Raw genomic sequence first — 118503 nt, 5'->3', positions numbered from 1 at the left:
AATAGCGCCTGACAAAGACACTCGAGTGCTGACTCAGGCTTGGCTGTGTGGCTGAATCCCATCTCTGCGCCTTCCCACTCACGTGACTGGGCAAGTATCCTCTCTGCCTGAGTTTCCTCATCTCTAAAGTGGGGATTACAGATCCTCACTTGCCTGTTAGGGATATTGAGGACTCAAAGGGAATGAGCTGAAATAGTGACTAATGCCTGTGGTATGTAGTTTAGAACTCAGTAACAGCATTTTTTGCTGTTAACTGATTGTTAAAACCAGATTCTTGGGCTCCTGCCTTGGGGGTTCTGATTTCATGGGTTGGGACTGGATCCTGGGGCATCTGATGTGATCACGGCCTTAGTTAAGTCAGGGGGCTTCCTTCATAGCTCAGTTGGTAAAGAATCAGGCTTAAGCACGTTTGGGAAGTAAGGATATGCTCACTGAATCTTTGTGGATGATCCTATAAAGGCGGATACTGTTGTCTTCATCATACAGATGAGGCAACCAGGCTGCGGGGGAGGGGGGGGTTCCACATGAAGTACTAGAAAAGCTGGGGCTTCAGCTCAGCCATGATGCTGTGGTGTCTCAGAGAATTCCAGGGAAGACAGTAAGATCTAGAACACAAGACGTTAAGTGCTCAATGAAAGAAGCTAATATTACCAAAGAAACAAATTGTGCTGCTTACTGGGCCTTCCACTGCTGTGAGGGGGACAGAACGATCTTAGAATAAAAGCCTTTGTCTCTGAAGACCTGAATGACTTTTGGAGGTGGGGGTTCACTGAGGCACTGTAGAGGTCCCCCAACTAGAGAGAGGCCAGGTAAAAGGATCAATACAAGAACTGGATGGATGGGTATCGAAATGGAATACTTAGGAGGGTGGAGAGTGGTTGCCAAGAGAAATCAGGCAGATGTGGGACACTTTTCCCAGAATCCCAAACCCAATCCATTCTAGTGTTAGCATGGAACTGTCTCTGAAGTTTTGTAGTACCAAGACCCAGAAGAATCCAGGTAAGGAAGGATGGATTGAAAGAGATTAAAACGGCTGGCTGGCTGGTGGTAGAGATGGTTAAATGGCTGGTTGGCTTGATGGATTAGGAGATGACTGAATGATGAAATGTATGAATGAATGGACAGCAATGGGAATATGGAGGGACGAATGGATGAATAGAGTTGGCTGGAGAAGGCAGACAGGTGGGGTAATGGATGGTAGATTTATGGAGGAATGGGTGCTAGATGGGGGACTGGGGTAAGATGATGGATGAAAAGGGTGGAGATAGCTGAATAAGGCAAGTCTATGGGTAGGATATGGATTTGAAGACAGATGGACAGAGAGGGAGATGATGGAGACAGCTGGGTGGGTAGAACTGGCTATGAAGATGAGATGAGTGGATGACGGTGGGACACATAAATTGAATAAACTGCTAAAGGAAAGGATTTCAAGGGATTTGCTTGGGAAAACCTTTTTTGGGGGTGGGATGGGGGGGACTTCTTAGCTTGGCTTTGCTGGGTAGGCATCAAGCAGTTTATAAACCTTCTGAACTCATACACCCAACTGTAATGGATCCAGTTTTCAGTGATTCTCAGAGGAGTCTGAGATTCCCCAAATTTTCAGAACAACTGATTTGTGCAGTATCAGGCCTTCCTATTCATTGCTGCCTTCTGTCATCCCCACTGCCTCCAGAAGGGGAAAAGATACACAATTCCATATGAGTTAACAAAATATTAATGACACCCCCTTCCCCATCCCTGCTGGGTTAATCCAGGTAAGTAACAAGAACCATTCGCCAAAGATTCCAGGTGTCAGAAAGCTGCGGCAATTTTTAGACTTGTGTTCAGTGTCTGGACTTCCGGGTGAATTCTGAGGGTCTCTGGCATCTGGTTGAAGTCTTTGCTTTTCAAGGAGCCCAATGTCCTGACTCACACTGACATCCTGACTCACATGTGGAAAGGGGCATCGGGGCCCCCTTGGGCTCTGCGGAGACTCACAGATTCTTGGGGGGTTGCCAAGAGAGCAGGATGGTTCAACCTGACCTGGGCCTTGGCTGGCCGTAGCCGCCCACCACCTCCGACATGGATGTTGACCGTGGTGGCATAGCTGAGCCTCCGGGCTGGGGGTGGTGGGGGTTGGGGCTGGGGTGGCGGTGAAGGTGCCCGTGATGTGGGGGCAGAGGAGGACCAAGGGCCCCAGGAGGCTCGGGGACCCTCTCCTCCAGGCCCCTGTCGCCGAGCCAGGCTCTGGCTGATGTATGAAGCTGCCAGGTATCTTGAAAGGGCAGCCGCATTGGGGCCCAGGAGCTTCCGTGTCGGGGGTGGGGGACTGTGGGGTGGAGTCAAGTCTGAAGACTCTGATCTGGCAGCGTGAGAGACTGAGGGGCCTCCTTGTTTGGCCAAAAGCACGGTGGTCTGGACTGGGGTAGGTAACGGGTCCTGAGTGTCCGTAGGGCCTCCTTGCTCGGGCAAAGGCATGGCAGCTGGAACCTGGTCATTCGTGAGGCCCTTCTGTTCCAACAAAGGTGTCAGCTTCTGAACCTGGAGGTCTGTGAGGCTTTGTTCCTGAAGCCAAGGTGCAGCGGCACGACCCTGGGTGTCTCGGAGGCCTCCCTGCTGGGGCAAAGGCGGGAGAGCTTGGACCTGGGTGTCCGCGTCCGTGAGGCCTGCGGTCTGGGGCAAAGGTTTGGCAGCTGGAACCTGAAAATCTGGGGGGTCCTGGGGCAAGGACAGCGGGGCATTGGCTGGGATCTGACGGTCCAAGTGGCCTCCGTGTACAGGCAAAGGTGAGGTACCCGGAACCTGAATGTCTGGGAGGTCACGCTGCAAGGGCAGTGGGGTATGAGCTGGCATCTGAGGATCCAGGCTGCTTCTGTGTATAAGCAAAGGATCAACGGCTGGCCCACAGGCAGTGGCTGGGGACTGAACATCCCTGGAGCCTCCCGGCTTAGTTACAGGGGTGTTGGTTGGGCTCTGGCTGTCCCAGCAGCCTTCTTGCTTGGGCGCAGGACTGGTGGCTGAAACCATGACATCAGAGGAACTTCCCCGCTTGGCTGAAGCTGGGTTGGTGGGAAGCTGGACGTCCACGTGGCCTCCTTGCTCAAGAGTTGAGGTGCTAGAAGGAACCTGAGCATCCACGTGGTCTCTATGCTCCTGCAAAGGAGTGGCAGCTGGAGCTTGGATTTCCAAGTGGCCTTGATCTGGTGAAATTGTAACAGCTGTAGCCTGGCTGTCTGGGGGGTCTTCCTGCTCCAGCAAAGGTGTGGTGGCTGGAATCTGGGTATTCCAGAGGCTTCCTTGCTCAGGCAGCGGGGTAGCAGCTGGAACCTGGAGGCTCAGATGGTCTTGCTCAGGCAAACTTGAAACATGTAGACCCTGGCTGTCCTGGCAGCCTCCCTGCTTAGTCAAAGGTGTGGCAGCTTGAACCCGGGCAGCAGGGCTAAGGGGGACAGATTCCTGGGCACAGGTTAGAGGAAAGGCCAGCTCACACACCAGCACGTGTCCAAAGGCAGGCAGGGGTCCTGCATGCAAAGACAGATGGGTCGAGTTAGGACAGATCCCCCAGGTGGGGCCACCCCTGCTGACCCACATACCTGGACCTCACCTGGCTCGGCCTGCTCCTGGGACAGGCCAGGTAACAGCTGCGGCTGGGCCAGAGCCCGAGGCCTGCGGCGGGGTGCGTTGGCCGATGCCCGGGTCTCCGCCCGCTGCATGTGCTGGATCCGTTCACTGTAAAGCCGGGCCAACTCTCGCACTCGGGATGCTGACCTCTCCGAAGTCGGGACTCCCGCCTTCCCTCCTCCACTGCCACCGCCCCCACTCAGGTCCGAGTCTTCCAGGATCAGCAGTGGCTCAGGAAAACCCGGCCGGGCCAGCTGCCCCTGCTCCAGGGCCTGCCAGGCGCTCCGGATTTCAGAGCAAGAGCGGAACTCCAGCTCATGTGAGAATCCCTGATCCTGGGTGACATCTGGGGGCTGGAATTCTGGAAATGATCCTCCTTCATCCTCCTCTCGCCCTGCCCTGTCTTCTGAGGAGGGCTCGCCCAGTTTTCCAGAAGTGCTTCCAGGGAAAAGTTCTCTCCGGGTGGCTAGAGTCTCATCCAGCTCCTGTGGGGGTCCCTGGAGCCAGGAGTCACAGGGGAGCTGGGGGGCAGCGCTGGGAAGACTAGGAATGTCGGGGACGCTAGGAATGGCTGGAAGGCAGGGCATTTCAAAAACACTGGAAATGTCAGAGAGGCTGGGGAGGCAGGGCATCTGGGGAATTTCAGAAAGGCTGGGCATTTCAGGGAGGCTGGGTCTGTCGGGGCTTTTGGAAAGGCTGGGAATGTCAGCAATTTCAGCTGCACTGGAACCTTCGAGCCCCTCCAGGACGTGGAGTGGGGAAGGCTCCCGTTCATCCATGTCCAGTTCTTCTTCCTCCTCCTCTTCTGAAGAGTCTCGGCTGGGCAGGCCTTGGAATGTGAGGGTGTCACTGTCGCCTGGCACTTGGGAGTCTCCGGGGAACTTGGGAACATCATGGGGGGGTGGCTGTAGTGGGCCCTGAGGAAGCCAAAAGGTGTCAGGGTGGGTTGGCCCCCTGAATCCCAGGCTGTGCCCACCCAGGCCCGGAGCCCCAAGGACACTGGGAGGGGACGCCTGGCTCACCCCTGGATCCCGGAGGCCTCTTTGGTTCAGGAGCTCCAGGATTTCTTCAGTGATTGAGGGCCCAGAAGGGTCCAGCGTGGGGGGTCCTGTGTCCTCCAGGTCCTCAGGGGGTCCAGAAGTGGGACCTGGTGTCTGAGGCTCCAGGGGCGGGTAGAGCTCCCCCGCACTGCCAGTGTGCTGTGAGGAAGGCAAGGAAGGAGGGCGGGAGTCTGGGGGCCCCAATCCCCTCCCTCAGAGGACAGGGAATCCAGGCCCCATCACCTTCTTCAGACCCGGGTCTTGGGAACTCAAGTTCCCTCCCTCAGTAGACCCAGGAGTCCAGGTCCCGGAATGTCTCTCACCTTGAGTCTAGGCTTAGCTGGAGAGGAAGAGATGAGGAAGAGGAAAGAGTGAGATGTAGGAACAAGTGTTATTCCTCATTATTGATGAGTGGCCCCATCACCCCTCCTTCACGACGCCCGGGAGTCCCAGGGAACAGACAGGGGTGCACCAGGCTGGGCTGGGCAGTCACTCACCATTGTGTGGAAACATGACGTAAAGGTCCTTCAGAGGCTCTAAGGGGAAGACACAGTGATATCAGGGGCCCGCTCCCCAACCTGACGCCAAGTTCACTTTTAGGGGAGGGTACTCACCAGACTGTCTGCGGCCGCGACGGGTAACGGTGGGTCCTGGTGATGGAGCTGTGGGGAGAGGTAGATCGGAACCCTGTTAGGACCCCCCACTCCAGGTTCCTGGGGGAGGGATGAGGGGGAACCTCAGGGTTCCATCTCTTTTACCTGTGTTCCTTCGTCCAGGAGTGAAACTTCTAGCATCTCGAGGTCGGGGAGACCCAACTGGGGGTGTAAGGGGCTCTGGGATAGGCTTGCTTTTAGGAGCACCTACAGGAAGAGATTTGGGGTTAATAATCTACTTTTTCTTTGAAGCGATTCCTCTACCGTCACATCCTCCCAGCCCAAGGTCCCGACTCACAGTGCAGGCTGTTTTCAAGGAGGACTTGTTTTGCCTGAAAAAAATAAGCACACGGGTTGAGGGGGCTGGGCCCTGAGAACCAGGCTTGGCCTGATTAACCGGTGCTGCTACCTGTCAGGCGCCTTACATGACTGATACTGACGAATCCTCCCCACAGCCCTGTGAAGTTGGCACTATTATTCCTCCACGTGAGGAAGCTGAAGCCAGAGAGGTTAAGTTACTTGTCCAGAATCACACAGCAGGGATATTGTGGAGCTGGGATTGAAACCCAGATAACCCAACTTTGAATGAAACTATCATACTCTAAGACAGCGCCCCCACCCTCGTCCCTGGCACTCAGGGTCTTTCAATGCTATTGAGTTGGGGGGCCTTCCCAAGTGGCGCCGTGGTAAAAGAATCTTCCTGCCCATGCAGGAGATGCAAAGAGACGCAGGTTCAACCTCTGGGTCGGGAAGATCCCTTAGAGATGGCAGCCCACTCCAGTATTCCTGATTGGGAAATCCCATGGACAGAGGAGCCTGGTGGGCTATAGTTCAGGGCAGTCACAAAGACTTGGACATGACTGAGCGTGCATGCATGGGTCCCCAGCACCCTGAGGACCCCCCAGTGGTGGCAGGAGCTGTACCTTGGCAGGGATGGAGGCGGGGTGGTTCTCAAAGAAGAGGCGCTGGAGACAGTGAATCCACAGCCTCTTCTCTTCTTGGTTCCTGGCCTGAGGGTGGGGGTGGGGTGGGGGTGGAATTGGGAGCCAGTTGTGAGGTCTAGGGACTTGGGGGCAGGAAATCCCTGCCTCCCCAGACCCACCCTGTGCTCACCTGGAGCAGGTGCCTGTGCTTGGGAATGGTCAGATCGGACACCTTGAACCCTAGAGGGTCTCGAGGGTTCTCGCTGACACTCAGGTTGCAGCACTGGGTGAGGGGCAGAGAGAGGCCTCAGACTCATCCATGTACCCCTCAAGTGTATCTGAGCCCCCTCCTCCTAAAAGGTGTCCCCTTTCCAGCTTCCCTGGTGGCTCAGTGTAAAGAATCTTCAGGCCAGTGCAGGAGACCTGGGTTTGATCCCTAATCAGGGAAGATCCCACATGCCACGGAATAGCCCCGGCACCACCACTATTAAGCCTGGGCTCTAGAGCCTGCAAGCCGCAACTACTGAAGCCCCTGTACCCCAGAGCCTGTGCTCCACAACAAGAAAAGCCACCACGCCGCGACTAGACAAAAGCTCTCACAGTAATCAAGACCCAGCGCGTCCATAAGTAAATAAAAGACGTCCCCTCCCCCCATCAACCCTCCCCACCAGGCTGGGCTCAGCTCTCCCTCACCAGTCCTCCCACTCTCATCTGGATCAAGAAGACGCGACTGCAGAGTAGTGTAGATGCTTGCCTGGGGGGCAAATCCAGGTCCTCCCCTTCTAGGTCCACATCACCTCTGCATACCTCTGACCCCCTACCCCGCTCCTCGACTCAAGGAAATGTGGTCCTTTTAAGCAAGTTGCCCACCCATGTATACCCTGCCCCTAGCCACGTCTTTGGCTCTACAGCTCTGTATAGGATACATCTGGCAGGTAATATTCTGGCCCTGCCCCCATCCCTGAACTCACAAAGATGTGGCCCTTGTAGGTGTATTCCGGTCCCCGGCGCTTGGCCACGAGCAGCATCCGTGAGAACAGAAAGAGCAGCCGTTCACCCCCTCGAAGTCGGGGGCCGCTCCCTCCACCACCTCGGAATGCGCCCTCCAGCACTAGCTCCCCAAAAGCGCTGAGGTCCGGACCGGTCCAGCCGCCCAGCCGCCGCTGCACCTCCTGCCGGGACCCCAGGAACACACCGGCGGGCGATGCACGCAAATCAAGACAGGGTGGTTAGCAAGCAGACCGTGCTGTCCCAGTCCACCCTCCAAGGCTCTGACCAACCCCCGACCGGAGGCCCTCATGTCCACACTGCCCCCCACCCATGGTGGGTCCCAGCCCTCCCCCAGGGTCACCTGGAGGCGCGCAGCATGCTCCTGTTTGCGTTTCATGTCATTGATATACCAGGCGACCGCTGTCATGGACACAATAGCCTCCTCCACCATCTCGCGGCCCCCGGCATCCGGGCCCTCCGCCCAGTGCTTGCCCAGCTCCTGGAAGGCAGGTGCCCAGGGAGAGGAAGACGAACAGAGGAAGGGTGAGAGAGAGAGAGAAAGGCAGGGGCAGAGATGGAGAGCCAGAGACGGAGAGAGACAAGCAAGCAAAGACAGGAACTGAAGTCAGCTGGAGCCAGCCCCTACTGCTAACAAGACACTGCCCCAGCGCTGGCCCAGTTTCTAGGGACCAGAGGCCTCCCCGGTCCTGGCTGGCCCAGCTTTTCCAGGGTCCGCACTCCAGATGCACCACCAGGTGGCCAATGGACAGGACCTCGTCCCTCCCCAGGCAGCCCCCCGGGGGCCCACAGCTGACCTGCAGCAGCAGATGGTACTTGAGGATGCGCTGGACAGGCTTCAGCAGGAAGCTCTGCAGGGGCAGCGAGTGATGGAGCTGGGCCTGGCGCTCTTGCAGCCACATGGCTGCTGGCGGGGACAGTGACAGCTCCCGGAGTAGGGCCAGGGAGCTGGGGACACAGCACAGGTCAGGGGGATGGGCAGCTACAGCGGGCCAGGCTGGGAGGGGTCAGGGAGTGACCAGGGTTTGGGAACTCTCAGGGGCTGGTTGGGGTTAGGGAGAAGGCGGACATGGTCGTGGTCTGGCCGGGTTGGGACCTGACTGGGTTGGGATAGGGGGAGCTCAGCTAGCGCACATCAACTTGTGGGGCCCAGCCTGGGCCCAGCAGGTGCTTCTCAGCCCTCACCTCGGGTAGTTCATGCAGTACAACGTGTAGATGTCAAAATCCTCACTCTGTGGGCAACAAGGGGGTCAGGGAGACGTCAGTGCCTGACTCCTCAGGACCCCTCCCTCCAAGCCTAGCCCAGGCCTGCTCCCCTCCCACCCCAACCCCCTTACCCAGGCCCTCGCCTCACCCTCTGCACGAAGCACTCGGCGATGCCCCCGGCGCTGCTGCTGCCCTCCAGGTCTTCCAGGAGCTCCCTGGGGAGGGGCAGAGAGAAAGGGTGAAGGACCACCCTGCCCCCACACCGCCACCCTGTGAGGACACCAGGAGGCTGGGCCTTGGTGAGCTGCCAGGATGGGATGTCACGTCCACAGGAAGGGTCCTCTGATCACGACGTGGGAGGTCGCACCCTGCTCAGACGCTGTCCTTGGGCAGCATCACGTTCCTCAGCCTGAGATCTTGTCACAGGCAGCATGAGCCTTGGGGACTTCATGGGGCACAGCCCGGAGAGGGGTGTCAGGACCCTTAGAGCTGTGATAATCTTAAGATCCTGTTGTGACCCTGACAACTTGTTGTGACTCACAAACCTCCCCAAGAACTTTATGTGTAATTAGGGAATTCCCTGGTGGTCCAGTGGTTAGAACTAGGTGCCTTCACTGCTGGGTCCAGGTTTAGTCCCTGGTTGGAGAACTAAGATCCCGAAATCCAAGCGGTGAGGCCAAAAAAAAAAGTGTAATTAAGCGTCACCAGAGGATGAGACGGCTGGATGGCATCACCGACTCGGTGGATATGAGCTTGAGCAAGCTCCTGGAGACGGTGAAGCACAGGAAAGCCTGGTGTGCTGCAGTTCGTGGGGCTGCAAATAGTCGGACACGATGGAGCGACTGAACAACAACAAAAGTGTCATCAAGACACGTAGGTGTCACGCTCTCCTTGAACTCTAGCACCCTCCTCACTGGGGGGGCCAACCATCCCGGTTTGTCTGGACTGCGGGGTTTCCCAGGACAAGTCACACAAATGCTCACACTGTCATGATCCTCAAGCCCCAGAGGAGTCTGATTCACTGCGATCCATGACCTGACATGGCGCTAGCCCCATCTCATTGCCTGGATCCATCCTGATATTTGGACCTCATCTGGGTCCTCATTCCCCATGGTGATCCCTACCCAATATCATAAGACCCTGTGTTCCAGTCTGGACAGGGCACTGTTGGGCGCAAAGGTTTGGGTTAGAACACAGCCTGTCTCCCTGAGCTCCCTAGCCCACCCTCCCCCCCCGCCCACCCAACCCGTCCCTGACCTGCTGAACTCGTAGATGTCCTCAATGTTGGCAAACAGCGTGCCCACCTGCTCCGCACTCAGCCCCAGGACCCCACCATCCAGCAGAGGGCCCAGATAGTCCTGTGGGGATGACTGGGGTTATGAGGGTGGAGGGGCTGGCCCAGGTTCCCACGGCACTGGGGTGCCCACCCGCCTCACCTCCACGATGCTTCGGAGGTCCCGGACGTAGGCCCGCTCTGTCTCCACGATCTCACGGGCCACACGCTCCAGCCTCGAGGGTTTCGCAGAACCCGGGGTCCCCACGGGCGACAGATGCAGGCGGATGGGGGGCCCTGGAAGGGGCTCTGGCCTCGAGGCTGAGCAGGCTGGGGTGGGGCCCGGAGCCGGGTCTCCCTCAGAGCCCACAGTGCTCAAGGATGTGGAGCTCCCAGAACCTCGGGGGGAGGTCATGGCGGGGGTGGCAGGGGCTGCTGGGGTTGTGGAACAAGCCATCAGAGGGGCTCCCCAACTGAGTAAGTGTGCTCAGCCCCCACACTCACCCACCCCTGATCAACATCTCTCCCAGTGCTCCCCTCTCCTCTAATCAGCCCTGTCCTCTCCAGGCAGGGTCCTCTCTGAACTGCTGGCCCCCATTCCTTGAATCCACCTCCATGTGTCATCCTGGGAGAACTTTATTATTTAGCCTGACTCTTTTACTCTCACAAGGATAATCCCATTCCTGCCCTCAGGGTAAAGTCCAAACTCCTGAGATCCAAAGGGCCCTCCGCAAGGTGGCCATCAGAGACCTTTCCAGTGTGTTCTTTTCCCAAGACACACCACTTCTTACCCTTCAGGCTCCAGGCACACTCAGCTTCTCTGGGTTACTCAAATAAGCAGTCTCTTCTCACCTCTGTGCCTCTGCGCAGAATACTCTTCCTGGCCTCTCTCAGTTCACCCCGCCTCATCTTTCAATTCTCAGTTTAGATATCCCCCTCCTTCAGGAAGCCTCCCTTGATCTCCCAGACAGGGTCCCCATGGCCCTCTGAGCTTTCCCCATCCCAGCCAGCCCTGACCACTGTGTGCTGGGCTTCCCTCAGGGCCTCAGGATGAGTCCCTCTCCCTACCGGACCTGGAGCTCTGGGCAGGAGGGCCGGGGTTGTCTTGGTCAGCCTGTGTTGCCTGCACTGGGTCAGCCTGGGAGGCTGCAGGGTCTTGAATGAAAGAATGAATGCCCAGCAGTCTCCACCCCTCCCTCGCCCGCTCACCTGTCCGAGTGTCACACACAGCCGCACAGTCACACACTTCACCTCTGTGGCCGAGGCTAGGGCTGGGTTTGGACAGGCCCAGTCCACGGGCTCCCTCGGGCATGGCTGACTGGCTCAGCGGCTTCTGCAGAAAGACCCCCTTCTGGGATACCAGGACCCCATAGACTTTCCTGCCGCCACACCGCCCCCACCCCCGACTCACAGACTGGGGGCTGAGAATTAGGAGGATGGTCTGAATCCAGGGAGGGTCCCTGGGAGTAACTAATGCGGGAGACAGTCGCAAAGTGATCGAAAGAGGGGAGTAAGGAGAGATAACACAGAAAAAAACGGAAAGGCTGAAACAAAGAAGAGTAAAGCGAACAAGAATCGCCCAAGCTGTGAGTCTGGTGTGTCTGGGGCCGGAGGCTCAGGGATCCTGGGAACGTTTGGGCTCCGGTTGGAGCCGAGGGCGAGGGGCAGGGCTGGGAAAAAGCCGTGGGCGGGAGGCCGCGGGGTCCCAGGGGAGGGCGGAGGAGGCTGGGGGACCGGATGCCAGGGTCCTGCAGACGGCTTCCTCCCCCACGGAGGGCTGCGAGTCGGGGCGCTGGCCCTGAGTCCTCGACCCCTTTCAGTCAAGTCCCTCCGAGATCCGCTCACTGTCCCCACCACCGCAGCGCCTCCCCACAGCCTTCTAGCCCCCAACTCCCCGCCGGCGCCTCAGCTCGCCCCCCGCCGGCACGCCCCCTCATTGTTCAGCGGCTGCGGCGCCGCCCCCTCCCCCAGCCCTTCGGGGCCCCTCGCCTACCCTCACCTCCCCGGGAGTCTCCAGCCCCGAACCGAGGCAGCCCGGTTCCTATTTGACCCTAGCACGGTCCCCGGGGAGGCGCAGAGCCGGCACTCTCGGGTCTCTGCAAGTCAGGGGTGTGAACTTCGGGCTCTCCGGCTCCAGGAACCAGAATCCGGGGTCTCTCGGAAAACCGGGCGCAGTGGTCCAGATTTCTTTCGTCCTCTAAACGGAAGATGCTGGGAGCCTCGACGCTCGAGTCTCAGATGGGGGTACTGGGAACCCAAATTCCTGAGTCTTCTAGACGGGGTCGTGGGGTGGGGGGAGGGCTGGATTCCTGAGTTCCCTAACTCTAAGAGCAGGGGTTAAACTACTTCCAGACGGGAGCGCAGAAGAGTCCCAAATTCCAGGGTCCTCTTTTAGTGGGCGCTTCAGCCCCCAACGGGCTGGATGGGGCTCTAGGAGTCCGTATCCCAAGTTCCTCCAGTCCCGGGAGTCTTGGGCTCAGCTTTCTGGGAAAAACTCTGGAGGGACTCTCCGGTCTGAGATCCTAAGTTCTTCGAAACCGGTTGCAGGAAGCTCGGCCTCCAGGGTCGCGCGGGGCTGATGTCCCGGACTCCTGGCTCCTCCTCCAGGAGGGGGCGCTGGGCACCTGGATATATGGGGTCCTCTAGCCTGCCTGGACGCTGGGGCCTGGGCTTCGGGGTCTCTCAGGACGCGGTGCAGAATTTCGGACGGCTGGAGTCTGCAACTGTGGACCCCTCAGGCTTCGGGATGGATGGCACCAGGATCTGGCGGCGGCGGCGGCGCCACATCTGTGGCTGGAGAGTCCGGTCCCAACGGTGGGGTGGGGGGCGGTCGCCTGGGGCTTCCCCTCCTCCCCCCCCCCCTCCCGGGCTCATATCCTGTTCCCGCCCGCAGGGGGGAGGGGCCGCCTTCCGGCCGGCCAGCCCGCAAAGGGTTAAGACCTCTCCTCTCTGGATTCTGAATATTGATGAGAAGGCGGTCCCGGACAGGCTACACCCCCACATAGCAAAAGCTTCGCAGACTTTTCCCTTTTACAGCAAGAGCCCTCCAGGCGTGAGAAGCCGGAACTGGTAACACACTTTCTTCTATCGGCCAATCCAAAGATTCCTATTTGTATATGCAAAGTAGAGGCGGAGCTAGCCTCCAAGGTCACGTGGTCAGGAATGACTGAAGGACTTCACGGCACAGGGGTGCGGCCGAAGCTCCAGTGGCGCAATCGGTTAGCGCGCGGTACTTATAGGGCAGTGCGAGCGGAGCGATGCCGAGGTTGTGAGTTCGATCCTCACCTGGAGCAGTTTTTAATTTTCTCTTACCGGGTCATAAATTTGTTCTTATTAATCAACCGAAACATATACGTCACTTAAAAGAATAAACATTTCGATCGTCGGAATTTTTAGGCTGAAAAGAATCCTGGGACTCTGGCTACGATCGGTTAGGGAGTGTTTTCTATTGTGGGGAGGTACAGTTTTCCTCTTCGTCACCAGGGGGTGGTGTTGCCTCTTAGATGTCTGGAAATTTGAGTCGGTCTAAATCTCAGTTTAAGAATTTTGTAGATGTGTCAGGCAGTGTCAGGTCCTCAGCAAACTATGTAAATGACACTGTCTCTTTGTCCATCTTTTTCTATCTTGGATTTTCTTCTTCCAGTTTTATTGCGATATATATAATCGCTGTTAGTTCAAGGTGAACAAAATAATTTTAGATACATGTAAATTGTGAAATAATTACAATGTTTAACATCAATTACCTCATAGTTACTATCGCGTGTGTGTGTGTGTGTGTGTGTGTGTTGGAGTTCTCTCTCCTCGTTTCTGAATCGATTATTTTTTTCAACAAGTTCTGAAGCTTGTGACCACTATGTGACTGGTTCCTGTTTGGGGTTTAGATGTGAGTGATACAGCAGTGACCAAGACAAAGTCCCTGCCTCTGAGGATTTGACACTCAAATGTGAAGGGTTGGGGGGGCGGCTGATTGCTATAAGATTTAAGTAATTTTATATGTTAGGTGGTGATAATAAACATCATGGGAAAAGTAGAGCAAGGTAGGAAGGGGGTTGCAATAATAGTAGTCAGGGACCATCTCTGAGAAAACATTTGAGCAGAGACCTGAAGAAGGGGAGCAAGCTGTTGGGATACTTCGGGGAGTACAACAGAAACAGCCAGTGCAAAGGCCCTGTGGCTGAGGTGCACCGACAAAAGCCATAATGACTAGAGCAAGAGTGACCGAAGATGAGAGCCAGGCTGTGTAGGCGTTGAGGACTTAGGACTTTGGCATTAATGTGTTCTGACTGAGGTGTCATGATAGTTTCCCTTTGGTTGTTTAGTGGGGGAGTGGGGAAGAGACTGAAGGTAAGGGCAGGTGGGGCCAGAGAGGAGTCAGGAGGGTGGGCTGTAACATCTCTTTAGAAAGTGAATCAGACAGGGTTGCTGTTGGTTTGGATTGTGGGTTTGAGGGGGAAAAAGTCAAGAGGACCGGCTCTCTGCACTGGTAGCTGGTGGCAGGTGCTGTTTTCTCAAATAAGGGTTTATTTGTTTCCAAGGGGCAGAGTATCTGTTTTTTTGCAAAGGGAAGAACCCTTTGTGTTACTTCTTGTTCTTTTAGTGTCTGCATGTATCTGCGTAGCTTGCGGTTCCTCTCCAACATTTCTGGGTTTCTGTCTCTCTCTTTCCCCAGCCCTTTCCCAAAACGGAGCCCGGGGACGGGAGGGCTTCGTGGGAGAGGAGATGAAAGGTTAGGGCCCACCAGTGGGCTAAGGGAGAGGGCCAAGGAGTGAGAGGTCAAGGAGGCATGAGGATGGGAGGGGAAGAGATGAGCACTCTAAGAGGGAATGGGGTCGGGCAGAAATGGGGCGAGGAGAAGATGGAACCAAGGGGAAGAAGAGTGTGGGCAGGGAGAGCAGAGTGGAAAGGAAAGGGAGCGAGAAAGGGGAGGGAACTGGAAGTGAAGAGAACAGGGGACAGAGGACGGAGGATGGGGGGAAAGAAGGAAAGGAAAGTAAAAAGAGGAAAGGGCGAGAAGTGCTGGGGGGAGGGGAAGAACTGGAGAGGGTGGGGAAGTAGGGGAGGGGAAGGGTGGCGCAGGAGGGTCTGGCGACGAGGAACTGAAAGGGAGGAGGAGGGGTGAGTTGGGGAGAGGAGAGGGAAGATGGGGTAGAGGAAAAGCAGGGGCAAGGAGAGAAACAGGGGTCGAAGCGGGAGGAGGCCGCGGCGGAAAGGGGCGGGGCGCAGGCGCTGACGCTAGGCAGCTTCCGGGCTCGGTGCGCCGGGCTCCTCCGCCCCAGGGTGGTTCCCGCCGCCTCTTGGCCTTGTATGGTCCGAGGACGCGGCCCTCCCGGGAGCCCCGCCCCGACCGAAACCCACCCTCCCTGGCCTCGCGATCGCCGACTCCCACCCCGCCTGGGGCGAGAGACCGCGAGTTTCCACCGCTCAGAAGCCGAGATTCCGCAATCCCGAGCCTCTCGAATCCCGACAGGCCAAGATTTTGGTATTCGAGATTCAAGGGGCCCGGAAACCCAGAATCTACAGTTCTGCGATTCTTAAACGTTCTAGTGTTAGGTCTCCCGAAGACCAAGTCTGAGATTCCACAGTGTTGAGATTCTAGAATCCTGAGGCTTTCAAGATGCCTCCCCCAAGATTCCGAAAACCTGCGTATCCCAACACTTTTCGGTCCTGGAAGGCCCGGCGGTGGGACCCCAGGACGCCCCGGCTTCCGGGGCGACCCCTCCCCCACCCGCCGCGCCGGCCGCCTGCCTTCGCCCGCCCTGGGCTCAAGCCCCAGCACATTCCGTCCTCCCCACTCCGCCCCGCCCTCCCCCCTCGGCCCCGTGGGGACGGAAACATCTCGTCCCCGCCCGCGCCCTGCCGAGAGCTGGGTCGAGGAGTCCGGCAGGACAGGAGTTTCAGCGCACCCCACGCCCCGGGAACTGGCTCTCCCGGCTCCTCTCGAGTGATCTCACCTGGCCCCGCCCTCTCAGGTGAACTGCTGGGCCCGGTGACGTCACTTCCTGCCAGGTAAGTGCCGCAAGCGCCTTGTCTTTGGGTAGATTTGGAGGAGCTACCCGAGGCTGATTCCACACCGTTTCTAAAAAAGTCCACACCGTCCACCCCTCCAATCTCACTGCCTCAAGACCGCACAACAGCCGGGATTCCAATTTACACACAGATTTCTTTTATTTAAAAATTCCAAAAAACCACAAAAATAAATTTTTAACAATATATATTACTTAATATATTATAGTGTATACTTATAACAATAATTATTCCGTCGTTTCCAATATTACAAAAAGAGGAAGAAAAATACAAGGGAAGCAGACGACCCAATATATATAAATACTATAAAATCTATTAGAATAAATAAAGTCGTCATAAATAAGGGGCCCAAAGGCGGGGGTGGGAGAGCCGGGCGTTGGCAATGGCTTTGGCTACTTGCTTTTGGAGGGAAGTTTGAGCACCAGGATTCCCTTTCAGGTGAGGCTCCAATCACCAGACACTGGAGCCTCAGGATCTAGGAAGAACTGGAAGGGGGCATTGGGGGCTTAATATTCACAGCATTGGGCAGGGGTGAAGTTTGAGAAGAGGCTTACTACCTCCCTCAAACTTGCTACATTTTTTTTAAAGACCCCATAAAACACTCCTTCCCGAACAGCCTGCACGCTGAGGACCTGCCCCAGCGCGGGGGTCAGGGGAGTGAGTTAATGCACTTTGGAAGGTGGGGAGAAATACATGATTACGAGTCCCTCAGTCCCCTACAGCCCCGGGACCCCTTGTGGAACCCACGCACGAGAAATGGCCCCCCTTAAGATCCAGCTGATCTGTACTAGGCAGGCATTTGTCACTCCGAAACGGAGATACGATTGAAGATGGGAAGTCGCCGGGGGGCGGCAGGTGGCTGAGGTGGCCCAAAAACCCCAGCCTCAAAGACAGGTGAGTCGGATCCCCCCAGGCTGCTGCCGCTGCTGGCATATTCGTCGGGATCAGATCCCAGGGAGTGTGCAGAAGGGCTCCGAGCTAGGCCACCCACAGGCCCCCAGACGCTGTTGGGGGTGGCCCTTCGGCAGGAAGGGCAACAGGCTGGGGTGGGGTCCCTTCGGGACACAGGTGTCCCTGGGGCAGCAGAGAAAGCAGAGGGTGAAAGTAGAAGGTCCCCGGGTGGTGGTGGTGGGGAGCTGGAGGGCGAGAAGGACCATGAGGACACGGAAGGGCCTGCTAGGCTTGCTGGTGGTGGCGAGGTTCGGCGGCCGGAGGGCAGCCCTGAGAAGCTGATGCTCTGGCGCAGCACATGGGGATGGCCGGGGGCAGCCAGGTCCTCGCTGGGGTTGTGGATGAAGTGGCAGCGCGAGCCGTAGGGGCAGCGACCCTGGAGGTAGAACTTGTGGCAGAGCTCCGTCTTATACTTGGGGTGGCGACTGGCCTGGCGCAGCTCACCCAGGCCATGAGCAAACTGGCACTTGGCCCCATAGCGGCAGCGCCCGCTTTCTGAGAAGGTCCGACATAGCTCAGTCTTGTAGCGGGATGAGGTGGTGGGAGTGGCGGTAGGCGAGGTGGGTGAGGGTGACAGCTCCGAACTGGGTCGAGGAGCCAGGGGCGCAAAGCCTGGGGGTGGGGGCACCCAGCCGCAGCTGCGACCCTCCACCAGGCTGGTGGAGCGGCCAGGCAGGCGGGCAGCGACCTCAGGCAGGCTGGAGTCGGATGAGCTGAGGCTCCAGGGTCCCGAGGAAGCCCAGCTGGTGCTGGACTCAGTCTCTCCGAGGTCGGATGGCAGTTCAGGGCTCAGCGACAGGAGGCTCTGTGGAAACAACGATCGGTTAAGACACCGAAAATACAGGGTGACGCCCCGCCCCAGCTGCAGGGCAACTAAGGGCTTGCCAGTCCGGTTTGTGGGCTCCCGGCCTCAGCCCCACCCGCCCTAAGGAAAAAAAACAACAACTCGGGTTCCGGATCTCAAGGATCCCGATTTGGAGGTTTATTCGCGACTTAAGTTTATCCCGAGGGACTCAGGAATCTCGGCTCTCCCGGCTGGATCAGAGGGGCCCTAAAGTCAGGACAGACCGCTGTCCTCCAATTTTTTAAGCCTCTGGGCCTCTCGGGATCTGACCCCGCTCATCGGTTTCTCCAATTTCACAAGTGGAACAGGGGGCAAAATTAAGCCAGGAGTCCGGATCTCTTCGGGTTTAGAGTTCCAAGATCCTCTGGGGCAGGGAGCGAAGAGACAGAAGTCGGATCCCGCTCACCCGGAGACTCCAGCCCAAGAAACGCCTCCGCGCAAAACCGCGCCCTCAGCAACTACTCGGGTAAGCCAGGTGTGGGGGCCATTTCCGCCTCCAGACAGCCCCGGTCTGAGAAAAGTTCTCCAGCTTTCCATCTCCGAGGGCCACCCCACTCGTGTTGGGGCCGAGACCAGAAAGCCACAGGCTCCATTTTCATCCCCAGAGGATCACACTGATCTGATACGGGAGGCAGGAACCCCGGGCCGGTGTGAAGCGCTACAGAGTTCCAGTTTGAGAAGGGAAACCGGTGGCGGGGGTGGGGAGGGGGGGGGGCGGGTCCGGGGCGGGAATTTGTTTGCGGCCTTAGAAAGCCCTGGTTTGAGAAGGGAGTCAGGTGTTGCGGACGTCGGGGTGCCGATCAGTTGGGGGGCTCACCTTGTAGATGGCGGCGAGATCCATGGCGGCGCAGATGGCCGAAGGATGTGGAGCCAGCAGAAAGTGGGAGCGCTGAAGTCACGCTGCGGCGGAGTGGAAGAGCCGCCACTTTTATTTGACCAGGGAGGGGGCGGGGCCAAGGGGAGTTGGCCCGGGAGGGCGGGGCCAGGAGGGGCGCTTCCCGGACGCGCGCCCCTAGCGCAGCAGGGCCGGCCCGGGTTCGGAGCCCTTCCGCCTGGACCCCGGCCCGAATTCGCCTGAGCGGGGCCCGCGGGCGGTCGCGACCTCGCGGGGAGTGCGTGGGGGTGGGGGTGGGGGTGTCGGCCCAGTTTTCAAGGCTGGAGACTGAGGCGCGGAGAAGGGAACTGGGACGGAGGTGGGGGCAGGGCTCCCGGGGGAATTGACAAGGGCAGAGGCGGAGAGGGCGTGCGCGCGCGACACTGACCGACAGGGGAGGGGAGAGGCGAACCGAGAGCAAGAGAGAAATGGAGGGACGCAAAGAGAAAAACATGGGGACACACACACACGGGGGGAGCTACGCACACAGGGAGACATGCACAGAGGAGGAGAGACAGGGTGAGAAGAGGAGGGGAGGTGGGAAGGCAGAACTTGAAAAGACGAGACGTAGACAGTCCCCAAAGAGACAAATTCAGAGCGAGAAGCGTGAGGGAGGGAGAGTCACAGAAACAGAAGGGGCGAAAACTGGAAGAAACAAACATCCACAGACAGAAATCCGCAGGAGCAAAACAGTGAGAGAAGACGCCCCCCCCCCCCCCCCAATCCTGGACGGTCTTGCTCCCGAACTGCCCAGATCCTGAGACCTGGACCGCCCTCTTCGCCCCCACTCACGAGGATTGGGGGTGAGGTGGGGTCCCACACACCTGGTGAGGTTGGAAAGGGGCGTCATTTCCCAAATACAGGACCGCTGCGTCCTCTCACCCTCACACAAATACTGGCGCTTCTGGTGGCTTCCTCTGGGCTAGGCACAATTGCAGAAAGTGTCTTACATACATACATTAACTCAAGGAGGTATTATGCCCATTTTACACACAGGGAAACCCAGGCCAGAAGAGGCCAAGTTATTCTCCTGTTAGTGAATGGCATTAGCCTAATACCAGGACCTTAAATCATATTTTAAAAAGTTTGCACTCGAAAACTCAAGATTGGAAAAGGGGAAATCTTTTATTATGGTGGAGGGTTTCTTTGCTGGAAAGCTGTCTCAAATGGAAGGAACGGATCATCCCCAACTGATGGTCGGATGGGTCTCTCATAAAGGGATGTGCCTTGAAAGAACTCTGCGTTTGCAGAAATGACTCCCCTCATTGACAAGTCTTTTATTGTCAAGGAGTTGGCCTGAGTGATGCTCTCTTAAGATACGGTGAAAACACTAATTTTTAAAGGGGGTCTCCAGAGCTGGCTGCCCTGACTGAAAAAACGGTGGTAGAAATAAATCATTGCCACGGAGTGCAGTTATTATGGTGGAAAGTTCATTCTTGCAGGTTGTGACCGCGGACTGCGGGCTTGTATTGAGGTGAGGAGATTCTGCTAGGCTCGCTGATCTGCCCGTCCGACAGAGCACGGGGGAATCCCTGGTGCGGCGCTTTCTCGGGCTGAGGGGCCTTCCCGGCCGGTCCCGTGAGCTGGGCGGCTGCGGGCGGCTCTGGCACGGTTGCAGCCTCCCTCTCGCCAGTGACTCACTCACAAGGGGCGGGGGAGGGGGGCTTCCTGGAAGCCGTGACGAGGAGGCTCGACCCGGACGCCCGGGTTCCTCTCTGTAACCAGGGTTTTGGTCGCCTGTAAACAGAGGCTTGAGGACTACGGGAAAAGGAGGGAAAAGGGAGATGCCCGGCACCCGCCGCCCAGTTGGGCTCCAAATCCCTGTGCTCGTAGTCGGACTAAGGGGCGGGAGAACGAGAGATGGGAGGCATTCTGGGGTTCCTAGGGGCCGGCTCGGCTCTGGCCGCTATCCTGGAGGAGGGAATACCAGTTTCGATTCCCTGGAGACGGGGAGCAGTTCCCATCCCTGACTCAGGCTGATCCCCTCCCCTCTTCCATATGCTGAGTCATCGGCTCGAGGGCCAGGGCGCTTCGGCTTGGGAGATTCTCAAAAGAGACTGGAAGGGGCTTTGCGCGCCGAAGGACTGAGCACCCGTCTAAACACTAACAGGGGCGGGGGTACTAAGAGCCCCGACCTCTGCCCCTCCTTGCTTAGATCAAGGGGTTCGGGTTTCCAAGCCGCCTCCTCGCTCAGACCCAGGAGACCCGGCTCCCAGGCCGTGGCTTCACCAGACTCAGGAGTCCTGGTTCCCAGCCACCCTGTCTCTCAAACGCAGGAGTCCGAGCCCCCCCGCCCCGCCCCGCCCCCAACCCCTCTCTCCGATTGAGGAGCCAGGCTCCCATCCCCCCCTCCACCCCGTCCAGGCCTCAGGAGTCCCAGCTCAGGAGGAAGTTCAGGGCAGGACTCCGCCCAGCTCCCCACGTAGCCAGCGGGAAAATCCGTGGCCTCGGCGAAAGCCGGGAATCCCCTCTGGAATGACGGTGGGGAAGGGGATGGCCGGGGTCCCCCGCGGGGTGCAGGGGGGCAGGTCCCGGGCGGGCTGGCCGGGGGGGGGGGGGAAAGGGGCGGAAACCAGAGAGGCTAAAAATACAGCGAGCGCTTCCGGCCTAGGGGGAGGGGAATGGAGAGCAGAGTTTCCAGAAAAACAAGCGGGGACGGGAAACGCGGGGGTGTGAGAGCCGGCGCGAGTGCGCGGGCGAGCTGGGGACTGTGTACGCGCTGCACGTGTGACCTGGTCCCGTGTGCTCCTGGCGTGATTGACTGGCGGGAGCCGTGTGCGCAGCTGCGCGGGCCCAGCGGCTGGTGTGCCGTGCGGTGCGTGTGGACCGCGTGAGCGCCGCATGTGCGAAGGGGGGCTGCCCTGGAGCGACTGGGTGTGTGGTGGGGCAAGTAGGTGTGGGACACAAATGAGCCCACTGTCCTATGTTAAGGCCGTGTCCTTACAACCCTCTGACACCGCTCTGTGCTTACTCTCACCATCGCTGGGTGAGGGAGTGTGTACTCAAACGTAACTGCCTTTGAAGTGGCATCCCGTGAGAACTTGTGACTTCCATACCTACCTGCACATGTGTGGAGCTCTGAACCACCATGGGATCTGGAGTGACTAAGAGCTGGGAACTCCTTGAGGGAGGCCGCTGAGGGTGACTGTGTGTCCTTGGGGGTGATGAGGAGCCGTGAGCACACAGCTTGGGAGCTGAGGGTGTGTGTGAGAGCCTGTGTGGCTCTAGGTGGCTTGGCTGTGTTCAAGACCTCTGGAACTGTGTGGTTATCAGATGTGTGAATACTGTTCCTGTGTTTGTGTCCTTGGGGTGTAGCTGAAAACACCCAGGAGGCTAGTGTCTGGAAGCAGTTCCTTTGTGGCCAGATCACAAGGCAGTGAAACTGGTGAACTTTGGTCCTTGACGTCTGCAGCGCATGATGGGAGGGTGGCTGGCGCACTCCTGCTCCTCTCGGTGGCCTCCGTGGGCAGAGCAGGGGCAAAAAGGCAGGCACACTTGAACCTGAGAGGCCTTATCTAAAGCCAGCCTCACTGCTTTTGATAACGTTTAGCTGAGGGCAGGGCTGAGTCAGCTGGTGATGGGCAAAGTCTGAGATGGGGTAGGAGATAGCGGCTTAAGTAGTAGTTAGACGGTTGTTTGTGTATTCGCATGGTTGGATTGTTCCTTGAGTCTGTTTGTGGGACTGTCCCTGGGACTGAGACACCATGATTGCAGGATGGCGGGTCACGCTGTTGTCTACTAGAGAAGAGGGGTTGTGTGTGCCTGTTTCTCCCTGGTCTGGTTTGCCCTGTGCAGCTGTGCATCTCATGTACACCCTTCCCTGGAGTGGGTGGTTGTGCACCAGGCTGTACAATCTTCCTCTGGGCCTGCTAATCCAGTAAGAACCTTCACTAAGGTCCTCTTCTACCCTGGCTCTTCACTGTGGTCCTGGCATCCACGTTATTCCATCAATGCACCAGCACAGCTCTGCCTCAGGCAGGGCCTCTGCACTTGTTCCCTCTGGAATGTCCAGGACTTACTCCCTTTAAGTTCACTCCAGTACTGCCTTCTCAGGGAGGCCTTCATGACCTGGGTCAAGGATTAGAAAAGGTTTAAAAATAACCTTGTTATCCATTTAACAAATAATAAATACATCCATGGGGTCACAAAGAGTTGGACACAACTGAGCAACTGAATCAACAAAATACGTGTACAATCCATTTACCCCCCCAACCTAAACTCTCAAACTTTCATGTTTTCCAATAAAGTAACATAATTCTCCATGTGCAAACCTTACACCTTTAGATCTATTCCTAAATACTCCCCCTCCCCCCCCCCACCCCCATTCTACTTCTGGTCTCACCTCTCTGGTTTATTTTCTTTCTTGGAACTTCTCAGTGCCTGACACACTGTGTTTTACTTTATCACACTTAACTGTCACTGAAGTATCAGCTCCAGCAAGGCAGGGCTCTTTGGTTCACACTATACAGGGCCTGGCCCCAAACAGATGCATAGCGAATGCGTGTTGCATGAACTCAGCTTCCTGGTGCACAGTTCCCACCCTGTGTGCTGCTCAACTGTGCATCTATCACCCCGCTGCCCACCAGGTGTCTCCCGTCTGTATGCTGGCATGTGGTTTTCGGCACTGCTGGGTCCGGGGTCAGGGCTGCTGGGATGTCCTGCCCCCATGTGTGCGTGATGCTGTGTTGATGCCACCTCACAGGGCCAGCGGTGCCTCACTGAGTGTGTGGGCCTGTGGACTGACACATCTCTACCACTGTGTGCTGTGTGCCCCCAGGCTGGAAGCCAACAGGCTCTCACGGGGAAAGAGTGTTGTAGGCAGATAATTGTTATCATGTTGGGTGGAACTGGGACTTTGTTTTTGTGTTGATTTGGAGATTAAGTGTGGTTAAGGAGATGTGTAGGGGTGCCAAACTGACAAGGTTATGATGGTCAGTTTTATTTGTCAACTTGGCCAGGCTACAGCTCCCAGTTATTTAATCTAGATGAGGCTGTGAAGGAATTTTGTGGATGTGATTCAAGTCTATAATCAGGTGACTTTAAGCAGATTATCCTAGAAGATGTGGGGAGTCACATGGGTGGGGGACTGATCTAGTCAGATAAATGGGCAGAGCTGTGGCTTCCTCTCAGAAGAAATTCTCCCTGTGGACAGCAGCTTCAGCTTGTGCCCGAGAGGTCTGCTGCCCTGCCTGGAGCTTGCCCTCTGTGCCTGGCACTTCAAGGAAGGTCAGGGAGAAAGGGAAGGAACTGCTGGGATGTACACACACACACAAGAGCTGGCCATTTCCCAGAACTCCAGTGTGGGGACTTGGGCTCTGGGTGATTTGCAAGGCTCCGTGGTTCTGGATGTTCTGCACTGATGTGGGGTCCAGGACAGCAGACCTCTAGGCGGTGCCATGGGAACCAGGGTACAGAAGGTTCTGGGTGGGGCCATCCGTCCCCCAACCAGGCTGAGTCACTTGGACCTTTCACACCCCACCAGCTGGGCCTGAGCTGGTAGCTCCGCCCTACACTTGCCCAGGCCTGACGGCCATGGCTGAGCTCCCTGAAGCTGCCTCTCAGGGAAGTGGGGAGCCCGGTGGGGTACACTCTTCCTGAAGCCTCCTCCTCAAGGTCTGCTTCCCGGAGCTGAGGCCAAGGTGCCTGGGTTCTTCCCCAGGACTGATGATTCATCCCTGCTGGGGCCTTTTCACTTCTCCTTTGGGGCTAAAAATACAGGGACCCAGGCATTCAGCTGGGCTGGCTTCACCGCGGATTGCATAACACCCCTTGTTTGAGTGCTGCTGACGCAGGCCCTGGGTATGGGGGGGGTGCCGCGCTGGGTTGCTCCCCGACTGGGACTGGGCATGCTGTCAGGGCCCAGACCTTTCACTTCCCTTTTTTGGGTCAAGCAGACTGGGGGGTTGAGCTGACATGAGAGGTGCTGGGGATTGCTGGGTGTGGCTATGGCCCCTGGAAACGAAGCTCCTTCTAGCCCCAGGTGACCTTGGTGTTCTGGCTTCCTTTCGGGAACTGTGCATAGACAGAGAATCCCAGTTAGGAGCTGGGGACAGTCCCAATTAGCAAAGGGGCACTGGGCAAGAGATGGTCAGAGACAGGGAGATGGGAACAAAAGATCAAATGACAGAAGACACCAAGAGAAACAGCTAGGAAAAGGAGCAGACACAGAGACCACCCCCCCGAACTGGGACAGAATCAGAATGGACTGAGGGAGAGGGGCCCAGTCAGGGCTCCACAACTAGGCTAGGTAGGGGGAGACCCCCTGGAAGAGATCACCAAGGAGCACAATCCAAAGTCCACCCTCAGCCAAGGATGAGAAGACAGCCGGCAGAGGCAAGGCCCCGCCCTGCGCGCGCCTTGCTGGCCTCTGCTGCCCCCTGCTGGCGCCGGCCGCAGTGTTCAGGCAGGAAGAAAAGCCAGAGACAAAGATGCTTTGAAGCCACTCTTCATTCCCTCCCTGTCCCTTCCCCCACTCCCAGCCCTGCTAGCTCACAGGGTGCCTCCAGGGCCCGTAGGTGGTGCAGGCGTCTTGCCTGTGACCTTGTTGGCGCAGTCCAGCAGGGCAGTGTGAATGTCCTTGGCACAGGCAATCTGGGCTTTGATGACTGCCAGGTACTGTGGGTAGGGCAGGCTGTCAGGCTGGACGGCATCAGGTTTGGTGGCTGTGGGCACCAATGTTGGAGAGTGCTTGGCACTGTCACAGCTCTGTGACAGACACTCATGTGCCAGGCGCTGTGGACAGCAAGCAAAGTGCAGCATTAGCCTCACTCCAGGTACTGCCAATCCCACCCCTAGCGCCAGCCTGGCGTAGGCTTTTCAGCATCTGGAATCCTGGGGTCTTGGGGTCAAAACTTGGCCCTGCCACTCACTTGCTGGGTAACCTCAGGCATGTGGCTTCTCCTCTCTGGGCCTGTTAACTCCGCTGGAAAAATGGGTTTGATAAGTACTTCTGCTACCTCATAAAATGAGAATGGTGAGCGCAGTGTGTGAGACACAAGCACAGGTCCTGGCAAGTTATTTAAGTGCTAGTTGATGGATGTCAACTACTATTATTGTGACTCTCCTAACCGTAGGCTTGGCATTGACACTGGCTTCTCTGGTGGCACCTGCCCCTCCTAGTTTTCCTTCTACTTCTCTGGCTAGTTCTTCTAGATGTTTCTTAAACTACCTAAGCCTTAAGTGCGGCAATTCCCGAATCCTGTCTCCTCCTCTCATTCTCATGCCCTCTAGGAGGTGTCTCACCCACATACATACCACTCTGCTCTGAACTCTGCACTGATGTGCCCACCTCCCCTAATATTCCAGAGCTCCTATACTCTACCCCTCAAACCACTCCCCTTCCTGGGTCCTTGTCTCAGGGACGGTTCTACCATCCAAACCAGACCCCTGGGCCTCATCTTGGAGACTCCTCCCACAGCCCATCAGTCCCACTGCCCAGGCACAAAGCCTTCTGAGTATCTCTTCCACCTGCCCTTCCCCACTTCCTCAGGACTCCACCCTGGTGAAACCTGATGGCTCTTGAATGCTGCCATGGGCCCCCAGCCTCCACTCTAAGCCCCCCGAACCGATCCCTCATTTGGTGACCAGAAGCATACCCCTAAAAAAACAAATGGGTCGATGTTTTTCCTTGCTTGAAACCCTCCATGGCTCCCTAGCAACCTCGGGGCTATATTCAAAATCCAACAAGCCCCAGTGCCTACCATACCTTAGCCAGACTGAATTTCATGACATTTTTAAAGGGAACTTAAAGCAGAAGCTGTTCCTCTTGGTTGGAACATCTTTCTACCACTACGAAGCTCCTCAAACTGCGTTTTCCTTCAAAATCCAGTTCAAAATGATGATGACGCTATAAGATAAAACATTTGCCACTTGTCTAGTACCATGTTAAATGTTTTACATGCAAGATCTTGCCGAGTCCTTCTCCAAAATCCATTTTCCAAAGGAGGAATCCAAGGTTCAGAGGTAGAGATTGGTGGTCCCTCTGACTTCAAAGGCTGCGCTCTGAGCCATCTGCCTCCTCTCAACTCCCACCCTTCTTCCCTTTTTGTTCCAGCCTTGGCTCAGATGTGCTCTCTACTAGTAGTCTATCCTGAGCCACCTCCTCCTTAGACCCACCCTAGGTGAGGTCAGGTGCCATCTCTGGACGTCTATAGCCCTCTTATTTTAACCCTGCCCCCTCTGCCTGCCCCTCACCCCCACAACCCAGCCCTGAGCCTTCTGCCCAAGCTTCCCCCTTCATGGTCTTCCATGTCTTGAGCTTCTCCTGTCAGAGCCCTGACTCTGAGCTATCACTGCTGGAGGATATATTTGTCACCCACTGAACTGGAAGCTCCGTGAAGGCAAGGACTGGGCAACTTTCTGTCCCCAGTATCAGGTGCAGTATCCACACAGGTCTGGGCCACAGGAGGTGCTCAGTGAGCATTTGTCAACTGACTGAATGAAGGTTCCTGAAGCCCAGGAACTGAGGTAGTTGTGGTCACCTGGTGGCTAGGAGGCCCCTTACCAGGCAGAGCTCTAGCTGGTCACAAAGTGCATAGAACTCTTCCAGACACTTGTCAAAGCGCTGAATGGGTCCATCGCTGCTCTTTCTACAGTCCAGGAGAAGAAGGTGGGAGATGGATTTCCAGTCTCTGGGACTAAGTGACTACCCAACCAAGTATCCAACAGAAAACCATGTATAGGCCCAGGAGACCCAAAGCAAGACTTGCTGCTGCTAAGTCGCTTCAGTCGTGTCTGACTCTGTGCAACCCCATAGATGGCAGCCCACCAGGCTCCCCCGTCCCTGGGATTCTCCAGGCAAGAACACTAGAGTGGGTTGCCATTTCCTTCTCCAATGCATGAAAGTGAAAAGTGAAAGGGAAGTTGCTCGGTCGTGTCCGACTCTTAGTGACTCCATGGACTACAGCCTACCAGGCTCCTCCGTCCACGGGATTTTCCAGGCAAAAGCACTGGAGTGGGGTGCCACTGCCTTCTCCGAAGCAAGACCTAGGGGACAGTTAATAGTAGAAGGGGCAAAAAGGGCAAGGCCAGGGGGTAGGGAGTAGGCTTCAAAATAAAGAGAAAAGAGGGATGGGTGGGGTACAAGGGGGATGTTTTTGAGACTAGGATGGAGATACTGACATCCTGGAGAAAGGGGAGTACTCACTGCCCATTGTCAATGTTAGTGTTCTGAATCAGGTTCTGGGCTGCAACCTTCATCAAGGTCTAAAGAGGAAAAAGGGGGGGAAAAAAGGTGTGGGAGATGAAGAAACACAAGAGGACACTTTTGGTAGATCTTCACTCTTCCTTAAGATACAGCCAATCTCAGGCCTCCTCTTCAGTTGTTACTTCTCCTCCTATCACTGCAGAGTAATTCCAACTTCCATTCCTTTACAGCAATTGCTATATTTTTCCAGAGGCCCCCTTTCTCTTGCCAGTAATTTCCCAGACATACCTTAGGGTCCTCCCTCACCCACCAGTCACAGTCAGTCAAGGCCAGTCCTTTCCTCAGGCTTTAACGTCTAGAGCTAGGTTTTTTCTTTAAATTCCCTCCAACTCGAATTCCGGTCAGTCTCAAACTCAAGATTCTCTCTGATCCCACCTTACACTGTCAATCCACAGAACTTCGCTTTGGCATCACGAAGACAGTCTCATTCCTCTTCCCTTCTTAACGCTTCTTTTGCTCTCTCCCGGACTAAACAATCCCTCCGCCCACCCCCCGGATGGCAGAGAGCCAAATCTCCCAACCCATCACCTGTAGACTCTCCTTCAGCTGCGGGATGAGCATCTTATAGCGCTGCACAGGATCGAAGTCCTGTTGCTGTTGCTGCAAAAGCCCGCTCTGGGCAGGTCCCACAAGTTGTGCTGGTGGTTGTGGCTGCTGCTGGGGGCCCGACCCACCAGCTGAACCTGGACCCGACACACTGGCGGTAGAAGTAGTCGCTGAAGCCTGCTGTTGGGATGCAGCCATCTTCTTCGCCTCGCGCACAGGAAGTGCGTCACAAGTGCGTCTTCCCGGTTTCTTTTTAGCGTCTTCGTCTCTGAGCCCTGTTTGCTGATTAGCTCCGCCTCCCAAACAATACAATCAATGAGAGGAAAGAACCCACCCTCCAACTCGTGACTCTCAAATCCGACGGGTACAATGAGACATCGATAAACCAATCACAAGAGGCTCTTTCCGCCTCGCCCCAGCCTTTGCACAGTCGCTGGCCAATCCGGGTGTGGATCCAATCAGACTCTATTTCCCAGAAGACCTAGCGGGCTGAGGCGACCTGCGGTCCTCAGAGTCTTGGCGGCAGTTGGTGGAGACGGACCTGCGGGGCAGTCCTTGGCGTTGTTTGCGCGTTTACCTGAGTACTACGTAGTACTCCAGTGTTCCGGGAACTCTTCTCGCCAGCCCACCTCACTCCGGCCCTATCTGTGAGCAGAGCGGTGCCAACCCGAGCCCTGCCTGGGATTGGGCGCCCGCCGAAGTCGGCACGCCGTTTGCCGTGGCTCTGTGAGGCTCTTGTCAGGATTGCCCTCGCCTCATCGCCATGGCGCCCACTATCCAGACCCAGGCCCAGCGCGAGGATGGCCACAGGTAGGCACTCCGCTACCTGACTGTACCGCTTTTCTCTAGGTCTGGGTGGGCGTCAGCGAGATGAGAGGGTCAGGTGGTTTTGTCAGTCTTCAACCTTGCCAGCCCCCCAGGTCTGCCCGTGTCGTCACGGAGCGCACACCCGTTTAGGGGGGCGGGTCCCGGACGTGGTGTTCCCCAGCTCCCCCCCACACCTTCCCTGCCATGTTCTGGAATTAAGCTGTTGAGGATTGAGTTTTTATTCTTCCAGTCAAGCGTTTGGAGACCCCTTTCCCCAAAAAACAATTATGTGACTCTATTATTAAAGTATTTGAAGACGTGTCCTTCAAAGAGATTTAACATTTAGGGACACTGTCTCTAAGAGGCATACTTGACTCCCTCCGTTATAGCACTTGAGGTACCTCTACCAAGAGGAATTATCATTTGTCACCCTTTAGCTTGGAAAAGCCCCCTACGCTCTCCTGTCAATCCTTTTCTTTCCATCTTTTGTCATTGTCTCTCTTTTACCCACCAGGCCCAATTCTCACCGGACTTTGCCTGAGAGGTGAGCTCCATCGTGTTTCCCCAGGACGGGTGGGCCAAGTGGGGCTGGGCGCAGAGGTAGGGCAGCAGGAGCCAGGTTTTGAGCCACTGTGTTCCCAGGTCTGGAGTGGTCTGCCGAGTCAAGTACTGCAACAGCCTCCCTGACATCCCCTTCGACCCGAAGTTCATCACCTATCCCTTCGACCAGAACAGGTGAGACTAAGAGTGGGGCTTTGGGAAACACCTTAGAATATGAGTTCCTTGAGGGTAAGGGCTGCTTTTTCTGACGGTTCAGGGCAGAGAATGGTAGTTAACCTGTAATAGTAGGTGCACAATAGGTATCTGTTAAGAAGCAAGCAGTATCCAAGTCTCTTTACACTTAAGAGCTGCTAGCCTTCTGATTCCAATGTGGAGGTTATTTCATTCTGAATTCCTCCCTGGAGTACCTTAGCCTCTAGGAAGCTGGGCTGTGAGGGGTAAGGCTGGAATCAGGAAACCATAATGGGCATGTTTTCCCTACCCAGGTTTGTTCAGTACAAAGCAACTTCCCTGGAAAAACAGCACAAACATGATCTCTTGACTGAGCCAGACCTGGGAGTTACCATTGACCTCATCAACCCTGATACCTACCGCATCGACCCCAATGGTGTGTTGGGAGACAGGGAGGGCCTGCTCTAGGCTAGTGAGGGCCAGCTCTGGACCTCCCTCAGAGTCCTCCTCTCACCTTGCTTTCTTCTAGTACTCCTAGACCCAGCTGATGAGAAGCTTCTGGAAGAGGAGATTCAGGCCCCCACCAGTTCCAAGAGGTGAGGGGGTGCTGAGTGGGGACTTAGGACTGGTGCTGATGGGAAGGCAGTGGGGTCCTGAGGTGCCTGATTCTCCCACTCCAGATCCCAGCAGCACGCAAAGGTGGTGCCATGGATGCGGAAGACAGAGTACATCTCCACGGAATTCAACCGTTATGGCATTTCCAATGAGAAGCCTGAGGTCAAGTAAGTTATGGTGGGTAGGGAGGGAAGATGGAGATTTCAGGTATGTCCAGTTACCTCTAAATGTTTTTCTCTTTCTCCCCAGGATTGGGGTTTCTGTGAAGCAGCAATTCACTGAGGAGGAAATATACAAAGACAGGGATAGCCAGATCACAGCTATTGAGAAGACTTTTGAGGATGCCCAGAAATCTGTAATTGAAGGACTGGGATAGGGGAAGGGGGGATAAAGGTGAGACTCCAGAGCACTTTGTACTTTTTCTTACCCTGTTTTTTTTTGCCTCTGCCAGATCTCCCAGCATTATAGCAAGCCCCGAGTGACACCAGTGGAAGTCATGCCTGTCTTTCCAGATTTTAAGGTCAGATCCAGGGCAGGGGGCAGAGAGGGACAGCCTGCCATCTCTGCCTGTCCTAGTCTAACCCCACTGCCCTCCATCCCCCAGATGTGGATCAACCCTTGCGCTCAGGTAATCTTTGACTCAGACCCCGCCCCCAAGGACACAAGTGGTGCAGCTGCATTGGAGATGATGTCTCAGGCCATGATCAGGTGAGTGGCCCTGCTGTCCACCTTGGCCTGCTTTTTATTGTTTTTGTCCTCACTCAGTCTTTACTGCTCCTCTTTCCCCCTCAAACAGGGGCATGATGGATGAGGAAGGGAACCAGTTTGTGGCTTACTTTCTGCCTGTGGAGGAAACACTGAAGAAACGAAAACGGGACCAGGAAGAGGAGATGGATTATGCACCAGATGATGTGTACGTGGGTTGGGGTTAGGTTTTAGGTATTGAGAAGTGTGTCCTTTTCTCCTTCATAGGGAAGAAATGGGGCTGACCCTGTCCCCTTCATCCTCAGGTATGACTACAAGATTGCTCGAGAGTACAACTGGAATGTGAAGAACAAGGCTAGCAAGGGCTATGAGGAAAACTACTTCTTTATCTTCCGAGAGGGTGATGGTGTTTACTACAATGAATTGGAGACCAGGTACTCAGCACAATCCTACCTCACTCATATTAGCTTGGGCTTGTACTTCAGAGTCAGGATCTTGGGGTGTACAAGAAGAGCTACCTTGGAGGTCATTTGTATCTAGGGATTTGCCACGTGCATTTTTAAGAGTGGAAGCCTATAAAGCTGGAGCTGGTTCTAACACAAGAACCCAGAAGAAAAATCTTTACCTAACACTGGAGATATTTGGAGCTTTCATGCAGGGTAGGACTGCTAAGTTGTAAACATAGCCAGAATATGGAGTAATATGTAAAATTAAAATTAATGTTTTAAATAAATGAGATGCTAGATACCCAAGTTCAAAAAACATGATCCCTAAACTTCCCTGACGGAGAAGGAAGTGGCACCCCACTCCGGTACTCTTGCCTGGAAAAATCCCATGGATGGAGGAGCCTGTTGGGCTACAGTCCATGGGGTCGCTAAGAGTTGGACACGGCTGAGCGACTTCACTTTCACTGTTCACTTTCACGCACTGGAGAAGGAAATGGCAACCCACTCCAGTGTTCTTGCCTTGAGAATCCCAGGGACAGGGGAGCCTTGTGGGCTGCCATCTATGGGGTCGCACAGAGTCGGACACGACTGAAGCGACTTAGCAGCAGCAGCAAACTTCCCTGATGGTTACAAGTTTACTGCTGTGCTGGGACCCATGATGTAAAGGTTGGGAAAGTGTGACCTTGAGTTTCTGTTTAAAGCAGAGATCACAAATTCTGGTCCCATTAAGCCAGGCAAAAAATGTAAAATGTACAGTAGGCTGTAGGGGTCTAGGTGACCTGGAGCCCTTGGCAACCTTCAAGAGGCACTGTGACCCAGCACAGCAAAGGGTCCAACCCACTGCTATGTTGGGGGTGGGGGTGGGGTGGGAATCAGAGGCCCAGTGGAGTCAGAATCTTATTTTCTGAAATCCAGATTCTCTTTTTAAGGGTTCGTATCTAATTCACATTAAAATCTACTTCTTTATACATTTATGTGTTTATGTAAAGGGTATACATATATATAATTCCAGGGCCCTCAAACTGATAACCTTTGGAGCTATTTTCTTGCCTGTGAAAGTGAAGTTGCTCAGTCATGTCTGACTCTTTACTACCCCATGGACTGTAGCCTGCTAGGCTCCTGCATCCATGGGATTCTCCAGGCCAGAATACTGGAGTGGGTTGTCATTTCCTTCTCGAGGGGATCTTCCCGACACAGGGATCGAACCCCGGGTCTCCCGCACTGCAGGCAGACCCTTTACCATCTGAGCCACCAGGGGCTCCTTTTTTTCTTGCCTGTCCCCTACCCCAAATTTAGTTTCCCTTATTCAGTCTGTATTTATTCTGGTCTTTTCTGGGCTAGGCATAAATGAGTAAAGATGAGTAAGAACCAAGTTAGACCAGATTCCCCACAGGGGTCTTTAACTGAATCTCATGTACTTCTCCCCAATTCTACCACTGCAGGGTTCGCCTGAGTAAGCGCCGAGCCAAGGCCGGGGTTCAGTCGGGTACCAATGCCCTGCTTGTGGTCAAACACCGGGACATGAATGAGAAGGAATTAGAAGCCCAGGTAACAAGCACCACTGACCCCGGTCTCCCATGGGGAGGGTGGTAGTTGGTGGAGTGGCACAGGAACCAGATTGAACCTTCTCCTTCCCCTCAATTGTCCTGCTTCCAGGAGGCACGGAAGGCTCAGCTGGAGAACCATGAACCCGAGGAGGAAGAAGAGGAGGAAATGGAGACAGAAGAGAAAGAAGCTGGGGCCTCAGGTAAAGCTGGACAGACTGAACTCTGACTCTGGGTGGGTGGGTGGGTGGGTGGGGAACTTGGGTCTCACTTCTTGCTCTCTTGCAGATGAGGAACGAGAGAAGGGCAGCAGCAGTGAGAAGGAAGGCAGCGAGGATGAGCGCTCTGGCAGTGAGAGTGAACGGGAGGAGGGTGACAGGGATGAGGCGAGTGACAAGAGTGGCAGCGGCGAGGATGAAAGCAGTGAGGATGAGGCCCGGGCCGCCAGAGACAAAGAGGAGATCTTCGGCAGTGATGCTGATTCGGAGGATGACGCTGACTCTGATGATGAGGACAGAGGACGGGCTCGTGGCAGTGATAATGACTCAGACAGTGGCAGTGATGGGGGTGGCCAGCGGAGCCGGAGCCACAGCCGGAGCCGGAGCGCCAGTCCCTTCCCCAGTGGCAGCGAGCATTCTGCTCAGGAGGATGGCAGTGAAGCTGCAGCTTCTGATTCCAGTGAAGCTGACAGTGACAGTGACTGAGTCCCAGAGCCTTCAGCCCTGGCGCAGATAGTTATTTTGTGCAGGAAGGCACTTTTCGAGTGGTCTCTTTGTGAGCCTATTGCTTTGTTTTCCTCTCCTCCAAACCTTTGCTGTTAATAAAGCCAGCTTCTCTTTACTTCCCCTCCCAGGCACCATGGTCTCATTCTGCCTGCCCCATGCAGAACCCCCCTGAACCACCCCAGGTGCTTAAGGCACAAAAGCAAAGGCCACAAAGGCAGGGTCATTAGGTTTTTCAGGAAATGTAGCATAACAAAGATCAGAATCCTTTTCGTTCGTTTGTTCTTTTTTTTTTTCCAAAATAAGCCCAGACCATTAAACAAGTGAAACTCCATCAAATAAGTCTTCTCCAACAGCGAGAAAAACTGTACAGTTACTCAAAGCTGATTCTGCCAGTGGGGCTGGGAATAGAAGGGAGGGTGAAATCATGGTGGAGGGGCGGGGGCTGGGGAGGGGCAGGAGTGGGTCAGGATCCTGCCCATCAGAGTGGGGCCGCCTGCGTCCTGCACACTCTGCTGACAGGTGGGGGGAAGGGGGCAGCTCTTGCCTCCCATTATGTGGGGGGTGTCCCTCACCACCTCCCAGTGCCAGGCAGACCCAGCTCACCCTGATGGGTAGTGAACAAGACAGGACTGGCTGGGAGGAGGTGAGGGTCTCTTAAGAGGGACACCCTGCTGATTCCAAAAAACGAGGTGGCCCCTGTCCATCCCACTTCCCCGGGCTAGGAGGAGGATTGGAGAAGCCCTGGGAGTTGGAGGGGAATGAGCAAAGGCACAGAAACATGGAGGGGCCGGGATGGGGGACTTGCATAGGTTGATGAGTGTGCAAGAGGTACATAAATAAACCTGACACCCCACCCAGCCCGGCACTGGGAGAGGAGGGAGGGACCTAGAGCAGGTCCCCAGGGCCACCCCACCCCCTGGCTTCCTCCCCCACCCTGGGTCAGAGTTGAGGGAGGTCCAGACCAGGAGGGCAGAGGCAAGAAGGTCTGGGGAATGGGTGAGTGCAGGGAGGGTGGTGGTTTAAAATTTTTTTTTTTGGTTTTTTGTTTTTTCCCAACATTTTGTATCTTTAATAACATACACAATGGTTACCAGCCATATTCATAACAAAAGTTATTCATAAAATGTATCTAAAAATAACATTTTTTCCTTTTCGGTGTGAAAAGCTTGAGAATGTCCCAGTGAGGGGGGGGCGGGTTGAGGGGATGGGGTTGGAAGAGGGGACCCTGGCTTCCCCATAGCCTGAACCCCCAAATCCCCTCCCTCCAACTGGGCCCCAGCACACCCCCTCAGTAGGAACAGAGATTGGTATGATTCTGGGGCTGGGACGAACCTCTGGGTTATGATATATAGTGTTCCACTTAAGTGAGGTCATGACAATGAGGGGGTGGGGTGGGGGAAGGGTAAAAGAAAAGGGGATAGGGGTGGGGAAGGAAACCAAAAACCATCCCCTTTCCCTTATTCTTTACCCCCAAGTCTTTCAGCAGCTAGACTTGGGAGTGGAGAAGAATTTGTGTTGGTGGGGGTGGGAGACGTTAAGGCAACAGACTTCCTGACCTCACTGGCTGCCCTGGCTCCCAGCCTTCGACCTCTGCATCTGCGGAGCCAGGGCTAGGGGTGGGGTGGGGAAGGGCTAGGGGGTGTGGAGGAGGGGGCTCTGCCCTCTCCCCTTGTAAAATTCAGGCTCCCCCTGCCACTTTCTTGGCTCAGAGAGAGGCCTGAGGATTCTAAAAATGAGAGGGAATGATCAGAGAGAAAAACCGTTAAGAACTATATAAATATGTATCTTAAATAGACCTAAGAAATTAATTGCAGAGAATCTCTGATAAACAGGGCAAAAGGAAGTGAGTGAGAGGAGGGTAGCTCCTGTCCTTGGGGAATGATGGGAATGGGGAAGAAGAAGGTGTAAGGAGGTGCGGGAGAGAGGGGGAGAGAGACAGGCAGACAGACACGCTCCTCTCCTCACCCGCCTTTATCTCCTCAGCTCCTCTCAACATTCAGGAGAGCAGATTATCTACCCCACTCATCTCTCCCCAAATGTCAGATGCTTCTGAGCAGGCCCCACAAGAGAGTGGGTCAGTGAGTCTGGGGGAGACTTTTTCCTTGGGAGGGGCAGGTGGCCAGCAGTCTAGAGGAGGCAGGGGTGGGACAGGGCCAGGTAGGGGGTGAAGGAGGGAAGGAGGGGGCAGACAGGCTGGCCAGTCCCTGCCCCCTTTATCCTGGCTGCCCCCTACCTCCCTGGGCCTCAGCAGAGATCCCTCGACGGGCCTGGGAGTGAGCAAGGCGTGTGCCAATGTTAAACAAAAGTTAAAAGGGTGAGAGAGTAGAAAAATATTAGAATGTATAGCTGAGCCAGCCCACCCTCTCGCTGTCGCGGAGAAGCCCGTTGGGGGTTGGCCCCCGCCCGCCGCCCGGGGAGCCTATGGGTGCGCTGGGCTGTGGGTCCCGTCAGATGGTGGAGGTTTTGTCTGTCCCATCTGTGGTAAGAAAGGGAGGAAGGGAGGAAGATCAGGAGCTGGCGGGAGGCCCAAGAAAAGGTGCTCAGGTAGCCTGTCATCCCAGTCAGGCCCTCCCTGGAGTCCGGCCTCCCCTAGGGACCCCTCAGGATGACTCTGAGTTGCTCAGTTCAGAGGTGGAGACGCTGCTGGGTAGGTGGGAGCTGGGTCAGGGAAAGAGGAAATGCTCACCACCCAAGGCGTGTTCTGTCATGCTCAGACACAGAGACTCCAGAGTGGGATTGATCTCCAGGTCAGGCCCAGGGACCGGGCAGTCTGGGTGGGAGAGAGGAGAACAGAAGCAGTAAGGATTGGACTGGGGTGAAGGGTAGAGTCACGAAGACAGAGGCTGGCGTGAAGGAGAGGCTGACGGGGACGAGAAGGAAAGGAGAGGCAAGAAACAGAGACACAAAGCCTGTAAGACATACACACACTTGGTACTGGGCAGACCTAACACCACTCACTGCTTAAAAGCTTTTCTGGGCTCCTCACTGCTTCTAGAGGAACTCTGAGCTTTTTACCCGGGTTCACAAGACCCTGCTCTTTCACCTTCCAGCCTCACCTCTCATGATGTCACCTATAAATCCACAAGCCATGTTGGATCATCTAATTGTCTCTCCTTAATAATAATAATAAAAAAAAAAGTTGACCCCTCTGAGACTCAGATTCATGACTAATAAGATGGGAATATCAGTGCCTTCACATGTGCAGCTGGGGATTTGACTGAACAGTGCAGGAAAGCTGTCTGACACACAGCATACTGGTGAAAAGAACTGGTCTCATTTTTCACTCCTGCAGTTCAGCCATTCAGTCATTTAATAGTGTTTACAGATGCCTACCATGTGCCAAGCCCTGTGCTAGGATGAACAGGACAAATGGGGTCTCCTGCCTGTCACATAATCTCATAAAAGAATCCTTTGTGACATAAAGAGTTTGGGGTCACAAGCAATCTAAGCTCTCTCTAGAGGCAGCCCTTTCCAGACCAGCCTTCTCTGCTTCTACAGCCTCAGTGCCTAGCAGCACAGGGGCTGGCACAGGGTAGTCACCCTTGACTTGCTGAGCAAGGCAGGGCTGCTGCTGCTGCTAAGTCACTTCAGTTGTGTCCGACTCTGTGCGACCCCATAGGCTAGCGTATCTCTAACCTCCCTTTTGCCTGCTTTGCCCTCCTTCTGATCTCCCATCTCTAGGCTGATCTGTAAGCAGAGGGAAGACAGCCCTTAGGGTAGAACCTGTTCAAAGAGCCGAAGTCTACAGGTCCCTGCTTGGTCACCTGGCCTCTGAAAGGACACTAGTGGACTGATAGGCAGGACTCCTTCTACAGAAACCTGGCCGCTCTGTCTCCTCCCCTCCACTCCTTTCAAACTGAGTATTTAACAATCCTCGAAAAAGACGCAGACAGACACCAGTATGAGCACTGAGATTATGACACAGGGAGGGAGAGAGATAAAGATGGGGGGTGGGTGGGGATAAGGAGTGAGAGAAGATGGGGAGAGGGGGAGAGACAGAGAACAAATATATGCAAGGGATAGTGTGTATAAGACCCAGAAGAGAAAAGAAAGGCCAGCTAAGGGTAGTGTTGAGGCAGAGTCCTAAGGGTGGGCACCTTACCTGGAGGGAACATGAGAATGGCCTGGGGTGACGAGTGGACTGGGAGCGAGTGGGTGCGCTGCACAGAGCTGCGGCTCTGGCTGGGCATACTGTTGCTGCCTCCAGGGTTGGCGAACCACAGGTTCTGCATGGGGCATGGGAAGAGAGAAAGCAGTGGGTGGGTAGGGCAAAGGCCCAGACCCAGGAGTGGCAGAGTTGGCAGGAGTCACCTCCCCACTAAGCTGGGCCCACCTGGACACAAACATATGGACACACACATCACAGGCACCACCACCCCAACCCAGAAGTGCCAGGCTCTTTGCTTCCAGCTGGCTCACCTGTCGGCCCTGGCCCCCAAGGCTGGGGCTGGTGAGGGCATGTCGAGGGGAGATGCCCCCAATGCCCGAAGGGCTCAGAAGGCCCATCCTGCCAGGCGGAAGGGCCCGGGGAGGCATTGGGAACTGCCGCTGGGTCCGCCGGGCCACCCCCATCCCCACAGAACCAGCTATGGGGAGTGAGTTCGAGCCAAACGCCCAGCTGTGAGAGAGCAGAAGGCAGGGTGTCAGTTCAGGTGTATGGGCCCATCTGTTTAACTCTTTTTCTTACTCCCCACCACCCCTGTGGTAGGACAGAACATAGACCTGCATGAGCAGGGATTCCCTGTCCAAGTCCTTGCACTGTCATTCTGTCTCCTTCTGCCCAAAAGGGACTCCTAAGATGGAGATGAGAGAGTCCAAAGGTTTCCTCAAGTCCACTCAAAGCAGTTCTAACTTCAATTCTCAAGTGTGATATTTCTATTGTTTGTTTGGGGTGAGAAGCGACTTCAGAGCCCTCTGCACACAGGTGAGGAGAACAAGGGACAAGCAAGGGGCCAGCTATGGAGATGGGTACTGATTCTGCTATACTAATGGAATATTAGTATATTAGTATATGGAATATACTAATATTAGTATGGAATATTACTCTATTCTAATGGAAAATCAGGCACCACCTGATTTTCTAATGGGAAAGTCCTCACTGGGTGACTTATATAAGGCCACTCAGTTACTGAATGAGGACAATTGGACTCCCAGCCCAGGACGCAATCACCCCTCTAAGCACTATCTGTCAAACAACAAGGGCTTACGAAAGAAAGGTCCCTGTGCCCTGGCTGCCCACCTACCCCTTCTGCTGCCTGTAGTTCTGCATCTCTAGTGCAGCTTTGCGCGGGAAAGTCCGGAGGAGCTTCAGCACTTGCTGTTTCCAGGACAGCAGTCGTTTCTTCTGTGTCTCCGTGAAAGCCTAGAATTAGGGGGGGTAAAAGAGGTGTGTGTGCTTCTTTCAGATCTGCCTTCTATCCATTCGCTCAAGTATTTATCAACTGCCTGTCCTGTGCTGGGCAACAATGGGACACAGAAGTGATCTGTGCTCACACAGCTTACAATTTAGCTGGGGAGATGATACATAAGAAATTGTAACTGTGATAAATGCTGTGAGGAAGCAACACAAGAGGCACAAGAAACCTGATGTTATGAGGGGCTGGTGAAGGCATCCTGTTTTACTGAGAGCTGAGGGATCAGCAGGCAGGAGGGGGACTTACTCCCCAGAGAAGAATTATGTACTAAGGCTCTGAGAATGGGAGCTCAGGGCATCCACGGAACCCAACACTGGAAGGATGAGGGCTGGAGAGATGGGCAGGAGTCAGTTAGGCGGGGCCTTGTTGGACACATAAGGAGTGCTGGTCTGAGAGGATGGGGGCAGCCTTTCCATTCCTGAGAGCCCTAGGGAAGGCCTCACCTCATGAGACAGGCACTTTTCGATGAGCTGGAGGTAACTGGTGATGTTCTCCTCGTCTGGTCGGGACACCAGCAGCTGGGTGCACACTTGGGGACATGGAAAAAGGCGGGAGGTCAGCCCCCAGAATGCCCTCTGCCATGTTCCAGCTCCCCTGGCCCATGAGAAGGTGGGTCAAGAAACTCATGCCGGATGAGTACTAGCTATCTGCTAAGCATTGCACCTGGCTTATTATGAGGATATATACAGGGCCCACCGTACTGCCTGGCATATGGCAGATATGAAGTCAATGACTTTTTCTCAAGTCTTGGGATAGTGTCATCAATGGAGGGATTTTTAGCCTGACGAGTCTGAGGTTCAGAGAGGTTGAGTTATTTGCCTCAGGTCACACAGCTAAAGGATTCAGACCCAGGTGTAAACTTGCCTATGCTGTGCTGCCTTAGGAAAAGGTGAGCTCATTAAGAGCATCAGGATATCCATCCTGTGGACTTCAGTTGCCTCTGAAAGAACCAATGGATTCGCCTTATCTGTTTACTCTTGGCTGTATGCAGTTTCCACTGACATAATGTCCCGTCTTCTGCTCAGGTTGGAGATGCTTTGAGGGTAAGGGCTGTCTCTCATCATCAGCCTGGACATGCCAGAGGGAAGGGGCCTTGTCATCCTTAGTCTTAGTCCCTTTCTTTAGTGCTCTAGTCCCCAGGGTGCTTTGAAAAATTCTGCTCCCATAATTTAAACTGGATTTGACCCCTGATGCCTGGGTTCACTTGGTACCCTGGCCCAGAACTTCCTGCTGGGCCCTGGGTGGTCTCACCTTTGCCCATCACCCGTGTAAACTGGCTGGGGATGTCTCCATCAGCGACAGGAGCAGGGGCTGGCTCACTGCCATCAGTGGGAGCTGGAGCTGGTGGAGGGGGGTAGCTCTCTGCAGCTGGAGGGTCATTGGTCTCACTGCCCTTGTCTGTGCCAGGGAGAGCCAGGGGAGGCTCAGCACCTGGCAGCGGTGGCTCCCCCCGGCCCCCATCCTTGGCAGTAGAGGTGGTGGCAGCGGTGGCGGCCACGGTGGCCTGGAGGACACTGTAGGCCTTGATGGGGGTGATGATGATCTGCTGCAGCTCCTGCAGAGCGTTTCGCAGATTTCCGCCTTCCAGCACATCCTGAGTGGGGAAGACACAGCCTGGGTCACATGCCAATCCCTACAGCTCTGCAGAATGACTACGCATATAGGGTCAAACAGCCCTTGCAAACAGCTGGCGGGACCCTGGGTTCCACCACACAGAGAAGGCAGGTAAAGGAGCTGCCGGAGTGTGCACACACACATACATACACATTTGTACATACATATTCCCTCTTCCCCACTTCAAGGTGGAGTGCCATGGAGATCTGGAGAAGGTGGGCTAATGCTGGGGTCTCAGGGTCCCACTGAGGATGGAACCAGATTCAAACCCACAGATTTGGACTAAGACACTGAAGGGAGCAAAAACCAGAAGGCAAGTGGCAGGGAAAGAGGAAAAGGGATGCAAATCAAGGCAGATATGTAAGGATAGGGCGCAGATAAGAAATAACCAACTGGAAAGAGATCGTGTGCACAGGGAGACACTGCTCTATCAGAAAGAGTTGTTAGAAATGGAAAAGTGAAATGGAAGAGAAGGGGTTGAGTCAACAGATATGATTCCAGAGACACAGACCAGGACAGACAGGGAGGAGAGCCTCTCAGCCTCTCAGCTCACTCACAAGCAAGTGAGCCCTGTGATCTGACTTGCACTTGGTTCCCAGAGCCTGGGTCCCTAGGGTTGGGAGATCCCGAGGTGGGGGGCGACATCGGCAGCAAAGTGGACCCAGAGCCCTCAGCATTAGCACCACTGGGCAGTCACCTGACCTTGGAGATGGGGATACCAGGTCCTCACCTTCTCCAGGGATTTGAGGACGCTCTGCCTCTCGCGCAGCTTCTGGATGCTCAGGGCTATCTTGTGGCGGGCACCTTTGGTGACATTCTGTGGAAGGGGCACAAGGGGACAGGAAGCTGGAAATGGGAGGTTAAGGTACTCAAGGTGCCCCAACAAGGCCCCAGGAGAAGAGGCTTGGACTGCAAGGGTCACGTCAAAATGGTACCGCCCTCAACCTTGCCCTGAGGGTCCCCTCAGCTTCACCTGCGACTCCAAGTGCTGTTCAGTCAGCGTCATCATCTCCTCATAGCTCATCTGTGAGAAGAGGGCTGCATACTTGTGCAAGCGGAGGCTCTTGAGCCACGAGGGCACGTCTGTGGAAAAGAAGGGAGGGCATAAGGTGAGGAATCTGGCCCTGGTGACAGTTGTGGGGAGGGACCAGGCATCAATCATAGGCAGCCTTAAAAGCTGTAGGACACTGGAAGGAGGCAGGGAGAAGCCCAGGATCCATATGCCCAGCCAGACCCTTCCAGGTGGCCTTCCCTGCTCAGGACACCCTATCCTTCTGAGTTGCTGCGTTGGACGTGTCCTAGGATAACCTCTGATGTCCTTAAAAGTATTTTTGGAACCTCTGTTCCATCAGTTACCTCTAGGTCCTAGCTTTCTTAGACTGGGCTGCCTGAGTGCAGGGGCTTTTCCCTAATCAGACTGGGACTTGTGGGGGTCTCTCTGCTCAGTCTTGAGCCCTTAGAGCAGGGACTGTCCACATTCCTCAGACCTGTATCCCCTTCTCGGGGGGCGGGGTTGGGGGGAAGAGAAAGAATTGGGTGGGGAGGGGTGGCAGCTCCAAGCTCTCTTCTGTCCTTTTAAGCTCTGCACAAGCCTCTTGAGGAGGTCCTAGTGCTAGTCTCCCCACCTGTACCTTTCATGCCACTGCCGTCCTCCTGGAAAGTGTTCCGGCTGGAGCCCTGCTCCTCCGTCTGCTCACTGCCAGAGGAGGCCACGCTGCTCTGCGGTGAGAGGGGTGCGTGGTCGGGCGTGGTGAAAACAGCCCGGGCCCCAAGCTCCTCTGGACTCGGCCACTCACCAGGGGCCTGGGGACTTGTGGGGATGAGCGACATGGAGCGCTTCAGCGGGCTGGGGTGGATTTGGCAGGGGAGACCTGGCCGGAGTGGGAGAGAGACAAGAGGTCAGGACTGGGAATCTGACCACAGGAGACCATGTTCCCCTGGTCAGTGCCATGGATGGCAGCTCAGCCTCGGAACCCAACAAAGGGAAAGGACCCTGGGGTCTGAGGGGAACTACCTACCAGCTACTGTAAGTTCCCGCATTCCCCTACCTACCCAACCCATTAGCAAGCTGTCGGCCACTTCTCTGAACTGCTCCACTTCCTCTGCTAGCACCCTGGGCTAAGTCACTGGAGTCCTTAGCTGGAATTGCCATCGCAGCCTCCTCACAAAATTTCTTGCCTTCATCTTCACCCGCTATGGTCTATTCAACTCACAACAGCCACACTGATCTTCCTTTAAATGCAAATCTGACCCACTTAGTCCCTGATTAAATCCTACCTGTAGCTTCCCTTTACAAGAAGAATAAAATTCAAACCCTCCTCCCAATACCTATAAGGCCTTACAGGACCTTGGCCCTGCTCATCTCTGAGGTCTCATCTCTCATAGCTCATCCCTCTGGTTCAAGCTTTTCTAGCCTTTGCCACACCTCTGCCCCCAATTTGTTCCTGGAACAGTGGAGCTTGTTCCAGCCTCAGGACTTCTGAGCTTGCTCCTCCTCCTTGTTCTCCTGATCTTGGCAGCTGGCTCCTCCAGGTCTCCTCTCAAAAAAGCATCACTCCTTTGGAGGCTTTCCCTGAACCCTCAGTCAGAAGTAGCTCCTCCTCACCAACCTCCAATCATATTACTATGTCCTGTCTTTCTTACAGCACCGATCACAACTTGAAATGACCTTATCTAATTATCTGTTCACTTGTTTATAACTGTACCCCCCTACTTCAAGACCTGTGAGAACAGGGCCCCATCCTGTCTTAAACATTATTAATTAAACTCAGTAATTACAGGGGGGTTTTCTACAAGAGGAGGTTCTACACAATTATGTGTAAAGTAAGTGAATGAGGTACACATAAACTGCTTCCTCAACATCTATTATTGGGCTTCAATGCCTCCCAAAAGATGTTTTCTTGTTCTGAGCCCAAACAAAGGTGAATCCAGGCCCTCATTCACCAGATGTTTCATATCCTCCATCCATCCCATTCCTGGGATAAGAAAAGGGATCCAATTTGATTTTTAACCATTCTAAGGACAAGGCAGGTTCCCACGAGCTTCCAGACCTTTACGCATGCTACTCCATTCCCCTAGCTCACCAGTCACCCACCCTTAACTGCCAGCCACTTTGGCCTTCATTCCTAGCTCAAGTGTCCCCCTCTTCTGCGACTGTCTCCTCTGTGTGCCCTGGGCCCCTGTGCTGCTATCTCAAGTCCAGCCCTCCTGTTCCTTCCCTAGGCTGCCTCCCACTGGAATCTGGGCTTGTGTAGGATGGTGGCAAGCCTGCCCAACCATTTCTGCATCCCCAAGACAGGCCAAGACACAGGAATGCCTGAAAATTCACTGACTCCAAAAGGAGGGCACCCATCATCCTAAGAGTGCTAAGGGGGCCTCTGAGCTTGACGCAGGAAATCTAGAAGTACCCCAAGTCAAAAAGGAAAAGAAAACAAAGCCAAAATGCCTCATGCTGCATAGGTGAGACCATCAAGGCCTAGAGAACAGAAGTCCTTCACGCCAGTTCCCACAAAGAGTTAGGAGGCAGAGACAGAAGAACCCTAGCCTCATTTCTGATGGAATGGCTGGGTTTCCTGTGAGTGCCTCACTGACACCCAGATTCAGGACACCCAGCCTGTATGGGCCCCCAAAGCACCTTCCCTCATTTGTGACAGTTATCTATGCTCCTAGCCAGGAAGTCACCTGAGGGAGAGGGCAGTGCACTGACCCCATCCATGAAGGCTACCCTCCACCCACTATCTATGACCTCTGGGATCCTCCGCATGGGGCTCCTGCAAAGCCTCTGGACTTGTAACAGATGTCACCCTCTGGGCACGGGGGGCTGGAGAACCCTTAACACAGGCCTTTTTTTTTTTTGGCTTGTCCTAGTGCCCCTGGCTTCCTCGTTTCTCTCCTCTCAGCCAAGAAGGGGGCAGGCGAGGCTGAGAGGACAGGAAATTATCCTGATTGGAACGATTGTGCAGTTCCTGAGAAGCCCTGCTTGGCCCCGCACTAGGGTGGAGGCTGGCCACAGCATGAGAACTATAAAAACAGGAATGCTGGCCAGATATCCAGGGCCTCGCACTCTCCAAGAAACCCTGGTCTGTCCTTGGCAGAACCCCAAACCCACCCTGCCTGCCCTTACAGGCCGATCCTTGCTCCCCACTCAAAAATATTTTAATGACTTCCTGTTTCCTGCAATTGCCTTAAATTGAAAAGCTTCATCTTATCCTTCAAGCCCCTCTGCCCTTGCCCCCAAATGTGACCCTAACATACTAAGATCTGAGAGTCAAGACAGACCTGAGTTCAAATTCTGGCTCAGCCACCTATTAACTTCACGAGTCACTTCATTTCCTCCTCTGTTTCCACTTTCATGTGAAGTTTTTGGTTCAGGGGCAGGCCCATGGTAAACATGAGTATTTGCTATGGCTATTACTCATTTAAATCCCTGCACCTCTCCATCCTTGCCAGACCCGTCTACATACCATTCCCTCCAATTTGACATCCCTATACCTTCAATCCATGCTATGCCCTCTACTTGGAATGTCCAATTTCTCTTCTGGTTCAAATCCCATATCCAACATTGTTCCAGCCTGGTCTTTTAAAGTTGCTGCAAGTACGGGCACCCTGCATGGATGACCCCTCCTCTTGATGAGCATCTTCGGGAGGGTCACTTTTAGGTGGGGGCAGTGTAGCACAGTAATTAAGAATATGAGCTGTGGAGCCAGACTGCTTGGATTTAAACTCTGGCTACACCACCTTGGGCAAGTGACTTTTCTGTGACTCAGCCAATGAATTTTTTAGTATAAAGTTCTCAGAACAGCTCCTGGCAAAGACTAAATGTTGAATATATTTTAGCTAGAATTATCATTATTAATATACCCTCCCAACTTGGACACAGAAACTGTCATGCTCTGAGACTGGAAAAAAAAGTCCAAGACACCTTGGGTTGTTGCTAGAGCTCCTGGAAATGCCCCTCTATCCCTCTATCTTCCCTGATTCTTGCCAACTCTTGGGAGGGAAGCAGGTGACCAGGATATCCATATTCAACTGGGGAAGAAAGAGGCTCAGGGGTAACTGATGTGTACCAGGTGCCATACAACTCGGTACCAAAGACCCAAGGTTCACCCTGCCCCTGGCACAGGTAACATTTTCATTGTCACCCTCAGCTGGCCTGCTTTAACCAGGGCTTGCAAAAGGCAGCCGGCATCTTGAGGTTAAATCTTGGCAACTGCTTGCCTTGAGTCAGGTCACGTGACCATCACCTCATCAATCCTTGGAAATGTCAATCTCTTTTATCCTGTTCATTTCAACTAACATTTTAAAAACCGGAAAGCAACTATACTCTAATAAAAATTAAAAAAACAAAAAACAAAAACCTGACTAGAATACCAGCCCCTCCTGCTCACCCCAGCCTCTGGAGGTACTAACTAGGAGAGTCATTTTGAGACCGCTTAGTTGGAGGATAGCATAGTGTCAGAGGCAAGCACTGTTATCAGGCTGCCTGGTCTAAACCTTGGCCAGTTTCACTACTTGCTTTGTGGCCTTGAATACAAGACTTCATCTCTTTGCGTCTCAGTGCCTTCATCTGCAGAATGGGGCTACTGATACTGTTGTGATGAAGATTAAAGGAGACCATGCCTGCAAAATGCTTTTAAAAATAGAGGACCTAGCACAGTCAATGCTAAACAATGTTGCCTACTATTACTAAAGCCTTGCAGTATGAGTTACATCGTATATGAACAGGCTTACAAACATACACTCCTCAGAAATGAGTCTGGTAAGCTGGAGCCAGATACAAAAATCCAGAATGTCTGAGCTAGAAAGAACTTCAAATTATGGTTACTAACTCAATGCTTTCAGAGGTCAGGCAGTTATCACACGTGCCCAAAGTTGGATGGTTGCAGCAGGGGCCTATTGGGACACGTGTAGGGTCTAAAGGTGGTAACCAATATTTAACTTCATCTTATGACTGCCAGGAGACCACAGGCCTTGATTTGCCAGATCGTTTGATTTTTTAAGAAAAGCTGAAATCTGGATTTTTAGGGGAAAATTCCTTACATTGCTGATTTATTTTAAAATGTAACAAAATAAAACCAAAGTTTTATTGAGTTTGGGCTCAATAAAGCATGTTGGCATGTCAGAAATGGCTCTGGGAATGCCAGTTCACAGCCTCTACACTGCCTCATAAAGCTGAGGCCCAGAGAGATTGGTTATGTGACTTGCCCAGGGACAGAGTGAGGGAAGAGAGAGCCCAGTCTGACCCTTTTCAAGTAGGCATGGCCTCCCAGGAACTCCCACCTCCTCACCTGCATTTGCGTTGCTCCCAATACTGTTGATAGCTGGCGGCACTGAGCTGGGTGGGTGGAAGGGCACATGTCCATTTTCCCGGGGTGGCTTGTCCTGCCAGGCTGGCCCTGCATCCCCAGGGCCCAGCTCTGCAGGGCCACCCCACTCATCTGAGCCCTGGCGAGAGTGGTAGGTGGGCTCAGGTCGGGTGCGAAAGCCGCTAGCTAGCCGGTCTTCCAAGTGGCTGAGCCAGAGGGCCAGTGCATTGCGGTCCTCCAGTGTGGTGGCTGGGTGGATGAGGGCATAGGAAAGCAGCTGGCGGCTCTCCTCGATGAAGGCATTGCTCTCGATCGAGTAGGCCAGCACTTTCTGCAGCAGCCTCATGTACTCCGACTTGGCCTCCGTGTTGCCTGGCTGAAGCAGGGGTAGGTGGGACAGCAGGAGGGATACCACCTTCTCTTTGGACTCCTGCTGCCACTGGCTGACGATGGCTACAGAGGGGACAAGAGGGAATGTCAGGGGAACCAGGGTGGGGGACCCCCCATAAAACCAGGAAAGGTGTCTACAGGCCATTCCCTCAGCTCCAATTTCACTTCCCTTCTCCTTTCATGACTCCAATCTTATCCCTCATATAGGTGATATCTAACATACTCTGCCTGCTTCCATGGTAATTTTTTTTTCCGGTTTCATCACTCCTACTCTCAGAAACCTGCTATGGCTCCTATCAGCCAAACGTGCCACTCTGGAACCTGAGTCCCTCCTGCTGTCCCCAGGCCGGCTCTTCTTGCTTTATCCCTACTCCTTACCTTCATGGTCTCTACTCTCTTTCCCCTATCAAAACAGCCTTCATCCTGACTTGGAGGACAACAGAATATATTGGTTAAAAGCTTGGGCTCAGGACTTCCCTGGCAGTCCAGTGCAGAGGGCAGGGTTCAGCCCCTGGTTGGGGAACACAAAATCTCACATGTTGTGTGCTGCTGCTGCTAAGTCACTTCAGTCGTGTCTGACTCTGTGTGACCCCATAGACAGCAGCCCACCAGGCTCCCTGGTCCCTGGTATTTTCCAGGCAAGCACATGGTGTGTAGTACAGCCAAAAAAAAAAAAAAAAGCTTGGGCTTTAGAATCAGACGGTCTGGACTCCCCCAACTTACTAGCTTGACCTTAGAAAAGTCACTTAAACTTCACAGAGCACTGATTTCCTCACCTGAAAAATTTAGTACCCAATTCACAATGTTACTCTGAGATTCAATGAGTTAATAAAAAATGGAATGTGGCCTGGCATATAGAACATATCTAATAAATGCTGATGGCTGCTTTTAAAACTGCAATCAGCCTCTAGATTCTACCTTTCCAGTTCATTCCATATACCAGATGGATTTATCTTCCTAAAGCACACCAGGATATCATGTTCCTGACCTGAAGCTTATAATGGCAACCAGCACCAACAGACTCAAGTTCAAGAGCTCCTAACCCAACATCACCTTCATTTCTAGGGCATTCTTCCAGATAAAGACTTAGTTTAGGATACCCCATCTTCCCTGGGGCTCTCTAAATGCCATATTCATCCAAACTTCCACACTCAGGCTGAGAATCAAGGTTTTAGTCTGCAACAGTCTTCCTTCCTCCTATCCAAATTATAAGTCTTTTATGGATTGCCTAAACCTGTCCTTCTTCAGGACGTCTTTCCTGGCTACTCCACACCTTGGGGATCTGGTGATGTCTCCTTTCTATCCCAACCCATAGTCTGAGGGCCCATCCGTCCTGTGAAGATGAGTGAGGCTTCCTTGTTCTACCCAGAAGTGAGCTCCCAGAGAATAAGGCCCCAAGCTAGCCCCACAAAGGTGGCCTTGGGAAGGAACTGTTACAGGACTGACTATCCCTCCTTGAAAACCTTGTTACCACTTCCATGACTAGTTCAATGGAGTGGAGGATGGCAGGTAATGCTGACGGGGAAAGGGAAAAGGACAAAGAATACCAACACTTGAGAAAAAAAGACAATGATCAGGATCAACTGTGTTCTCACTCTTGAGCAACTGAGCTCATACCTGCATCCACAGTGACAATCTTCCAACAATAAACAAGGGAGTTCTGAGAGGTGAGTTACTGGGCTAAAGGTAAGGTCTCAGAAAGGCACAAAGGAATTGAATGGAGCTAGGACCCCAGAGGGGTGGGTGATGAAAAAGAACAGGTAGTGATGTGGCCCATGTCCCTCCTCTCCTACTTACTGATAGAAACGTGATCACTGCAGAGAGCTCTACTTTCTCTATCTTAAAGAGAGACTTAGGATCATTCCTACCTGGCATGGTTGCTATGAATCTAGACCACAGCACAAAGCAGGACGTGAAGTAAGTCCTCAGTAAACATCAACTGTCATTCCTAACACCATGGTGGTTATACCTTACACGGGCTTCTTTTTGAATACCCACAGAGATTCTCAAAGCATAAGCTAACTCCCAGATCAGGAAACAGAGAGGCTAGAAATGGGCATATACAGGAGAGCCTCAGAATTTCAGGCATCTGGATTTCAAGTGAGCCCTGATCTGGATCCTTCTGCCTCCAATGGTGTCTCAACTCAGTATCCTTAAGGCTTAATACTCTGAGCACTTCTGGTCACCTCTGCCCACACTACAGGCTGGACACCTAGCCATTGGGAACATGGCATAAAAACCTGAGAAATACCTTTTTTATACACATTTCTTTTTCTTAATGATGTGTCTGGAAATCTGTGGCTTGGGAATTCATATTTGTAGCTCTAAGAAAGCAAAACACATACAAGTCCAAACTCTTGGCCATATCAGTGCACCTTTTCTTGCCTGGCCTCTCTACCCTAAGCTGTTAAAGTGCTCAAGGGTTCATCCATTTATTCAGAGTCATCAGTTCATGCTTATCCACAGTACTGGCCAAAACAGAACTAACTACACAATAACAGTACTAATGCATAATCCCACAACCCTCTACTATATCTCTCCAATGCCACTTTCTTCTTCTTCCCCTTGTTCGTGGCTTTCCAGATCCCTTTCAGGACCTGGCACACAAGGCCAAGAAACCTCATCCCCTCCATCTTTAATCTCCTGAACTAGCTCCCCATGACCATGAAGCATTCTCTTAGGTCATCTCCATATCAAAAGATCTTTTCAAGGTGGGACAAGTCTTCCTGACTTCAGGGAGCCTTCACTGTTTGAGTTCTCCCACCTCCATATGGCATTGGATCACAGGGAAAGGAACTCCCTGGCACTCTATCTCCTTGACTAAGTCCCTAAGTTTTCAGTTCCTGATAAGAAGGAAGAAGAAATACAGTGATTGAAGATGAGGGACAGAAAGTCAAGGGCTTGCACCCCAGCTGTGGTACAGGTGCTGGGACAACGTGCTTCCTCCTCTGTAAAAGAGGGGTCACAGGGCTGCTAAGAGAATTTAGGGAAGACAATCCACATAAAGCACCTGACACAGTGTGCCCATAGTAAACACTCAGTACATGTGACTCAGTGATAGGTGAATTTCTCCCTTCTCCTCCAGCACAGTTGGCCTACCCCTTTAGCCCTACCCTGATGCTCTCAGTTGCTGTTGTTTAGGCCTTACAGGGTAGGTGGAGGCATCTGGGACAGAGAAAAGCCTTGTCCAGTCCCTCCCCCACCCCAGAGTACTGCCAGGACTCCAGGGCTAAGGGACACAGTTTCTCCTCTGGTACTGCCAGGGGACATGAGAGAAGAGCCCCAAGGGTTGGGCTCAATGAAGGACCTTGTTCTACTGCAGTCAAAGGGGAAAGTGGTTTTAGATGAATGGAGGCTGACCCTAGGGAAATGTGTGTTCATGTATCTGTGCGGCAATGTGCTGAAAAGGGTGGGCCTCTCAAGACTGGAAAGCGTCAGTGAACACTGGAGCTGGTCCAAGGAATCTGGGCAGCCTCAGGGCCCTTGGGGTGAGCCCAGCGGGGGCTGCAGATGATGGGTGGGGATGAAACTTCTAGGTTGCTGCCCAGATCAGAAGAGTCTGGCCCAGAGCTGAGAGGCACAGCAGAGCCCCAATGAATACCTACACAGCTGAACCCAGATGGTTCCCTGGAAGGCAGTATTGTCTGTGTGTGTATAATATACCCTGTCTAGGATCACTCTGTCCTCAGGTCACTCTGTCTCATGTCCTAGCAGATTATATGGTGTAAAGAGTATAAGTTCAAGAGGCAAAATTGCCTGGATTCAAAATCTAGCTTTGCCTCTAAGACACAAGTCAATATAACTGTGGGCCAGTCCTGTAACCTCTCTGAGCCTTGGTTTCCTCTTCTGTATAATGAGGGTATTTAAAGCCCTTAAAACACAGGGTTGTTTTAAAGATTCAATGAGATAATCGTGCAAAGCATCTGATCTGTGTTAACTACTCCATGCACTTCAACTATTATTGTTGTTGGCTGCTGGTTGAAGATCTAGAGCTCAAGCTATTTTGGGGCTGGAGGAAGCAATTCACATAGGAGAGCACATCTGGGTCTCCCCCTTAAGATTCCCGACAAGGGTGGGGAATTTCATGCAGTTATTTACCAAAAACAGACACGTTTCTGGTTCCTCTGAGCTAGAGGCACAATAAGCAGTGATGAAATTCTGGAGGTGGGCGGATGGGGGAGGGGACTGGGGAATGCCATGACGTCAATGACTGCAGCTCACCAAGCTGCAAACCTGGACTCCAGAGAGGATAAGGGAGACTGTGTAAAAGTGCTCTCCTTGGCCAGGTGACCAGAGCTAAGTAGGTCATGACCCTAGGTGCTGCAAATCACAGGAGCCAAATGTATCTGGGAAACTGCCATAAGAAGAAACTCATTTTTACATGCTGGGCTGTTGCAACAATCGTGGCAGCCTGTGGCTGGGTTTTGGCTCCAACATGCCCTTCAATGCTTCACCCCATCTCACACAAATGTAGGGGAGGGCAAAGGGGCTCACATTTTTGTTTGATGAACTGTGTTAGTAGAGCTTATAAGGGGAGGGTGGAGGCATCAGAGTTGAGCTTGGGTGACTCACTCAGCCACAGCCCCCTCTTGACCTCAGTTTCCCCACCCAGATTCAATGAGCCAAGGAGGGAAGGGCTTAAACCTGATGGATACAGGGACTCTGACTCAGAGAACAGGAGGAGAGAAGAAATGCAGGAAATGTGGCCCAGGAGGCCAGAGGACCAGGGAGAGGAGACTTCAGCTTCCCGGGCCCCACCCTTGGGCTCCAAGTCATCATGGGAAGGGGGGAGGCGGGTGATAGGATTACTGTTGTAGCTGCAAGTAGGCAGGGCAGACAGCACTGAGACAAGGAACAGGGATAATGACAAGGGGAAACCTGGGGCTTCTCCTTCCCTGGTTCCAGAGACCCTTGGGGTGTTGCTTTTCTGTTTCTAGGTTTTATCTCAGACTCTGCTCCCATGAAACCAATAGTGGCCGCGTGGGCTGAGGGGCTTCCTTCTACCCTTCTGGCTGCTTGAGAGGAAGGGACAGCCCAGACCAGTGCCTCTTCCATGCCTCCCAACTCTCCACTTCCAGTAGGTCATGTGACAGTACCCTCAGCACCTTAATGGGCCCACCCAGAGTCAGTGTCAGCAAAACCAGCAGTTCTCCACTGAATGCACACAAGCACCAAACAGCAAGCTTAAAAAACACCAAAATCTCTGGAGATAGGACCTAGGCCTCAGGTTCTTTTCATAAAGTGATTCTGACATGAAGCCACCATGGGGACCCACTTACCAAAATTCAGCTCTCTGTACTCTCTGGCCCATTCTGAGGAGGCTATGGGAGGGTAAGCAGCTCTGACCCAGACCCAAACTTGAACCCAGGATCTCCCTGGGAGAACTGAAAGAAGTAGCAGGGTTGGGTAGATGAGAAATGAAGTACAAACCCCCCGAAAAAGGCAGAGAATCTGCCTCACTGTTCTGCTCTCCTGGCCCAAAGGGACTGAAAAAGAGCATCAGACCCTATAATAGGTAATCCTTATCCAAGAAAAGGTAGACCAACTGAACTCAAAGATTTGGTTTGCAGGGTAAGTGTGCATCTTGGTGGGAAGGAGGGACAGGTTCTCTGAGGTGCCCATTCCATAAAATACTAGGAACCACTGCTGTACTTGGAGAGTATATGGAACAATCCCTTCCTTGTCTAGATGAGAATCCTCAGGCCCAAGAGGGATGGGGCTGGCCCAGGTCACAAGAGGTGTTAGTGGCAGAGCTTGATCTAGAACTCTTGGGTGTCCTAATTCCTGTTCTCATGTCCCATGACAAATGAATCATCAGTACAGAATCATCTCTCAAACTGCCTAGTCAGCAGAAGAACCAGGGTGCCCGTTAACAGGCCTATCCTCTAAGGATTCTGATTCAGTGGGTCTGGGACAGGGGCCCAGGAATCTGATTTTAGGTCACATTCTCCCCCATCAGGTGGTTCTTATGATGATGCAAATTTGGGAAACACAACAGGATGGGAAAGCCATAATGGACAAGAGAATGCAGAGCTCCTCCTACAAGGCAGGTCTCCAAGTCCAGTGCGCAGCTCCTTCCTTCACCAGTGAGGTTGGGAGTGAGACAGGAAACACAGGCTTGGAGCCCCCATGCCTATTAGGAAGAGGCATTCAAGGTCCAAAGGACTGATCTCTGTGATCACCTCTCTCTCCAGTCATGTTTTTGCTCTAATCCTGGCAGGCTTCCTGCTGACTCTGGAACACACCATGGCCTGTCCTCTCTTCCCTCACTCTAAGTTTTCCCTAACTCTCCATCCACCTACGTACCAACTTGTTTTATTCTTACCACCTGACATGGGGCTGGGGATAAAGACCTTGATTCATATATTCATTCACCAGTCAAGTCATTGCAAGGCAGTTCTCAAGGACAGGCATTAACCACAACATCTTAAGGCCAACTGTCTGAGATGGGTCTCAGGTTCTTGGTATAAGGTATGTCATGTCTTTCAAGGGCAATGTGGTAACAACAGATATTTTAAATGTATATAACTTCAAACTAGCAGTCCCACAGAATTCTAGGAATTTATCCTAGAGATGTTTAAAGCGTACTCAATACAGCACTCCTTTTAAGAGCAAGACCTTTAGAGTCAAATTCCACCTCCACCTCTGACCAGTTGTACAATCCAGGGCAAGTCGCAGACCTGTCTCATTTGTAAATGGGGGAGTTATAAGATCTTCCTTACAGAGCTGTTGTGAGGATTATGAATAATATAAGTAAAGCACTGCTTGATACACAGGTCAGGCTCTCTGTTACTTTACTATTCTTACTATTAAGCCGCCATTAACAACAATGAGGTATATGTGTACATGGTGAATAAGGAATGATCTTAAGGTTCCATTTTTCAGTGGAAAAAAAATAAATTAATATGTGTGATGCTCTGTTCTTTGTGCTAAAACCATCAAAATAATGAAAAAGTTGGAGGGAGAACATGAATGTACTCAAGTGGAGAATGTGCTTTAATGTGCACAGACTCTCTTATAAAACATACACAAATTGGGAATGTGGAAGTCTGGGAGACCTCACTTTTCATCTTTCATATGGTTTGATTTTACTGCAAATTTTGAAAACAAAAGCAAAAACTAAAAATGCTCTAGTAAATAAACAGCAGTAAGCAACCAGTGATTTTGATAGATGGCCAGGATTGGCACCCAGTGCTCATCCAACTCTCTGCTCAGAACGGTATGGTGGGGATGCATGACCAAGCCACTTAAGACATTGGTCTGCCTCAAAGGAGCTCCTATGCTGGGGGTACAGCCATACCACAACCACAGATCCCCTGCCCTGGTGCTAGAGCAGAGAAGAACCCTCCCTGGTGGGGAGGATGGGAGAACTGTGAAACAGCTGAGGTCTGAGCCGGCTGCAGCCAAGCTGGGTTCCTGCTGCTCACTGTCTGAGACAGGAACATAAGCTGGTGACTCCTGGCCTGAGGAACTGACTTCCCCTAAAACCATGGCACTTCTGTGATTTGTACAAAAAAAAACTCAAAGTAAAGGTGACTGCTAAGATGGGCAGGCCTCAGAAGAGGTGGAAGCAGGTCTGGGGGTCCCCAAATCCCAATCCTAGCATCCCATGATGATTTTTCTCACCTATAAAAAGGGGAGAGCAACATTACCTATCTCAAGGGGTTGTTATATGGGCAAAACAAATTACTGACAATAAAAACAACAATTAACATTATTGAGTGTTTACTGCATGCCAGACATTGTTCTCAGGGCCCACAACTAACCTATAAGGTAAGCACAGTTATCTTGATTTTAAAGGTGAGGAAACCAGGGCTTAGAAAGGTGAAGTTACTTGATTATATAGCAAGTGACAGAACTGGGATTTAAACCTAGATAGTCTGATTTTAGAGTCACGAAGAACACTTTTCAAAGTTACTATATAAGTAAAGTTAGTACCTGGCTTGTTGTAGGGACTCAGTGTGAACTGCTATCATGAGGAAGAAGGTGGAAACATTAGGGCACACTCTACATGGGTCCCTGGGTACCAGCCCCATCCAGCTAGCTTTCAGGTGCATATACTCCCTCTCTTTGGTTTCCATGGCCTTCCCTTGTGGCTCAGCTGGTAAAGAATCCGCCTGCAATGAGGGAGACCTGGGTTCAATCCCTGGGTTGGGAAGATACCCTGGAGAAGGGAAAGGCAACCCACTCCAGTATTCTGGCCTGGAGAATTCTATGGACTGTATAGTCCATGGGGTCGCAAAGAGTCGGACATGATTGAGGGACTTTCACTTCACTTTGGTTTCCATCTCTCCCACCTGTCACCAAGGTCAACACCTCTCCATCCAGCCTTGGGAAACCCCAGAAGGCCTGAATGGCTTCAGCAGTGCCCTGTGAGATGGTTCTCTGGACTGACTTCTATCTACACTTGGGGTCTGAGGGAGAGGTTCTAGAGAAGCCTTGCTCACCCACACCAGTGTCACCCTCATGAGACAAAGAGTACTTCTTTACTGAGTGTTCAGGAAACTGACATGGACTACATGTAAATTCAAAACTCTCTTGAAACTGTTTATGCCTTAGGTGCAACCTACCTTTGAGGGGGTAAAGAATAATACGACTTGTAACTTTTGGAAGAGTTCTAAAATTCCCTCCTAGCTCTGATGTCCTGGAGCTTGAGAAATGAATGAATGCTCACCTTCCATCCCCCTTTCATCGGTAATGGCTTCAGTCTGTTCTTGTCAGCTGCCCTAAGTGATCCTTCCTCTGCTGTGGGTAGTTTCTAGTCTCCACTGCACCCCACCCCCCCCCGCCCCAGGAGTGTCCCATTCCACGTCTGAGGATTTCTGGCAGAAAGCCCCAGAAGAGACATGATGATGACTTCAGAGGTCAGGGACTCTTCACCTACCAACAAGCCTAGAACCCACATTTCTTAGCACCATTGCTGGGTAGGCCTCCTCAGTCACCTGACATCTGTTCCCATCCCAGGTCTCCCTCCCACTTTGCTCCCATCTCTGGGGGTGGAGACTCACCAGCACTGTTGGCCTCCGACTCCAGCAGGTGAATGTCATTGCAGTCTGCCAGTGAGTGCTCCAGGCAGAGCTGCAGGAAGCGAGCCTGGGTGCGCGTGACTCGCTTCAGAAGTGATAGCAGGGCCACTGTCTGTTCACACTCATTCCAGCCCTTGAACCAGCCAGCGAGGATGCCCACCTGGTCTCGGAACATCATGGTGCCAGGCCTGGGGCCAGGGTGGGGGGACGGCGGTGGCGAGGGCCAGCGCCGTCACATGGTCTCGGCTCTGGGCTCCTGTTTCCTCTCCCCTGAGGGCCAGGGCTTGAGGACGTTCCCTGGCGTAGTGGCAATGGGTGATGAGGGGAAGAGGACACCTGCTCACATCGGGGGAGGTCTTGGTCCAGCCACGCCTCTCCAGGCTCCTGGAAAAGGAAGCAAGGGGGTCAGAAAGAAGAGGGTAGAACTGGTCTGGTGAGTTCAGGGGTTAAGGAGGCCTCATGTCTTCCCCTTTAGCTCAACTCTGCTGAGCTCCTGGGAGAAAGACAAAGCCAACACCAGATACTAAGCCAACTTTCCCTCCAATCTTCAGAGCCAGAGAAAAAGCTTGATTGGGACTCAGAGACTCAGACAAAGGAGAAGATGCTGCCCCTCACATCTGGCTGTCACAGGGCCAAAGGAAGTGGATTTAAAGCAGAGTAAGTTGGTAAGATTTTCTAGATGCAAACAGGAGACAATGCACACTACGGCAAAAGATGTGAATTAATGGAGACCTGGCCCCAGGTGACATGACTAAGCAGACATGTGATGCTGAGCACATGTCCTGACCTTGCTAATCTCTGGTCACCTCCTCTAGGGGGCTGGGCAGAGTCACTGCTTGCCTGCTAAAAGGAACCTAAGGAGTCTGTGTATTATTTCAAACTAAGACCCACAAAGCTGGAATATGGGTGAGTGGTGACCCCAGTGGAGATCTCAGGTACATGGATAGCTATATGATCAGCAACTGGGTGCCTAATGGTAGGAGGTCTTTTCAAAGATCTCTAACATGCTGGTGGGGCGGGAAGGATCTCATCCCCTCCAACCCAGCTCTCCCACTCTGATCTCTAAGATCCCATCTACCCTTGCTCTGAGGTGAATCTCTCCCAGCCTTCTTCCTCATTCCCTTAAGGATGCTCCTGACTCAAGTCCTCTGGATTGGGATGCCCCCTTGGCTCTCAGAGATGCCAGCTTGTCATCCATTTTCCTAAAAGCCAAGAGGATACTAACCTGAGAAGGGGATACATCAAATGTTAAAAACTCCAAAGCAAGAAAGTATCCAAATTCCTTAGGCAGGAACCACACAGAAGCTGTGTCAACTGGGCAGACAACAGATTTATTCTTCAGTTGACTGGTTTCTGGACACTACTCTGAAGCCTTTCTTTAAGTGGCTCCTGATCCAGGTCTCCACTCACATTTCCTCTGTCTCTCCTGAAACCAGTGCCCTTGGCTCCATCCCCAAACCACATTTGGCTTCATCTCCCTCTGGCTGCCAAGAGGACTGACAACTTCATACAAAGACTCATTGAACCTGCTGGGCTAGGTCTCAGGGAGCTACTGCCATCTCCCTGGATGTCCAAGCTCCTGCTGAGGAGCTGTGAGGCACACCTGACAATGGCGGAGCCTCACCACACAGACCCTCATGGGCCACCTGAACAGAGCAAACTGGCCTGGCTGTCGATCCCTTTGGATACAAGAAACAAGAGAAAATGTGGGGGGAAATGAAACCTTATTCCCAATTAAACAACCCTCCCAGAAATCTTTCTAAACGACCTATCAGGAGCTTCCCCAGTGGCTCAGTGGTAAAGAATCTGCCTGTCAATGCAGGTGACACGGGTTTGATCCCTGGTCCAGGAAAATCCCATACACCACAGAGCAACAAAGCCTGGGTGCCATAACTACTGAGTCTGTGCTCTAGAGCCCATGAGCTGCAACTACTGAGCCTACGTGCCAAAACTACTGAAGCCCGCGGGCCCTAAAGCCTGTGCTCTGCAACGAGAAGCCATTGCAATGAGAAGCCCAAGCATCGCAACTAGAGAGTAGTCCTTGCTCCCTGCAACTAGACAAAAGCCTGAGCAGCAATGTAGATCCAGCACAGCCAAAAAGAAAAATAAATACATAAAAACAAAAAACAAATAACCCAATGACAAATCAAATATTGCCTCCCTGGCTTAAAGTCCTCCAATGACTTTTTACTGCATTTAAATAAAATGCCTAGAGGGCTCCCTGTAAGACTCTGGTGGCTGTTCTAACCTCACTGTGTACCGAGTTCTTGTTCACTTGGACTTAAGCACAGCTTCCCCCAACCTATCTATGGCTTGCTTTTATTTGTCACTCAGGTCTCAGCTCAGTGTCACTTCCTCAGAGAGATCTTCCCTGATCATCCAAACCTAAGAAATTTCTGTCACTCTACTGAATTTATTCTATGTAGTATGGCACCCTCAGTATCTTATTTGTTTGTTGTTTCTCTCTTCCCAACAATTGCAAGCTACACAGTTGCCCAGGGCCCAGAACAGTGACTAACACTTAGAGGGTGTTCAATACGTATTTATTGAATGAATGGATGAATGAAGGTGAGCATGGAAGCCACACTTGGGACTTCTACAGCCCTTGGGGCAAAGATGACAGAAGGAATGATCAAAAGGATGGTAAAGTGATTTGGAAACCTTGCCCTAAGAGAAAAATTTGAAGGCACTGGGGAAATTTCCCCCGAAGAGAAGACTCAGGAGGAATGGCATAACTGACTTGAAATACCTGAAGGGGTAGCACACAGAAGAATCAGAGTTGTTTATTTACTCCAGAGGAGAATCAGGATAGATGGCTCTAAGTGAGAGGCAACCTGAGACATGAGAAATGTTGAAAGTCAAGAAAATTCAGTTCTAGTCTTGCCCCAGCCACTGTGTCACTTTAATCTTTAAGCTAGTCTGTTTCTCTTGTCTAGGATGTGTGAGATAAGGAGCTAGACTGGTCAGACATGACAAGTGGGTTTTACCTCACAGGCTAACTCCAATCAATTGGTAGTGGCTGCCTGGAACACTGTGGTGAGAAGGATCCTAAAGAAATGAAGCAATAGGAATATCCATCAGTGGAGAATGATTAATGAATTGGAGAATACCTCATACAAGGTGATATTATGTAGTAATTAAAAATGTGCTTGGTTCTGACAGCCGAATACAAACTATGTGCTTCTAGCTATGTGTAGTGTTTGATCTTTACAACGTAGAGTGTTACGGTTAGTCCGTAAGTACACAGTACTGTGTTCAGTCATTTTTGTAAAGTGAAAAAAAAAAAAAAAGCCGTATATAAACCCCTTACATATATGAATGCCTATGCACCTATGTATATAGAGAAATGTGTAGAATGATACACCCTGTGCCATTCACATTGGTTACCTTGGGGAGAAGGAGGAATTAGTTATACTCTTTTCATATAACTTTGTGCTATTTTACTAGTTCCACATGAACACAAATTACTTTTGTAATTTTTCAAGATAAATTTAATTTTAAAGAAATCTAAGGCAGCATTCTACTTTCTGGCTCAGTGAGAGAGTGCTGTGATTGATTATCAATGTTTGCCCTGGATACCGGACAGATGAGTGGTACTTCATGTGCCTGAAAAAGTCAGTTTCCCTTCCCGGCTCCAGTATTTTGTGGCTTTCAGTCCTAAGGAGACAGCAGCTGCCTCAACATAAGGAAGAATTTTAAAATAATGTATCTGTCCAAGAATGGAACTGGCTGCCATGTGAGGAGGTAATAAGCTCCCTGGCCGCTGGAAGTGGTCAAGCAGAGGCTGGATGAACATCCCTTGGGAGTGGGAGGGATTCCTTCGCTGGGTGGCAACGCATAAGATAGAAGGACATGTTACTATTTCAGAGGGAACATTTGTGATGGGATGTTTGCTATGCCAACAGTGTTTACGGCAAAAAGATGACCAAATCCACAAACAGACCTAAGCTGTGCACTCTTGCCTATAAACACTTTTACTGGGTGGCTACTTTCCCTAAGCAACAGCACTGTGCCCCTGAAATAAAACTACTGACTGAACATTAATCCAGCTTCTTCCCCAAGCCAAATGCTAGAAGCAAAGCCTTGGGACACAGTAGGATCTCAAACATGATGCTTACAAGGCCAGATTTTGAATGCAGCAGGCCGGTGAGGGCTATGGTGAGCTGAAAAGCACAAACACTGTCTAAAGGGAGAATTTACTATTGAGCTCTAATCAACTGCTGCCATGTAGGAATTTGGGTCCAGTATTGTTAGATTTTCTTTTTTTAAAAAGAGGAGCCAGAAATCTAGCTTTTTAAATTAAAATTCCCCTATTTTTAAATGTTAGAAACTAATTCATATTAAAACAGCAACAATGAACCCTATATAGAACAAACAAAGCCTGTGGCTTAGGCCAGATAGACACAAACTGCAAAAAGATCAAAAGTCTGATATATATCCCTCTCAAGGGCCTCTCTGGTGGCTCAGACAGCAAAGAATCTGCCTGCGGTGTGGGAGACCAGGGTTTGATCTCTGGGTCTGGAAGATCCCTGGAGAAGGAAATGGTAACCCAGTCTAGTATTCTTGCTTGGGAAATCTCATGGACAGAAGAGCCTGGGAGGCTACAATCCATGGGGTTGCAAAGAGTTGGACACCACTGAGCAACTAACACTTATCAAGGGCCTAGAGAAGGTTCTACATCTTCAAGCCACTCCACTGCTCAGGAAATGTGATGAGGAGAGAGGACCTAGTGTCCAAGGAAGGCTTGGAGACTCTGCATGAAACCCTGGGGCTTTAGGAAACAAACGGTCACTATTAGGGGAAGGACAAATAAGGAGTTTGGAATTAGCAGATACAATCTACTGCATATAAAACAGATAAAACAATAAGGTCCTACTGTATAGCACAGGGAACTATATTCGATATCTTGTAATAAACAATAATGGAAAAGAATATGAAAAAGACTACACATACATAGCTGATTCACTTTGCTGTACATGAGAAATTAACACAACACTGCAAATCAACTATACTTCAATAAAAATAAATGCAAAATTAAAAATAACCCCTAAAGGAAGTGTTCCTATGTTTTAGACAGAAGAAGAATGCTGGGTGTTTGGTCTGGATGGTGACTGGAGATGAGGACTGGATGGCTTTCTTCCACCAAAGGGCCAAAAGGCCTCCAGCTTCTCTCCTGGGCACTTGGCAACAGTGAGAAAGGATGACTTGGCTTGGTGAGATTAGCCAGGAAAAAAGCATCAGCACAGACTATTTGAAGGCATCTTACTGTGGTAGCAAATTACTATGATGGATTCAGTGGATTTGCCTGCCAAACATCCACACCCATCTTCTGGTACCAGGCCCCTAAATTCCCTTTGAAGAATTAACTGCCCTTCTTGGATCCAAGAGTAGACATAAAGTAAAACTTGGCCACGGAAAGCCCTCCCTGGACTTTGCTGTAAATACTAGGGAAAATAAGTTCTTGGTTAGGGGTGCTCAGATTATACACTATTTTCTGATATTCCTGGTTGCTACTGCTGCTACCTCACAGTGAGCACCCATCTCAGAATGAAGCCAATAGAGATGAAAGCAAAGTCAAAAGTTGAGGGAAAAGAGAGACTTGTTCATATCGTTAGAAGACCTGTCTCTAGCTGGCTTGAAGCCTTTCACCCCACCTCCCCATCCCAGACTTTTCAGTTACATGAACCAACAAATTCCTTTTGGGCTGAGGCCAGTCTGATTTGGATTTTTACCACTTAACACTTCAACTTTAAGCCTTGACTGTTCCCATACAAAAGAATTCACCACTGCTCTGGTCTCTTTATCCTTAGGTGACCAAAAATGACTCCCTGTCTTTGAGAAAAGACACTAGAGGGAATCCCTCTGGTTAAGTCCTCAAATAATCCAACAATATGGCTACCATATTTGGTCTTTAAGAGACCAAGGAACCTTCTTGAGAAGCATCTTCCAACCCTGGAAGGTGGGAAATGGAGTCAAAAACTGGCTAAGATGTTCCAGGAAAAACCAGTCATTGGCTCTTTCTCCGAACAGTGAAAAGCAGCCCACATACAGGAAGCGTCTCTGGAGGTCAGCTATCCTCTCTCAGAAGTAGCGCTGCAGAGTCAGTCAGACAGGGCTGAACCAGAGCTCTCCTACTGACACTAACTTGCCATGCTGATCTTCCACAAGCAACTCAGTTTCTTCCTCAGTGAAGCTTAAGAATGAAATGAAACAATGTACATAAGATACCTAGAATGATGTTTCACATGTCTTCACATATCACATATTGTATTATCTGCCAGGCCTTATGCTAATAGCTTTCCACCGATGAGCTTGTATGATCTCAAAAACTATAAACACACATATACATATCCTTATTTTACAGATGAAGACATGGGCACACAGAGAAGGTTAAGTCACCTATCCAAGATTACACAGCTGAGCTGAGATTTTTAAGGCCAAACACTCTGGTTTTAGAGTTCTTGCTTGTTCCTGTGTTTAATGCTACAGCCTCCTGTATGTTCCCTTCTACTGCCTAAAGTTCAACCAAAGTGTATACCCTTTAATGCCAACATCTCTGGACAAATGAGGGCGTCCTATTAGCCTTCCCACCTATCCCTAGCCCTCGTAGAACATCCATGTAGGCCCTGGAGGAACTTGCTCATTTCATGAATAAGATAATAGGCTAGTTACCTATGGTTAATTCACTATCTCAACTTGAGAATAGGAGAATGTGAGAAGCCAAGGTAGCCCAGCTTCTGTCTTGTGAAAACTAACCATTATTTTCAGAAACTCCTAAAATATGTATACAAAATATATATATTATTGCCTCAACCAAGACTGTGCCTTTTGTATGAATGGTCCTGGAGAAGGGAAGGAGAGGAGGGGAAAAACTAGGAAGGGCCTCCTGGAAGATAACACAGCCTGGGGAGCTATGGGAAACTTGCATAATTTGGAGTAAGTGATTTTACCTTGTTGTGCTTGTTTTCTCATCTGTAACATGGGTTTAATAATAGCACCTACTCTCACAGAGTTGTGGGGCATAAATACCCTCACAGAGATGTTAGCTAGTATCATCATCCTGGATTCCTCTCTCTAATCCCACCATCAACTCCCGTTTGCTCAACACCAAACATGTATCTGTATCTCCATTTTTACTACTACCACCATATTCAAGTCATCATCCTTTCTCATCTGGATGAATGTATTGCCTCCTGTTTCCATTCTTGCCCATTTTCCTTGCAGAAACCAAATTTTCTTTAAAAACAAATAGATCATGTTACTGTCTTGCTTTAGAAATCCTGTAAGAGCTTCCAAATGCTTGTAAGTGAAAATGTAAATTCCTTACCATGGCCCACAAGACCCCAGATAATCTGGCCTCTGTGAACCACTCCAAGCCCCTGCCCCTTCTGCCTCACTTATGCTTCAGCCACACTGATCTCCTTACACATCTCAGGGGTTTTGTGCTGGCTGATTCCTCTACCTGAAATGTCCTTCCCCAGGTCATCATATGGCTGGTTCCTTTCCATCAATCAGATCTGGGTTCATGTGTGCCCCAATCTTCCTCATCTCCCCAGTAGGAGTCTTTGGTCTGATATCATTGTCCAAAAGTGTTTCTTCTAAGGCTATAGCTCTTCTGGAAACACCTAGACTGGAAGATCCGTGAGGGAAAAAAGACTGTGGCTATATTATTCACTGTTATATATTCAATTTCTACCACAGTGCCTGAAACATAACAGACTGTTAATAAATATCTGTGAAAAATTTCTCCACCTTGCAGCAGTCTTTTCTTCACATGTAACAATGGTTAAATTAGAATGCCGAAATCTCAGATCCTCCCGCAACTGGTGCCTTCTTATCTTTCAGGTTATCAGCTCAACTGTCACTTCTTCAAAAAGGCCAATTCTGACCACCCTGTGTACAGTGGACAATCCCCTACCCCGTTCAATTTGTTTTAATTCCTTCATAGCACATATCACTATCAGACTTATTCATGTATCTTCCCTCCATCAGAATATAAGATCCAAGAGCTCTAAGACCTTGATTATTTCATTCACTGCTGTATCTCCAGTACCTAAAAAGTGCCTTCATAAACTGTTTGATTGTTGGGGACATTTGAGATATGCATACTCTATATAATAATGTTGTTCTGTTGCCCTCAAGCAGACTCTATTCAACAAATTCACCCTAAAACAAACAAAACAAAACTTACTCACAGTAACCTATTTAACCCTCTCTAAAGCTCTGAGTACTGGAAACCCAAAGCTGAGGTAGGGAACTGAAAAGCAGTACTCCTGGATTCTACTACCTCAAGACTACAACCAAACCAAGTCAGTCATCTCATTCCTGTTTTTCCCAAGTGAAAATCACTCAGTCATGTCTGACTCTTTGTGACCCCATGGACTATACAGTCCATGGAATTCTCCAGGCCAGAATACTGGAGTGGGAGGCCATTCCCTTCTCCAGGGGATCTTCCCAACCCAGGGATCAAACCCAGGTCTCTTGCATTACTGCTGCTGCTGCTGCTAAGTTGCTTCAGTTGTGTCCTCCCGCATTGCAGGTGGACTCTTTTTCAGCTGAGTTACCAGGGAAGCTCTGTTTCTACCAGCGAGATCCCAAAGTCAAGTCTGGTGGGGTCAGACTAGCCAAAAACAATCTCTGGATCCAAACAATCATACAGAACAGAATGACTGGGGCTGGGCAACAGTGAGGAGGGGACCACCATCAACACTCAAAGGTCAAAGGATGGAATCACAGTTCTATCTGGTTCAGCAAGCAAGAGAATCTCTAAGAGCACTGCTCACCTAAACATGTCTGAGGATCTTCGGTCACGGTCTCACACTTAGCTCAGAGAAGAAACTGTTTTCAAACTGGGGCTCTCAGTCAAGAGTTCTCTTTCCACTGAGACTGCTAAGGATGCAGAGTTCAAGTCTGGGGTTGCTAAGGGCCATTTTGTTGTCACAAAGCAGAAATCAGCTGAGGATGAAATTAAGTCAGTGGAGAAATGGGGCGATTACTAGGAAGACTGCTTGAACTTCTGGATGCAGCTAGGTCTATCTAGGAACCATTCTAGTTCTGGACTTTTCAGTAACATGAGGCAATTAATTCTTTTTTTTAAGCCAACTTGAGCTAAGGTAATGCCACTTACATCTTTAGAGTCTTGGCTGCTGAGAGCTTTTTTTTTTTGCTGAAACTGAGCACTTTCATATACAGGGCATTGTTCTAAGTGTGTGTTTTGTGTGTCAGTCACTCAGTTGTGTCCGACTCTTTGTGATACCATGGACTGTAGGCTGCCATGCTCCTCTGTCCACGAAATTCTCCAGGTAAGAATACTGGAGTGGGCTGCCATTTCCTCCTCCAGGGGATCTTCCCAACCCAGGGATCAACCCTGGTCTCCTGCATTGTGGACAGATTCTTTACCATCTGAGCCACCAGGGAAGCCCTTGTTCTAAGTACTATATACATATTAACTATTTAAGCCTTATAACAATTCTATGAAGTAAGGTATCGTTACTACCTTCATTTTTTAACTCTGGAAACGAAGGACTAGAGAAATTCAGTAATTTGTTTTAGGTCACAAAATGGGTAAGCAATGAGTGGGATGCAAATCCTGTCTACTTGAAGAGAAAATCCAACTCTGACTTCAGACACTATCATCCTGGGATGGACAAAGCCAGAAACCTATTTGAGCCACTTGTCCTCAATTTCATCCTTTGTAAAATGAGGATAATCATAGTTTACCTACCTCACAGTATTCCTGTGAATATGAGATGAGACAATACACATGAAGCACTTAAACAGTGACTGGTAGATAATAATTACTCAATAAACAATGATCATTATTACTCTTTGGGTCACTAAAGTGCACCTGGCAAATACAGTGCAGATGGAGGAGATCTGTTTTCTTTCATCTGTGTCCTTCAGGTGAAGAGAAGAAATGCCATGGGTTAGAGGTGAAGAGTCTTTTTTGCTTTTGACCAACTGCATAACCTGCTTCCTCTGCCTGGAAGGCCAATCATCCTTGTCCCAACTCTTGTGGAACAGCACCCAGTCTTACCACCTCTTCTATGAAGTCTTTCCAGATAGAGGGTTCCTTTTCTCACTGCCAAATTCCCACAGTATATAGTTTTTACCTCACATTCTGTCCCATGTACCTGACCAACCTCTCTACTGGTCTGTGAGCTCCCTGAAGGCAGACTTCAGTGTTATCCTTGTGATCTGTTTATTCTTCTCAAACTTAGCTGCTGGTTAGCCAATGATTCCCTACAACTTACAGAGGCAAGAGCCCACTTTGTGGAATTCAGAGAACAAGTTATATCCCAGTACTTTCCAAACTCCCAGTCTGGTCAGCATGAGTGGACAAGTACATGAAAAACTACAAGGGAGAAGATAAGTGGCGCTCTATGAAGTACAATGGAAGGCTCTGGGTAGTAAGAGAATGAAGATTGGAAAGTGTCTTAAGGGAAGAGTGTTTATGTGGAGAAGGACAGATGAGGAATAGGTGAGAAGAGATGGACATGTGTGTTCAAGGAAGGAGCAACTTGAAGCAGAAACACTGAAGGATATGGGATGGTATGGAGCAGTAGAGGGGAAGCCAGAAGGAGAAAATGCTGAGGAATATCTGAAAGGGAACCATTCAAAGGCAGAATCTGAAGTAATTCTCAGAGGGTGGGGTAACCTTGTGAACAAGCCAGAAACCTTTCAAGGAAGGTAAGGAATCTTCTGGAAAGTGGGGACTTCACAAAGGGGGCTCCCAGGAAAGTGGGGGTGAGCAGAAGGGCACAAGGGCATACCCTGAGGCATCTTTCAAGGTGCTTTTATGTGGAGAAAGGGAAATCCTCTTAGAGGGCAGTGGTTCTCAAATTTGAGCATGCATCAGAATCACCAGGAAGGTTCCTAAAAACAGATAGCTACTGCCAGGTTTTCTGATTCAGTAGGTCCAGGTTGGGACCCAAGAATTTGCATTTCTAACAAGTTATCAGGTGATGCTTGTGCGCTGGTCCAGGAACAACACTTGGAGAACAACTACTATAGGGGGAGGGATTCTTTTGTGAGGAAGCACTCAATGTGGAAAAGGAAGGAGAAAACTTCTGAGAGGAAAATTGAAGGAGTCCTCAAGAAAAGTCTAAGGAAGGGTCTGACTATCTCTGAAGGGAGGAGGGGCCTATGAAGATAGAACCAAAGAAAAATGTCCTGAGAGAAAGAGCTCTGAGGGCTGGAACTTCAAGGGGTAAGGGTATCTCTTGAGGATCTTTTAATAAGAAGGGACACAGAGGCTCCTGATAGGGGAAGTCTGTAGGGTGCTGGGGGCCTATGGTGGGATAATGGGGGAAAGAAGCTCAGATCTGAGAAGGATCTCTAAGTTGATTTCACAGGAGAGAGAATGGAGGAGATGAAAGGGTATAAGTGGAGGTTCTAAAAGGGATACGTAATAAGGCCTTGAATAAGGTTTCTTGGAGATGTCAGAGGGAGAATCTGAGAGTGCGTTCTGAGGAAGTCTCACATAGTGGTGGGGTTGTTGATGCACAGCAATTTTGGAGAAAATTCTCTAAAAGGAGTCTGTGGATGTGTGGTCTTCTGTGAGAGATCTTAGATTTACTGGAGCAGGATGACAGGTGTCTTTTTAGGAAAAATTCTCAAACAGCTCAGATGAGAAATCTCTGAGTAAAGCCTTCAATAAGGTATATGGGGAAGGTGGTTCTTCTGAGAGAAAATGTGGGAATGTCATAGTAAAGGGTTTTTCAGAAAGAATTCTGGGACTTTCTAAGAAAATGAGCTCAGAGTTATTTTGAGGGAAGACTGCATGGCGTTGGGTGTCTTCCACAGAGGGTTCTAGAGGATGTGAGGGAAGCTATGAGGGTGAGTTCAGGGAGGGAATTATCTAGTAAAGTCTTTTAGTAAGTAAGTAGTAGTAGTGGTGGTGTTAGTCAGTTAGTTGTGTCCGACTCTTTGTGACTCCATCGACTGTAGCGCCCCAGGCTCCTCTGTCCATGGAATTCTCCAGACAATAATACTGGAGTGGGTTGCCATTTCCTTCTCCACTCTCAGTAAGGCAGGAGGTCTGTAAGTAGTGATTCAAGGGTTACTGGAAGGGTATCTAGGAGAGATTTCAAGGTCATATCTCAGAGGGCTCGAGGGGGTTGCTGGGGTCTCTGAGAAGGTATGAGGAGGTCTTGAAAAACTGCATCTCAGAGGGGTTAAGAAAGGGTCTTAGGGTTTATAAGAGTTGTGAGGAGGAAAGTTCATCAGAAAGCAGGTCTATAAGGAGGGACCTTGAAAGGAGGATTCTAAGGGGGGTTGATGAAAATATCAGAGAGAAACTATGGGAAACCTTTTGGAATCCTAGGAAGCAATTTTTGAAACATTTTGTGTGGGTTACTGGAAAAGATTTGGGATATATAAAAACGGTTTTGAAAGAGGCTCGTGGAATGTGGAAAAAGAGTTTTCTGTAGATTCAGGGAATCTCTGGAGAAGATTTTTGCCATAAATGAGGAGGGTCTCAGGGGAAGATTTTTGGGGTATGTGAGGGTGCTCTATGGAGCATTTCAGGGTGGGGAAATTTGAGGAACATGAAGAGATCTTTGGGACTTTTGGGACCTGTGGAAGGGCCCAAAGAGATGACTTCTGGGATGTGTATATGGAGAAGGAGTGTATATGTGAGATGAATTGGGGGGAGGGGTGGGGTTCCAGATGAGTTTTGAGGATCCGAGGCCATTTCAGAGGGTCTCTTCGGAAGATTTTCCAGGGTACATCAGGAGCATTCTGGAGCAGTCCAGGGGAAGGGGCTCTGAGATTTGGGGGCCATGAATGGAAAATCTCCAAGGCGATTGCTGGAATGGGAGTAGATGGGAGGGAAAATTCTTGGGATGTGTGAGAAGGAAGTCTGGCGATATTGTTGGGATGTGCGAAGTAGGTCGCCGGGGGAGATTTCTGGAATGCACGGGGTCTGGAGGGGATTTCGGGGAGTCTGTGATCTGAAGATTTTTAGGGCTTATGAGGGAAGCTCCTGGAGAAGATATCTGACACATATTGTTGGAATACGAGGAGTGGCCCCGGGGGAATATTTCTAGACTGAGGAGGAGGATGGGGGATCTGGGGCCAGAGCAGGGTTCTCTGAGGAAGATTTCTGAGGCGTAGGACAGGGTCTGGAGCAGACGTGGAAATATCAGGGGTGGTCTCTCGACAAGCCTTGCGCACGGCGGGAGGGGACTGAGGGCTTCGAGTGGACTCGGGGGGGGGGGGGGGTCTGTGGGCGTGCCCTCTAGGGAGCTGTCTGAGGTAGACCTGGGGAGGGGGTCACGAGATGGGCCGCTGGCCGGGCTCCCGAGCCACCCCGAGGGGCGAGGAATTCGGGGAGAAGCTCGAGAAGCGGCCTGTGAGGGCGATTCCGGGTACGGGTGTGAGAGATCCTCTCGAGGGTCGGGACCCCTGAGGCCCGCGCTCCGCGCCCGCCGCCGCCCGGGGTCCCTGAGGGGGCGGGGCCGCCCGCGCGGCCTGGGGCGCCCTGAGGTGAGCCCCGAGAGCCCCGACCCGCCGCCGCCCCGCGTCCGCCTGGCTCTGCTCGCCACTCACCGCCTCGGCTGCCGCCGCCGCCGCCCGGGCCTCCTCAGGCCACCGCCACCACCGTCGCCCCCTCTCCGGCCCGAGAGCTCCCCTCCCTCCTCCCGCACCGACCACCGCCGCCGCCACCGCCGCCGTCGCGCTGCGTCACCGCGCCGTGCGTCACCGCCCCTGGCCCCTCCCCGACGGGACCGCCGCGCGCCAGCATTAGTTGACGCCGCGGTGACGAACCGCGCGCTCGCCAACGGGCGGCGAGGGCAGCCCGAAGGGCGGGAGGTGTGCGCGGAGAAAGGCTGGGTCCCGGCGGAGAGGGGGGCCGCGGGGGTTGAACAAGGCCCACGAGGCCCACCCCTAGCCCCGTCGGATTGGTCGGCTGCTCAGCTGACGGGCAGTCGGCCCTGCGGGGTGGGGTGGGGGAAGAGGCGGGGCGCGCGCGGCGTTGCCATGGGCAACGGGCCCGGCGGCGCCCGGGATTGGGCCTCCCGGCCCGCAGGGGGCAGTCTCGCGCGTGTCTACCGCAGCTTTGCAACTAAGTCACAATTCCTGATTCTGGCGTTCAAGGCCCGGTGGTCCGCCTGGCCCGCAAGCCGGGCTCTAGGCCTGGGCCCCGCCACGCCCTTATCATCCAGGTTGCGGGTAGACCCTAGGGCAGCTGGAGTCTCAGATTCTCCATCGCAACCCTCTCTTAGTCTATTGCTGCTGCTGCTAAGTCGCTTCAGTCGTGTCCGACTCTCTGCGACCCCATAGACGGCAGCCCACCAGGCTCCCCTGTCCCTGGGATTCTCTAGGCAAGAACACTGGAGTGGGTTGCCATTTCCTTCTCCAATGCATGAAAGTGAAAAGTGAAAGTGAAGTCGCTCAGTCGTGTCCGACTCTTAGCGACCCCATGGGCTGCAACCTACCAGGCTCCTCCATCCATGGGATTTTCCAGGCAAAGAGTACTGGAGTGGGATGCCATTGCCTTCCCCGTCTGAGTCTATTGCTTCTCTCAATTGGGAATAGGACTGAAAGAAACGATGCATACAAAGCGCTGGGCACAAAGCAGGCGGTCAATAAATGGGAGTCATTGCTCTGCCAGTAGTAACCTATTCATTTCACACACTGCCCTGGAGCAGCGTGAACTAAGCATAGCGGGGGCACTAACTGAAGGCTCCCAGGTGACAGAGGCGTGGTTGTTCAGTTCAGTCGCTCAGTCGTGTCGGACTCTTTGCGACCACGTAAATCGCAGCACGCCAGGCCTCCCTGTCCATCACCAACTCCCGGAGTTCACTCAAACTCACGTCCATTGAGTCGGTGATGCCATCCAGCCATCTCATCCTCTGTCGTCCCCTTTTCCTCCTGCCCCCAATCCCTCCCAGCATCAGAGTCTTTTCCAATGAGTCAACTCTTCGCATGAGGTGGCCAAAGTACTGGGGTTAGAGGAACCCAAAGAAAGGGAGTCGGAGAGGAATGTAGAGTTTAAGGCAGGGACTGGTGGGAAATAAGCCATGGCCAGAAATTTGGCCACTTGAAAGAGTTTGGACTTGTCCCAAGGGCGCTGAGGAGCCATGGAAGGTCTTCGCCCCAAGGAGAGTCAGGGGGTTGGGGGGAGAGGGAGGTTGGAAAGCTGTCCCTGGTTTCTGTATAGAGGATGGATAGGAGGGAATAGAACTAGAGCTGGGTGTTCGGGGAGCCAGCTGGGGTGGGAGAGGGGCGTTTGCATCAGGGGAAGAGGGAAGAGGAGGAGGAGTAGGTGCCAGGGACTGATGCCCAGGACCTTCGGAGAACCTACTCTGGGACTCCAAGGCCACAGATGGTGAGGGAGGGAGAAATTCAAGCCAAGGTCCTCTGGCTAAAAGGTTGAGGGGGAGGGGTTGGAGGCTTCCCTGAGGAGGAGACCCAGAGGTGAAGCAGGTTAGGAAGTCGCTGAGTCTAGTGTTGGCTACCCAGCATCAGGATTTAGGAGGCGCCACAACCCCTGGGTCTGGGGCTTAAGAGAGTTATTGGGGCCAGAAGCCTATATTTGAGGATGATCAAAGATAGTAAGTAAAGCTGTGGGAGTTAGTGACCTAGCCTGGGGTATGAAGGGTGAATGGAAACAAACACCAGATAGAACCTTGAGAAGAGGAGACACATAAAGTTTGAGCAAAGAAATCGACACTTTTAACAAAGATTGAGAAACAGCAGCCAGAGACAGCGAGGAGGTAAACCAGGAAAACGGGGCATCTCTGGCACTGTGAGGATAGGCCATTTTAAAAGATGGCAGGGGTACATCACTAACCGCAAGTATTGCCACCTCCGTTTAAGCAACAACTTTCAACGCCATATAGAATGGTTGGGCTCCAAGGACACTGATTCATTTATTTATTCAATAATATTTCTTGAGTATCTAATATGTGCCAAGCACTGCTTAAGATACTAAAAATTCAACAACAAATGAGGCAGGCATGAAGCTTACATTCTAGTTGAGGGGCAGAAACAAATGATACTTTCAATGTTTATTTGGTATATTTCAATGTAACTTGGTGATAAGTTCTATGGAGAAAATTAAAGCAAGCTAACGGCTGGAGAGGTGGGATCAGCACTGTTTTAGATAAGGGAAAGGCTTCTTTGATCAGGTGACATTTGAACAGAAATCTGAAGGAGTGAAGGGGTGAACCATGAAGGAAGGAGGGTTCAAGAAAAAGGAGCCAGCACGTGAAAAGGCCTGATGTCAGGATCACTCACAGAACCAGAAAGAGGCTAGTGTGGCTAGAGAGGAGTGAGCAAAGAGGAGAGTACTGAAAGACAAGATCCAGGAGGTAACAGAGGAGGGATGGTGGCAGATAATTAAGAGCTTTTAAAGCCGCTATAAGGACTTTTGCTTTTACCCAGATAATATGGGAGACATGAGAGTATTGAGTGAACAGGTATGTCAGTTGGTTTGGGTTTTTGTTTTTTTTTTGGCTTCACTGCACAATGTGTGAAGTTCACGCTGACCAGGGATTGAACCCATATCCCCCTGCAGTTGAAGCCTGGAGTCTTAACCCCTGGAAAGTGAAAGTGAAAGTGAAGTCGCTCAGTCCAACTCTTTGCAGACCCCATGGACTGTAGCCTATCTTAACCCCTGGACCACCAGGGAGTTCCTGGCTTGGTTTGGGTTTTATTAGGATCTCTCTGACACGACTGAGCAACTTCACTTTCACTTTTCACTTTCATGGAAATGGCAACCCACTCCAGTGTTCTTGCCTGGAGAATCCCAGGGATGGGGGTGCCTGGTGGGCTGCTGTCTATGGGGTCGCACAGAGTTGGACACGACTGAAGCGACTTAGCAGCAGCAGCAGCAGCAGGATCTCTCTTGACAGTCCTATGAAGAATAGAGTGTGGGGAGAGGGGTGGGAGCAGAAAAACAGTGAGGAAGCTACTATGAGAGTTCAGGCAGAAGTTGAAGGTGGCAGGGGCAGAATATAGGCTGTGGAAGGGGAGGAGTGAGCCAGTTCTGGTTATGTTTGGAAGTTCAGAGGTGGCAGGTTTTAAGGTACATTGTCAGAGGAAAGAGATGGGTCAAGGACGACTCCAAGACATCCAGATGGAGTCATGCTGGCAGTTGGACATAAGAGCCTAGAGAGGCCCAGGCTGGGGAAATAATTAGGGTATCCCCCTTTGAATACTAAGAGGCTGATGCTCTCAGGAAGAGGGGAAGGAGGATAGAAAAGAGAAGCAGACTGAGGGCTGAGCCCAGGGACTCATGACTCTTAAAAGGAAGCTGATCTGTGATCCTGCAACCCCACTCCTGGGCATATATTCAGAGAAAACTATAATTCAAGAAGATACATTCCAATGTTCCTTGCAGCACTATTTACAATAGCTAAGACAGGGAAGCAACCTAAATGTCCATCAACAGAGGAGTGAATAAAGATGTGGTACATATATACAATGGAGTACTACTCAGCTATGAAAAATAATAGAATAATGCCATTTGCAGCAACGTGGGTGCACCTAGAGATGGTCATACTAAGTGAAATAAGTCAGAAAGACAAATACTGTATCACTTATGTGTAGAATCTAAAACACAATACAAATGAACTTATCTGTGAAACAAATAGATTCCCAGACATAGAGAATAGATTTGTGGTTGCCAAGGAGGAGGGGGTGGGAAAGGGATGGATGGGGAGTTTGGGATTAGCCGATGCAAACTGTTACATGGAAAATGGATAAACAACAAGGTCCTCTGTATAGCACAGGGACCTGCATTCAAATCCTGTCATAAACCGTAATGGTAAAGAATATGAGGGACTTCCTTGGTGGTTCAGTGGTTAGGACTTCGCACTTTCACTGCCAAGGCCACAGGTTCAATTCCTAGTCTGGGCACTTTTATCCCACAAGCCTCATGGTGCAGCCAAAAAAATGAAAAACATTGTATATATATGTTTAGCTGAATCACCTTACTCTACAGTAGAAATGAACACATTGTAAGTCAACTATGCTTCTATAAAATTTTAAGAAAGGAACTGAGAAGGAGCAGCCAGAAAAGCCAGAGGAAATCCAAGCTGGGGTGGTGTTCCGGAAGCCAAGTGAAGAAAGTGTTTTGGGCACAGGAGTGATGGATGATATCAGATGCAGCTGACAGGGCATGGCAGATGAAGATTAAGAATTGACTACTGGGTCCAGCGCCACAAAGCTCCTTGGTGGCCCTCTGACGGTGGTCGTTGGTGGTCCTTGTCGTTGGAGAGAGACAGGAGTGAGTCTGCTGGGAGAGAGTTGAGGAGCAAATTAGAAGGAGATATTGGAGGCATCGAGTGTGGACAATTCTTTCAAAAAGTCTTGCTGAAAAGGGAAGGAAGTGAATAGGCAGGAGAGAGAAAGTTTATAGGTTAGTTTTAAATTTTATTTATTTATTTTTGGCTGAAACATATGGAATGCAGGATTCTAGTTCCCTGACCAGGGATCAAACCTGTGTCCCCTACAATGGAAGCAGGGATTTTGCAGTGGATTCTCAACCACTGGACCACCAGAAAAGTTCCAGGGTTTTTAGTTTTTAAGACACACCATGGTGTGTAGGCCAAGGGGAAAGATCCAGTAGAGATAAGGATATTGGTGATACAGGGAGAAGGAGGGTAGCTGCAGGGATGCCCTTGAGGAGGTTAGAGAGGGTGGGATCTGCCTACTGCTATGGGAGGGAACTCAGCACAGTGGGCCAGACATTGTGAACATACTCTATTATTTGTGTGTATTTTTTCACAGAAATACAGAGGGGGTTCTCATAAATCACTTCCCTTTTATTTCTACTATATATGATAGTTAGGACATTATATTGATTTTAGGGAGAATTTATGTGTATAAATAGGTTGCGTTATCTAGGAATTTCATTCCAGGATGGGAATTGGGAGGACAATACAAAATGCTCTTCATCATAAAGGAGGTACTGGTCTGATAGGATTAAACACCAGTGTTGTAGTGCCCATTATAAGGCCCCTGAGGTTGAATAACTGCAGAAAAAAAATATACCATTACCTGAGTGCTGGTGAGTCTCCTCTTTCTCCTCCATTTCCCCATCAACCTAATAAGTGGCAGTTTGATCAGCAAACATTTCTAAGTTCCCTCTTTTAGCTCTGGAATTAAAATATTCCAGATTAGTGGGTAGTGAAATGCAGGAAGGCTTCCTGGAGGAACACTTAAAGAGCTTATCATTCCATCATCAAAAAAGTCTACCAAAAAAAAAATGCTAGAGAGGGTGTGGAGAAAGGGGAACCCTTCTGCACTGCTGATGGGATGTAAATTGGTACAATCTCTATGGAAAACAGTACGGAGGTTCCTTAAAAAACTAAATATAGAACAACCACATGATCTGGCAATTCCACTCTTAGGCATATAGCTGGAGAAAACAATAATTTGAAAAGGTACACGCAGCATTGTTTACAATAGCCAAAACATGGAAGCAACCTAAATGTGCATCAACAGAGGGGTGGATAAAGGAACTGTGGTACACTCCAAAAGAGATGTGGTACATATCAGTATACACAGTGGAATATTATGCAGCCATAAAGAAGAATGAAAAGTGCCATTTGCAACGACACAGATGGACCGTCCCTGAGATTGTTATACTGAGTAAAGGAAGTCAGACAAAGAAAGAAATATTACATGATATTGCTATATGTGAAATATAAAAAAATGTTACAAATAAACTTATTTACAAAACAGAAAAAGTCACAAATGTAAAAAACTTATGGCTACCAGGGAGGAAAGAGGGAGAGTGACAAATTGGGAAATCAGGATTGACATGTATGTACTACTGAATCAACCCACTCCAGTACTCTTGCTTGGAAAATCCCATGGGTGGAGGAGCCTGGTGGGTTGCAGTCCATGGGGTCGCGAGGAGTCAGACACAACTGAGCGACTTCACTTTCACTTTTCACTCTCATGCACTGGAGAAGGAAATGGCAACCCACTCCAGTGTTCTTGCCTAGAGAATCCCAGGGACGGGAGAGCCTGGTGGGCTGCCCTCTATGGGGTCACACAGAGTCGGACACAACTGAAGTGACCTAGCAGCAGCAGCAGCAACTACTGTATATAAATTAGATAACTAATAATAACCTACTATATAGCACAGTGAACTCCACCTAATATTCTGTAATGACCTACTTGGGAAAATAATCTAAAAAAGAGTGCAAATATGTATAGTTGATTGATTTACTTTGCTGTACACCTGAAAGTAACACAACATTGTAAATCAACTATACTCCAATTAAAATTAAAAAAAAAAAAAAGCTCATCACTACCTATGGTGTATTGAGTGTTGTCCATCATGCTGGGAGACATGTGAAGTTATTTTATCCTCATAACAATTCTGAATCAGAGGGTTGAAGTTACTTAGCTAGAGCCACACAGTCAGGCAGCACCTGAATCCCAGTCTGGGTGACTGCAAAGCCTGGGAGGTCCCAACAGATGAGGGGAAGGAAGGAGGGGGAGGAGCCATATGTGACAGTTGTCTCAGAATGGGCATAAACAGGATGTGGTGGTTGATGAAACTTTTCCCCTACCCCACACCCCGCCCCCTCGAGCTGTGGTCCCCACCCCTAGAAGACAGCGGAACCAAGGAAAGAAGAGGCCCCTGGACAGTAAAGTCATGGTCGGGGGCCAGGGTCGTATGGGAAGGGCTAGGGGCTGGAGTGGGACTGGGGCTGGGAGGATGCCGGGGTGAAGGTCAGGCTGTGGATGGGAGGTCAAGGCTGGGGAAAGAGAGATGGTGGTTCCGGGTTTAGCCCCAGGTGAACAGATCCCCAAACCTCCCTGGGCGTTGCCCAAGGGCACCTGCCAAGAGGGCTCCAGTCCAGCCCAGAGGAAAGGGTACCTTTCTCCAATGTTCACAAAGGCAATCTATGGGCTATGGGCCCCTCCTCGTTACTAGTAGATGGGGAAACTGAGGTTTGGGGAAAGGGGCAGGGCTGAGGCCAGGGGACTCAGCTCTTAACTGGGCTCCTCTGGCAGTCCGACTCCCTGGTGGTGTGTGAGGTAGACCCAGAGCTAAAGGAAAAGCTGAGGAAATTCCGCTTCCGAAAAGAGACGGACAATGCAGCCATAGTAAGTGAGTGTCATCTTCCCTCCTGAACGAATGGGGGGTGTGGGGGAGCATAGGGACAGATGGCAGGGGCGTCTGACCCACGTATGCCCTCCCTCCTCAGTGAAAGTGGACAAAGACCGGCAGATGGTGGTGCTGGAGGAAGAATTTCAGGTGAGGGGCTGGGGGATGGGACTGGGAGACCCAAAAGACTGTGACTGATGCTGAGAGCCTGGTGTTGGGAGCCCGAAAAACCCGGAAGTCAAGTTCCAGCTTAGCTGTGACCCTGGGCAAGAGACTCTGCCTGTATAGGTCTCTTGTTTCCTCATCTGTGAAATGGTGATAACAGTCCTTACCTCCGAGAGTTGTCTGTGAATTCAGTGATTTAATCCTTGTAGTTTGTTTAGAAAAAAGCAAGTGTCTTAGCACCTCTTCGGTTTGCTCACCGGTAACATGGGGATAATAACAGGACCTACCCCTTTGGGTTTGGGGAGAGATCAATGGGCTAATAATCCATGGGTGTTTCTTGGATGAGTGCCTTGGCACAGAGTACATGTTCGTTTAATGGCAGTCTTTTTATTTTTCTCTCCTCCCCTCACCCCTCACAGAATATTTCTCCAGAGGAACTAAAAATGGAGTTGCCTGAGAGACAGCCCAGGTATCCTGGGGCAAGGAAGGGGAAGATCAGGCCAAGGAGGGTTACAGACTGGGGGGCTACTTGGGGTCCAGTCTTATTTGTGGACTTTGAAACTATGTCTGTGAGTTCCTATCACAGGACTTTTGGTTTGTATACCAAAATTTTATTGCAGAATTTTACGCTAATAGTCATACGTGATGTTAGTACATACTTTGTCAGGGTTTGGTCTCAACATTGCACTTGCTTCATTAAAAAAAAAAAGAAAAGTTAAAATTTCCTTATTTTTCAATGCTTGGGAAGACTTTGAGTAGGAAAGGATTTATTTGACCTTTAATGATTGGGGAGAATCCTGTGTGAAGCCAGAGGAGCCTGGTGCTTTTTGTGTGTGGAGGAGTTTTTTTACACTTCTATGAAAACTGGTCTCTTTAGATTTTTTCATCTCGACTGGGCTGAGTTTTGGGTGTCCTAGGACTTTAAGCCTCAATCCCAGGCTCTAGATCTCAGTCAGCACCCTGGGCATCTGACAAGTGCAATCACACAGGGCCCCATACCCAGAAGGGAGCCTTGAAGGCAGGGCTTGATCCCTGCTATCTTGAAATTCTTTATAGTTTTATCTCTGAATCTGTTTTGTGTGAAGTCTGACAGGACAGTGGAGCCTGTGCTGGAGGCTTGGAGCCTCGTTCAGCTCACATGTCCAGCCCTAGATGGGTTCTCAGCTCCCCACTCCCACATTGCCCAATGATGGCTGATGCCCTCTGCCCCAGGCAGGAGGCCTAATTGCAGACTCGGGAGTATCGGGGAGGTGGGGGGACACTCACTCCTGAAAGATAAATTCCAGGGTGTGCCCTTGAGCATTTTCACTCCCCCCGTGAGTGTCCCCATGCCCAAGACAGCACATGACTTGAAACAGGAAATTTTAAAAGACCAAGAGCAGTCTGGAAAGAGACTGCAGAAGAACGGAAAAACAGGCTTTCTCCTGTGTTTCTTACAAGGGGCCCTGCATTTTCATTTTGCACTGGGTTTGGGAAATTATATAGCTGGCCCTGGTCTCAGCCCCTGATTCTAGACTGCTGGGCTCTAAAACATAGCGGTTGAGCACTTACACTCTACCAGCCAAGTTCCTGGGTTCAAATCTACCCATAGAACCTTGCGCAAATGGCTTCACTCTCTGGGCTTCGATTTTCCCGTATGTAGTATGGGGATAATAATAGTACCTACATCATAGTGTTGTTGTGAATAATCAAATAAGCACTTACTTTTTTTTTTTTGGCCACGTCACTCAGCATGAGGGAGCTAAGCTCCCTAACTGGGGATCGAACCCCTGCCTCTGTAGTCTTAACTATTGCACCTCCAGGGAAGTTCCAAAACCATTTTTTCTTAAGCATTTTTTTCTTTATTGAGTTCTATTTGACGTATAATATATTAATTTCAGGTGTAAAGCATAATGATTTGATACTTGTATATACCGTATGACAGAATGTTCACCATGATAATCTGGTTAGCATCTGTCACCACACATAGTTTCTAGAACATTTTTTTTCTTACGATGAGGACTTTTCATATCTACTCCTTTAGCAACTTTCAAATATACGACACAGCGTTATTAACGCATATCACATCCCTAGGACGTATTTAAAATAAATAACTGGAAGCTTGTACCTTTTGACTCCCCTCACCCATTTCACCCACTCCCACCTTTGTCAACCACTCATCTGTTCTCTCTCTTTATGAACTTGATGGTTTGTTTCTTTATTTTTTCAATTCCACATATAAGTGAGATCATAAGGCATTTGTCTTTCTCTGTCTGATTTATTTCACTTAGCGTAATGCCCTCCAAGAGCCATCCATGTTGCAATGGCAAGATTTCATTCTTTTTTAATGGCTGAATAGTACTTCATTGTGTGCATATGTGTGTGTGTGTGTGTGTGTGTGCCACATCTTCTTTATCCATTCATTTGTCAATGGACATTTAGGTTTTTTCCATTTCTTGGCTATTATAAATAATGCTGCAATAAATATGGGGGTGCATATATCTTTTTGAATTATTGTTTTCATTTTCTTTGATAAATACCCAGTAGTGGAATTGCTGGAGCAGATGGTAATTCTATTTAGCATTTACTAGTATTATTTTTTTAATTAAAAACTTATTTATGGCTGCACTGGTTCTTCGTTGCTATGCACAGCCTTTCACTAGCTGCAGTGAGTGAGGGCTGCTCTCTAGCTGCAGTACACAGGCTTCTCATTATGGTAGCTTCTCTTGTTGCAGAGCACAGACTCTAGGCATGTGCACCTCAGCAGGTTGCAGCATGGGCTCAATAGCCATCGCACGAAGGCTTGGCTGCTCTGCGGCATGCGGCCCTGGTCTTTCCAGATCAGTGATCTAATCCATGACCCCTGCATTGGCAGGCTGATTTCCAACCACTGGACCACCAAGGAATTCCCCTATTATTATTAGTATTTTTCCCCCATTAATATTTTTTAAATCATTTCTTGTGTTTGAAACCAGTACCCTCGGTCTCAGTTGTTAACCCTAGGTTCTCAAACTCAGGCAAGATTGCTAGGCTGTGGTCTCAGGGGATGAGCATCAGGCCTGAGCTCCAGGCCAAGGGCTGAGTTTGAATTCCCTTTCACTATTGTAGGTTCGTGGTTTACAGCTACAAGTATGTGCATGCCGATGGCCGAGTGTCCTACCCCTTGTGTTTCATCTTCTCCAGCCCTGTGGGTGAGAAGGGGGTCTTAGATTCTGTGTGGGGATGTGTACACGTGTGTGTTTGAGTGTAAGTGTGTGTACGTGCATGTGATTGGTGATTTTGTGTGTGTGACTGTGTGCGTGTGTATAGATGCCTGTGTGAGTGTGGGATGTATGATGAGTGAATGCTGAGAAAGCAATGGGGTGGAGGTGAGGGCCCCAAACCCCCATCTTCATTAGTTTTGAGGTGTGTAAGCACATTCATCTCTTCCTTTTACTGGCAACCCCTGTCTGACCCCTAAACCATCTCCAGGGACCCTAGAATAACTTCCAGCCCCAAACAACTCTGATGACTCTGACTGTAGCCTCCAGGGACCTCCTTAGAACAATTCCTGGGATTCTTAGAAAACTCCAGGGCCTGTAGGACACTGTTATTGTTCAGTCACCAAGTGGTGTCTGACTCTTTGCAGGCCCATGGACTGTAGCCCATCAGGCTCCCCTGTCCATGGGATTTCCCAGGCAAGAATACTGGAGTGGGAGATACCATTTCCTTTTCCAGGGTAGGACACTACCAGGGCCTTCGAGAACACCTTGGCATCCCCCAGTTATGCTTTCCTCTTCTGTTTTTCACACAGGCTGCAAGCCTGAACAACAGATGATGTACGCAGGGAGCAAAAACAGGCTGGTGCAGACGGCAGAGCTCACAAAGGTCTGGGGCCGCCCGAAGCTCCTGAGTGTGAGGGAGGAGAGTCTGGGATCCGAGGGCTGATGGAGGGTGGGGGACTCCACCCCTGGAGGTCCCCCACGGGGGGTCAGGACTCCTGGTCTGAGGGAGGAGGGAGCTGGGTTTCTGGGTCTGAGGGAGGGATGGGCAGGAGCCCTCACTGTTTCAGTTCCTGAGTGGATTATAAAACTGAACCCTCTCTCTGCGCAGGTGTTTGAAATCCGCACCACTGATGACCTCACTGAGGCCTGGCTCAAAGAGAAGTTGTCTTTCTTTCGTTGACCTCTGGGCCGAGAACCTGAACTCAAACCCCCTAGGGCCTGAACATCCCAGACCGTAAAGAAATTAAAATGCAACAACTCAGAGACCCTCAGCTCTGGCTTAGTTTTCTGTTCCTCATTGTGGGCACCAGGTGGCAGTCCTGCAGTACCAGTTTTGGACCAGTAGAGGGCAGGCAGAGCCAGTGGACGCCTGCTGAGTTCTGGGAGGACAAGGAGGATTCCATACCTGTTCCTCTGAAAGAAAGGGAGGGGCCTGTAGGGTTTCCTAAGGAGAAATGAGGGAGGCCTGGGCCTCCTAGAGGAATTGGGGGAATATCTGAATCTGTGGAGGGGCCTTGTCCCTGAGAGTAAAGGAGGCGAGGGCCTGTCTCCCCACCTCCCACCTTCCCACCCTTGAAGGCAGTAGTCTGCACCTATGCTAATTTTCTCAGTGATCCCCCAGGCAGGAAGATTTCGAAGCCAGAAAAGTTGTTGAAGTTGTTATAAATGTCAAATGTAATAGCTTCAGGGGCTGGGGAGTTGCTGGGGGGTGAGTGATTTGTGGGGTTGGGTGGGCCTGTGGGCCAGGTCTGGGAAAGATTTAGAGGGATCAGAACTCTCAGAGGACCCCTGAGGAGTATGAAAAGTTGAGGAGGCAGGAAAGGGACACTGCCCTCCCCTTGTGGCGATTCGTCTTTCTTTCGTCATCTTTGGTCACTTGATGCTCTCAGGCTTTCTGTTTCTGAGGGACATTTATTGAGCACCCACAGTGTACTAGGCTCTGCGGATTCTGAGATGGGTAGGTCTTCAAAGAGTTGAATCACTGTCTCGCTCTGCTTTTCCTCCAGGTCTCTGAGTGTTCCTCTCTCTACCCCTAGATTCAGGGATCTGGGAACTCCCTCTCCCCACCCCTTTCCAGGTTCCCAGTTGAGAGGTGGCTGTTGCCATGGTAACAATGACAGAGTGACCTTGGGCCCCGGCTGCCCCTCCCCCAGTCCTGTCGTTCCTGGGTGAGGGCCCACAAGCCCAGCTCCAACCCTTCCTCCTGCTTCCCAGCCTGAACACACCATGCCTTCAATTGCCCCACACTGTCCCATCCCTTGCCCCCTTGTCCCCAGTCAGGACACGCCCCTTGCCTGAGGGATTCAGGTTAGAATTACTCTACACTGGGCCATAGAGAGATCCTGATAGTCCTCGATTTTCTGGGGGTGGGCTTGGGTGCTCAACCCTTCTCTTTCACCTATGCTGGTGCCCCCCACCCCATTTCTCTGCTCGGGTTGTCTCTCCTCCTCCCTCTGTTCACAGCCTCAGTCCCTGAAGGCTAGAGGTGAGGGAATAGGAGGGGTCATTCAATGAAGAGGTCAAGCAACTCCTGGTCTGCAAAGGTCAAAGAGGCAAAAGGACTTGTCCAAGGTCATGAACTTACACAATGAAATGGGCAATAAGAGCTAATACTCTGAGGGCTTTCTATGTGCTTAGTATTTCTATATGCATTTTACAACTAATTTAATTCTTACAATTATTTTTGAAGAAGGTATCATTATTACCCCCGATTTACAAATGAAGAAAGTGAGGCACAGAAACCAAAAAGTTGCCCAAAGTCACACAACTAGCGGTCTGTATGGTTAGAACTTTAACCCAAGGCTATCCTGTGGTCCATGGCCACTCCCTCTCATAGAAAAGAGATTCAGGGAACCCCCTCTTCCTCCTCTATCTTTTCTTTTTCTTGCTACTACTTGCTCGCACCATAGTTGAACATCTGTCTGCCTCCAGGTTCATTCACAAATGCTCTAATCAGAGACAGGCATGTACAAAAATTTGCCCAATCGGGAGCAGGGAGTTTGGAAAGCAGGCATCAATCAGAGAGGGTGACTTTGAAGGGCAGTCCAATGCACAGGAGGTTTGACTACAGGGCTTGTGGAGGGACCAATCAGAGAGGTCAGAACAGAATACCACTATACAATGAAAAGTGGGCACAATGCGGCTGTGGCTTTTCATTTGGGGCCACACCTTTGAGGGATGGTACAAACTGGGAACCTCTTCCTCTCTTTCCACCAACCTCCCTTCTCAATTCAGTTCAGTTCAGTCGCTCAGCCCTGTTCCACTCTTTGCGACCCCACAGACGGCAGCACGCCAGGCTTCCCCGTCCATCACCAACTCCCAGAGCTTGCTCAAACTCATGTCCATCGAGTCGGTGATGCCATCCAACCATCTCATCCTCTCTTGTCCCCTTCTTCTCCCGTTTTCAATCTTTCCCAGCATCAGGGTCTTTTCAAATGAGTCAGTTCTTCCCATCAGGTGGCCAAAGTTTTGGAGTTTCAGCTTCAGCATCAGTCCTTCCAGTGAATATTCAGGACTGATTTCCTTTAGTATGGACTGGTTTGATCTCCTTGCAGTCAAGGGACTCTCAAGAGTCTTCTCCAACACCACAGTTGAAAAGCATCAGTTTTTCAGAGCTCAGCTTTCTTTATAGTCCAACTCTCACATGCATACATGACTACTGGAAAAACCATAGCTTTGACTAGATGGACCTTTGTTGGCAAAGTAATGTCTCTGCTTTTTAATATGCTGTCTAGGTTGGTCATAGCTTTTCTTCCAAGGAGCAAGCATCTTTTAATTTCATGGCTGCAGTCACCATCTGCAGTGATTTTGGAGCCCAAAAAAGTAAACCTCCCTTCTAGGTTCCCACAGATCCAGGCTGCCTAGGTTTTCCCTGGGGTGCTTCTCCCTGATAACCTTGAAAGTGAGCAGGTTTTATGTTGAATAGGTGAAGACTGGACTTTAGGTCAGAGTGGAGAACGAGGTACTCAAATTAGGCCTGAAGGGCCCTTGCCTAGGCTGAAATCTTGACTCTTTTGGAGTGGAGTCTAAGCTGGAGGTGTTTGGATGGGGCTTGGGTGGTGGCAGGACCCAGACTGAAGAAACATGAATATTACAAATTTTAAGATGGTGTCTAAAGTAAAGGGGTGGGGCTCAGGCTGTGAGAGTGGGACCTAGGCTTGAGGGGTGTTACTTATTTAGGTCAGATAGGGCAGGGATTTTGCTGTGGGATGGGGCTTTAGAGACAGGGGGTGGAGCCTATGCTTCCGGGTGGGGCCTAAATTGTGGAAGCATTAGATTGGATCTCTATTAGGAGATCTGGATCAGAAATTAAGGTCAGAGGGAAATAATCACACTATATGCTTTCATCTGTCGCCTTCTTTTTCAGGCCAATTCACATTCCGTGATCTCATGGGGCATTCCCCTGCCTCTGGGGTATATATCCTTCCTCTTCTAGTGGCCCCAGGCTGGAAGATCATGTTTATTCCTGAGTGTAGGCTCTACAGTGAGTCTGCAGCAGCTCTATCTCCCAGGCCTTCTCCTAAGAGGAGTTCAAGAACACATTTTTTACTAAGCACCTATCGGGCTTCCCAGGTGGTTCCATGGTCAAGAATCCGCCTGCCAATGTGGGAGACATGGCTTCAATCCCTGGGTCAGGAAGATCCCCTGGAGAAGGAAATGGCAACCCACTCCAGTGTTCTTGCCTGAGGAATCCCATGGACACAGGAGCCTGGTGGGCTACAGACTTAGCTACTAAACAACTAGTACCAAGACTGTTGGGGAAATGTGGGGGACTGGAGAAAACTGGTGTGCATGCCACATGTCAGGTGGCTTACATTTCAGTTAAGAGACAATAAGCAACAAATGAATAAAGAGGTAAACAAACAAGCAAGCAAGAATGTTACCAAGAGTGATAAAGGCTATAAAGGAAAAAAAAAATGAGTTTGATGGGATGATAGAAATCCCAAACAGGGTGGGACCTGTTTGGGTTTTTTGTTGTTGTTGCTTCTTTAGTCTCTAGAAGAGTCCTCCAGTTTCTTCCTGCCAACATTTATTGTGAAAAGTTTCAAACATATAGCAAAGCTAAAATAGTTTTACAGTGAACACCCATATACCTACCAACTAGATTCTAGATTAACATTTTGACTGTACTTGCTTTATCACATAGCCATCCATCTATCCATCCATTAATTCATTTAAAAATTATTTATTTTTTTGGCTGCACGTGGTCTTAGCAGCGGGATGTGGGATCTAGTTCCCTGACCAGGGATTGGACCCAGGCTCCCTGCACTGGGAGCACAGAGTCTTAGCCACTAGGGAAGTCCTCCATTCATTAATCCATTTTTACTTTGAAAGTATTTCAAAGTAATCTGAAGACATCAGGATAACTGGTGGCAGTGAGGATATAAATTGGTCATGGTAAAGGAAGGGCTCTCTTAAGAGATTACATTTAAATTAAGAATTGAATGAAGCTCTCTTTCCCTTCGGCATGCCACTGAAGATCCTGGTGTTGCCATGTGCCACCACCCAGCCCAGTGTTACCGGTATTGTAAGAGCAAGCGGTACCCAAAGTCCCGTTTCTGCCGAGGTGTCCCTGATGCTAAGACCCGCATCTTCAACTTGGGGCATAAGAAAGCCAAAGTGGATGAGCTCCCACTCTGTGGCCACACAGTGTCAGATGAGTATGAGCAGCTCTCCTCTGAAGCCCTGGAGGCTGCCTGTATTTGTGCCAACAAATACATGGTGAAAAGCAGTGGCAAAAATGGTTTTCACATCCGAGTATGGCTCCACCCCTTCCATGTCATCCGCATCAACAAGATGTTGTCTTGCACTGGAGCTGATAGACTCCAGACAGGTATGCACAGTGCCTTTGGAAAGCCCCAGGGCACAGTGGCCAGGGTCCACATTGGCCAGGTCATAATGTCCATCTGCACCAAGCTGCAGAACAAGGAGCATGTGATTGAAGCCCTCCGCCGGGCCAAGTTCAAGTTCCCTGGCCGCCAGAAGATCCACATCTCCAAGAAGTGGGGATTTACCAAGTTCAACGTGGATGAATTTGAAAACATGGCGGAAGAAAAGCAACTCATCCCGGACGGCTGTAGGGTCAGATACAAATCGCAGTCCCCTGGACAAATGGCGGGCCCCACACTTGTGAGGATCAGCACTGTCCCCTCCTTAATCATGCTCACCAATAAATGCTATTTCCTGTAAAAAAAAAAAAAAAGAATGAAAAGAAGAAATCAGCCATGGAAGGGGAAAAGAGTGCAAAGGCCCAGGGGTTGGAATGACATGATGTGTTGGAGAAAGAGAAAATTCATTACTGAGGCTGGAAGACAACAGCGGTCAAGGATGAGGTCAAAAGGTAGGCAGGAGCCAGAGATCACAGGGCCAGACACGCTCTGTGAGTGAGGCTATCTCTGCCTGGGCTCAGGCTTTTTATTTCTCTATCTCTGTCTCTATTATTATTATCATATTCATTTGCTCCTTGGAAGAAAAGCTATGGCAAACCTAGACAGCCTATTAAAAAGCAGAGACATTATTTTGCCGACAAAGGTCTGTATTGTTAAAGTTACAGTTTTTCCAGTAGTCACATACGGATGTGGGAGTTGGACCATGAAGGCTGAGTGCCAAAGAATTGCTACTTTTGAACGGTGGTGCTGGAGAAGACTCTTGAGAGTTCCTTGGACAGCAACTCCTCAAACCAGTCCATCCTAAAGGAAATCAACCCTGAATATTCATTGAAAGTACTGATTCTGAAGCTGAAGCTCCAATACTTTGGCCACCTGATGCGAAGAGCTGACTCATTGGAAAAGACCCTGATGCTGGGAAAAATTGAGGGCAGGACAAGAAGGGGGCAACAGAGAATGAGATGATTGGATGGCATCACTGACTCAATGAACATGAGTTTGAGCAAACTCAGGGAGATAATGAAGGACAGGGAAGCCTGGCGTGCTGCAGTTCATGGGTCGCAAAGAGTCAGACACAACTTAGCAACTGAACAACAACAGTTCTTAGTTGCACCATGCGGGATCTTTTGTGCAGCACATGGGTTTTCTAGTTGTGGCGCAGAGGTTTAGTTGCTTCGAGGCATTTGGCATCTTCTTTTTCGGCTGTGCTGGGTCTTGGTTGCTGTGCAAGGGCTTTCTTCAGTTCCTGAGAGTGGGCTTGTCATTGTGGTGGCTTCTCGTTGTGGAGCACAGGCTCTAGGGGTTCAGTAGTTTCGGTTCGTGGCTCTCGGCTCTAGAGTGCTGGTTCAGTAGTTGTGGTGCTTGGGCTTAGTTGCACTGTGGCATGTGGGATCTTCCCAGACCAGGGATTGAACCAGTGTGCCCTGCATTGCAAGGCAGATTCTTAACCACTGGACCACCAGGTACGTCCCTGTCTCTGTTTTTATTATCTTCTCACCCCACCCCCCTTTTCCACACCCATCCATCCCAGACCTGCCCTATCCTCTTTCCTCTTTGCCTCCACCTTGTTCTGCCACTTTCTATCTGTGTGATCTTAGGCAAGTGACCTAACCTCTCTGTAGCTCAATTTTCCTCATTTGTAAAATGGGCATAGTCATTTGACCTCCTCATTTGGCTTCTGTGAAGAGTGAATGGAGTTGGGAGTCTGCCTGCTAATGTGAGGGGTGGGGCGACGGACATGGGTTTGATCCCTGGTCGGGGAAGATCCCACATGGCTCAGGGTGACTAAGCCTGTGCACCACAACTATGGAAGCCCTCAGCGTGTTTTGAGTCTGTGCTTTGCAACAAGAGAAGCCACATCATTGAGAAGCCTGTGCACCACACCTAGAGAGTAGCTACTGCTCGCTGCATCTAAAGAAAGTCCATGCACAACAAAGGAGAGCCAATGCAACCAAAAATTAATTATTTAAAAAATAAAGTGTGCAACTTAACAAAAACCAGAAGTGAGTGGAGTTGTATATGTGAAGCCCCTAGATCCAATCCTGGTACACAGTAGGGTTGGACATGTGTCAAATTTTGCTATTATTGTTATTGTTCTCCCACATCTGTCCTTCCAGCCCTAGTCCTCCATGTCCTGGCAGCGAGCACCCAGTATCAGGGTGAGAGGTGGGAATGGTGGCTGGGTGGTGGTGGTGATGGTGGTGGTGGTGTTGTTTAGTCACTAAGTCTGACTTCTTGCGATGCTATGGACTGTATGGACTGTAGCCCGCCAGGCTCCTCTGTTCATGGGATTTTCCAGGCAACAATACTGGAGTGGATTGCCATTTCCTTTTCCAGGGGATCTTCCTGGATCAGGGATGGAACTCAAGTCTCCTGCACTGGCAGGTGGATTCTTTACCACTGAGCCACAAGGGAAGCCAGTGATGGTGGTGGGGAGGGTGAAATCTAGAGACTCGGGAGTGGGGAGTGGGGCTTTGAGTGTCCTCAGGGCGATCTAAGGGTTGTGAGTGGTTCACTAAAGTGAGGTTCCCCAGAGGGAAGCTCTGCAGAGATGTGCTGGATCTGGGGGGTGTGGGGCAGGCTCCATGTGATGATATGAGTAGGAAGAATTTAGAGAAGGGGTTTAGGGGAAGACCTTGGAATCCAAATGGGATCCAAAATGGGAGGGATTTGGGCCACCAGGGACCTAGGGGATTGCAATAAGACAGATTTTTTTTTTTAAGTTAAGATTTTCCCCTTTATTTTTATTTGGGTGCACTGGGTCTTAGTTGTGGCGTGTGGGATCCTTACACGCATATGTTACAGCATGTGGGATCTAGTTCCCTGACCAGGGGTCGAACTTGGCCCCCTACATTGGAAGCCTAGAGTTTTAGCCACTGGACCACCAGGGAAGTCTCATGAAATAAGACAGATTTTGAGGGGAGAGCTTGCTGGGTTTAGAGGCCAGAATATCTCAAAAAGAGATGGAGAGTGGTCTGAGAGATACCCAGTGGGAGAGGGGCTCAGTTCAGTCGCTCAGTCATGTCCGACTCTCTGCAACCCCACGGACTGCAGCTTGCCAGGCTTCCCTGTCCATCACCAACTCCCGGAGCTTGCTGAAACTCATGTCCATTGAGTCGGTGATGCCATCCAACCATCTCATCCCCTGTAGTCCCCTTCTGGGGGGTTAGCTGTTCCATAGGAGTTGGGCAAAGGGATCTGAACAAGAAAGGAACAGGAATTCTCAGTTCCTCGGAAGTCACAGGGTGGAGGAAGGGCCTGGAGGGTTCAAGAGAGAGAATAAGAACAGGGGTGAGGCAGGGTCCTCAGGAGGGCAGCATGGGTGGGGAAGATGATCAAGAATTTGGGGCAAATTGGGCATTCTGGAAATCAAGGACTGCCTTGGAGGGGAGGACGTTCTGGGATCTAATGAGGGTAATTGGAAAAGTCTAGAGTCTCCCATGAGGAAAAGAGTTATATTTGGCACCCCTAGAAGTTAGACATGGTCTAGAGGCTCTACTAGGGGGCAGAGAATTGTTTGAGGTCAAGAGGGTAGAGGGGCATAGAGGGTCCTCAGGAAGGAGTGGGATATGGTCTGTGGTCCTGAGTGGCTATAGAACATGGTTTGGCTCCCCCAAGGGAATGAGGCATGATCTGGGGTCTCCCCAGATGTTGACATATGGTCTGGATCCACTGTGGATGTTGGGGTGATCTGGGGTCCCTGAGGGATGAGGTGTGGTCTGGGGGTCCACCTTTTTAGGGTCCCTGGTAGGGGTGCTGTGGACCCTCTTGGATGCTGAGATACGGTCCTGGGCCCCGCTAGATTGGGAGGTCTGGTCTAGGGTCCCTGATGGGTGTGGGGCCCAGTCTGAGGTCGCCAAGGAGAGCAGGACGTGGTTTGTGGTCCTGGGTGGCTGAGAAACATGGTCTTGGTTCTCAAATGCGGTAAGACGTGATCTGGAGTCCCCCTGGGTATCGGGACAAGATCCGAGGTCTTCACTGGGGCTGCAAGTGTCCCCATGCCAGTCGGGGCGTGGTCTGGTGGTCTCTGGGGAAGCCGGCAGGGCTGGAGGTGGGGCTGGGGAGGGGTTGGGGGCGGGCCGGCGGCTCCGCAGTGGAGAGGGGTCTGCGGCGGACCCCGGGGCGGGGGGCGGGGGCTTGCGGCCGCCGCGCCCGGCCCCTCGGGTCTGCGCCCCCTCCCCCCTTGCGGCGGCGGCGGCGGCGGGGCTCCGGCGGCGGGCGGCGCGGAGGGCGGAGCTCGCGGCGGCTCGGGAGGGAGGGCGGGAGGCGGGAGGGAGGCGGCCCCGCGGCACCGCGCCCCCTCCCCCGGCCCTCCCCCCACCATGGCGCGGCGCGAGGCGGCGGCGGCGGGGCCGGGCCCGGGGCCCCCCCGGGCTGGGTGAGCGCGGCCCGCAGCGGCCGGGGAGGCGGCGGGCGGGGGCGCCGGTGTGAGCGCGGGTGTGAGCGTGCGAGCGTGTGAGTGTGTGTCCGCGGCGCTGCGGCGGGCCCGGCGTGCGCTCGCGCGGCCCTGTGTGTGCCCGGCGCCGGCGTGTGCGGCGCCCTGCTTGTGTGGCCATCCGGGTGTGTGCCGGGTGTCGAGCCGAGGTGCTGTGTCCGGCCGTGCGTGTGTGTCCCCCCGGGTGGCTGCCCCTTCGGCTGTGTGTCTGGGGGGCTGTCGCGCGCCCAACGGAGGGGCTGTGTGCAGGTGTGTGTGCGTGGGTTGTGTGCCCAGGTGTGGGTTCTCCCCCCTCCCCCCGCCCCGCGTGAGTGTGTTCGCGCGGTTAGCTGCGTTGGGTGTTTGTGTCCGGATTGGATGTCCATCCCAGGGTCTGTGTAGCCGGGTGTGCCCGCTCGGGTGTCCATTTGTGTGTGTGTATGTGTGTGTGTCTGCGGGTTGTATGTCTCCAAGGGTGTGTATCTGTGCGTCCATGTCAGGTTCCGGGCGGGAGGAGGGGGGGGCCTGGGGCTCAGCGCCTTGTGGGGCTTCTGTGTGGGTTTGGGGGAGGGGAGTTTGCCGCTCCCTCGGTCCATGTCAACTGTGGGGGGGTGGTCCTCGGCGGTCCTTGGGGGAGACGGCCATGTCTTCCCCTTCCTGGTGGCTGGGTGGGGGGGATGGGCAGCCGGTAGGTGGACAGATGGAGGGATGAGAGGCCGAGGGGTGGACAGATGGGCCCGAGGGAGGGACGCAGACCCGGCCCTCTCCCACCCATCCCACCCCAGTCCCCTGCCGGCCAGATCTCTGCAGATGAGGCCGGAGGTGCCCACATCCAGATGGCCAGGCTGGGGGACCTTTGCTGGGAGGATTGCCTCTGACCAGGTGCTCTTCAGCTCAGGCCCCCAACCCTCTGAACTCTGACCTGGCTGGGGAAGGGGGTGCGCTGGGAGGGAGGGGTGTTAGGATTTCCCTGGCCTAGGAAGTAGGTGGGGCGGGGGTGCCTCAGGGGTGGGAGCGATGTGTGTCCAGACTGTGTGTGAGTGCGATTCTCTGCCTATCTGTTGACTCTGCCAGTGGGGTTCAATGTTTTGTGTGTATTTGTTAAGTGTGTAAATCCCTCATAGGGCAGTTATGTGAGCATGTGCCTGTTATGAGTGAACATCTCTGAGTGTCTGTGCAAAGGTGGATCTTTTTGTACCTATGTGCTTGTTTGAGTGTGTATCAGCCTCGTCAGTGTCTGTTCCCGTTATGGTTCTGTGCATGTGTGTGAGGTGTGTACAGGCTAGTGTGTGCATTTGTGCATCTGTTGGCGTGGGAATGTACCAGCTTTGTGACCGTGCATACTGGGGGTACATGAAGTTGCATGAGTGTGTTGGGTATTTAAGAGTGTGCACCTGTGTATCTTTGTGTGAGTGAGCATCTGTTACATGTGTGTTGGTGAGTGTGCAAGGGTAGCTTTGTTATAGATGCATGCACCAGGGGACACATGGGTTTCACAGTTGTGTGTGTGCCTCTGTGTGTGAGTGTGCAAGGGAAAAGGCAATGTTGTACGTGTGGTTGTGTGCAGGTGTGTCCACCTCGAGGATCTGTGTCTGTACTCTGAGTCCATTTGTGCATTTGTGTTGGTATCTGAAGAGTGGGGTTGTGTATGTTCAAATACGTACATGCAGGATGATATGTGTACATGTGCCTGTGTCCTTGACATAGGTTGACCCCACTTATGAGCCCAGTGAGATGGGGGCCCATGTGGCAAGACCTGTGGTATGCTGGGATCCATGGACACAAGCGTGTCCACATCCTGGACCAAGAGCCTCCAGAGGGCGGGGGCACATAGATCATGCTACTCTGTCCATGGGAATTCAGATACAGAGTCATGGGTTGTGGGCCCGTGTGGGTTTTGGCATGTCCACATGTGCTGGGGTGACCGTGGTCTGATGGCGAAGATGGGAACTTCTGATCCTCCCCCAGCTCCTGCTACTGTCCAGGTCTTTGAAGTTGGGGGACTGGGATGTGGATTCTGGAAGGAGGAGGCTGGGAGCCTAGCATCCTGGGTTTGAAGGAGACAGAGAGCTGAGGGACCAGACTCTTGGATCTTGGGAAAGGAGGAAACTGAGACCTGGACTGTTGGGTCTAAGGGAGGGGGAGTGTGGGGATCTCAGTCTCTTGAGCCCCCAGAGGACAAAGGACTAAAGTCCTAGACTCTTGGGATTTGGAGGGTGAACAGTCTGGGGCTCAGACTCCTTGATTTCCAGAGGTGACTTCCTGGGTCCACCTGAGACCCTGTAGAACCTACAGCAGGAGGGCTGAGAGAGTGATCACGGCAGGGGCTTCCTGGGCTGAGGTGGTCTCTGAGGAGGGTCTCGGGAGAGGAGCCAGAAGAATACTAACCGTGTGCTTTTGTTCCTTTGCAGGTACTGGCCCAGGCCCTGACTGCCTGAAGAGAGGTGAGTGGGGTCCCTCCGGCTGGGGATAGAGATGTGAAGTGATTGGGTTTACTCTGAGAGAGCCAGAGGCTTGGAGTGATGCCTTGTATGAATTTTAGTGGCAAGTATGGTAGTGTCCTGAGGGCCAGGTGCCCTCCAGGCTGGGGTTGGTGACAAGATCAGGAATGTCTTGTTTCGGTAAGAGCTTCATAGAACGATGGTGTGGTAGGTGGGCTCTCAGGCCTGGAGGTAGCCCCTTTTAGGCTGAGTAAAGTGGTCAGAAAAGGAGGCAAGAGTTTCCTGACATGAAATGACCCTGCATTTGGATGGTGGCGTGGATATGGTTTACCATTTTGTGTGTGTATGTGCATGTATGTGGGGACATCTCCTGATAATCAGACCTACTGGTGGCTGAGAGAGAGCCAGAGCAAATGATCATTTAACGCTAACAGCAGCTAACATTTATATAGTGTTTACTCCATCAGCAACTACTCTAAGCATGTTACGGCAGATTATCTCATTTAATCCTCACAATAATCTTATGCTATCATCCCCATTTGACAGATGAACACACTGAGGCCCAAAGAAAGGAAGTCACATGGCAGGAATTTGGGTGTGAACCTGGGCAGTTGTGGGCCAGATTCTGTCCCTCAATGCCATGGTGCCTCTCAATAAATGTTAGCTGTTTTCATTATTAGTATTACATTGTTTCAACTTGAGTCCCACCCTGGCTGTGGGCCTTCTGGTTTCATAGATAGTGGTTCTGAGCCCCAGAGAGCTTACAGCCACGCAGGTGCAGAGCTGCGTCTCCTACTTCAGGAGCACCACCTCCCAGGCCAGGATTTTCTGTTGGAGGTAGAGCCGTGTCCAGAGGGAGTGCACAACAATTAGTGGGGCGGGGGGAGGGGGGGCGTCGCTCAGAGATGAAGCGATGCTCTGACTTTGCCTCTTTTTCTTTTTGCAGCCCCGTCACTGTCTTCTTCAGTCTCTTTCTTCTGGTCTTCGTCTGTGTAACACTCTTGTTTCCTCTTCTTGTCTCTCCCTCTCTCCATCTCAGTGTCTCAGTCTCTCTTTTCTGTGTGGGTCTCCTCCACTCAATTTTTCTCTCTTTGCCTCCGACTTGCTCCCTGTCTCTTCACCTGTCTTTCAGATTCTTTCTCTTGTTGTCTCTTTGTCTCTCTCTTTCTCTGTTGCTCTCCGAATCTGTCTCTGTGTCCACAGTCCCCCTTTGCCCGTGGGCTGAAGGATCAGGGCCACATGAGGCCACAGCCCCCAAACTGCAGATTCCTGGGAGGTGGGCCAGCAGGGACTGGGGCATGGGGTGGGGTGAAAACAGTGTCAGGGACACCCCCTTCCCATCCTTTCCTCTTCACCCCCCACCCACCCCGTGTTGTGATGGGAGCTGGCATGTCGTGGGCTGCAGCTGCCGCAGGGGGAATCCCAGCCGGAAGGTTTTGCCTGGAGCAGAGGCACAGCCTGACTGTATGTGTGTGTGTGTGTGTGTGTGTGTGTGTGTGTGTGTGTGTGTGTGTGTGTGTGTGTGTAGGCATGTATAGGACCTTGTGTTGTGCCTATTAATGTGAGCATGAAAGTCTGCCCCCTGCTTGGGCCCTCAGCAGAGGCCAGAAGGAAACCGGGCTCAGAGAAGGACTTCCCAAGACTGAGCAGGGAGACTGCTGTTTTCTCAGCCCCTCCCACCTTCAGTACAATCCCCCATCCCCACTGCCAAAGGTGTGGGGGGGGTGTTACCCTTAATACTTATTGAATATGTACTGTGTGCCTGGCCCTATGCTCCGTGACCCCTATGAATGAGCTCTATGAACTCTTGCAACAATCCAATGGCGATAGTACAATTATCAGACCACTTTACAAATCAGGAAATTATGGCCTAGTTCGGGAAAATCATTGGTTTGGGGTCACAGAGTTAGTAAGTCAGGGGAGCCAGGACTTGAACCCGAGTCTATTTGATTTCAAAGCCCTTGCTCTTAATAATAGCCCACATTTATATGCATGGCACCTACAAGACACTCAATGATGATGATAATAATAGTTATACACTAACATGTATTGAACACATTTTATGTGCCAGCCACTGTTCTGAGTATACCATGCTCATTAATCCAGTTCATCCTCACAGAGGTAAGGCCTGTTTTTGTCTCCATTTTACAGATGAAGAAACCGAGATTCAGAGAGGTTCAGACACTTGTCCGAGATCACACAGCTAGTAAGTGTCAGAGCTGGGATTTGAACCCAGGGAGTATGGCTTTGAAATTCATGACTTTAAACCCTAGTCAGCAGTGATTTTTCAAAATATTTAGTGGGTACTAGAAGGTGCAGGCCAGGCCAGATGTCATCCCTCTGGTTGAGAGGTCATGAGAGGTCTGGGAGCTCCTGGAAGAGGGGCAGAAGTGGGGGTTAGACACTCAGAGGTGGGGCAGTGGTAATTTACCAAGCAGCATGGAAGTGATGTGATCTGTTCATGAGGGCATGCCAGTTGATGGTCAGTCCTGTTACTGTCCTAGAGGACCCCATTGTCAGGAAGGGACAGATGTGGGTCAGGCTCCGAGCGGGACATCCCAGGGTGGCCAGGCAGGTGGTCAAGCCCTACGCCTGGCTGACCCTTCTCCTTCCTTGCAGATCTCACCTCCCGCTCCTCCTGCCTCCCCCCTGCACCATGGCTCCGGGCCCCTTCTCCTCAGCGCTCCTCTCGCTGCCGCCTACTGCCCTGCCCTTTCTGCTGCTCCTCTGGGCAGGGGCATCACGGGGCCAGCCCTGCCCTGGCCGTTGCATCTGCCAGAACGTGGCGCCCACGCTGACCATGCTGTGCGCCAAGACCGGCTTGCTCTTCGTGCCGCCGGCTATCGACCGGCGCGTGGTGGAGCTGCGGCTCACCGACAACTTTATCGCGGCCATCCGCCGCCGAGACTTCGCCAACATGACCAGCCTGGTACACCTCACCCTCTCCCGGAACACCATTGGCCAGGTGGCGGCCGGCGCCTTTGCGGACCTGCGTGCCCTCCGCGCCCTGCACCTCGATAGCAACCGGCTGGCGGAGGTCCGAGGCGACCAGCTCCGGGGTTTGGGCAACCTCCGCCACCTGATCCTGGGCAACAACCAGATCCGTCGGGTGGAGTCGGCTGCTTTCGACGCCTTCCTGTCCACCGTGGAGGACCTGGATCTGTCCTACAACAACCTGGAGGCCCTGCCCTGGGAGGCCGTGGGCCAGATGGTGAACCTGAACACCCTCACGCTGGACCACAACCTCATCGATCACATCGCCGAAGGGACCTTTGTGCAGCTTCACAAACTGGTTCGCCTGGACATGACCTCCAACCGCCTGCATAAACTGCCCCCTGATGGGCTCTTCCTGAGGTCCCAAGGTCCGGGACCCAAGCCGCCCACGCCGCTCACGGTCAGCTTCGGCGGCAACCCCCTGCACTGCAACTGTGAGCTGCTGTGGCTGCGGCGGCTGACCAGGGAGGACGACCTGGAGACGTGTGCCACGCCGGAGCACCTCACCGACCGCTACTTCTGGTCTATCCCCGAGGAGGAGTTTCTGTGTGAGCCTCCGCTGATCACGCGGCAGGCGGGCGGCCGGGCCCTGGTGGTGGAGGGCCAGGCGGTCAGCCTGCGGTGCCGCGCCGTGGGGGACCCTGAGCCCGTGGTGCACTGGGTGGCACCCGACGGGCGCCTGCTGGGGAACTCGAGCCGGACCCGGGTCCGGGGGGATGGGACCCTGGATGTAACCATCACCACCTTGCGGGACAGCGGCACCTTCACTTGCATCGCCTCTAACGCCGCCGGGGAAGCCACCGCACCCGTGGAGGTGTGCGTGGTGCCTCTGCCTCTGATGGCGCCCCCACCTGCTGCCCCGCCACCTCTCACGGAGCCTGGCTCCTCGGACATCGCCACGCCTGGCCGACCTGGAGCCAATGAGTCGGTGGCTGAGCGCCGGCTTGTGGCGGCAGAGCTCACTTCCAGCTCTGTGCTCATCCGCTGGCCGGCCCAGAGGCCCGTGCCTGGCATCCGCATGTACCAGGTGCAGTACAACAGCTCCGCAGACGACTCCCTTGTCTACAGGTGGGTGTTAGAGTCCCTGGACCTCCTCCTGCCTCAGGGGCCCTCCCTCCGCCTCCCTAGGCCTTCTTGCTCAGCTGGGGTTCTAGATGGGCTTGTAGAGTGGTCTCTGGCTCCCATTTGCCCTATTTCCTTCTCTTTCTATTTCTTTTCTTTGTTTTTCACACATCTTGCAAATCCTCCTGGAGCACCCACATGAGCCATTTATCACCATGAATGCACCCAGCATGGTCCCTGCTCTCATGGGGCCCAGGGTCTACATCACTGCTCACCAAAGGTGTTTGATCATCTACCTTGTCAGTTAGACATTCTTAGAGCAGAAAATATACTCACACATATATAGTTACAGTTGCATTTATATTTAGAAATCACATACAAGGCTACTGTATCAATACATTGGGTACAATATAGAAACAGAAAAGTCTGTAAGTTGCCCTGGCGTGGACAGATCCCTGTGGTGTAGACCAACGTTAAAGAGGTACTTTTCCCCCATCATCTCTGATTTTCTCTTGCTCTCACTTCTGTCTGTCTGTACCTTGTCTCCCTCCTGCTCTCATGAGGAACTAAGCGCCTACTATGTGCCAGACCCTCAGCTGGGCAGGAGAGATACAAGGAGACCAAGAGCCAAGCCCTGCCCTAGGGAGCTCACAGCCCAGAGGAAGGAGGCAGAGAGTATATGATGAATTTCAGTCTTGGCTTTGCCTTGTCTCTCCATCTCGGTAGTGTGGCTCACAGCAATCGGCCTGGCACACAGTGGGCGTTTGCTCGGTGGCTGTGGGCTCTATGCACATCTCTGCTTTGTCCTGGCTCTGCCTCCCTTAGGCACATTGCAGAGTGCTTGCTGAATGTTTCATCCTTTGTATGACATACCTTGGATGCTCCAGAGGGGGTGGAACCATTTCCCCACCTGTGGGCAGCTCCTGATCCTGTGGGTGCTTAGACCCACACCAAGAAGCCTGCCTCTTGGCTTCCATCTTCACCTCACCCAGTGTTCTCTTGGCCATGGTCCTGGCACACAGTAGGCACTTTTCTGTCATTGGTTGAATGAGGTGATGCCTTCCCTTTCTCTTGTCTTTGTCATGCTCATTTTCTTTTCATTTTGAATTTGGTCACCAAACACTGAATAAATGCCTACTGTGTGCCAGTTCCATGCTGGGCCCTGGGCCTACTGAGATGGATAAGACACTGGCCCAGTCTTAAAAACGTTAGGGCAAACAAATGGACCAAACAAAAACTTTTATAAGGTACTGCCAAAGGATACTACTCCATTTGACCTTCCCAACTTCACTGTGAGACAGCTATGATTCCCCCTCCCATTTTATAGACAGGAAAACTGAGGCTCAGGGGGAGAAGTCACTTGTTCAAGGTCACACAGAAAGAGATAGAACCAAGATTCCAGCTCTTACTGTTCTAACTCCCAATTCTGCCCTTTTTACATCGAACACTTGTTTATCAGGTGACTGCTGTTTGCCAGGCAGAGATTAGGGGAGAGGGATAATAGATTTGTGTAAACAGCTCCTGGTTTCTGTGATTCTCCATCTCTCTTTTTTCCTCCTCTCTCTAACCCATGGTCACTACATGGTGGGATAGAGGGAGGTTCATGGGCCCCCAGACCCAGCATTTCTGCAGATGTTGATGGCCCTCTGTCTCCAATGGGGCAACAGACCCTAGGACTCTTCCCTTCCCCTCAGGGCTACATAGTCCCAGTCCTCTGTCCCTCATTGCAAGCACCAGTGCTACAGCACTGCAGGGGTTAACTCCCTCACTGCTGCCATGGGAGGAGGTGACAACCAACCAGAAGCCTGCTCTGCAGCTTGCTTGAGCCTTATAGCCAATTAGAGACACATGGCCTCAAGCTTTCTTAAGGAGCCAGCCTCTGTCCTTGAAAAGGGGGGAGTCCCTAGCAACTGGTTATTTTAGGGGAAGGAGCAAAAGGAGCCCAAGACTCTTTGAGAGGGAAGATGAGAGGAAGAGGAAGACTTACAGCCAGGGGCCCAAGGTTGGATGGAGTTGGTGGTGGGGCAGTGGTCTGGGAAATGGCAGGCAAGGAGAGAGTCGGAGAGGTGGTGGGCCCCTGACGTGTAGTCTTTTGGGGGGAGGATGGCTCTTGGTGATGGTGGAAACTTCTGGAGGTGGAGGAACTGAGGTGGGTTTCAGGACCAGAAGGTGGTGTGGCTGGAGGGAAGGTGATGCTTCTGAGAGGTAAGAGGCCTGAGGAGGTGGGGGCATGGCCTTTAGAGGAGGTGGTGCTCCCGCAGCATGGCCCCCACGCAGATGAAGAGGCGGTTCATGTCTCTGATGACCCACTAAGAGCTTTGTGGGAGAGGAGAGCCTGTGAGATTGAGTGCATGCAAATCTGTGTGGGTGTGGCAGTCCCAGCTTAGCCAACATTGAACATGGAAGGGATGTGCCCAACAGAAGAGTGGCAAGACCCAGGGGGAATGATTCTTATAGATGGGGAGGAAAGCAACTGGTAGGAGAGTGTGAGCCACAGCAAAGCCAGCATCGTGTGGGATGCCAATTGTTAATGAAATTATTAAGTGCCAGGCTTTGGGGATGTTAACTCATCATACTTCACACCATCTCTATGGGGTAGGAATTCTTAATAACCTCAGTGGGGGAAATGAGACACAGAGAGGTTAAGAAACTTGCCTGAGGTCACAGAGCTAGCAAGCAGCAGAAGAGAAACTCAAACTCTTGGGATCGTGGCTCTCAGACTTTGTCAGCTTAACCACTTCTCTACACTGCCGCTTGTTTGAGAGCAGGGGTCCATGGCAAGAAAGGGGCATGTTTTCTTGGCTACATTTACCCCAATTATGGATGAAACTTACCTGGGGGCATGGTGTAGTGACTTCAGGTAGTATAGGGCAGGGTGTGCACATAAAGTGGTTGCCTCTGATATCTGGGTACAGTGCATGACATGCAAAGAGTGGACATGGTCCTAGGCCGGGTAGGTGAACCATCTGCCCTGAGCCATTGTGGGGTGTGGCTTGGAAGGCACTTGTCAATCAGAAGGGAAGTGGCCTTTAGCCCTGGCCCCTTGGTGGGCGGGAATATGTAGTGGAGGGGATAAGATAGATGTTGCTAGGAGAGGTGTAGGTATACTCAAGGGTAGGATATGCAGATGAGGGGGTGTGGTCTGTATCATGGTTTCCTTCGAGGGGTAGGAACATGTGGAAGAGAGGAACTAGAAGAGCATCCATTGTCCCAGTAGGAGTAAGCCTGGGAGTATGAGGTAACCTGCTAGTCCACCCCAGCGAGAGTGAGGTTTGCAGGTAACGGGGCATGGCCTGTAGCATCCATCCCCTTAAAGGGTGGGAATATGTGAGCGCTTGAGTGGCATTTGTCCCAGTAGGAATGAGACACTGCTAGGGAGCAAGCCCCTTGAGAGCAGGGCATAAAAGCTGTAGCATTCCTCCCTGGGGGCCAGGATGTATAGATGAGGGGAGACGAATGGCTGAAATTTGCCGTGAAACACGGGTGGGGAGTGGGTCTGACGGTGGGGCATGCAGATAAGGGGCGTGGCCTATACCCAAGGTCCTGAGAGGGTGGGAATTTGTTGCTTGAGTGGCTGCTGTTGTCCCAGAGAGGGTGAGACACTGGTAGGGAGGCATGGATAGGTCTGCACGGGTGGTGGGGACATGCAAGTGAAGCAGCCTGGTTCAGAGTGGAGCTAACCCCGCGCTGATCCCGCCCCCTCCTGCAGGATGATCCCATCCACCAGCCAGACCTTCCTGGTGAATGATCTGGCAGCAGGCCGCGCCTACGACCTGTGCGTGCTGGCCGTCTACGACGATGGGGCCACGGCGCTGCCGGCCACCCGAGTGGTGGGCTGTGTGCAGTTTACCACCGCTGGGGATCCCGCACCCTGCCGCCCGCTGAGGGCCCATTTCTTGGGCGGCACCATGATCATCGCCATCGGGGGTGTCATTGTCGCCTCCGTCCTCGTTTTCATCGTTCTGCTCATGATCCGCTACAAGGTCTACGGCGATGGGGATGGCCGCCGAGTCAAGGGCACCTCCAGGTCGCCTCCGCGGGTCAGCCACGTGTGCTCGCAAACCAACGGCGCAGGCGCAACGCAGGCCCCACCCCCGCCGGCGCCCGACCGCTACGAGGCGCTGCGAGAGGTGGCGGCTCCCGCGGCTGCGGCGGCGGCTGTCGAGGCGAAGGCTGCGGCGGCCGACGTGGCTTCCGCGGAAACGGAGGCGGTCCTTGGACGTTCCCTGGGCGGCTCGGCCACCTCGCTGTGCCTACTGCCATCCGAGGAAACCTCCGGGGAGGAGTCCCGGGCCGCGGTGGGCCCTCGGAGGAGCCGTTCCGGGGCTCTGGGACCGTCGGCTTCACCGCCCCCTACTTTAGCTCTGGTTCCTGGGGGAGCCCCGGCCCGGCCGAGGCCTCAGCAGCGTTATTCGTTCGACGGGGACTACGGGGCGCTCTTCCAGAGCCACAGTTACCCGCGCCGCGCCCGGCGGACAAAGCGCCACCGGTCCACGCCGCACCTGGACGGGGCCGGAGGGGGCGCGGCCGGGGAGGACGGAGACCTGGGGCTGGGCTCCGCCAGGGCGCGCCTGGCCTTTACCAGCACCGAGTGGATGCTGGAAAGTACCGTGTGAGCGGCGGGCGGGCGGGCGCCGAGACGCCTGGGTGCCGCGGACAAACGCCCAGCCGCCCTGACGTTTAGGGCAGGATTCGGGGGTGAAAGCGCCGAGCCAACACGTCGCCGGACTGGAGGGGAGAAGCACCCTTCTCCCTGGAGGGGACGGGGGCGGGCTGCCTGGGCTGTGGCTCGAGGCCACGCCCCCGCGCTCAGGGGGGTTTGAGGGCGGGCCGCCGGGCTCCCCTCCCCCGTGGACTCCAAGCCCCCCTCTTGCCCCTCCCCCCGCGCGCTCGCGGACCTCGCTGGAGCCGGTGCCTTACACAGCGAAGCGCGGGGAGGGGCAGGGCCCCCCCGACACTGCAGCACTGAGACACGAGCCCCCTCCCCCCGCCCGGGACCCGGGGCAGGGGCGAGGGGCCCATTTCATGTATCTGGCTGGACTAGATCCTATTCTGTCCCGCGGCGGCCTCCAAAGCACCCCCCCACCCCGCAACCCCATTCAATTCCCTGGTCCCGTCGTCGGGTCTGGCTTGGGGTCCCCTTTTCTCTGTTCCCCTCGTTTGTCTCTGTCCCGCCCTCTGTCATCTCTGTCTTATGTCCTTCCCTGTTCGTCTCTCTTTTCTCTGCCCCGTCGTCTGTTCTCCCTCTGCCCTCCCGTATGGCGTCCAGCCTCCTTGTCTCACCAGATATCTCCCCCAGTACACAATTCTCCCGGGCAGGTCCCACCGGAAGGACCAGACTCTCCCCGACTCCTTCCTGTTACTCCCAAGTGAATCCCCACAGGAACAAAATCCAAAACCAAATCCCCCTCGCTACCGGAGCCGGGACCCTCCGCCGCAGGAGAATTAAACTTTTTTTCTGTGTCTGAGGCCGCTCTGCTGACCTCCGTGTGTGTTTCTGTGTCTTGGGAGGTTGGGGGGGCGTGGCCTAGATTACAGCTCTAGGACTATTAAGTGAGACTAAAGGTAGGCCGGCTGACTGCGACCAGGGAGATCTGCAGTTTCCTACCCTTTGAGAGACTTCGAGGTGGGGAATAATATATAAAAACAAAAACAATAGCTAAGGTTTAATGAGTGCTTACTATTGCCAAGCACTTAAATCGTTTAATCGTCACAACTCTAGGACATCAGTACCATGACCCCATTTTATAGATGAGAAAACTGGGGTCCAGAAGTAAAGCGACTTGCTCCAGGTCGCATAACCAGAAGGTAACAAAATTGGGATTTAAAACGGCAGGCAGCCTTCTGAGTCTTTAGTGCCCAGCAACTAGGGAGTGTTCATTTTCCACATAGGCATTGTGCTAAGCACAGCTCATCTCTCTGAGGTCCGACAGCTGTTGGAGGTCGATACACTTGGCCCCATTTTACAGATAGGAATCTACACCAGGGAGAAGTGAAGTCACTTGCCCAATACTCCCCTGGTGAAGAAATAGGACAGTTGGCAGTTTGACCTCAGTATCTGTTCCACTCTACTACAAAATGTAACCTCTGATGTCTGTGTCTGGAGGCTGGGGAATGGTCCCCCAAGGACCTTAATTAGTTGAGCCTGGGTATCAAAAGCCAGCCTGGTGGGAGAGGGGACATGGGAAAGGGCTCATGGGTCACACTGTTTGGAACCTGAGGGATCTTAGGAGGTAGAGAAGGGTCTACTTGAGGGCACAGAGGCTGGCTTGGGGTGGGGGCGCAGTTTCTCAGACAAGGGTGGGGGCTGTGGCTGGGGAAGGAGGGAAGTTTTTTTAGGGGGGGTGGTGGATGGGTCCTGCAGTGAAAACTTTTCTGATCCTGGGGAAGAAGGAAGAAGGCTTCATGCCAGCCAGGAGCCTCCTGAGGCCTGGGGAGGAGGAGAGAAAGACAGAAATAGAAACGGAGCAGGAGGGAGGGGGATGGATCTGGGCAGACAGGGTGGGAGGCAGCAAGGACAGAGCACCAGAGAATCACAGGCCGGCATCACCCAGTGGCCCAGCTGCACTTGTCTGTCTCAGTCATCACGACTCCTGGGTACCGGGGGCTTCCCACACACCAGCCGTGGTGCTCACAAACCCTCCCTGAAGCATGAATAGAGTGTGCAGCTCAGCCCCTGGCACAGAGCACAAAATGGACTTACTCAGAGAGGAAGCGTGATCACATCTATACTCCAAAACAGATGTGTGCAGTGTGTGCACTCTCTTATTTATTTTAGACTAGGTGAGTTGATTTATTTAGAGGGAAACACACGCCACAGAGTGTGGGCCATCTCAGAAGGTGAGAGGCCTTTGCACCCCCTTTTCTAGACAAGGAAACAAGTTCAGACAGGTAAGCAGCTTGCCCAAGATGATGCAGTGTGTAAACGGCAGAGCCATGATTGGAGAATTTACTGCCTTCTTATCCTGCACACCTAACTGTCTGACTGTACTGTCTTTGCTCCACCTGATAAAGCTTTACTGAGCATGTGCTATGTGCCTGGCTCTGTGCAGGGGATACCGCAGTGAACAAAACAGATGAAACAAGAGACCCCTGCCCCATGCAGCTTATATTCTAGAGGCAGGAGACAGTAATCAAGTGAGTAAATTATGAGTGTCTGGTAGTGAATAAGTGTCACATGGAGAATGAAAACATTCTTATTTTGATGGGGGACTTCCCTGATGGACCAGTGGTTAAGACTTCCCCACTCCCAATGCAGGGGGCCAGGGTTTGATCCCTTGTCAAAGATATCAACCTGTAGGCTGCAGGTGCAGCAGAAAAATAAAAAAACCAGGGTGATGGGATGGAATGACTGAGAGGTTTATTTTATTATAGTTGCTTTACAATATTGTGTTAGTCTCTGCTGTTAGTCTCATTTCAAAGGGAATGAACTACAGGTACACATACATCCTCTTCCTCTTGGACCTCCCACCACCCCATCCCACCCATCTAGGTCACCACAGAGCACTAAGCTGAGCTCCCTGCACTATATGGCAAGAGCCCACTAGCTATCTCTTTTATACATGGTTGTGCTTATGTGTCAATCCCAGTCTCCCAATTCACCCTCCCCACAATCAAGCCCCCGTGTCCGCATGTCCATTCTTCACATCTGGGTGAGAGACTTACTTTAGACTGGAAGGTCAAGGAAGGTGATATGGGAGCTGAGAAAAATCCACTGTGGAAAGAGCCAGGGAAGAGCATTCCTGGCAAAGAGAATAGCATGTGCAAAGGCCCTGAGGCAGGAGTGTGCTTAGTGTGCTGGAGGCAGTGTGTCTGGACTGGAGTAAGGGGGAGAGTGAGAGGAGAGCAAGTGGAAGAGGCAAGCAGGGAGCAGCTTCTGCTGAGCCTTGTGGGCTGTGGTCAAGAATCAAGATTTTATTCTCAGCTGTGGGTTTCAGCTGGGGCAGTATTTGGCTTGACGTCTATGAAGAACTCAGCTTTGACTGAGGTGTGCCTGTCTTCACAGCAAAATTGGGAATTGCCACCTCAGAACTTGGCATGCACCCTTTGACATATTTGGGGTCCACATGGTCCCTAGGTCAGCCCTTTGAATGATAGCCCCCCACCTTCCTCTGTAATATCAGGCCTTTCATTTAACAGAGAAGTATTTATCAATGGCAGTGACACCCCTCCCCACCCCCCTGCCCAAACTAAGAGCTTTAAACCCAAGGAATAGGTACATTAGGTGAGACAGTGCATATCATTCAAGGGGAGTGTTGGAGCATCTCCTCTGTGCCTGGCCTTGTGCTGAACACTGAAGATCCAAAAGTGACCCAGGCAGCTCCAGTCCTTGCCCTCCTGAAGCTCAGACAGACAGATGGCAATAGGGCTGTGATGTGAGAAACATAGAGCCTATCAGAGCACAGAAGAGTTGCCTGACCCTGCCCAGAGGTTCAGGGAAGTGTATTAGCCAGAGTCTTGGCTACAAGTGAAAGGAAGTCAGCTTAACTTGATTAGGTGTAAAAAAAGTGTGCATTTGTTGGCTCGTAGAGCTAGGAGGGTGGAGAAAGCAATGGCACCCCACTCCAGTACTCTTGCCTGGAAAATCCCATAGATGGAGAAGCCTGGTAGGCTGCAGTCCATGGGGTCGCTAAGGGTCGGATACGACTGAGCGATTTCCCTTTCACTTTTCATGTTCATGCATTGGAGAAGGAAATGGCAACCCACTCCAGTGTTCTTGCCTGAAGAATCCCAGGGACGGGGGAGCCTGGTGGGCTGCCGTCTATGGGGTCGCACAGAATTGGACACGACTGAAGGGACTTAGCAGCAGCAGCAGCAGCAGCAGCAGAGCTAGGAAGAAGGCAATTAAGGGCAAAACTATAAGGAATTTGACCTTAGAGACTGGAACTGAGACTCAACTCCATCAGGACACTCTTCCCATTCATTTCTCTTCTCTACTTGTCTCAGCTCAGATGTGTCCCCTTCCACTGCATGTAGTGGGGAAAATGGCTATTTACAGACACAGACTCAATCCTTCTAGCACCATAGCCCAGAGGTAAAATGGCAGAATCTCCTCCAGTCCTAAATAAAAGTGAATCCCAGGGAAGGGCTGTGGTTGGTTTGACTAGGGTCACATGCCAACCTTGCATTGATTGGGCCATCCAAGGGAATGCAATTGGGAATGGAATTTGATTGGCCAGATCGCAGTCACATGTTCAGATGTGTGGGTCTGGGAAAAGAGGGGAGAGCTAAAAATATTAGGTTGAACCATATGAAACTGCCAGTCCTGTAGGTTAGAAATGGCAGAATACTGGCAATTTCATGGATTGAAACAAAATAGTCACCAGAAAAGTAGGATGGTGAAACTTGTTGGGTATATAAAAGCAATAGAAACCCCAGGGTACTACTCAGAAGAATTTTTGGAGGAGGAAGTGATATTATTGAGACATAGGGAATGAGTAGAAATTAGATGAAGACATAATGGTGATGGGAGAGTAGGGGGGACATGTCCCAAGCAGATGGAACAGCTTATGCAAAGGCTGTCATAAGGGAGTTACAAGTGGAGACTTGTCATTGTACTCTGGAGATGGAGTGCTGTGATTGGGCAAACCTGAGTCATGTGTCCAACCAATGAGGGAGTGAGGAAGGGGGCTCATGCCCCAAAGGAAAATTGAGAAGCTTTACCAGGAGACAGGGATTCTGGGCAGGCAAGACCAAAATATATCCAGTTCAAAAATTCTTTTTTAAGCCTTGGCATCTCCAAGCAGAGGTTTGCAATCTTATTTCAATTATACCACTCATGTCTGAACTCAGACTTGTCTTACATCATTCAAATTTTTATTGTCAAATAATAATTGGTCACTTTTTCTGGGTTTTGGCTGGGCATACAGAGATGGACTTTTGAGGATACATTAGGCTGCAAGAAACAAAACCTAATTAACATGACTCAAGACGTTTTCTTATCTCATGACCCATTTTCCTACTCCTTTGTTCCAACTTCCTTAGAAGAACAGTTTCACAATCTAGGCTTGCTGCCTTATGGTCACAAAATGGCCACCACAGCTTCAAGTCTTTCATCCTCATATGAATGAACTAAGCAGGAAGGAAAGGAACAAATGGAAGAAATTTCTTTCTGCTGGGGAAGAAAAAATCCTAAAATTAAAAAAATAACAGCAATAAATGCAGGTATGGGGCTTAACCTCTGCCAATTGTTTTCAATTATTTACATAAATTAGTTTATTTCATGGCCCTTCCACTGCAGAGGCAGGTGGTCCACACTGGACCTTCTCTGATTTCATAGTCCACAGGATCTGTGAGCATAATAAGATATTTGTTATTTCACTCTATTATGTTTAGGGTGTTTGTTATAACTTGGAGGATATTGTTTGTATGAAAGCTGGAGCCATGGCTGCCATTTTGAGATCATGAGGTAGCCAGAGTAAGAGTCGGTCAACAGAGATGGAAAGAATCTGGTTTCCCAGTGACATTATTAAGTGAATGAATGAATGAGTCCTAGAACTGCCCTGCCAACTCACTTTTTATTATGTGTGATAATACATTCATTTCTGTTCTACCCTTTTGAGTTGGGTTTCTGACACCTATTATAGGATAAAGAACCCTGATATAGATTTCTATTTGTCCTAGGTACACATGCAAAACAGAGATACACATTTCACACAGACAGGGAAAGACTTATAAACATGTGCACAAATACACATGCACTTACACACATGTGGGCATGAATACACTGTTATGCGTCTTCAGACTCCGGTTTGGGCAGATACTCGCTTGGACGCATATACACACAGTCACAGAAGGCAGGCACACACAAGTATATGCACCCTGTAATGAATTCTGCTTGCACCACACAGACATCCATACTCAGTCACACACCCACAGTAACACACACACACACACACACACTCAAGGATTCACTTATTGCAGAAGGCTCCAACTCCTTACAGTTTATTTCTGCAGCTCTATAAATAAGGGGTGAGGGACTTCCCTGGTGTTCTAGTAGCTAAGCCTCTGCACTCCCAATGCAGGGGGCCCAGGTTCGATCCCTGGTCAGGGAACTAGATCCCACATGCCACAACTAGGAGTTCAAATGCCATAACTGAGAGTGTGGATGCTATAACTAAAGGCCCTGCATGCTGCAGTGAAGATGGAAGATCCTATGTGCTGAAGCTAAGACCAGTGCAGCCAAATAAATACATATTTTTTAAAAAGGGGATGAGAAGAAATATCTTCAGGCAGGACTGGGGTTAATGCATAAAGAAGGTCTGGGGTCTCAGATGGGCTGAGAGTAGGTCCTGGTTCTCAGATGCACATGTCTCTTCTGGTGACACAATTCACATCCCAAGTGAGAAGGTGGAAGAGGTTGAATGGGGCAGGCCTTGAGGCTGTCTTGAGACTCCTGTGGGAGAGAGGAGAAGTTTCCCGCTGATGCCCAGTTTCCCATTACCCAGGCATAAGCCTCCACCTTACCCAGGGCCCACACATTCATCCTTTTCCAGGGTCACTCTTCTCTGGGGCCTCCTGGAGCTGTGGCAGCCAGTGCTGGAAGAGGCCCTGGGGCCTGCAGCCTGCTGTGGGCTGAGCCCAGACCCGAGCACAGAAAAGGGTGGTGTGTGAGACAGGACTTGGGACAGAGGATGAGGTCCCATCTTCCCAGAACCCACAGACCCAGCCCAGGTGCCCCGAGCACTCACACAGGCCTGGAGCTCGCAGTGGTTGGAGTGTCGTCAGAAGGGGCTGCCCCAGGGTGTGGTCCAGGGATGAGGTAATCACGGCCCCCAGGACCCTTCAGGGTCAGGACCAGCCTTGCCCCTAAGGTATGGGGCACTCCCACACCTGAGAGGTGAGAGAAAACAGCTGAGGTGGAATGGTGAGGAAGGGTAGGCAAGAACGCTCAGTGAAGTGGAGACAGGGAATCCAGGGGAGGAGGGCAGGTGATATGAGACACACGATGGGGACAGGTGATGGGACAGCTTACACGGGAGTGAGTAGAGGGGACACATGGAAGGAGACTGTTGAAGGGGATACAGGTGAGGCAGAACGACAGGGGAAGAGACAGGGGAAGAGACAGGTGAAAAACTGAAATAGGGACAAATGAAAAGTGACCCATGGGAGGGGTCACAGAGGTCTGAAGAGGCGGGGATGGAGAGGGACTGAGGTGGGAGTCAGTGGTGAGGGGAAGAGGGAGTCAGTGTTGAGAGTCGATGGTGATGGGGGTGCAGGGCAAGGGGCACAGGTTGGGCACAGAGCTGGGAGAGGAAAGGAGAAATGAGAAGGAAATAGGTAAGAGGGCAGGTGAGAGGGACAGGTGAGGGAGACAGGAAAGTGGACCCCTAGGAGGAACAGGGACAGGGTCAGGGGAGCATTTGAAGAGGGACAGGGGCGCAGGACAGATGAGGAAAGACCAGAGGAGGGGAGGAAGTACAGATGAGATAAAGGAGGTGAGAGGCCACCCGCAGAGCTAGAGCTAGAGGGTAAGGCGGGGCCAGGTGAGGGCAGGTGGGCCTGACTCTCCCAATTCACCTGGAGGTGCTTCAGATCCCGGGTCCTGGGGAACAGGTGGGAGATGCAGTCCCAGTCCTTCTGCAAGAGCGAGTCTTCCTACAGAGCAAGGACAAGGTCGGATCACAGCGGGAGGGTTGGAGGCTAACAGCAAGGATGAAGGTCTAGCAGGAGGGCTTGAGTTTAACCCATAGACGAGAGGAAAGGGGTTGTGCCGTGCCAAGTTGCTTCAGCCGTTTCCGACTCTCTGTGACCCCATGGACTGTAGCCCACCAGGCTTCTCTGTCCATGGGATTCTACAGGCAAGAATACTAGAGTGGGTTGCTATGCTCTTCTTCAGAGGATCTTCCTGACCCAGGGATCGAACCTGAGTCTCTTAAGTCTCCTGCACTGGCAGGTGGGTTCTTTACCACCAGGAAAGCCGGAGTCGAGAGATTCAATCAGTTTGGTTTAGTTGCTGTCGTGTCTGACTCTTTGCGACCCCATGGACTGCAGCATGCCAGGCTTCCCTGTCCATCACCAACTCCTGGAGCTTGCTCAAACTCATGACCATTGAGTTGGTGATGCCATCCAACCATCTCATCCTCTGTTATCCCCTTCTTCTCCCATCTTCCATCTTTCCCAGCATCAAGGTCTTTACCAGTGAGTCAGTTCTTCCCATCAGGTGGCCAAAGTATTGGACTTTCAGCTTCAGCATCAGTCCTTCCAATGAGTATTCAGGACTGATTTCCTTTAGTATGGACTGGTTGGTTCTCCTTCCAGTCCAAGGGACTCTCAAGAGTCTTCTCCAACACCACAGTTCAAAAGCATCAATTCTTCAGAGCTCAGCTTTCTTTATAGTCCAACTCTCACATCCATACATGACTACTGGAAAAACCATAGCTTTGACTAGATAGACCTTCGTTGGCAAAGTAATGTCTCTGCTTTTTAATATGCTGCCTAGGTTGCTCTTAGCTTTTCTTCCAAGGAGTAAGCATCTTTTAATTTCATGGCTGCAGTGATTTTGGAGCCCCCAAAATAAAGTCTGTCACTGTTTCCACTGTTTCCCCATCTATTTGCCATGAAGTGATGGGACTGGATGCCATGATCTTAGTTTTCTGAATGTTGAGTTTTAAGCCAACTTTCTCACTCTCCTCTTTCACTTTCATCAAGAGGCTCTTTAGTTCTCTTCACTTTCTGCCATTAGGGTGGTGTCATCTGCATATCTAAGGTTATTGATATTTCTCCCAGAAATCTTGATTCCAGCTTGTGCTTCATCCAGTCCAGCATTTCACATGATGTACTCTGCATAGAAGTTAAATAAGCAGGGTGACAATATATCATATTGACTTATTCCTTTCCCAATTTGGAACCAGTCTGTTGTTCCATTTCTGGTTCTACCTGTTGCTTCTTGACCTACATACATATTTCTCAGGAGGCAGGTCAGGTGGTCTGGTATTCCCATCTCTTGAAGAATTTTCCACAGTTTGTTGTGATCTACACAGTCAAAGGCTTTGGTATAGTCAATAAAGCAGAAGTAGATGTTTTTCTGGAACTCTCTTGCTTTGTCAATGATCCAGTAGATGTTGGCAATTTGATTTCTGGTTCCTTTGCCTTTTCTAAATCCAGCTTGAACATCTGGAAGTTCATGGTTCACGTACTGTTGAAGCCTGGCACGCAGAATTTTGAGCATTATTTTGCTAGTGTGTGAGATGAGTGCAATTGTGTGGTAGTTTGAATATTCTTTGGCATTGCCTTTCTTTGGGATTGGAATGAAAACTGACCTTTTCCAGTCCTGTGGCCACTGCTGAGTTTTCCAAATTTGCTGGCATATTGAGTGCAGCACTTTCACAGCATCATCTTTTAGGATTTGGAACAGCTCACCTGGAATTCCATCACCTCCACTAGCTTTGTTCGTAGTGATGCTTCCTAAGGCCCACTTGACTTCACATTCCAGGATGTCTCGCTCTAGGTGAGTGATCACACTATCATGGTTATCTGGGTCATGAAGATCTTTTTTGTACAGTTTTCCTGTGTATTCTTGCCACCTCTTCTTAATATCTTCTGCTTCTGTTAAGTCCATACCATTTCTGTCCTTTATTGTGCCCATCTTTGCATGAAATGTTCCCTTGGTATCTCTAATTTTCTTGAAGAGATCTCTAGTCTTTCCTATTCTATTGTTTTCCTCCATTTCTTTGCATTGATCACTGAGGAAGGCTTCTTATCTCTCCTTGGTGTTCTTTGGAATAGCTAGAGACAGAGGATAGGATGGTTGGATGGCATCTCTGACTCAATGGACATGAGTTTGAGTAAACTCCAAGAGTTGGTGATGGACAGGGAGGCCTGGTGTGCTACAGTCCATGGGGTCACAAAGAGTTGGACATGACTGAGTGACTGAACTGAACTGAAGAGATTAGAGATTAGTTGTAGACAAAAAGCTAGACGCAGCCTGTAGCAGGAGGAGAGAGGTTAAGCCATCAGTAGCAGGGCAGCAGCTTGGCTATTGCAGAAAGGGTAGAGGTTAGCCCACGATAATAGGGACTTAATGGTTGTGTGTGTGTGTGTGTGTGTGTGTTTGCTTGTGCCACAATCTGTGTTGGGTTGTGCCACATGCCTTGTGGGATCTTAGCTCCCCAACCAAGGATCAAATCTGGGCCCTTAGTAGTAAGAACACAAAGTCCTAACCATTGGTTGTGTTGTGTTAGTTGCTCAGTCATGTCTGACTCTTTGCGACCCCATGGACTGTAGCCCACCAGGCTCCTTTGTACATGGGATTTCCCAGGCAAGAATACTGCAGTGGGTTGCTATTCCCTTTTCCAGGTGATCTTCCTGACCCAGGGATCGAAACTGCGTCTCATGTCTCCACTAGCATCACCTGGGAAGCCACTGGATCACTAAGGAATTCCGATCCTTTTCTTTCTTGAAGGCCACCAGCTCACCTGGCAGCAGAGATTTGAACATGCCAGTGTTACAGCCTTTTCTGGTTGTGGTGGGGACAGCACGTGCTCTGGCCAAGCCCAGCCCCATGACCACCAGAACCAGCGTCCATGTTGCAGCCATGGCCAAATTTCCACTGCTTCCCCAGCTGCATAGCTCAGCTTTTTAGCCAAGCTAAATGAGCCATCCTGGCTGAGGTTTGTGAAGCGAAAAGGCAAATGGCTTTGACTTGAAAGGCATGAGTGGGTAGGGCCAGCTGGCTGAACCAGGTGAGTTGATGGGTGTCGGTGGGGCAAGGTGAGCTCAGTCCTATGCCCAGAAGGAAAGAGAATCTGAAATCCCAGGAGAGCTCCGGAGATGTTCCTATGAATCCCTGGGATGTTGGGGAGCCCCTGATGGAGGCTGAGGCAGGATAAGTGGGAAGATGTCACAACAGGGCAGGGGCTGGGGTGGGGTGCATGTGGGTGAGGCTGCTGGAGTGGCAGAGAGGAAGCTTCCTCCATTGGTTTAAGTGTTTTCCACAAACCCATTCATTTTATGCTCTGAACATTCCCATGGGTAGTTATTTGTATGATCACTCCCATTTTACCAGTGAGGAAACGAGGGCACAGGAGGGTAAGATGATTTAACCTTAGGTTCCACAGGTGTTTAACGGCAGAGGGGTTTGAATGGAGTTCCATGCACTTACTCCCTACTCTGTGTACAGCCAAAGTATAAGATGGAAACCTCTGGGGCTCAATATACCTAACTTTCCTTTCTCTCCCTCTGGGTAGCATGAAAGGGTAGGGGGCTCCTTGTTTGTGGGGTAAGAGCACTTGCTGGGGCTACCTGGAAAGCAGGCAGTAAGGAGGGCTTTCAGGACGCAGGCAGAGTCTGGTTGCTCTGCTGTCATCATCCCCTGCGGTAATAAACATTGTGCAGCGAGGAGGGAATTGCTCTGATGTACAGGAACTTCATATTTTTCATTCCCTTATTTTTTTTTCTTGGCCTTTAGGTGCAGAAAGATATTAACCATACTCTTCAGATCCTAATATAGAATTGCCATTGGTCCATGAAAGACCCTCTTAGGTTTTACCCCTGGCCTCATGCCCAATCCCTACCCTCCCCCCTCTTCACAGACACCCATTTTAATGCCCTTGATATATAGCTGCAAGGATGTAGCTTTATACTTTGTGATTTTGTGTGTGTATATGTTTCCAATTTACATAAATGGGATTGGGCTATAAATCTTCTGTTTCTTCCCTCTCTTTTATTTTTTATGTTTATTAGCTTAACAGTATGTTTCTGAGATCTCTCCGTATAGGGGTGTACTTCAAGCTCTCTGCTTCTAACTGCTGCATTGTGTTCCATGGTGTGCCCGAAGCAGTCTGTCGCTTATTTATCCCCCCAGTGATGGACGCTTAGGTTGCCTTCAGCTATCCATCACCATGAGGCTCACACACATCCTCTCTATTGGAGATTTTCTAGGATGTACTGAGTACATGCTTGGCTGGATGAATCACAAACTGGAATCAAGATTGCCAGAAGAAATATCAACAACCTCAAATATGTAGATGATGTTATTCTAATGGCAGAAAGTGAAAAGGAACTAAAGAGCCTCTTGATGAGGGGGAAAGAAGAGAGTGAAAAAGCTGGCTTAAAACTCAACATTCAAAAAACTAAGATCATGGCATCCAGTCCCATCACTTCATGGCAAATAGATGGGGAAACAATGGAAACAGTGGTAGATTTTATTTTCTTGGGCTCCAAAATCACTGCGGATGGTGACTGCAGCCATGAAATGAAAAGATGCTTGCTCCTTGGAAGGAAAGCTATGACAAATCTAGACAGCATATTAAAAGCAGAGACATCACTTTGCTGAGAAAGGACAGTCTAGTCAAAGCTATGGTTTTTCCGGTAGTCATGTATGGATGTGAGAGTTGGACTATAAAGAAAGCTGAGTGCTGAAGAATTGATGCTTCTGAACTGTGGTGTTGGACAAGACTCCTGAGAGTCCCTTGGACTGAAAGGAGATCCAATCAGTCAATCCTAAAGGAAATCAACCCTGAATATTCATTGGAAGGGCTGATGCTGAAGCTCCAATACTTTGGCCACCCGATGCAAAGAGCTGACTCATTGGAAAAGACCCTGATGCTGGGAAAGATTGAGGGCAGGAGGAGAAGGGGATGACAGAGGATGAGATGGTTGGATGGCATCACTGACTCAACAGACATGAGTTTGCACAAGCTCCAGGAGATGGTAAAGGACAGGGAATCCTGATGTGCTGCAGTCCATGGGGTTGCAAAGAGTCGGACATGACTTAGAGAATGAATAGGAACAACGGTAGCCCTGACCTGGTGTCCCCACTGTATCCCTTCAGCTCATTTTCTCCCTCACTTGTACATCCAGTGGGTTGCCACACACATTGACAATCTCCCACCTCATGTGCCCCGTATCTTTCTGCTTCTCCATCTGAGGTCTTTCTCCTGTCTGCATGCAGGACAGGAAGTGCTAAGATTAATTCCCCAGGGTCAGTCTTCAACCAATGAGGATCAGGAGCCTCGGATGAAGTATTTCTGTTTCCTTTTCTTTGGTGAGTCAGTTCTGAGGTGTGCTCTACATGATTCCTAAGCTCCTTAGAGGGTCCCTGGTAGGAATGACCTCTAGGTGTTCATGGTGGTCACCCTTTGGGGTTGGGACTAGTGTGAGGAAGCAAGATAGCCAGGATGCAAAATTTAAGGGGTCACCCAAAGTGCCTCACTCTGTACCATTTATTGCCTTTTTTTCTTCTTTCTTTTCTTAAAAATTAAAAAAATATTTTCGCTGCACCACACAGCTTGTGGGACCTTCACCCCTTGACCATGGATTGAACCCAGCAGTAATAGCAAATATCAACTACTAGGCCACTAGGGAACTCATAGCTTTTTCCTCTTGAATCCCAATTTTCCCACTCCCTTGAATTTCCTGGGGATACCTCCCAGATAGATTACCTGTACCCTTGGTTCAGGGCATGCCCTTGGGAGACCCCAAACTAAATCCCGATCCCTATTCAGGAGCAGAATTTCTGAGTCACTACAGGGCACATCTGTGCTTATATTGTCTATTTAGCACCATTCAATAGAGTTTTTTGCAATGATGGAAGTGTCCTGTATTTGCATTGTCCAATATGGTAGTTACTGGCCACATGTGGCTGTTGAGTGCTTACAATTTGGCTAGTGCAACAGAGGAACTGAAATTTCAGTTTCTTTCATTTTTCTTTAATTTAAATCTAATTCCTACACGTGCCTGGTGGCTACCATAATGGGCAGTGCAGTTCTAAATACTCATCTTGTTCTCCCAAACAGTTGCACCTGCTTCATTCTCTTCAGAGATGCTTGAGAGACCCTGTATCCCTGTAAGAGGGTGGACTCCAGCACCTGGCTCTGACTTAGATGATGAGGTCCTAGTCTTTGACTATGAGCTTGATGCAAAATAGATGAGACTTTTGAGGTTGAGGAAAGAGATGAGTGAATTTTGCATGTGGAAGGGATGTAAATATTTGATGGCCAGAAAGCAGATTGTAGTAGTTTTGAAACATGTCTTCAAGATTTTTGACCCTTTACCCACCGGGAAGTGGGTCTGTCTTTCTTCCTTCAATCTGAGTTGACCTTTGTTGGGTTGTACCTTGCAGACATGCAAGCCCTATACTTGGCTTCCCTGGTCTCAGTGGTAAAGAGCCTGCCTGACAATGCAGGAGACACAGGTTTGATCCCTGGGCCAGGAAGATCCCCTGGAAAAGGAAATGGCAACCCACTCTAGTATTCTTGCCTGGAAAATTCCATGGACAGAGGATCCTGGTGGGCTACAGTCCATGGGATCGCAGAGAGTTGGACATGACTTAGCAACTAAACAACAACAAAAGGACAAATATTGTGTGGTTCTCCTTATAGAAAATATCTAGGATAGGCAGTTTATAGAAACAGAAAATAGTTTAGCAGATACCCAGGACTGGGAGCATGGGAAAAGGGGTTATTGCTTAATATGTAGAGAGTTTCTGTTTGTATGTTGAAAAAGCTTTGGAAACAGTGGTGATGATTTACAATACAGTGAATTTACTTAATGCCACTGAATTATACAGTTAAAAATGGTTTATATGTTAGGAATTCCATGGCAGTCCCGTGGTTAGGACCTCACATGTCCACTGCAGTGGGCTTAGGCTTGATCTCTGGTCAGGGAACTAAGATCTACAGGCCACAAGGTACGGACAAAAAAAGGTTTAAACTGGAAAATTTTACTATGTGTATATATATTACCACAATTAATGAGGTTTAAAAAGGTAACCTTACTGGAAGAATGGAATTCCAATGTTCTATATTTTTTTTTAAAAAACATATACAATGACCAAGTGGAGATTTATTCCATGAATGCAAGTTCAGTTCAGTTCAGTTCAGTTCAGTCATTCAGTCATGTCCGACTCTTTGGGACCCCATGGACTGCAGCATGCCAGGCTTCCCTGTCCATCACCAACTCCCAGAGCTTACTCAAACTCATGTCCATCGAGTTAGTGATGCCATCCAACCATCTCATCCTCTGTAGTCCCCTTCTCCTCCTGCCTTTAATCTTTCCCAGCATCAGGATCTTTTCCAATGAGTCAGTTTCCTGAAGAACTGAATGCAGATTCAATATTTGAAAATCTATCAATGGAATACACCATTTTAACAGACTAAAGAAAAAAAAATTATGTGGTCATAAAAGCTTTTGCACAGCAAAGGAAAGCACTGACAAACCAAAAGATGACCTACTGAATGGGAAAAAAATATTTGCAAATGATGTGACCTATGAGGGATTAATACCCAACATATATAAATAGCTCATAACTCAACATCACAGAAAACAAACAATCCAGTTTTAAAATGGGCAGGAGAACTGAATGGACACTGTCCAAAGAGGAACTGCAGATGACCAACAGGCACATGATAAGATACACAACATTGCTAACCATTTGAGAAATGCAAATCAAAATCATAATAAGATATGGCCTCAAACCTGTCAGAATGACTATCATCAAAAAGACACAAATAAATGCTGGAGAGGATGTAGAGAAAAGGGACTTCTACACTGTTGGTGGAAGTATAAATTGGTGCAGCCACTGTGTAAAACAGTAAAGAGATTTCTCAAAAAATTAAAAATAAAATTATCATTCATATAACCTGGCAATTCCATTCCTGGGTATATATTCAAAAAAAGCCCAAAACACTAATTCAAAACGATCAGTCAGTTCAGTCACTCAGTCATGTCTGACTCTGTGACCCCATGGACTGCAGCACAGCAGGCTTCCCTGTCCATCACCAACTCCTGGAGCTTACTCAAATTCATGTCCATCAAGTCGGTGATGCCATCCAACCATCTCATCCTGTCATCCCCTTCTCCTCCTGCCTTCAATCTTTCCCAGCATCAGGGTCTTTTCCAATGAGTCAGTTCTTCCCATCAGGAGGCCAAAGTATTGGAGTTTCAGCTTCAACATCAGTCCTTCCAATGAATATTCAGGACCGATTTCCTTTAAGATTGACTGGTTGGATCTCCTTGCAGTCCAAGGGACTCTCAAGAGTCTTCTCCAACACCACAGTTCAGAAGCATCAATTCTTGGGTGCCCAGCTT

General features: G+C 51.3%; 7 protein-coding genes, 1 long non-coding RNA gene, 1 other non-coding gene and 1 pseudogene across 27 annotated transcripts; 5 read left to right on the top strand and 5 right to left on the bottom strand.

The window, feature by feature from the left end:
* Nucleotides 1–1696: 1696 nt before the first annotated feature.
* PLEKHG2 (pleckstrin homology and RhoGEF domain containing G2) lies at nucleotides 1697–12257 on the bottom strand. Of its 7 annotated transcripts, none has more exons than XM_086352440.1 (19): nucleotides 11703–12257; nucleotides 10913–11036; nucleotides 9867–10138; nucleotides 9688–9788; nucleotides 8579–8645; nucleotides 8410–8456; nucleotides 8022–8172; nucleotides 7568–7705; nucleotides 7188–7388; nucleotides 6407–6499; nucleotides 6217–6303; nucleotides 5592–5625; nucleotides 5399–5500; nucleotides 5255–5302; nucleotides 5138–5176; nucleotides 4964–4980; nucleotides 4623–4799; nucleotides 3584–4517; nucleotides 1697–3500 (listed from the first exon to the last, which is right to left on the bottom strand). In XM_086352440.1, exons 2-19 carry the CDS (start codon nucleotides 11013–11015, stop codon nucleotides 1927–1929), a joined length of 4185 nt encoding a protein of 1394 aa, XP_086208566.1. In that variant the 5' UTR covers nucleotides 11016–11036; nucleotides 11703–12257; the 3' UTR covers nucleotides 1697–1926. The 7 variants fall into 7 exon arrangements, with proteins under 7 accessions (XP_086208566.1, XP_086208568.1, XP_086208567.1 ...); XM_086352442.1 differs by having other exon boundaries at nucleotides 9867–10135; nucleotides 11703–11843; XM_086352441.1 differs by having other exon boundaries at nucleotides 11697–11837.
* A 646-nt stretch (nucleotides 12258–12903) lies between these two features.
* On the top strand, nucleotides 12904–12996 carry TRNAI-UAU (transfer RNA isoleucine (anticodon UAU)). The gene is given in 2 exon segments: nucleotides 12904–12941; nucleotides 12961–12996. It is a non-coding gene; the product is annotated as a tRNA-Ile (tRNA).
* Nucleotides 12997–15843: 2847 nt separating this feature from the next.
* ZFP36 (ZFP36 zinc finger CCCH-type) lies at nucleotides 15844–18732 on the bottom strand. The gene is made up of 2 exons (XM_086352451.1): nucleotides 18340–18732; nucleotides 15844–17483 (listed from the first exon to the last, which is right to left on the bottom strand). Exons 1-2 carry the CDS (start codon nucleotides 18361–18363, stop codon nucleotides 16530–16532), a joined length of 978 nt encoding a protein of 325 aa, XP_086208577.1. The 5' UTR covers nucleotides 18364–18732; the 3' UTR covers nucleotides 15844–16529.
* Nucleotides 18733–24825: 6093 nt separating this feature from the next.
* Nucleotides 24826–28372, bottom strand: MED29 (mediator complex subunit 29). Of its 4 annotated transcripts, XM_086352454.1 has the most exons (5): nucleotides 28130–28372; nucleotides 27542–27600; nucleotides 26900–26984; nucleotides 26102–26242; nucleotides 24826–25128 (listed from the first exon to the last, which is right to left on the bottom strand). In XM_086352454.1, the coding sequence occupies exons 1-4, from the start codon at nucleotides 28343–28345 to the stop codon at nucleotides 26141–26143; spliced, it is 462 nt and encodes a 153-aa protein (XP_086208580.1). In that variant the 5' UTR covers nucleotides 28346–28372; the 3' UTR covers nucleotides 24826–25128; nucleotides 26102–26140. The 4 variants fall into 4 exon arrangements, with proteins under 4 accessions (XP_086208580.1, XP_086208578.1, XP_086208579.1 ...); XM_086352452.1 differs by lacking the exon at nucleotides 26102–26242; XM_086352453.1 differs by lacking the exons at nucleotides 26102–26242; nucleotides 26900–26984.
* A 285-nt stretch (nucleotides 28373–28657) lies between these two features.
* On the top strand, nucleotides 28658–33836 carry PAF1 (PAF1 component of Paf1/RNA polymerase II complex). Its single transcript, XM_086352450.1, has 14 exons — nucleotides 28658–28957; nucleotides 29469–29498; nucleotides 29597–29689; nucleotides 30001–30122; nucleotides 30216–30282; nucleotides 30367–30468; nucleotides 30551–30656; nucleotides 30753–30821; nucleotides 30906–31009; nucleotides 31098–31214; nucleotides 31312–31440; nucleotides 32895–33000; nucleotides 33109–33199; nucleotides 33285–33836. The coding sequence occupies exons 1-14, from the start codon at nucleotides 28911–28913 to the stop codon at nucleotides 33698–33700; spliced, it is 1599 nt and encodes a 532-aa protein (XP_086208576.1). The 5' UTR covers nucleotides 28658–28910; the 3' UTR covers nucleotides 33701–33836.
* Nucleotides 33837–33983: 147 nt separating this feature from the next.
* SAMD4B (sterile alpha motif domain containing 4B) lies at nucleotides 33984–70481 on the bottom strand. 2 transcript variants are annotated; one of them, XM_086352448.1, is made up of 14 exons: nucleotides 70022–70166; nucleotides 59458–59518; nucleotides 56453–56854; nucleotides 47037–47507; nucleotides 42381–42620; nucleotides 41723–41832; nucleotides 41480–41566; nucleotides 40387–40729; nucleotides 39579–39664; nucleotides 38965–39083; nucleotides 38141–38339; nucleotides 37824–37947; nucleotides 36408–36491; nucleotides 33984–36197 (listed from the first exon to the last, which is right to left on the bottom strand). In XM_086352448.1, exons 3-14 carry the CDS (start codon nucleotides 56646–56648, stop codon nucleotides 36169–36171), a joined length of 2088 nt encoding a protein of 695 aa, XP_086208574.1. In that variant the 5' UTR covers nucleotides 56649–56854; nucleotides 59458–59518; nucleotides 70022–70166; the 3' UTR covers nucleotides 33984–36168. The 2 variants fall into 2 exon arrangements, with proteins under 2 accessions (XP_086208574.1, XP_086208573.1); XM_086352447.1 differs by lacking the exon at nucleotides 59458–59518 and having other exon boundaries at nucleotides 70022–70481.
* GMFG (glia maturation factor gamma) lies at nucleotides 67657–81948 on the top strand. 6 transcript variants are annotated; one of them, XM_086352459.1, is made up of 7 exons: nucleotides 67657–67679; nucleotides 77456–77552; nucleotides 77650–77699; nucleotides 78134–78183; nucleotides 80802–80884; nucleotides 81487–81560; nucleotides 81786–81948. In XM_086352459.1, coding segments are annotated over exons 2-7 (330 nt in total). In that variant the 5' UTR covers nucleotides 67657–67679; nucleotides 77456–77551; the 3' UTR covers nucleotides 81858–81948. The 6 variants fall into 6 exon arrangements, with proteins under 6 accessions (XP_086208585.1, XP_086208586.1, XP_086208583.1 ...); XM_086352460.1 differs by having other exon boundaries at nucleotides 67662–67679; nucleotides 77456–77548; XM_086352457.1 differs by lacking the exon at nucleotides 67657–67679 and adding an exon at nucleotides 76961–77085.
* Nucleotides 81949–86153: 4205 nt separating this feature from the next.
* Nucleotides 86154–86753, top strand: LOC147353819 (large ribosomal subunit protein uL16-like; annotated as a pseudogene).
* A 4058-nt stretch (nucleotides 86754–90811) lies between these two features.
* LRFN1 (leucine rich repeat and fibronectin type III domain containing 1) lies at nucleotides 90812–102955 on the top strand. Of its 4 annotated transcripts, none has more exons than XM_086352436.1 (5): nucleotides 90812–90940; nucleotides 93388–93420; nucleotides 95569–95623; nucleotides 96037–97479; nucleotides 101183–102955. In XM_086352436.1, the coding sequence occupies exons 4-5, from the start codon at nucleotides 96074–96076 to the stop codon at nucleotides 102087–102089; spliced, it is 2313 nt and encodes a 770-aa protein (XP_086208562.1). In that variant the 5' UTR covers nucleotides 90812–90940; nucleotides 93388–93420; nucleotides 95569–95623; nucleotides 96037–96073; the 3' UTR covers nucleotides 102090–102955. The 4 variants fall into 4 exon arrangements, with proteins under 4 accessions (XP_086208562.1, XP_086208564.1, XP_086208563.1 ...); XM_086352437.1 differs by lacking the exon at nucleotides 90812–90940 and adding an exon at nucleotides 91930–92961; XM_086352438.1 differs by lacking the exon at nucleotides 95569–95623.
* Nucleotides 102956–107267: 4312 nt separating this feature from the next.
* Nucleotides 107268–109947, bottom strand: LOC147353817 (uncharacterized). The gene is made up of 2 exons (XR_015145961.1): nucleotides 109164–109947; nucleotides 107268–108868 (listed from the first exon to the last, which is right to left on the bottom strand). It is a non-coding gene; the product is annotated as an uncharacterized LOC147353817 (long non-coding RNA).
* Nucleotides 109948–118503: the final 8556 nt, after the last annotated feature.

Source organism: Bos grunniens, chromosome 18 (genome assembly GCF_055505025.1).
Source record: "Bos grunniens cultivar Pamir isolate PY7600 chromosome 18, Bosgru_T2T1.0, whole genome shotgun sequence".
In the NCBI taxonomy this organism is placed as follows: Eukaryota; Metazoa; Chordata; class Mammalia; order Artiodactyla; family Bovidae; genus Bos; species Bos grunniens.
Note: the sequence above shows the minus strand (reverse complement) of the source record. Positions and strands in the feature narration are given on the sequence as shown.

Excerpts from the sequence above, each read along its gene's own strand:
- SAMD4B (XM_086352447.1), bottom strand. The coding sequence starts at position 56,648 with ATGATGTTCCGAGACCAGGTGGGCATCCTCGCTGGCTGGTTCAAGGGC. Across the intron at positions 47,508-56,452 it reads GTCGGAGGCCAACAGTGCTG|CCATCGTCAGCCAGTGGCAG; the intron begins GTGAGTCTCCAC and ends TCCCCTCTGTAG. Across the intron at positions 39,084-39,578 it reads AAAAGTGCCTGTCTCATGAG|GCTTTCACGGAGACACAGAA; the intron begins GTGAGGCCTTCC and ends CCCTAATTCTAG.
- PLEKHG2 (XM_086352446.1), bottom strand. The coding sequence starts at position 11,015 with ATGCCCGAGGGAGCCCGTGGACTGGGCCTGTCCAAACCCAGCCCTAGC. Across the intron at positions 8,646-9,687 it reads GACATCTACGAGTTCAGCAG|GGAGCTCCTGGAAGACCTGG; the intron begins GTCAGGGACGGG and ends GCCCCTCCCCAG. Across the intron at positions 5,626-6,216 it reads CCGCCTCCATCCCTGCCAAG|GCAAAACAAGTCCTCCTTGA; the intron begins GTACAGCTCCTG and ends TATTTTTTTCAG.
- PAF1 (XM_086352450.1), top strand. The coding sequence starts at position 28,911 with ATGGCGCCCACTATCCAGACCCAGGCCCAGCGCGAGGATGGCCACAG. Across the intron at positions 30,657-30,752 it reads TTGAGGATGCCCAGAAATCT|ATCTCCCAGCATTATAGCAA; the intron begins GTAATTGAAGGA and ends TGCCTCTGCCAG. Across the intron at positions 31,010-31,097 it reads ATGTCTCAGGCCATGATCAG|GGGCATGATGGATGAGGAAG; the intron begins GTGAGTGGCCCT and ends CCCCTCAAACAG.
- ZFP36 (XM_086352451.1), bottom strand. The coding sequence starts at position 18,363 with ATGGATCTCGCCGCCATCTACAAG. Across the intron at positions 17,484-18,339 it reads ATCTCGCCGCCATCTACAAG|AGCCTCCTGTCGCTGAGCCC; the intron begins GTGAGCCCCCCA and ends TTGTTTCCACAG.
- MED29 (XM_086352452.1), bottom strand. The coding sequence starts at position 28,345 with ATGGCTGCATCCCAACAGCAGGCTTCAGCGACTACTTCTACCGCCAGT. Across the intron at positions 27,601-28,129 it reads AGCTGAAGGAGAGTCTACAG|ACCTTGATGAAGGTTGCAGC; the intron begins GTGATGGGTTGG and ends TTTCCTCTTTAG. Across the intron at positions 25,129-26,899 it reads ACCAGCTAGAGCTCTGCCTG|CGCCTGGCACATGAGTGTCT; the intron begins GTAAGGGGCCTC and ends TGCTGTCCACAG.
- LRFN1 (XM_086352438.1), top strand. The coding sequence starts at position 96,074 with ATGGCTCCGGGCCCCTTCTCCTCAGCGCTCCTCTCGCTGCCGCCTACT. Across the intron at positions 97,480-101,182 it reads GACGACTCCCTTGTCTACAG|GATGATCCCATCCACCAGCC; the intron begins GTGGGTGTTAGA and ends CCCCTCCTGCAG.
- GMFG (XM_086352457.1), top strand. The coding sequence starts at position 76,963 with ATGGGCATAAACAGGATGTGGTGGTTGATGAAACTTTTCCCCTACCCC. Across the intron at positions 77,700-78,133 it reads TGCTGGAGGAAGAATTTCAG|AATATTTCTCCAGAGGAACT; the intron begins GTGAGGGGCTGG and ends CACCCCTCACAG. Across the intron at positions 80,885-81,486 it reads CATCTTCTCCAGCCCTGTGG|GCTGCAAGCCTGAACAACAG; the intron begins GTGAGAAGGGGG and ends TTTTTCACACAG.